Consider the following 144,179-nt stretch of genomic DNA (forward strand, 5'->3'; position numbering starts at 1 on the left):
TGAAAAGTGGTCCATAACGTACTGGTTCAAAGTGTGTTCGTGCAAACATTGTCGGGGTCTGCCGTGGTACAGAGGGACTTCTGCTTATGAACCTGTGTGCACAGCGTCTGCAAATCGGGGCTGTACAAAGTGACCTCATCTTTACCCAAAACTGTAAGCTGTCATCTGTGAGGCGCGAGCGGTGTTTGTTTTTACCATAATTCATGGTGGAGAATGGCTGCTCTTCTGAGTTTTGCTGTCTGTAGCCGTATGAATGGAAACTACACAGATTAGTAGCGGCATAGGCACACATAAAATTTCTTCTGAAATTTTCGCTTTCTAGTTATTATGTGTGCCTATGACAAGAGGCACACATATTACTATTCGTCGGATTTATTATTATTATTATTATTCTTCAGTTTCCGCCTGAAATTTTGCAGCGAAACTCGCCCCGCAGTTTTGAGACAAGCTTCATATATGTTACCTCATTTTGTGCGGCTGGATCAGGAATGGTGTGCTATGACTTTTGGTGTTTATAACTATTATAGTTTTTTAAATATTAATATTTTAGTGAAAATTTTCCCGCGCTTCTCTGCCAAACAGTTTTGAAAATAGGGTTACATATGTTAGATCATTTTGTGCGGCTGGAGCTGGACTAGTATGGTATACACTTTTGGTGTTTATGACTTTTATAGTTTTTGAAATATTTAGATTTTAGTGCAAATTTGGGCCAATTTCCATAGAAACAGACTTTATTTGTGGTGGGTTGGCTCTCTCTAGTGGTATACCGGGAGTAGTACGGCTGAAAATCTGTATGCTTGTTACAAAACTCCATATCCCATAATTCATAGCACCCCTCTGCCGAGTTAAACAATGGCGGACACCACTTCGTTTTATATGTCTTTTATTCGTGTTTCTAGGTCACAAAATACACTTTTAAGATATTTTCAGGCGAGAATGTAGGTGTGTAAACTTCAAATATCTGCTCGTTTTATCAAGACATCCCATATTAGCGACAATTCTCTTAAGTGTTGCTGATAGCCGGCTAGCTAGCTAGCGCCGCTAGCTTAGCTAGCTAGCGCCCCTTCGTGAAAAACCACCCAGGCTTGGCTGATAGTGAGGTGGCTAAAATGTGTTTAATCGCCTGATCGCTCGGCAAGGGTCTGTGTCTTAGCTGGACTTATTTTTCGTTTATATGGGCCGATGATGCTGGTCGATGTGGAAAAATAACTGAGTTGTTTGGTGGTGGAGCTACAACAGAGGGCAGCTATCCACCGGTGTGTGACAGAAAGGACATGCGCGAACGAGACATACAAGGCGGTGAGGCTACCGCCGATCGTCCGGTGTTTGCTAACGCGGAGGTCAATCGTGGATCAGGGAAAGCGAAGGCAGGAGCGTGAGGTGAACTGAATTTCAGGTAAGAAGTTATGACCTGCACTCTATTTGGGTCAGATATAAACCGAGTTTAGGTGTAGTTTATTTAGCAACAGTTCTCTTACGTGTTGCTGATAGCCGGCTGGCTAGCTAGCTAGCGCCGCTAGCTTAGCTAGCTAGCGCGGCTAGCGACCCTTCGTGAAAAATCACCCAGGCTTGGCTGATAGTGAGGTGGCTAAAATTTGTTTAATCGCCCGATCACTCGGCAAGGGTCTGTGTCTTAGCTGGACTTATTTTTCGTTTATATGGGCCGATGATGCTGGTCGATGTGGAAAAATAACTGAGTTGTTTGGTGGTGGAGCTACAACAGAGGGCAGCTATCCACCGGTGTGTGACAGAAAGGACATGCCGCGAACGAGACATACAAGGCGGTGAGGCTACCGCCGATCGTCCGGTGTTTGCTAACGCGGAGGTCAATCGTGGATCAGGGAAAGCAAAGGCAGGAGCGTGAGGTGAACTGAATTTCAGGTAAGAAGTTATGACCTGCACTCTATTTGGGTCAGATATAAACCGAGTTTAGGTGTAGTTTATTTAGCAACAGTTCTCTTACGTGTTGCTGATAGCCGGCTGGCTAGCTAGCTAGCGCCGCTAGCTTAGCTAGCTAGCGCGGCTAGCGACCCTTCGTGAAAAACCACCCAGGCTTGGCTGATAGTGAGGTGGCTAAAATTTGTTTAATCGCCCGATCGCTCGGCAAGGGTCTGTGTCTTAGCTGGACTTATTTTTCGTTTATATGGGCCGATGATGCTGGTCGATGTGGAAAAAATAACTGAGTTGTTTGGTGGTGGAGCTACAACAGAGGGCAGCTATCCACCGGTGTGTGACAGAAAGGACATGCCGCGAACGAGACATACAAGGCGGTGAGGGTACCGCCGATCGACCGGTGTTTGCTAACGCGGAGGTCAATCGTGGATCAGGGAAAGCGAAGGCAGGAGCGTGAGGTGAACTGAATTTCAGGTAAGAAGTTATGACCTGCACTCTATTTGGGTCAGATATAAACCGAGTTTAGGTGTAGTTTATTTTCGTTGTGCTGACTTTTTCAATCACTTACAATAACTCGTACTGCGTGCTAGCTAGCACTACGGAGTTTGTATACAGCTGTGTGCGCGCTAAGTTACCGATGTTACCGATGTTGAACTTTATGACAGCCTCCCTGTCATTCTCTCGCCTGTTGAAACTTCAGTCATGAAACTGATCAATGATCGGCTTTTCTCTCTTGTTTGTTTATCGCGCTAAACAACAGCAGCACGTTTAAGCTTGATCAGCTGTTGTTAGAATTCTTTTGATTTTAATTTCTAGTATCAGCTGATGTTTGCTGGAGCATGAAGATGAAATCAGGAGATGTCCTTACTGAATCATCAGAGCTGAACTGGTGATGGAGAAACAGGTTTACCCTTAGGTGACATGAATGAGTTGAAGGGAATTATGAACTGTTTCTGACAGACAAATATACACCAAGCTCCTTTTTTTGTGTAGCTGACAGCTGGTAACTGTGCAGGGGCGGATCTAGCAAAGCTTTTGCCAGGGGGCCAGGTAGGGCATTAACAGAGAAAGGTGGACATAAAGATATACTTTTCTTTCTTACTCTCATATAAAATATTTAGCTTTTATTAAATAGTTATCTGAATCTTACAACCAAAGTTTGTATAATAATACACAAGATTGGCTGTAGACCATTGTTCATCATTCAGAACACTGTGTAAAAATAACAAAAAACAAAAAGTGAATGCAAAAGTGCATAAATATTTATTTTACGTGTTTGATGTGTGTGGCGGGGCGTGGTCTGCAGTGCCGCTGCAGGGGAGGTGGACCCACCTGAGCGGCACCTGCAATCACGCCTCTCAGGCATAGTCTGTGCTCTCTCGGCTGTTTTTGGGTGTGTGTCGGGCTGTGAGTTGAAAAGCTACAGCCGGCTGTTTGGGTACACCAACCATGTGTGAAAAGTGGTCCATAACGTAATGCTTCAAAGCGTGTTCATGCAAACATTGTCGGATCTGCCGTGGTACAATGGGACTTCTGCTCATGAACCTGTGTGCACAGCGTCTGCAAATCGGGGCTGTACAAAGTCACTTCATCTTTACCCAAAACTGTAAGCTGTCATCTGTGAGGCGCGAGCGGTGTTTGTTTTTATCATAATTCATGGTGGAGAATGGCTGCTCTGCTGAGTTTTGCTCTCTGTAGCTTTATGAATGGCAAACTACACTGATTACCAGCGGCATAGGCACACATAAAATTTCTTCTGAAATTTTCCCTTTCTAGTTATTATTATTATTCTCCAGTTTCCGCCTGAAATTTTGCAGCGAATCTCGCCTCGCAGTTTTGAGACAAGCTTCATATATGTTACCTCATTTTGTGCGGCCGGATCTGGAATGGTGTGCTATGACTTTTGGTGTTTATGAATTTTATAGTTTTTTAAATATTAATATTTTAGTGAAAATTTCCCGCGCTCCTCTGCCAAACAGTTTTGACATTAGGGTTACATATGTTAGATCATTTTGTGCGGCTGGAGCTGGACTATTATGTTATGACTTTTGGTGTTTATAACTTTTATAGTTTTTTAAATATTAATATTTTAGTGCAAATTTAGGCCAATTCATCTTTTGGCGCCAAATAAACAGACTTCATTTGTGGTGTCTTGGCTCTCTCTAGTGGTATGCCGGGAGTGGTACAGCCTGTGTACCCTTATTTGGATTACCGTAATGATGACAATTTCAACGGTGCGCACAGCGTCGCTGCTTTCAGGAGCCCTTGGAATTTTTAAGGTTGCGCAAATCATTCAAAAGTTACGGTAATGCTTGGTGGAAAACTCAATATCCCACAATTCATAGCACGCCTCTACAGAGTGAACAATGGCGGCCACCACTTCGTTTTATATGTCTTTTATTCGTGTTTCTAGGTCACAAAATAAGCTTTTAAGATATTTTCAGGCGAGAATGTAGGTGTGTAAACTTCAAATATCTGCTTGTTTTATCAAGACATCCCATATTTAGCGACAGTGCTCTGACTACGTCGGTCCTGCCTGACAGCTAGCCGGCTACCTAGCTGGCTACCTAGCTAGCTGCCGCGCTTGGCTGCAAATGGATAGCGAGGGGACTCTCTCTGTCGTTTCACCTCCCTGGTCTCTCGCAAATGCTCGCATAGAATCGCAGTTACAGCTGGATGTGGAAAAAATAACTGAGTTGTTTGGTGGTGGAGCTACAACAGAGGGCAGCTACCCACCGGTGTGTGACAGAAAGGACATGCCGCCAACGAGACATATGAGGCCGGGCAGGCGATTGCTAACGCGGTGGTCAATCATGGATCAGGGAAAGCGAAGGCAGGAGCGTGAGGTGAACTGAATTTCAGGTAAGAAGTTATGAACTGCACTCTATTTGGGTCAGATATAAACCGAGTTTAGGTGTAGTTTATTTAGCAGCAGTTCTCTTATGTGTTGCTGATAGCCGGCTAGCTAGCTAGCGCCGCTAGCATAGTTAGCTCGCGCCGCTAGCAACCCTTCGTGAAAAAGCACCCAGGCTTGGCTTATATTGAGGCGGGTGAAACTCGTGTCAGCACCCGGTCGCTCTCTATTTGGGTCAGATATAAACCGAGTTTAGGTGTAGTTTATTTAGCAGCAGTTCTCTTATGTGTTGCTGATAGCCGGCTAGCTAGCTAGCGCCGCTAGCATAGTTAGCTCGCGCCGCTAGCAACCCTTCGTGAAAAAGCACCCAGGCTTGGCTTATATTGAGGCGGGTGAAACTCGTGTCAGCACCCGGTCGCTCTCTATTTGGGTCAGATATAAACCGAGTTTAGGTGTAATTTATTTTCGTTGACCTTTTACAATCGTAATGCCACGGGAGTTTATATACAGCTGTGTGCGTACTAAGTTACTGACGTTGGACTTTATTTTATTCATTAGGGTTAGTTCATAGAGTTGCCGTGCCGTACAAACGGAATCGTCCCACATTCAGAGAAAACATTATGATTTATTCTGTCGTTACGAAGCCTCCCCTGTCATTCTCTCGCGTGTTGAAACGTCAATCATGAAACTGATCAATGATCGGCTGTTCGCTCTTATTTATCGCGCTAAACAACAGCAGCACGTTTAAGCTTGATCAGCTGTTGTTAGAATTCTTTTGATTTTAATTTCTAGTATCAGCTGATGTTTGCTGGAGCATGAAGATGAAATCAGGAGATGTCCTTACTGAATCATCAGAGCTGAACTGGTGATGGAGAAACAGGTTTACACTTTAGGTGACATGAATGAGTTGAAGGGAAGTTATGAGTTGTTTCTGAGAGACAAAGACCAAGCTCCTTTTTTGTGTAGCTGACAGCTGGTAACTGTGCAGGGGCGGATCTAGCAAAGCTTTTAGGGGGGGGGGAGCTAGGGCATTAACAGAGAAAGGTGGACACAAAGATATACTTTTCTTTCTTACTCTCATATAAAATATTTAGCTTTTATTAAATAGTTATCTGAATCTCACAACCAAAGTTTGTATAATAATACACAGGATTGGCTGTAGACCATTGTTCATAATTCAGAACACTGTGTAAAAATAACAAAAACAAAAAGTGAATGCATGTGTGAAAAGTGGTCTATAATGTAATGCTTCAAAGTGTGTTCATGCAAACATTGTCGGGTCTGCCGTGGTACAATGGGACTTCTGCTCATGAACCTGTGTGCACAGCGTCTGCAAATCGGCGCTGTACAAAGTAACTTCATCTTTACACAAAACTGTAAGCTGTCATCTGTGAAGCGTGAGCGGTGTTTGTTTTTACCATAGTTCATGGTGGAGAATGGCTGCTCTTCTGAGTTTTGCTCTCTGTAGCCGTATGAATGGCAAACTACAGTGATTAGCAGCGGCATAGGCACACATAAAATTTCTTCTGAAATTTTCGCTTTCTAGTTATGTGTGCCTATGCAAGAGGCACACATATTACTATTCGTCGGATTTATTATTATTATTATTCTCCAGTTTCCGCCTGAAATTTTGCAGCGAATCTCGCCTCGCAGTTTTGAGACAAGCTTCATATATGTTACCTCATTTTGTGCGGCCGGATCTGGAATGGTGTGCTATGACTTTTGGTCTTTATGAATTTTATAGTTTTTTAAATATTAATATTTTAGTGAAAATTTTCCCGCGCTCCTCTGCCAAACAGTTTTGACATTAGGGTTACATATGTTAGATCATTTTGTGCGGCTGGAGCTGGACTATTACGTTATGACTTTTGGTGTTTATAACTTTATAGTTTTTTAAATATTAATATTTTAGTGCAAATTTAGGCCAATTCATCTTTTGGCGCCAAATAAACAGACTTCATTTGTGGTGTCTTGGCTCTCTCTAGTGGTATACCGGGAGTAGTACAGCCGAAAAGATTTATCCTTGTGTTGAAAACTCCATATCCCACAATTCATAGCACGCCTCTACAGAGTGAACAATGGCGGCCACCACTTCGTTTTATATGTCTTTTATTCATGTTTCTAGGTCACAAAATAAGCTTTTAAGATATTTTCAGGCGAGAATGTAGGTGTGTAAACTTCAAATATCTGCTTGTTTTATCAAGACATCCCATATTTAGCGACAGTGCTCTGACGACCTCGGTCCTGCCTGACAGCTAGCCGGCTACCTAGCTAGCTGCCGCACTTGGCTGCAAATGGATAGCGAGGGGACTCTCTCTGTCGTTTCACCTCCCCGGTCTCTCGCAAATGCTCGCATAGAATCGGAGTTACAGCTGGATGTGGAAAAAATAACTGAGTTGTTTGGTGGTGCTATAATGCGGAGCTACAACAGTGGGCAGCTATCCACCGGTGTATGACAGAAAGGACATGCCGCGACCGCCGATCGACCGGTGTTTGCTAACGCGGAGGTCAATCGTGGATCAGGGAAAGCGAAGGCAGGAGCGTGAGGTGAACTGAATTTCAGGTAAGAAGTTATGACCTGCACTCTATTTGGGTCAGATATAAACCGAGTTTAGGTGTAGTTTATTTAGCAGCAGTTCTCTTATGTGTTGCTGATAGCTGGCTAGCTAGCTAGCGCCGCTAGCATAGTTAGCTCGCGCCGCTAGCGACCCTTCGTGAAAAAGCACCCAGGCTTGGCTTATATTGAGGCGGGTGAAACTCGTGTCAGCACCCGGTCGCTCGCCGACAGTATGTGTTTTAGCTGGATTTATTTTTCGTTTATATGGGCCGATTATGCTGGAAACCGAAGGCAGGAGCGTGAGGTGAACTGAATTTCAGGTAAGGAGTTATGAACTGCACTCTATTTGGGTCAGATATAAACCGAGTTTAGGTGTAATTTATTTTCGTTGACCTTTTACAATCGTAATGCCAGGGAGTTTATATACAGCTGTGTGCGCACTAAGTTACTGACGTTGGACTTTATTTTATTCATTAGGGTTAGTTCATAGAGTTGCCGTGCCGTACAAACGGAATCGTCCCACATTCAGAGAAAACATTATGATTTATTCTGTCGTTATGAAGCCTCCCCTGTCATTCTCTCCCGTGTTGAAACGTCAATCATGAAACTGATCAATGATCGGCTGTTCGCTCTTATTTATCGCGCTAAACAACAGCAGCACGTTTAAGCTTGATCAGCTGTTGTTAGAATTCTTTTGATTTTAATTTCTAGTATCAGCTGATGTTTGCTGGAGCATGAAGATGAAATCAGGAGATGTCCTTACTGAATCATCAGAGCTGAACTGGTGATGGAGAAACAGGTTTACACTTTAGGTGACATGAATGAGTTGAAGGGAAGTTATGAGTTGTTTCTGAGAGACAAAGACCAAGCTCCTTTTTTGTGTAGCTGACAGCTGGTAACTGTGCAGGGGCGGATCTAGCAAAGCTTTTAGGGGGGGGGGAGCTAGGGCATTAACAGAGAAAGGTGGACACAAAGATATACTTTTCTTTCTTACTCTCATATAAAATATTTAGCTTTTATTAAATAGTTATCTGAATCTCACAACCAAAGTTTGTATAATAATACACAGGATTGGCTGTAGACCATTGTTCATAATTCAGAACACTGTGTAAAAATAACAAAAAACAAAAAGTGAATACATGTGTGAAAAGTGGTCTATAATGTAATGCTTCAAAGTGTGTTCATGCAAACATTGTCGGGTCTGCCGTGGTACAATGGGACTTCTGCTCATGAACCTGTGTGCACAGCGTCTGCAAATCGGCGCTGTACAAAGTAACTTCATCTTTACACAAAACTGTAAGCTGTCATCTGTGAAGCGTGAGCGGTGTTTGTTTTTACCATAGTTCATGGTGGAGAATGGCTGCTCTTCTGAGTTTTGCTCTCTGTAGCCATATGAATGGCAAACTACAGTGATTAGCAGCGGCATAGGCACACATAAAATTTCTTCTGAAATTTTCGCTTTCTAGTTATTATTATTATTCTCCAGTTTCCGCCTGAAATTTTGCAGCGAATCTCGCCCCGCAGTTTTGAGACAAGCTTCATATATGTTACCTCATTTTGTGCGGCCGGATCTGGAATGGTGTGCTATGACTTTTGGTCTTTATGAATTTTATAGTTTTTTAAATATTAATATTTTAGTGAAAATTTTCCCGCGCTCCTCTGCCGAACAGTTTTGACATTAGGGTTACATATGTTAGATCATTTTGTGCGGCTGGAGCTGGACTATTATGTCATGACTTTTGGTGTTCATAACTTTTATAGTTTTTTAAATATTAATATTTTAGTGCAAATTTAGGCCAATTCATCTTTTGGCGCCAAATAAACAGACTTCATTTGTGGTGTGTTGGCGCCATCTTTTGGTCCCATTGAAACAAATTTCAAACTTCATTTGTGGTGTGTTGGTTCTCTCTAGTGGTATGCCGGGAGTGGTACAGCCTGTCTACCCTTATTTGGATACCGTAATGATGACAATATCAATGGCGCGCACAGCCTCGCTGCTTTCAGGAACCATTGGAGATTTTGAGGTTGCGTGAACCATTGAATAGTTACGGTAAACACAATGGCTTCTATGCTTGGTGGAAAACGCCATATCCCACAATTCATAGCACACCTCTGCCGAGTTAAACAATGGCGGCCACCACTTCGTTTTATATGTCTTTTATTAGTGTTTCTAGGTCACAAAATAAACTTTTAAGATATTTTCAGGCGAGAATGTAGGTGTGTAAACTTCAAATATCTGCTTGTTTTATCAAGACATCCCATATTTAGCGACAGTGCTCTGACTACGTCGGTCCTGCCTGACAGCTAGCCGGCTATCTAGCTAGCTGCCGCACTTGGCTGCAAATGGATAGCGAGGGGACTCTCTGTCGTTTCACCTCCCTGGTCTCTCGCAAATGCTCGCATAGAATCGGAGTTACAGCTGGATGTGGAAAAAATAACTGAGTTGTTTGGTGGTGCTATAACGCGGAGCTACAACACTGGGCAGCTATCCACCGGTGTATGACAGAAAGGACATGCCGCGAATGAGACATACGAGGCAGGCGACCGGTGTCTGCTAACGCGGAGGTCAATCGTGGATCAGGGAAAGCGAAGGCAGGAGCGTGAGGTGAACTGAATTTCAGGTAAGAAGTTATGACCTGCACTCTATTTGGGTCAGATATAAACCGAGTTTAGGTGTAGTTTATTTAGCAGCAGTTCTCTTATGTGTTGCTGATAGCCGGCTAGCTAGCTAGCTAGCGCCACTAGCATAGTTAGCTCGCGCCGCTAGCGACCCTTCGTGAAAAAGCACCCAGGCTTGGCTTATATTGAGGCGGGTGAAACTCGTGTCAGCACCCGGTCGCTCGCCGACAGTATGTGTTTTAGCTGGACTTATTTTTGTTTATATGGGCAGATGATGCTGGAAACCGAAGGCAGGAGCGTGAGGTGAACTGAATTTCAGGTAAGAAGTTATGAACTGCACTCTATTTGGGTCAGATATAAACCGAGTTTAGGTGTAATTTATTTTCGTTGACCTTTTACAATCGTACTGCCACGGGAGTTTATATACAGCTGTGTGCGCACTAAGTTACTGACGTTGGACTTTATTTTATTCATTAGGGTTAGTTCATAGAGTTGCCGTGCCGTACAAACGGAATCATCCCACATTCAGAGAAAACATTATGATTTATTCTGTCGTTACGAAGCCTCCCCTGTCATTCTCTCGCGTGTTGAAACGTCAATCATGAAACTGATCAATGATCGGCTGTTCGCTCTTATTTATCGCGCTAAACAACAGCAGCACGTTTAAGCTTGATCAGCTGTTGTTAGAATTCTTTTGATTTTAATTTCTAGTATCAGCTGATGTTTGCTGGAGCATGAAGATGAAATCAGGAGATGTCCTTACTGAATCATCAGAGCTGAACTGGTGATGGAGAAACAGGTTTACACTTTAGGTGACATGAATGAGTTGAAGGGAAGTTATGAGTTGTTTCTGAGAGACAAAGACCAAGCTCCTTTTTTGTGTAGCTGACAGCTGGTAACTGTGCAGGGGCGGATCTAGCAAAGCTTTTACCGGGGGGCAGCTAGGGCATTAACAGAGAAAGGTGGACACAAAGATATACTTTTCTTTCTTACTCTCATATAAAATATTTAGCTTTTATTAAATAGTTATCTGAATCTCACAACCAAAGTTTGTATAATAATACACAGGATTGGCTGTAGACCATTGTTCATAATTCAGAACACTGTGTAAAAATAACAAAAAACAAAAAGTGAATGCATGTGTGAAAAGTGGTCTATAATGTAATGCTTCAAAGTGTGTTCATGCAAACATTGTCGGGTCTGCCGTGGTACAATGGGACTTCTGCTCATGAACCTGTGTGCACAGCGTCTGCAAATCGGCGCTGTACAAAGTAACTTCATCTTTAAACAAAACTGTAAGCTGTCATCTGTGAAGCGTGAGCGGTGTTTGTTTTTACCATAGTTCATGGTGGAGAATGGCTGCTCTTCTGAGTTTTGCTCTCTGTAGCCGTATGAATGGCAAACTACAGTGATTAGCAGCGGCATAGGCACACATAAAATTTCTTCTGAAATTTTCGCTTTCTAGTTGTAATAATTCTCCATTTCTAGTGCATTTACCTTTCTATACAGCAGTAATACTGTTCTAGATTCAAGACATTTACCTACTGCTTATAAGACAAAAAAATGAAAACTATAGATTTGCAGAGCAGCAACTTTATTGGTAAAGCCTCATAAACAGAGAGGACTGCATTAAAGAAGCCATTTTGCAGTGACTTTTTGTTCTGCCCAATCTGGCCCTTAATACACTGGTAAAATCTGTGCATTGCACAGGCACAATTCAAAGCACAGACAAACACACTGCTAGGCATACTAAAACTGCTCAACCTGTAACATTTGTTATTAATACAAAGTGTTTTTATCATTTAAATTAAAGGTCCTGGGCTATATTAACATGGACATTTGACAACATTCTTCAAACAATTCCATTGTAAAATTATCATTAAGGATGCATGGAGCCTATCTGCTGAATACACTGTAGCCTAAACTCAACATTAAAACAAAAAAAAAACCCCCAAAACCTTTAAAATCAACTAAAAGCTAGGCAGTCTGCACTGCACAAACCAAACATAAAATGTCGGCATGTTCGCCAATATTATCGTGCACCCTTAATTATAAAACTGGGCTAACCTGGCCAATTTCCAAACAAAAATCAATCGCAACCAACATGGATTGTAGTAGCCTTGGAAGGAGAGAAGAAGTGCTTTCCTATAGTCCACATCTTAACCACACTGGCTCTACTGGCCAATAAAAGCATTCCACTCAGGCATGCTCTTCTTGTAAGATGATGTGAGATCTCACTCATGGATTTTATCCAAGAGAACCTCTGTCTGTATGACGGAAAGCAGAGAGGCTACACACTTTGGGTATGTAAGGTGTAGGGTATAATAGTAGGCCATAAGGTATAAAGCACCCTCCGTAACCTTGTCTTTTGGAAACATGGTTATTGGCACATCTCCTACCGCTAGGATGCAGTTGGACGGACTCACGATCAGGACTCGGCAGGAGAGAGGACGTTTCATCAAATAGGTATTAGTGTCTTCTTGGTCCTTTAACACAGACATACTTTTGTAAGGATTATGCACTTTTGTTTCAACACAAAACTAAAGTTAAATTACAACAAAAGTTGAAGTTGTGAGAAACTACATCTGAATTTGTTACTTTTAATTATTCTCAATGCAATTACTGTTCACATATGTCTAGTCTTCCTGAAAAACAGAAAACCAAGGCTACATTTAATTGGTTATCATTGAGGTGATAAAATCTGCTACCACATAATACATCCATGTTTGTATTTACTGGCCAAAAACAAAAAGCTACATTTTGCACAGCTCACCTCAAGGACATGCACCAGAGCCTCAATTGTATCTCGTACCCTCTTTGGAGGGGCAGAGGTGGATGGGAACAATGATGGCAGCACACGTAGGATCTCGAGAGCCTGTTCAGCTGTACAGAAAAAGGAATCATCATCTCATTACCACACTTGAACAAAATGCTCAAGATTAAAACTGATCAAAAAGGTATACAATTGAAAAACAAACAAAAAAAACCCACATTTGGCCAGTGATTGGATAAAAGGTGAACAAGACACTAACATGGCAATTAAACCTGTAGTCCATAGTTTTAACTTGTTAAAGTAACCTAAAACATGCTTAAATGTGACTATCCGACCATGTTCTCTGATTTAAAGTAGGTAATTTGTCATACTTTTTATTTCCCCCAAGTCCCTCCTCCTGCCTCTACAACAAAACAAATCAGTCAAGCGAGCCTAGAGCGTTGACCAATAGGTTTGTGTATTCTCTAGAGGGAGCTGTCAGTCAATGAATATGCACCCCAGCTTGCACAACAATGGAACGACATGCCGAAGTTAGCTTTTAATAAGCCAGAAGGAACACTGTAGAGCAATCAAAACAAGGAGCGAAGTTACCAATCCCTGGACTGCCTTCCACTTCACAAAGAAAATTTAAGCAGTTTAAAAGTCCTTCTTCAAAAACTGCTGTTAGATGTTTACGACAGTTGAGCGGAATTTGCTTTTAAAAGATGGACGCAGCTCCATGATGTACAAGGGCTCAAAACTGATATAAAGTTGGCAAAGTTTCTTTTAGACAGGTAAAAAACAAAAATTATTTTAGGGAACTGTAAACATTTTTTTTTTTTTTTAAAAAAGTGGTGTAGATAATTGCTGTATACTGTGTTTACAGTAGGCTAATATGACTCTAGCTTGAATGCTAACTGGACCTACATTGCATTAATGTCAGTCTGTAAGCTTCATGCTAACTCAGTAGGGGAGGGACAGGAACGAAAAGGGATTTGCCTTGCACTGTATGTTATGTAGGCTCACTGATTAGTGCAGCACTCAACCTTTCACTACATCAGCCTGTTGGTTTTTATTTTTAGCCTTTGAGTCTGCTTTCCCTGCACGTGACTTGTAGGAGGTGTGGCTTTCAGCTCCTTCCAGGAGGAGAGGGGGAGTGGGGGATTAGGCCTTTAAAATTTCAAAATCTCCTCCTCCTGTCCTCAGTGACATCACTTTACGGACTACTGCTTTAACATGCCTTAAGATCCAAACTATACTCTGATCACCAATAACACCAAAACATCATTGCTTACCTTTATCCATTCCCATTGGGGGTTTCAGCATCTTTTTCCATACACCAAAAAACTGCACCTTCTGGCAGAAATCATGCCATCTTTCCTTCAGTTTAGAGCTGGGCGATATAAGATTTTTTCATATCACGATATGTTTTTTTCATTTCAGGCGATAACGATATATATCACGATATAAGCCAAATAACTATATTTGAAATAATCAGCAGCTTGTTTTGATTTAAATATTTATTTCCCATAATAAGTTCAACAGGGTAGATGTACTTAAGGAACATGAGACTTTTTCAGACACAAAGGGCAGCCGCTAAAGCGTTTAAGTTTCAAAATAGAACAAAACAGACTAAATTGTCAATTCCACTTAGAAACAAAATATTAATTCTAAAAAAATAAATCTTAGTTTGTTTTACAGAAGAACAGACAAAATTGACTAACTTTTGTCAATATCAAATAAACTGAGAACTAAAAGGAAATTCTCAATCTCTCCTTGTTGTATAGCTTAGCTTTTCAAACAGTTTTAACAGTTACTTTAGTCTGACAAAAACCGAATGATGAATTAGCGCTTTCAGTCAGAGATTGAGCATGCACCGGTTTATTGTACTTCCAGACTTGCTTTCGGCACAATTTACAGTGCTCGCTACTCTCGTTTTTTGTCAGACTTGAAATAGCTGAAATACCTTCACACTAGAAACTTCTATGGCCTTTCCGTTCGACAATCTCTCCAGCATTGGAACCATCATCTGTTTTCTCTTCGATAACCTTCGGTCACGCTCTCGGTTGATTTTTCTCTAGTCAGCAAACTCATTTCCTCCATTACCCGGGCGGCACGGCGGCTGGCTGCTTCCCAAACAAATACACACGTGCGGCTTGGCACTTGTGCTGTACGTAACAAGTCACGTGACGTGACGCTGCGGCTGTGATTGGTTCGGCTCTGCGCTACTTAATTTGGATTGGCTGTTCTTTTTTTTCTTTTTTAAGAGCGCAAGAGAGATGAGGCCTATCGCAATAGTTTAATTTTTCTATCGAGAAAAAGTTATTTCGCAATACATATCGTTATCGTTCTATCGCCCAGCTCTACTTCAGTTCATTGATGAAGTTGCCATTATCTTTATCCAAAATGCGATGAAGCTCCTCCATCACCTATAAAATATTCAGCATACCAATACAAACATGTCAATGCTTCACTGAGGACCAAGAAGTTGGTATGATAAACATTGTGTTTGGTTTGAATCACGTGCATTCAATAATGACTTACATGTCCAATGTCCTTGAAGCAAGGATATGCTTCTAGAAGCTTTTTGTGTCTGTCCTCCTCGCGAATAGTATTTGAATCAATGAATGCTCTTCTGACTGAAAATTCCAAATCCAGGGGCCTGTTCTTCGTACCTCGCTAAGCAAGTTAGCCGGATTTGAATGTTGACGATTTCGCGTGATCTTGGATCGTTCGGTTCTCCGAAGCTCATCTGGGGCTTGCTGTCATAGCAACAGATCCGTAAGCGTAAGCCTGCTCGGGAGCAGGTTTACTTTATGTAAACAGGATTAGATCGCGGCCTCTCAGGTATGTCCGCTGCAGTTATATGAAAGCAAGAGCGATATTTCGCCACTGTTTTACCATAAATAAATATTATCAATGTAACTAAAGATAATGTATTTGATTCTTTTATTGATTTCATACAGATACATACAGGTCATTTCCGAAAAAAAGGGAAATGTACTATTAATCATTCTATTACATGTAGTAGATCATGTCAGATGTAATTCATATTTTAGAGTAGTAATAGTAAATTACTACGTGCAATCAAGATGAGAGACCACGGCTAAAAAAGCGAAGGTGGATTTGGGAAGTCTGTCGCAGCCATGTCCTGTCCGTTTGTACGCGAGCAAGGAAGGTGCAAGATTGATAAGGAGAGTTTACAGAATTTAGCGTATATTGCGGGATAGACGGGATCCTTTAGCTCGGCGCGACGGTGTGCTCATAGAGAGATATCGATTCTCCCGTGAGGTTATTATTTACTTTCTCTCTCTCTCTCTCTCTCTCTCTCCAAATATATATATATATATATATATATATATATATATATACTTACTGTACTGTATATACTTACTCCCGACTTACTGTGCATGCTTCAGTCACCCCTTGCATGGGAACAGGTAAAAGTGATGGAGTGTTATTCAAACTACACACATAAAAACCCACAATGTCAATAAATGTCACAGTACAAAAAGGGGTGTGACGAGGGGGTGCAGGACCACCACCTGTCTTTATTTGCTCTGCCCTTTTCTTGGTTGCTGTTATAAACAAACAGATTATTCCAGGGTCTCTTGTCATAGACTAAAAGCAATATAAGTGATAAATATTACCATTCTGTAGAATATTCTTATATTTCACTTTTACTTTTTCCCATGTTCTAGTGGGTCCTGTTGTGGCTCTAATGTGAAAGAGGATATGATGTAATATAATATAATGTGGAATGAAATAATATCACATGATATAATGTAATATCATGGATCACTTACGAGTTTAATTTGTCAGCAACTTTCTGCCAGCCCTCTCTCCTTGCTTTTGCAGCCTTTGCAGTGTTCCCCTGCGTTTTAATTAAACTCTGAAACTCCTGATATCCCTCAATCAAGAGTTCTTGGTCTGCTGCCGTGAGATACTGCGCGCGCTCCTTCGACATCTTCGCCGACCAATCACAGGGTTGCCGATCAATGTTTCTACTATCGATGCGTAGCCCCTTTTAAGCCACCCAGTGATCTCAGATTACTTCAGCCAGCTATACTAATCGTCAACAACAGGTGCGTTCGGACAACCGGATTAGCGAGCTCACGGTTAGCGCGATGATTTGATCTTGGATGTGTCATTTGATCTTGGATGTAGTAAGCGAGGTACGAAGAACATCCCCCAGGAGCTTAGAGACTTCCTGGTGGTTTGGGTTTTTTCTTTTAAACAAAGTGTGTAGGGTCTTGTTGTGCTTGGCCAAGGTTGCTGGATGGTAGGTGTCTGGACTGTTGATATCTGCAGGCTTGTATGCTGCAAGACACATAATTACATAACCAATATCTCTCACTTTAAAATAAAAATCTTATGTCATTAAAATGACAGATGTCAGAAATCTGCCATAAAAAATAATATATGTAATATAATGGAGTTAAATCTTTAAAAACATCTCACATTTTTCAGTCTTTTGTTTACACAATGACCTGTACAGGACATTTTTATACATTTTTCCAACCACTACTAAAAATGTCCAACATGAAACACTTTGGTCATAAATTGGATGCATTTCACTTACCCATGTATTCTTGATGCCTTGGTCCTGTAGCATGGGGTAGTACTGCACTATTCTCTTTGCCATTGCTGTAATTTCTGGTTTTGATGGGTATCTATGCAACTAGTCATGGTTTTTCGGATGAGCCGACATCTGAGCTCCTTTGACATTTTGCAGCTGCGCTCTTCACCTCAAAGTATTGTTGGCGGACCTGCTCAAGCTCAGTGTCGGTGTGCAATACATATTCTTGATAGGATAACTTCACAACCTTTTCAGGGCTTGTGCACTTTGCACAAGTTGCATTTAAAGTAGTGGATGTCTGTTGCTTGGGTGACTCATTAATGAAGGAGCTGCTTGAAGATTTTGAGTCATCTTGGCCAGATTCCTGCAAAATAAAAAATGGTAAATGGCCTGTATTTGTATAGCGCTTTACTAGTCCCTAAGGACCCCAATGCGCTTTACACATCCAGTCATCCACCCATTCACGCACACATTCACACACTGGTGATGGCAAGCTACATTGTAGCCACAGCCACCCTGGGGCGCACTGACAGAGGCGAGGCTGCCGGACACTGGCGCCACCGGGCCCTCTGACCACCACCAGTAGACAACGGGTGAAGTGTCTTGCCCAAGGACACAACGACCGAGACTGTCCAAGCCGGGGCTCGAACCGGCAATCTTCCGATTGCAGGGCGAGCTCCCAACTCTTGAGCCACGATCGCCCCAATGAACAACACCAAAATGCAACATTTTTTTTTGGGGGGGGGGGGGATCATCCAACTCTGCCTGCGTTTGGGTTAAACTAGCTGTAATTGGCGGTTTGATAACATTCCACAGCTGAAAAACTTGGTAAACTCTTGGTTTGACAATCAGACTGGTTGTAACTCCGCAAGTGTTTCCTATGACGGACGGTGGTTCCTACGATGTAAGGCAGCTTCAGGAGGACAATATTTTACATTCACAACTAAGTGACCATAGACTGACCATGATGTGACTTGTTTATGAAAGTTTAATAGGTGGTGAGTGACTGAGAAACTGACCTCCAGTACACTCTGACAGGCACTCCAGACTGCTTTTCTCCATAAAAAGTTCTCTGGGCCTGGGAAAAGATCCTGCAAGTCTTCATGAGAAAGGGTGCCCATCATTCCCTCGCTGATGTTTGCAGCTATGAACACATTGGAAGACAAACATAGAAAGATGAAATGATGTCCTACAAATGAAACTGCATGAGAGACGAGACTTTTAAAATTGATACTTCATTAAAATTTTGTTGCCATTGCTAACTAGTTTAGTATAAAAATGTGGATACCTCATTGTTTGCTACTGTTTGTTGTATTGAGCTAATGAGCAACATGCTAAGAGGCAGCCACCAGGAGCTGTGTTGGCGATGACAGCACCCGAGAAGCTGGCTCTCTGTTTTGTCCTAATCAGTCTCTTGCTTCCCCCCCTCTGAGAGAGGACACACAGACAGCTGTCTGTAGCTGCCAGTGCTCGTTTTCTGTTAGCATGTTACACATTAGCTTATGAGAAAAAAAAAAACTGAACTTAAGTAAAAGTAGTGTTACTTCAAAATAAAATGAAGTAGAAGTAAAAAGTATTCTCCTAAAAAAAACAATTATAACTGCTGTGGAAAAACTCCGTTTACAGACAAACATAAGCCGTCATGCTACTTTAGTAGTATTGTTGACCTCATTTTTATATATTGGACACTGAGTTTTTATTCAACTTTAATTATCATTAAGGAACTGAGCTTTTGTGAATGTAGTGGAGTACAGTTACTTCTTCACAAATCTACTCAAGTAAAAGTGAAAAATATAGTGCAGTTAAACTTCTCTGAGAAGTACCTTTTTTCCCAAAAGTTAATCAATTAAATGTTAATTAGTAAATGTTACTGAGCACTAGCCACCTCTAAGGATGAATAAATACATTTGCATAAGTAACACAAATAACTACAAATGTTCCTAAAATGAGGAAATGATCATGTGAAGTAGAAGGTAAAAATTAACTTAAACATCATAGACCACATTATTTATAAAATAATTTAATTTACACACTTTCGTGTTCATACACCTATGCAAAAAAAAAAAAGTCAATTTAATCTGTTTAAAAATAAAACTTGCATACATTACCCCTTAAAAATCGACACCGTGACCTCACCCAGTTCTTCCATGGTGTTAGCTGATTTAGCTTACTAGTTAGCTCTGCTGGCGTTAGCTAGCCTCGTGTAGTCTGTGTTCGGCTGCAATATTACACAATATAAATGCACCGAAACATTTAGGACATTTAAAAGGAGTGTTATATGTAAGAAAAAATGAGCACTGTACAATACATTTTAACTTACTTCCAATGAAACACGGATGCAAAGAACTCTCGGACAGTAGTGGCAAGCACGTGTCTGCGTGAACTGAAGATGTCCACCAGATCATTTACGACAGTCAGACACGAAGTTCGTCCTCAATTTGCCTGACATTTCTTTGGCTTAAAAAATCCTAAAAGGAAGATTGATTCATTGATTGTTTTTAATCAAAACAACTGTCTCTGTGCATTGCAAATTAACGTTAATTATTATAGGTTAATAAAAGAGAATTTAGTTTACCCCCACATTTACGACAATTTAGCAGGCGCGTGTAACCATGGTAACGAGTTATTTTACAGCAGTCAGCCTCGCGCTACCGACTTAAACTTGCTAGCTTCCGACGTGATTTGGCGTTGCTTCATATGCTACGTGTTTGTAGCATTGACTTTGATACAACTTTTGAGTCACATTAACACCATGCACAGCCGCAGCCCTGACTTCTGCGTGGTGTGTGGAATTGGTGACTGTCCGAGTGAGTACAAAGTGTATAACTCCTTCTACTGACACGTAAAGCGGGCACGCGCGCATCACCTTCTCGGAGTGGAAGCGGATGAGGAGGAAGGATCAACTCGCCATGGTTTACCTGGGCTGGAGCAGGTGAAAGGACGGCCCCAATCAACCAAACTAACGCCAGTTCTTCAGTAACTGACGAGGGCTCAAGCATCCCTGCACTAACGGTAAGTTATTTTAACACAAGCCGGAGAAACGAGCTGCAGAAGCTGTAACATAATGTTAGCATTTACTGTGCCTGATCCAAGCACGCCCATTAAACGTGTTGTTTTTTTTGACAGAGTCATGTTGTACTTTTATTTTAGCAGTGATGAGTGGCAGACTAGAGGAGAATAAATTTATTTTAGTCTGACCCCAGTCAGAAAACAAGCACAGTGCAAAAGAAAAACTGCAGCAGCTACAATAGAGAAGACAGACTGAGCCATCAGAGGTGTTTCTTCTGCCGTCTCTTAACACCTTTTAACTGATCTTCAGAGAGAAGAAGATGGTCAGAGGCTTAATGTGATGCGTTCCCTCTCTATTTGGGTCACAGCGATCTATTGCAGGCTTTCCCCTACGGAACAGTGTGGTTGCAGTGACACACACAGTCTTTTGGCAGAACATTAAAAGACACAAAACTTTCTTTGTGTGTTTCAGTTCTGTCATTACTTCTGACAAAAGACAAAAACTTGCTGGATTCAGATTAACATTTTGCCTGAAGATTTTTTCCGCATCGGAAGTCTTTTTCATTTTAAGTAATTCTTTCTGCTCATATTTCTAAGCAGAATTGTTTTCTTTACCGGTCCCACCCTTGATGCTATCAAGAAAAGTATCCCCTTTCTGATTTTGATTTCTATTCATCTATCTGTCTATGTCAAACACTGGTTTTGTTAGTAACCTTTAACTTTTCATGTTCCTGGAAAAAGAAAATCCTACTTCCATAAAGGTCATAGTTCTTGATTCTTGTCTACACAAGTTTCCACTCTTATATTTTAAACCCACAGTGCAAACAAACACTTTAGGATAGCTTATGGACCCGTGTTTTGTGGAATTACAGGGATTATTTTACATAACCATCATCTTATCATTGCAGTAATTATTATTTCATCAAAGTGTTTATTGAAGCTGCTGGCATTATGTTATAATTTATATTATAGGGGTTATCATAATCAAATATTAACATGTTTATTACAGGTGCAGTTATAACTACTTTAAAATGATTGAGTTAAATATATGTATCATAACTCATAGGCTGAGTACATGGTTACAGTAAAATAGTAGCTGAGCAAAGGCCTGAATGTATTCAGCTTCTTGTGGTATTTGAGTTTGCTTAGTTACAGGTGACGTAAGGATGTCCAGTCCATGGTGACCTCAAAGGCCTTAGGTCATCACCATATTCGGAAGAGTATGCCACAAGGAGGAACCTCTATGTTGCATTTAATTCTTAAAATACATGAATGTTCTGTACATGCAAATTATGTGCTTGTAAACGCAAGAAGGGGCGTTACAATACCCTGATGTTATAAAAGCAATCTAGAGTGTATTTTGGGCAGAGATGTACAACTGTTTGGCAGTTTACACCTCTCCACGCTGCGTGCATTCATTAAAAATCAATTGTTTGATTGACCTCTTCTGGACCATCATTGTTTTACTCTCATCCTCAATTTCGAACCCGTAACATTTGGTGCATTGGCCGAGGGTTGAGGGAGAAAAGTTGGAGGTTGAGACTGAGAGGGTCCAAGGTGCTCAAACAGGCAGACACGAGTCAGTGGTCGAAGTGAGTGGACATAAGCCGGCTTATTCAAAGGTAAGGCACTACCTGTTGAATTATTTCCAAACAGTGCTGAATTGGTTCTGACAAAATTGAAAGTCTACTCACTGAAAATTACTGGTAAAGGTCTGTTTTGATTTTGGTGAAAATCTCATGAGAAGTTGAAGTTGAAGTAATGATAAGTTATAAGTAAAAGTGAGTTAGAGTCTCACTAAAGGTACCGGGTTAAAGTCCCAAAGGAATAAGAATAAAGAGGATTTAGAATAAAGAGGATTTAGAATAAAGAGAATTTAGAATAATAGGTAATTGGTGAAGTTTGTGACATTAAAGTCTCAATTGAATATAAAGCCGGGCTTGGACACCGATATGGTGGGTTTGTGATTTTTGGGGTGTCTTCAAAATAATTAAATTGTATAGAACGAGACTCTGGGAGTCTAACAAGTGCATTTGTCGGAAGGTGACGCTTCCAATTTGTCGGTGACGATCGACAGCTGCCTCGGGGAGGGATAGTTCACTTGGCAAGTGTGGAGAACTACGACACTCCAAAATAGCCACTGACTGGGTCAGTTTACCGTCCGGGACGGTGGTTTGCACTTTTTTGGTCAGTAGAAACCGGGTTTCGGGCGTGTAACTTTTAACTTAAAACTTCGGGGAAGCCTGGGATGTGAAATGTCCCCAAAACAGAGCTTTTCGGCAGGGGTTGAGTTGGTTGACGCTTTTAAATTGTGTAGGGTCTTAGATATGTGACCACGGCCCGGGGCCGAGACTGGTTAAATTGATGACAAAAAACTCAGGGAGTTTATCGGTCGGACCGTTAATTTAAAAATTGTCTAAATTGTGTAGGTTTTGAAATGAGAGGCCTAAAATCTGTGCAGTTGTAATCATAGGACGCCTGTGTAAATAGATTAAGAGACTTGTCTGAGTCTGAGAGTCAGGCTGGTATTATTTTTAGATTGTGTGTGTGTGTGAGAATGCAAATAAGGCAGCTGAGAGGTCCATAGAGTATGAGGAAGTTAATAGGGACTGCTAGACATTGCTGATGCATGTACTTAAGACGCTGGTTTTGTTTATTACAATATGTAAGTAAAGTTTTATTTCTTGCCATGACTGTATGACTTTTTGAGGGGTTTTGAGATAGGATACATAAACTGTTGATACTTAAGACCGTTATCTGGGTTCTAAGAACTGAAATTGAATTTGAGATAATTTAATTAAAAAAGATGTCTGTAAGCGATGTGTGTTTTGGGGTGTCGAAGTAAGATGTTTTAGGATTTTTAGATGGGTTTTGTTTCAGTTTGAGATGATATATACAGTTACATTTTCTGTGTGTGTGTTGTTGAGTGACAACATGCGCAGTTTAAATTGGGCGCTGTTCCTTCCTCTTTTAGTTTCAAAACACAAAGGCTGTTAGATTAAAAATTACTTTGTGAGGAACGGTTTGACTTTTGACTAGGGAAATAATATGCTTACTTTTGGGTCTATGAAGATATTTGACCTTCAGTGATGTTATGAGAGGTTTCAGTTTTCTTTTTCTTTTTTCTTTTGACTTGCTCTTTCTGATCATGGAAGGCATGTCCAAGATACTCGTATAAAAGCGTATTTCGAGTGATTTTAATTGTGTGAATGCTGTCAGTATTTGATTTGAGTGACTGTGTGATTTGTCTGAGTAAGTGAAAAGGGGGAGTTTGAAAGAAAAGGCAGTGTGTGAGACGATTACTGAATGACTAAAGAGGTTAGAACCTGTAAACGTGTGTAAAAACAAAGGAGTTAGATTAGTTTGAAGAACAGGAAATATGGCTCTGTGTACCGGGGCTGCAGCGACAGGAAATAGTGAACAGGAACTTTGCATGCCCATATATGGGAACTGAGTGTGTACAGAAAGAACACAGAGAGACAGACGAGGCCCATGGAGCAAATGAAGCCTTTAAGAAAAATGAATATATTACTAATTGTATGCTTTAGTGTGTCAATACAGGTGGACTCTCTCAACATTGCAACCTTGAGTTCAGCAGCAGAAAAGTAGATTAAAAGAATTGGGAGAATAAGCCAGTTTTTGGCTCGAAATTGTGCGGCTGGATCTCTCACTTTGTCCCTGAAGCGGAGAAGAAGTTCAAAGGACAGTCAATCGCCTGATGAAGACCGATAGAACATCGTGGACGTGAAGAAGTAACGGAAGCTAAAAGACAGTGCAGGCGAAAGCAGTAACACTGACAACGACTGATGAGTCCAGCAGCATGGAAGAAAGCACGTGATGCAACATGCATGCTGGTGAAGAACAGCGTGATATGTCTGCTTGAAGGCACTGACTGTCATATTTGCCAAGCTTGGAGCAATCTTGGAAGAAAAGATAGAAAAGATGAATGGAGAAGAAAACAGAGCAAATGAAAATAAGACTGAAGGAAGAGGAAATACTGAAAGATCAAAACAGAGGAGAAACAGACTGTGTTTGCTGGGGCTCTGAAGCCCGAACAGGACACTGTGAATGAAAAAGGACCAGTGAGAGATGAAGCTGGACGAGTTTGACTGCGAGAAGATAGGAGATGATTGGATTGAAATTGAACCCTGAACTCGGGATAGTTTAGGGATGTCCACCATATCACAACAAAGAGGTAAACAATACAAAGGTAAAGATAATCAAAATAACTGACAATTATATTAATGAATAGAAAACACACATATACCAATTGTTACATGTGAGATTATTTTTGAAACGAATCAGAAGTGAGATAGTTTGAATCTAGAGCTCAGTGAAAAGATGCATAAATTAAATATGAATACATGAAAATGCAATGAATATATAAGGATGCAATGAAGAAAACAGCTTACACTGCATTTACATGACCACATAACGCAAGGAAGAACACGCTTACATACATGGCATAATTGGTATTTTTGACTAGAAAAAGAGAAGTGGGTCGTTTAGGCGTCCGTGATAATAATGAAAATGTTTTAGTTTGTTATTTTTAGGGGCAAGCAGACCTGGACCAATTCTCCAGATCCAGGAGTCGGATGAAACTACAGGTTAACATGAATGGATATTGTTACGGGTTCGAAATTGAGGATGAGAGTAAAACAATGATAGTCCAGAAAAGGCCGTTCAAACAATTGATTTTAATGAATGCACGCAGCGTGGAGAGGTGCAAACTGCAAAGCAGTTGTACATCTCTACCCAAAATACACTCTAGATTGCTTTTATAACATCAGGGTATTGTAACGCCCCTTCTTGCGTTTACAAGCACATAATTTGCATGTACAGAACATTCATGTATTTTAAGAATTAACTGCAACATAGAGGTTCCTCCTTGTGGCATACTCTTAAGAATATGGTGATGATCTAAGGCCTTTGAGGTCACCATGGGCTGGACATCCTTCCGTCACCTGTAACTAGGCAAACTCAAATGCAACAAGAAGTTGAATACATTCAGGCCTTTGCTCAGCTACTTTTTTACTGTAACAATATACTCAGCATATGAGTTATGATATATATATATATTTAACTCATTCATTTTAAAGTAGTTATACTGCACCTGTAATAAACATGTTAATATTTGATTATGATAACCCCTATAATATAAATTATAACATAATGCCAGCAACTTCAATAAATGCTTGGATGAAATGATAATTAATGCAATGACAAAGATGATGGTTATATAAAATAATCCCTGTAATTCCACAATTCCCCCTTTTGACGTCTCTTCCAGAGACGTCACTACACTATTCCCAGGTCCACTACCTTCGCTCTGACCCTCTCTAGCCGCCCCCTGACTCAGCAAATCAGACAACCTCATGTCCTCTAGATGGTCCAGCAATAAAACACCAGCTCCCACTTGAAAACACTTCATGCTTAAGTGGTCTCTGCTCCTTTTCTGGGTCCCTCTCTAGTGGAAATCTTCTCCTGTAAGGGATAGAAAACAAACAACCTTTCTCTGCTATACCTTACTAACTTACTGTGTTCATCTCAGGTTCCTGTCATTATTCAAAGTTGGTTCCCAATATCATATCAGGCAAAATCACAAACCCTACTGCCACGTCTGCTTTGTTAAGCTCTTCAGTTAGACTCTGTACCGGTTTGCCAATCTGTGTGTACATGCCTCTACACTTTTAATGTCTAAATGCACATCTGGATGTATGTGCACTTGTATGTCTATCTGCATCTATGAGTCAGTGGTTTTTCAGAAAAAAAGGCGTTAAAGTGAAGAATGTTTCCTGACTATCAACTCCTGATACTGGAGGGACTTTCCGGGTTGCCCAACCTCCTAGGTTTGGCCTTTTACACTTTTACTAAAAAAATTTTAACCGAGCCCAAAGAGATTTTTATTTTACTCCTGTGCTTGACAGGTTAAGCGAAGTTGTTTTTTGTTTTGTTTTGAAATTTTTCCCTTCTGTGTGTGTGTGTGTACATAAGTAAGAATATAATAATCAACCTAAGATCCCTGGTTTGCAAATGATTTTCTGCCCCCGCTGCAGGGCAACATCATGTGGTGGTAAGTCTATGTTGGCTAGTTTAATACAGATATGTAACAGTTGCTTGATTGCATGGCCCACTCAGAGTTGCACAGTTTTAATGTATGTGGAGAGTGTTTTCACAGTTTAAACATAGGTTACTCACATTTCTAGCCTGATTGTTTCCCAATAAAAGTGAAATCAAACATTACATTTGATTTTACTTATGTATTTTCCTGTTCTGGGCTCTATCCATTATATTAACTTTATTTAATCTCAATACTCTTTATGTGTGTGAGCAACGCTTTTAGTCTTATTAAACACAACCCAAGTAAAATACACACCATCCCCCTGTCAGCCTGACTCTCCGCTAAAGAGCACACTTCAAAGTTTTCTATCTGGATTTACGCCTCTTTTGGCCTCAAGCATATACATAACATGCAAAGGTTACTGTTAATGCCCGTTAGACAAGTTTCCATTATCTACAACATTTTGTTTCACCCGGTTCACCCTCACACATTTCCTATTCACTTATTGCATATTTATCTTTAACACCTTTTACCTCAGTAGTTGCTAAGCAGAAACAAAGCAACCTGTGGTCCACCTTTACCCTGTAAAATAAACCCCTGTCATGTTTGTGTCTGTAAGCATGTTTTGCATTCATTCATTACACTCCACGCCATTCCTACAAGTTAGGAGCTGTAAAGTTGAAAGCTGCATCAAGTCCAGGCCTTTGGCCTGGCCTATATTTAAATCATGTGTGTTTGTAAGCGCGCATGCAATTCACCTGCTATGTTCTCATCATCCCTCAACATGTATCACCTGGACACTCTCACCAGTGAAGCTTAAAACCCTCTTGGATAGAACATCAACTCTAAACAAGCACAGTTATGCATTGCGTATAAAATTAACTCAACCTCATGCTAACCTACATAAGTACCTGTCTTAAGAGAGACCTCTGCACAGCTCAGACGCCAATTGCAAGAGCTCTCTAACATTAGAATCATCAACTGTGACTTATATAGTGTTATTTCGGTACTTTACACTTCACACATTTTGAACGTTGTTTATATGAGGAGTTCCTCTTTTTGTGTCTATATTTATTAATATGCCTTGTGCACTAAAGCTTCCTGTTTTTCAGTCTGGCTGAGCACTTGTTTGTGAGTATAAACTGGCCTCTACAAGCCTTCATTAGCAGATACACATTACAAATACTTCATATATACAGAGAAAAACCCAATAATCCACATTTCACTATTTTGTTCTTTGGTTCAGATTTGGATTCTGTATTGTTCTTTATTTATTATTATTTATATTCAGATTGTTTTTGCTAGTCTTGGTTTGTTGTTGTCTATTTGGGAGCTGACATAGTCTCTAGAAATAAGCTTCTTTTGGTGGAGTAGCATCAGGAGAGAAGCTCCAGAGAGGCATCTTCCATGTTAAACACTAAAATATAACAAAAGAGATCTTCTCAACGTGTTGTATATTTTTAATATTTCCTTATTATTTTGTCATAAAATAAATCAAACAAATAACTTAAGCTGTGTGACAGCACCTTGCGTTTTCGCCAGGCTGTGAACTGCCCTGAAGCTACTTGCTACACCCCCTTTTCACCTAGTTTAATTTTTTTCAATCCTAATTTAAACTATTCCTGACTTCCCTCAATGCACACTGTAAAGTGTAAAAGATACAATTAGCTTTCTCCTGGTAAAAGGTCCTACATTATTTTCTCTACCTTTGGAAACATCCTCTATCGAGTTAACCCATTTCATTTTTCAAACTTAGGCCTGATTTCTTCGCCCCCTTTAACGGGTAGCGCATATCCGGTCTGAACACTGTGTTTGGGCAATTTACGAATTGTTGCAGGATTTCTATGTTATGTAAAGTTCCTCTCATCCCTTTTATGCCTCCATTATAACCTGTGTCTAACAAGCTTTTGATCTTCTTTGTAATATAAACAACTCGGTGTATTTGTGCTCTGTTCTTCTCCTTTCTCTCGTCTGATCATCTCAAGTACGTCCTGTACCAAATTTGCTTCCTCTTTTCAAGCCCCACATTTAATTACAAGCTCAAACATATTTGCCCTATATTGCTGTCTCGACGTGTTTCCTGTCAACTTAACAGAGTTATTCTCAGAACTCAGAGCTGAGGTTCCCCTTTTCTAAGTCTGTCTGTTCTACAAGAGAGCAAGTCGGTAAACAAGTTTATCATCACAAAGGTTATTAGGCAAAGGTCACGTAGACATTTGCCTAGTACCCCTAAAAGAACACATTTCATGTAGCTAATCGCATATATTAACACCCCCCTTTTTGTGACACATCTCATGTGTTACAAACTCAAAATCCTTCACTCGAGCTTAGGAAATTAAAAGAAAAAAGTTAGTCCTATCATATTAGGCATACATGCTCCGGCCCTTCAAACCTGTATTTAAGGAATGAAATCAAATTAATCATCATGTCAAATCCTTTCTTGGCTCCATCCACAGCCTGCATCCTTGAAACGTCCTAGAAACAAAAACCTGTGTGTTAACCAGAACATCACCTTTTATACTCAGTTTATCCACTTATGATCCAACCTGTGTTATAACAGAAAAGTTAAAACAGAACAATTATCAGTCATGTGTCCAACCTTAGTCCAGTCTTTTGTCAGTGTCCAGTCGGTCCACCCTATGGTCTGCCTCGTCCGTCCAGTCACCATCCATTTACACACATTCACTCACACGCATTACCATCAGGTATTGCTGACAGTGGAGACTATCTCGCAAATATTCAGTCTTCACTCTCAGCAACATCAACTCATTTATTTGTTTTACTTTGTTTTTAAGAAAATAGTTCTTTCTGCTTTTAGACTGGATTGGCTCGCGGCAATCCTTTTACTTTGTCAGCGCTGTTATCCACTCTTTTGCAGGCCTGCTTACAACAAAAATGAGAAAAAAGAGAGCTGAATATTAGCTCATCAAAGTACAAAACAAAATCACCTGACAGGTTTTTCTTTATAAGTGCACTGTTACAAAACCCCTTAAACATGTCCATGTTTATTAACACTCCCTCTTTAAAAATAAAACAACAACCTCAAAAATCTTCAACAATCTTAAATTTCACCCATAGAACACACCCAAAACGTAAAAAAGCTACACCGTTTTGTACACGAGATCCCCTTTAAGCACTTTACCAAACTCACATTCAACCTTAACATATAAGCACGTTCTCACAATATGTCAACACTAATTTATAAACCTCTTAATCAAATTTGCACCTCTGAACAATCTACCCCTCCTTTAAGGCCTCAATCACACACACACAGCAACCTCCTCTGTCCACATTCACACGAGCTCTCAAACTTTTTCCATACTCAGCCATATCTCAACAATTTAACTTGGCAAAATAAATACATGTTTAAACTTTATCACATTATTCGATTATTTTCATTTTCTTTCTATACTAATCACTTACTTTGATCAATCAGTGCAAGAGCACTCCTGAGTCACTCTTATAAACACTTTAATCACTTTATTAAACATTCACACCATTCTATCACTCATACAAGTAGCAAGCCGATCTTCATTGCGTATGTTTGTGTGTGCTATTTTGCATATATGGCTTCACAGTCTCACAGACACTTTCCCATTCTCCAGTTAAAGAGTCAGTTTTCTCCGTCCCCGAATCACTAACCCCAACTTTAATTTCCCACCTTAAATCACAGCCCTCCTGGCCTTCCGCCAGCAGTTAGGGCTTGCTCTCAGGTTCCTGGACACTGTAAACAATTCAACCAGAAACTTGCCTTAACATATCCATTCATGTTAACCTGTAATTTCTTCAGACTCCTGCATCTGGAGAATTGGCCTGGGTCTGCTTTACTCCTGAAAATAACAAACTAAGACATTTTCATTATTATCACCAGTGGTTAAATAACCCATTTCTCTGTCTCTGGTCAGAAACACCAATTATGCCAGGCATGTAAGCGTGTTCTTCCCTGCATTTTATGTTAATTGGGTGTAAACTGCTTCTTCATTAAATTAATTCATTGAGTTTCTCATTGCATTTCTATGTATTCATGTTAATGTACACTACGTGTAAGCTGTTTCTTCATTGCATCCTATATATTCATATTTAATTTATGCATTTCACCACTGAGCTTTAGATTCAAACTATCTCACTTCTGATTCATTTCAAAAATAATCTCACATGTAACAATTTGTATGTGTGTTTTCTATTCATTAAGGTAATAACAATTATTTCTTTCATTATTCTTACCTTTTCTAATGTTTACCTCTTTGTTATGCTATGGTGGACATCCCTAAACAATTCATGAGTTCAGGTTTCAATTTTCAATCCAATTATATCCTATATTCTCGCAGTCAAACTCGTCCAGCTTCATCTCTCACTGGTCCTCTCTGCACAATGTCCTGTTCGGGCTTCAAAGCTCCAGCAAACACAGTCTCAACTCAGCTGCTGTCTTCTTCTCTGTTTCTTTACAGTCTTTCTTTCAGATTAAGTCCCAGCATGGCAAAATATCACTCAATGTGTAGTGCTCTTCCACAATTCTTTATCCCACTGTTCAACTGCCCAGCCTGTATTTTCACAGTACATGTTACATTACACTTACATGCTGCTGCTGGTCGTCAGTCGTCATCAGTGTTACTGGATCAGTGGCACTGTCGTTTGCCTGCTGTATTCAAGTCCACGATGTTCTATCGGTCTTCATCAGGCGATTAACTGTCCTTTGAACTTCTTCTCCGGTTCAGGGACAAAGTGAGAGATCCAGCCGCACAATTTCGAGCCAAAAACTGGCTTATTCTCCCAATTCTTTTAATCTACTTTTCTGCTGCTGAACTCAAGGTTGCAAAGTTGAAAGACGCCCACCTGTATTGACACACTAAACCATATAATTAGTATTATATTCATTTTTTCTTAAAGGCTTCATTTGCTTCATGTGCCTAGAGTTAAATCTCTCTCTCTGTGTTCTTTCTGTACACACTCAGTTCCCATATATGGGCATGCACAGTTCCTGTTCACTATTTCCTGTCGCTGCAGCCCCGGTACATAGAGCAATATTTCCTGTTCCTCAAACTAATCTAACTCCTTTGTTTTTTTGTTTTCTTGAATTAAAAACACTTTCAAACTTTAGCACATCCTACTTTTCATCACACAAGAAATATATTTCACACTCCTTTATTCCATACACACCTTTTAAATGCTCTAACCTCTTTCAGACGCCATAAATCGTCTCACACGCACTGCCTTTCTCTCTCTCAGACTTCCCCTTTTCACTTACTCAGACAAATCACCCAGTCACTCAAATCAAATACTGACAGCATTCACACAGTTAAAATCACACAAAATACGCTTTCATACGAGTATTTGGACATGCCTTCCATGATCAGAAAGAGCAAGTCAAAAGAAAAAAGAAAAAGAAAACTGAAACCTCTCATAACATCACTGAAGGTCAAATATCTTCATAGACCCAAAAGTAAGCATATTATTTCCCTAGTCAAAAGTCAAACCGTTACTCACAGTAATTTTAATCTCACAGCCTTTGTGTTTTGAGTCATGGTCAGTGGCCCCTATTTCACAGCAAACACGCACCTCTGTTTCAACCAGCCCTGTCTGACCATCCGTTATTGGAGTCAACACAAGACTAAACGTAAAGCCAGTCATATCTCTGCTATCTTCTTCCAAAACTCCATGGTCTGTTTCCTCCATGGAGTGTACAGGTTACATTACAAAACTACATTTGAAAGCCACTCGCACACATGCAAAATGAGACAGACATGTATCATAAAGTAGTCATCGTATTTAACAACCGTAATGCCAACAAAGTAGAAATAAAAGCAATTCTTCCCTTAAAACACCAATATAAGTCGTCCTTAACCCAGTCTCTGCAGTCAGTCATTAGTTACTCATTAGTAAACAGGAAATGTCACTCTAAATATGTCACAGGCATCTCATTTACATAGACACAGACACACTCTCAAAATAAACAGCCTGCTGCAGTGCCCGTGGCAGACAGAGCCTATATACAAACATAGAAATTATAACACAGAGACGTCTGATAAATTAAATAATATTTACAAGGCCTTAAATTGCACAACTTACATAATTTAGACAAAATTTGAATTAACCCTCCAAGGGACAAACTCCAAGTTTTTGATAATCAATGACAGTCTCAGTTCCAAACTGTATCTGCTCTAATCCCTAAATATCCTAAGTAAATTTAAAAGCGTCCAACGCCCAAGGTCCAACCTTTATTACCCAAACAAAGTGCAAACACCGTTCCAAACGGTCAACTGATCCAATCAGTAGCTATTTTGGACCGTCCTCAGTTGTCCACGATTGCCAATCGGACTATCCCGTCCAACGGAAAATCCTGAGCGTCCCCAGGAAATTGGGAGCGTCACCTCCGAACAATGCACTTTCTTAGAACTTCCCACAGTTCCGTTCTACAGAAATTTACTTGTATTTTAAAGACATCCTATGAAACCACAAAACCGACTGTATTGATGTCCAAGCCCAGCTTTATATTCAATTATGACTGTATTACCATATACAGATTTCAAATGACCTATATCCTAAATTCAGTAGTCCAACTACTTTAAATTCTCTTTCCTTAGCAGTCCAACTGCATTTCCTTTAATCAGTACTGTCACTTAACCTTACATTATCATTACTTCAACTTCAATTCTCATGAGATTTTCACCAAAATCAAAACAGACTTTCACCAGTAATTTTCAGTGAGTAGACTTTCAATTTTGTCAGAACCAATTCAGCACTGTTTGGAAATAATTCAACAGGTAGTGCCTTACCTTTGAATAAGCCGGCTTATGTCCACTCACTTCGACCACTGACTCGTGTCTGCCTGTTTGAGCACCTTGGACCCTCTCGGTCTCAACCTCCACCTTCTCTCCCTCAACCCTCGGCCAATGCACCAAATGTTACGGGTTCGAAATTGAGGATGAGAGTAAAACAATGATAGTCCAGAAAAGGCCGTTCAAACAATTGATTTTAATGAATGCACGCAGCGTGGAGAGGTGCAAACTGCAAAGCAGTTGTACATCTCTACCCAAAATACACTCTAGATTGCTTTTATAACATCAGGGTATTGTAACGCCCCTTCTTGCGTTTACAAGCACATAATTTGCATGTACAGAACATTCATGTATTTTAAGAATTAACTGCAACATAGAGGTTCCTCCTTGTGGCATACTCTTAAGAATATGGTGATGATCTAAGGCCTTTGAGGTCACCATGGGCTGGACATCCTTCCGTCACCTGTAACTAGGCAAACTCAAATGCAACAAGAAGTTGAATACATTCAGGCCTTTGCTCAGCTACTTTTTTACTGTAACAATATACTCAGCATATGAGTTATGATATATATATATATTTAACTCATTCATTTTAAAGTAGTTATACTGCACCTGTAATAAACATGTTAATATTTGATTATGATAACCCCTATAATATAAATTATAACATAATGCCAGCAACTTCAATAAATGCTTGGATGAAATGATAATTAATGCAATGACAAAGATGATGGTTATATAAAATAATCCCTGTAATTCCACAATATGTTAAGGCAAGTTTCTGGTTGAATTGTTTACAGTGTCCAGGAACCTGACAGCAAGCCCTAACTGGTGGGGGAAGACCAGCAGGGCTGTGATTTAAGGTGGGGAAGTAAAATTTGGGTTAGTGATTGGGGGACGGAGAAAACTGACTCTTTAACTGGAGAATGGGAAAGTGTCTGTGAAACTGTGAAGCCATATATGCAAAATAGCACACACAAACATACGCAATGAAGATCGGCTTGCTACTTGTATGAGTGATAGAATGGTGTGAATGTTGAATAAACTGATTAAACTAGTTTAAAAGGGTGACTTAGCAGTGCTTTTGCACTGAGTGATCAAAACAAGTGATTAGTATAGAAAGAAAATGAAAATAATTGAATAGTGGCATGAGGTTTAAAAAGGTATTTCTTTTGCCAAGTTAAATTGTTGAGATATGGCTGAGTATGGAAAAAGTTTGAGAGCTCGTGTGAATGTGGACAGAGGAGCTTGCTGTGTGGGTGTGATTGAGGCCTTAAAGGAGGGGTAGATTGTTCAGAGGTGCAAATTTGATTAAGAGGTTTATAAATTAGTGTGGACACATTGTTATAAGGTGTTAGGCTGAATCTGAGTATGGTAAAGTGCTTAATGGGGGTTATGGTTGTGTACGAAACGGTGTAGCTTTTGGCGAGGTTTTCGGTGTGTTGAACGGGTGAAATTTAAGATTGTTTCAGATTTTTGAGGCTGTTGTTTTATTTCTAGAGAGGGTGGTTGATTAAGACATGGATATGTCTGAGAGGGGCCCCAAAAATTTTTGTAGTAGTAAGTGCACTCAGGAAAAAACCTGTCAGGTGATTTTGTTTGGTACTTTGATGAGCTAATAATCAGCTCTCTTTTTTCATTTTTGTTCTAAGCAGGCCTGGAAGAGAGCGAACGGACGGCGTTGACAAAATTACCAAGTACGAAAATCAGGTGGGCATTACAGAATTATAATTGATTACAATCAGAGACTGATTGGCGGCAAGTCTCTGTCTAAAAATGGATTGATCGATTCAATCCAGTCAAAAGTATAGAGAACTATTTTCCTAAAAAGGAAAACGAAATAAAACAAATGATTGAGCTCATTTTGCTGATGTGGAGCATCTGATGACGTGCGCAGAAGGCTGCAGATCAGCAAAAAATATCATGTGTGAATGCATGGGAGTGAATGTGAGTGATGGGACCAGGAGGGGAAATAAATAAAAGGTTGACAAACAGGACAAGTGGGAGACTTAAATCTGGGGATGCTGATTTTGGGATATTGATGTGTGCGTTGAGAAAATTATTTATTGGGGTTGGATTATGTTATTACATTATAGGATGCTAAATGCTAAAAGGGAAACATTGATGTAACTTAAGTTACCATGAACGGAGGGAACACATGATTAATAACTGTTCTGTGTAAGTTTATTTTGGGTTATAACACAGGTTGGATCATCAGTGGAGAAAGTGAGTATAAAAGGTGATGTTCTGGTTAACACACAGGCTTTTGTTTATAGGACGTTTCAAGGATGCAGGCTGTGGATGGAGCCAAGAAAAGATTTGACATGATGATTAATTTGATTTCATTCCTTAAAAACAGGTTTGAAGGTCCGGAGCATGTAGACTTAATATGATATGACTAACCTTTTTTAATGCCCTAACCTGAGTGAAGGATTTTGAGTTTGTAACACATGAGATGTGTCACAAAAAGGGGGGAGTTACAGGATTTAAGGTTTAATTTGAAAGGGGTTTTAGGATTACTTGATGATGTTTAGGTTTTTTGATAATTTAGGTATGGTAAAACTGAGGCAGAAAGTGTTATTTTCAGGTTATTTTTGATTTCTAGAATAAGAGGTTATAATTTAGGCGTGCACATACAGATATGTCAAAGGAAAATTGTATATATGTTATCAGCTACATGAAATGTGTCTACGTGACGTTTACCTAATAACTTATGTGATGATAAAGTTGTTTACCGACTAGCAGCTTGCTCTCTTCTTGAACCTACAGACTTAGAAAAGGGGAACTTCAGCTCTGAGTTCTGAGAATAACTCTGGTATTTTTGTAAGTAGACAGGAAACACGTCGAGACCGCCGTATAGGGCAAATGTGTTAGAGCTTGTAATTAAATGTGGGCTTGAAAAGAGGAAGCAAATTTGGTACAGGACGTGCTTGAGATGATCAGATGAGAGAAGGGAAGGTCAGGAATAGTTTAAACTAAGATTGAGAAATTAAATTGGGTGAAAGGGGGGTGTAGCAAGTAGATTCAGGGCAGCTCACAGCCTGGCGTAAACGCAAGGTGCCGTCACACAGCTTAAGTTATTTGTTTGATTTATTTTATGACAAAATAATAAGGAAACATTGAAAACATACAACCCGTTGAGGAGACAGATAGGGTTGGGGAATTGAAAGGGTTGGTTTGTTTAGCATAATGCACTACAAAGTATACAAAGTTTATATAACATGATGCAAACACACGAATCAGAGACACGTAATGAGAAAACTGATTAGAATGTTCCTTACAACTACATGTTTATTGTATGCAATGATATTAACTATGGCTGTGTTGTTTATTGTCTATATTTTGCAGGGCACTCCGAACCACTTGTCTGAACATGGAGGCCAGTCCAGCCCAGCACTTCCTGAGACTGTAGTTGCTAAAACAGGATCGGTAAAAAAGACAAAAGCGCGAGGGGTCAGGTAAAGGTGATGAGTGTCTCAGCAGGAATAAGGGCATAGGGTTGAATTATGGTAAAGGGTCTACCAGCTCATTTACATTTGATTTGTGTGACGTCATTAAGTGTACAGGAGCTAGTAGTAGCTGGAGAGCGTATGATGTACGGGTCTGCAATCACCCCATGATATGCTTAGGGTAAATTTAGTTGATGCAAAGTCTAAGCCGCTCGCAGAAAGCTTAATCACCATTCTGACTGATCAGATGGTAACTTCGGGAACAGTAGCTCAAAAGGAACAGGAACCAAAAGGGAGAGTACTTCTGACAACAGATTACTTTAGACTGAAGCTTAAAGAGTTGATAAAGCGCGCCACGGGTTTCAAGGACAGTAACCTCTGGCTTGATTGGGTGGCTCAAGATGCTAGAGAACAACATGTATCTGACTGTGTTGCCTGTGCTTCAGCTAGGTCACGGTTGTTTACAGAGCCCGCACCATTGCATTAGAGGATGAGTGGGGCTATGATTGTATGTTACAGTTAACTAGAAGTGAAGTGACTACTGGCAACTGTACTGTGTTGTCCAGACTTTTCCCTGCCATTTCAAAGCAGACAGCAGTGGGACCATTTATGCTAAAATTAGATAATTACATGTTTCAAGTTTTCTACAGATAATGAAAAGTGCAAGGTGGGAGAGATCGACCCAACTAGGTGTGCTGTCACACTCACAGGACGAACCACCAACAATGTAAGCGACCCTACCACGGTAATTGGAACATGGGCAAGAAGTGGGCTCTACTAATACTGTGGGGAAGATATTCGTGTTCCTATGGGAAGCGTAGGGACATGTGCGATGGTGCGATTGGGAGCTCCGATCATGCTTATTGGAAACCAGGTAAAGGCTATTCCACAACATAACACGTGAACTTTAGCTGCCATACGTAAGAGATACATTTTGGCCAAAAGAGGGACCCAGACTACCCATGCATATGATCCTCGTTTGAACTCGCCGACCTGGATAGACTCCATAGGAGTGCCCAGGGGAGTTCCTAATGAGTGCAAGCTGGTAAGTCAGGTAGTTGCAGGATCGGAGAGTATATTTCCTTGGGTAACGCCTAAGGAAAATGTTGGCCGTATTATGTTCATTACAACTTGCTGAGAGACTCTAACCAAACCAGGGACGCCATGATGGGGTTCGCAGAACAATTAGGTCCGAGTTCACTGACGGGAGAGCGAAATCGAATTATCTAAAACCATGCATGAGCACTCAGGTATCGAAAATATGCTGGCGTCCTGGATGACATCTGTGTTTGGACAATGGAAAGGTGTGGCTAAGTAAACTTGGCAAGTGTCAGTGATGTTTTCTTTGACTGTACTTTTGGGAATATTGGTCATCGCTAGTTGTGGTATCATTCCTTGTGTCAGAGGATGGTTGGTAAAGATAATGGCGAGGGTTGCGAACCCTGCCTGGGTTGAGGGAAATTCTTTATTCCTATTATATAATCTGCATTATTATGATTGCATTAAGAACATGTTTTACAGCATTGTTTACCAGTAATATTGTTTACAGGGTTCATATTGCATTGCATAGGTTTGTCATCACATTCATTCTATTCACAGGTTTAGTTCATTTTATACACATTGCATATCTGTGCTTGTTTAGAGTTGATGTTCCGTCCAAAAGGGTTTTAAGCTTCACTGGTGAGAGTGTCCAGGTGATACATGTTGAGGGAAGATGAGAACATAGCAGGTGAATTGCACGCACGCTTACAAACACACATGATTTATATATAGGCCAGGCCAAAGGCCTGGACTTGATGTAGCTTTCAACTTTACAGCTCCTAACTTGCAGGAATGGCGGGGAGTGTAATGAATGAATGCAAAATATGCTTACGGACACAAACATGACAGGGGTTTATTTTACAGGGTAAAGGTGGACCACAGGTTGCTTTGTTTCTGCTTAGCAACTACTGAGGTAAATGGTGTTAAAGATAAATATGCAATAAGTGAACAGGAAATGTGTGAGGGTGAGCCGGGTGAAACAAAATGTTGTGGATAATGGAAACTTGTCTAACGGGCATTAACAGTAACCTTTGCATGTTATGTATATGCTTGAGGCCAAAAGAGGCGTAAATCCAGATAGAAAACTTTGAAGTGTGCTTTTTAGCGGAGATTTAGGCTGACAGGGGGATGGTGTGTATTTTACTTGGGTTGTGTTTAATAAGACTAAAAGCGTTGCTCACACACATAAGGAGTATTGAGATTGAATAAAGTTAATATAATGGATAGAGCCCAGAACATGATAATACATAAGTGAAATCAAATGTAATGTTTGATTTCACTTTTATTGGGAAATAACCAGGCTAGAGATGTGAGTAACCTATGTTTAAACTGTGAAAACACTCTCCACATACATTGAAACTGCGCAACTCTGAGTGGGCAATGCAATGAAGCAACTGTTACATATCTGTATTAAACTAGCCAACATAGACTCACCACAAAATGATGCAGGATGTGGCCCTGCAGCGGGGGCAGAAAATCATTTGCAAACCAGGGATCTTATGTTGATTATCATATCCTTACTTATGTATACACACACACACACAGAAGAGAAAAATTTCAAAACAAAACAAAAAACAACTTCGCTTAACCTGTCAAGCACAGGAGCAAAATAAAAATCTCTTTGGGCTCTGTTAAAATTTCTTTAGTAAAAGTGTAAAAGGCCAAACCTAGGAAGTTCGGCAAACAGGAAAGTTCCTTGAGTATCAGGAGTTAATAGTCAGGAAACATTTCTCACATTAACGCCTTATATCTGACAAATCATTGACTCATAGATGCAGATAGACATACAAGTGCACATACATCCAGATGTGCATTTAGACATTAAAAGTGTAGAGACATGTACACACAGATTGGCAAACCGGTACAGAGTCTAGCTCAAGAGCTTAACAAAGTAGACTTGGCAGTAGGGTTTGTGATTTTGCCTGATATGATATTGTGAACCAACTTTGAATAATGACAGGAACCTGAGATGAACACAGTAAGTTAGTAAGGTGTAGCAGAGAAAGGTTGTTTGTTTTCTATCCCTTATAGGAGAAGATTTCCACTAGAGAGGGACCCAGAAAAGGAGCAGAGACCACTTAAGCATGAAGTGTTTTCAAGTGGGAGCTGGTGTTTTATTGCTGGACCACCTAGAGGACATGAGGTTGTCTGATTTGCTGAGTCAGGGGGCGGCTAGAGAGGGTCAGAGCGAAGGTAGTGGACCTGGGAATGGTGTAGTGACGTCTTTGGAAGACGTCAAGAGAGGGAATTGTGGAATTACAGGGATTATTTTACATAACCATCATCTTATCATTGCAGTAATTATTATTTCATCAAAGTGTTTATTGAAGCTGCTGGCATTATGTTATAATTTATATTATAGGGGTTATCATAATCAAATATTAACATGTTTATTACAGGTGCAGTTATAACTACTTTAAAATGATTGAGTTAAATATATGTATCATAACTCATAGGCTGAGTACATGGTTACAGTAAAATAGTAGCTGAGCAAAGGCCTGAATGTATTCAGCTTCTTGTGGTATTTGAGTTTGCTTAGTTACAGGTGACGTAAGGATGTCCAGTCCATGGTGACCTCAAAGGCCTTAGGTCATCACCATATTCGGAAGAGTATGCCACAAGGAGGAACCTCTATGTTGCATTTAATTCTTAAAATACATGAATGTTCTGTACATGCAAATTATGTGCTTGTAAACGCAAGAAGGGGCGTTACAATACCCTGATGTTATAAAAGCAATCTAGAGTGTATTTTGGGCAGAGATGTACAACTGTTTGGCAGTTTACACCTCTCCACGCTGCGTGCATTCATTAAAAATCAATTGTTTGATTGACCTCTTCTGGACCATCATTGTTTTACTCTCATCCTCAATTTCGAACCCGTAACAGTTTCCACACAGTTTGGTATTTAAACCATACTTGTATTAGATTAGGATCAAATTTAGAGGAGCAGCAAGTGATATAAATAAATACCTAGACACACCACCATAATCCAACATAATGGACTGACGCCTGTTTTTCCAAATGGATTGACCAGTCTGGACAGTCGACATCTATGTTATTACATCCAAACAAAGTGAGAGATAAACTTGTATCAGAAACAGGTGTTCTTTCAGCTGGGATGATCTAGAGTTATCACTTAAAAGCTATAAAGTCTGCAGTTATATTGTGAGAGTGTAAACAGGAGGGTCGGGGACAATTTATGATATACTCATGAGACTTCCATACCTTTAGCGCGCACTTCTCTCCAGTTTTCTTGTTAAAGCACTCGAGGACTTTGCCGTTGATCCCCAAGCCCAGAACCTGATTGGAGACTTTATAATCGTCCGTCACCGCGTTTCGCTTTATCTCCAGTTTAGGGTAAGTGGGCATGGGGAAGTGTGTGGACTCTGCGTCCTTCTTGTCGGCGGCTGGGAGAACTGCCGGCTGTTCTTGCTGCAGTTTCAGGTTGCCATCCGTGGAGTCTGACTCTGTCTCACCAGCATTTGGCGGTTGCGGAGCTTTTTGCTTTCCGTTTCCATTTTCCTACAACAATCCTACAACTGTTCATAACTTGCATAGTTCACATTTCTGTATAACTGTATATCTCATATTCTGTATAGTTTTTTTCATATTTATATCCTGTTCATAGCCTGTACATAGCTTGTACTCACTACAGCCTGTACATACTTATAGTTATAGAATATTCATAACATACTTCATACTGTGTACATTATAACATACCATAATAGACCCATTTCTGTAATATACTTACATATCTATATTATTGCTAATATATATTGTAATATATCTATATCATGGCTAAAGCACTTCTGGATGGATGCAAACTGCATTTCGTTGCCCTGTACCTGTGACATGTGCAATGACAATAAAGTTGAATTCTATTCTATTCTATTCTATTCTATTTTGCAGCATGTTTTACACCGGCTTGCTGTCAACAGCGGTGCACAGAGGGACAAACTGTGAGCAACTCTTCGGATTAACGCGATGAGTCCAGCCCTCCTCCGGTAAATGCATAAAGCTGAGACCTCTAACGCATCCGCCTGTCCCATGCGGACTCTACCACAGTGACTCCACTCTGTCTTCACACAGGCTTACAAGTCAGAGTCCATTTGGGGAAACTACACTATAATTATATTCTTTAAATATAGCTCTCTGAACTTTAGCGATCCGGGGTGGCCCGTGAGAGAAAATCTAAAAAAGAATTTGAGCGCAAATGAACCATTTAAGAAAATTCCAGTCAGACGTGTTTGGGGGGTAAAAAAAAAAGAAAAAAAGGCAGTGGTGACGATTATCTGTTGATCTCGGTTTCCCGCTGATCACTCCTTCAGCTGCATTCACATGGCCAGTCGCTGTCACAGTATTTTAAGCGCCACCCTCCAGTCAAGTCATATTTCTCAACTGACCTACGTGGCCGCCTTAAAGGAGCAGGACGGATATTCAAGTATCAAATGAGCGCTGCGGGGAGGTGAAACTAGTCAGTGGCAATAACGGTTGTATATTTGGCTGTGCAGAAAATACACACAAAAAAGGATCCAATTACCAAGTGATTTTAGTGATGGTAAATAAACACAGAGGATATTGCTTGTGAACAGTTTATTAGACAGATTAAAGTAGATAACCAATAACTAATAGCAATAACTAATAATAACTAATATAACTAATTTCTCGTTCCACAGGGTGCACATAGAAACCTCGGTTTTATTTGATCGTCGTCATGGCAGGGTGTTTTTTTTTTCTTTGCATGTGGTTTTGCAAGTGCGTGTAAAAGTGTGCGTTTGCTCAGTAGTCCAGTGCACAGATGAGTGCAACACCCCGTTTGATCCAGTGCCTCTGGGTGTGACGTGTTGGCAACTCCAACAATATCACATAGTTGGTAGAGTGGCCGGTGGTGCAAAAGCACACAGAGCACTTCAGTGACTTAAAGACAAAAGTGTTTTAAACCATTTCTGTTTTTTCATCGCTACACTGAGGGAAGGATTTGTGAGCAGCCTAAGGTGCCAAGATGTTGGCATTGCGAGTGGAAAAAACTGAGCTGCACTTTCAGCACTTTCAGATGCTTCATGAAATTGGACCCTCACCTGGAGTCTATTTTGGGTGAGTAATAAAACCAGCAAACAGAGATACGCACAAACCTATGACGGCACACCTACTGACTACAGATCATAACTAGGGCTGGGCAAAACGATTATTTTCCTAATCGATGAATCTAGCGATTAATTTTTCGATGCATCAATTAATCTAATGATGAATTTTTCAATCCGATTCGATTTTGATTCGATTAACGATTTTTTCCCCGTTATTTGACTTGTATAGCAATTTCACATTTACTAATTTATGTATATCAATGAAAAACACATTTCTTCATTTGAAGACCTTTTAATAAAAAAAAATGCAAAATAAAGTTGTAGAGGTTGTACAATCAATACAATAGAGATAGCATTTAACAAGAAATGAAATGTGCAAACATATAAAATTAAGGAAAAGTTAACAAAACATTTCAAATAAATAGCAACAATGGTGTCTTTAAACAAACAAAATGTAACATTCACTTTGCTTTCTGCCAAAAAGTGCTCTTCATTCACAAAACAAAATCCACAATAACATTGCACTACAATCTTCTGTTTTTAACAAAAATTAAATGTTGTGCAAAACAAATATGAACAAAGGAAACCATACCAAAAAATTAATAAAATATAAACAGCAGCAATGGCGTCTTTGAACAAATAAAATGCAACATTCACTTTGCTCTCTGCAAAAAAAGTGCTCTTCGTTAACAAAATATCCATTTTGCTGCCTTCTCTTCTATTTCTGTGTGTGTGTGTTCAATCACGGTCATCACATAAAGTAGTTATGCATTGGAGTGGAGGAATGTTAGCATTTCTACATGCTCAGCAGTCAGGCTTGCCCTTTTTCTGGTGACAATGTTTCCAGCAACTGAAAAAAGCCTTTCAGATGGTGTTGATGTGGCAGGTACAGCCAGATATGATTTGGCTAAAGTAGCCAGTGTGGGGAATCTTGCTGCATTATTCTTCCACCATGTAAGGGCGTCATTATCCCTTGGAATAGGGGCTTCCCCAAAATACAACAGTGCTTCTTTCCTCACTGCCTCATTTTCTCCATCCCCACCCTGGTCAGTGTTTTCATTACAATCTTCCTCCTCAGAATCTGTACCCAACAAAGTGTCCAACACAGACCTCTTCTTCGTCGGGGGACTCGCTGAGGCTTCCTGTCCCACATCTTCCTGCTGTAACTGTGATCTCTGCTCCCTTTTGAGATCAAGTGCCTCCCTCTGTACTGTTACTTGCAGTTTCAGAGCATCTTCTGGAGAAAGGAATTTTAGTTTACAAAAACGTGGATCGAGGGCAGCAGCAATGAGTGACACATTTTTTCCATCTGCTTGAAATGCAGATACTTCTGGCTGCCACCTATACAAGATTTCCTCTTCTGCACAGTTCTGGAAAGAGTTCACTGCGGCAGAATCAAATGATTTGTTTTGGGTGGATTTCAGGAGACCTTTCAGCAGGGGGGGAAGAACAGAGACTGTGACATAAGACTGTCCACTAAGAACATTAGTGGCTTGCTCATAAGGCTTGAGCACCTCCTTCAATTCATCCAGAAGAATCCACTGATCACTTTTCAGATCTAGGTACTGTTTCCCACGCTGTGTGACTTTTGGATCTGAAAGCGTCGCAACCACTGGCCATCTCTGTTCCAACAGACGTTCAATCATGTAGTATGAACTGTTCCATCTGACAGCGACATCCTGGATTAGTTTATGCTCAGCTGTACCCATCTGTTTTTGCTTCTGCTTAAGTTTGGTGCTAGCTGGCTCACTTTTCCTGATGTGCTTTACAAGGCCCCGTGCAGCTGATAGTGCCTTATCAATCTTGGGGTCTTTCAGTGCATGGTGTACAACCAGTTGCAGTGTATGCCCGGCACACCGATAGGACACCACTCCAAACTTCTCTTTCAGGATGTGGAGAGCTGCAACTATGTTACTTGCATTATCATGCACAATGGCAAGGACATTATGCAAGGAAATGTGGAATTTTCTTTTTTTTTTATGATATGCCATTTCCACCTTACAAAGCCGGCAAACGACGGAATCACTTTCTTTTCGGTTAAAATATCCCCATACTGTAGAACTGCATGTTCGGGTGGAGTGGTTTAAGTCGACTGCCTCACTCATGTTGCCGCTACTCGCTGCCGCCATGTCTTTTTTTGAAAGTGACGACGCATCGACGCAGATTTTTTTACGTCGACGTAATCGATTACGTCGACGCGTTGTCCCAGCCCTAATCATAACCTGAGCCAGAGTTTCACAAACATGGACTTTTCTTTTGTTTTTTCCCCACAAATTTACAAAAAACTCTAATAAATCTATGTTCTCTCTCATAATCTCTATACTAATCTATATCACTCCTCTATATACTGACCAGCTCGTGTGAGTGTCTTGTAGATAGGGCATACATAGATCCCTGAGGCTGGAGGTTGTCAGTTGGGTTTGGGGATCAGCCAGATGACGGCCATTTGCGTGTAGAGCTCCTTGGGTCTGGACTCTGTGAGCTGACCTGCCTTGTTATCCCAGCGAGCCCCCTCCAGGAATAGACCGTGAATGTAGCAGCCTGTGTCTGGTATTTCTGTAATCTCTGACACTGACTTCACTAATACCTGAAGGATAAATCATCACAAAAAAGTAGGTCAAGACCACTGAAAACCTGGGTTGGGGTTGGGGGGTAAAGTCATTATGAATATAGCACTTTGCTTCGTATCTGTATGTATATAATGTTCTAAATCTGTAAGACTGTTCTTTAAAACATTGCTGCTAGTGAGGCAGCCTACGGTCTGACCTCAAAGTCAAATCCAATCGTGTCAATTGAGGTCCCGGAGCGACGGGCATAATTCTGGAGGGTTCCGGTGAGAAAAGCCTGCGGGAAAAAGAAGCGGCTAATCCAGAACGCAGGTGGGATGCCGTTAGAGATCCATCTCTGTAGGAAATTGATCCTCTGAAGTAGGTCTGACACCCAGGAGGCCAGAGGCTTCAGAGACGGGTAGGCCGTGGGGGTGAGTCGGCACGAGAAGTAGGCGCATGGCCGGAGCTTACCTTGTGGCTCGGACTGCTGGGAGAGAACTGCTCCAACTCCGGCATCAGACGCGTCAACCTCTACCATAAACTGCTTAGAGGTGTCAGGATGGGTTAGAATGGGTGCGGAAGTGAATAATTGCTTTAATTTAACGAAGGCTGTGTGAGCTTCTGGGGGCCAGGTGAAAGGTACCTTAGATGAGGTGAGCTGGGTGAGAGGCACGGCCACTTGGCTGTAGTTCCGAATGAAGCGGTGATAAAAGTTCGCGAACCCGGGGAAACCTTGGAGCTTCTTCCGTGACTCCGGGACCGGCCATTCCAGCACCGCCTTGACCTTCACTGGGTCGGTCTTCACCTGTCGTCCTGCCAAAATGTAGCCCAAGAAGGAAATAGATGAGGTGTGGAACTCACATTTCTCTGCCTTGACGTACAGTCTGTTCTCGAGCAGCCACTGTAACACATTCCTCACATGGACGTGATGCTCTTCGAGAGTCCTGGAGAAATCCAGAATATCATCCAGGTACACAAAAACAAACACGTTCAAGAAGTCCCGTAACACGTCATTGACTAGGGCCTGAAAAACCGCTGGGGCGTTAGTTAAGCCGAACGGCATCACCAAATATTCAAAGTGCCCTAATGGAGTATTGAAGGCAGTCTTCCATTCATCACCCTCTCGTATCCGAACCAGGTGATAGGCATTTCGCAGGTCCAGCTGGGTGGACCAGCCCGAAAATGGCGTTCCCTTTCTTCCGGTGAGAGCCGGGAGCGACCGATTTGCATGGGTTCGGGCGGGGGAGGCGATGGAGAACGCGCGCACGCAGCCGCGAGTAGGGACGACGAAACGCGAAACTCAAGGCTCGCAAAATTTCAAAATCTCTGGTAGCCCTTCGGGCAGGCACTCTTCAGTTTTTGGTAGCCGAAAATAAATTTAAGTAGCTCGAATAAAAAAGAGAGCAATTTTTTAATGTTTTGTTTCCTTTACAATATTATACTTTAATGTATAATATTGTAACGGAAACAAAAATTAATCAGAAAGTTGTTAAAATACAAATCACAACAACTGTATAAAAATCACAGTCATCAACTCAAATACTTGGTTCTAATTGAACAGAAATTTCTATGAACTTGCAAGAACTGTGTAGAACATGAATCAGTCTGTGTCAGATCCTGAATCTGAAATTTCCACTGAAGTCAAGGGTAAGGGGTAAGTGGAACCAAGATCTAGGCCATTTGCTTTTTGAAGTTTGCAAAGACTGCTAAATTTTGACAATGGTAGTTCACTCTTTGCAACATAGTATGCTTTTGAAAGATTTTTCAGCACTTCTGCTTGTGCTTGGTTTATTTTTAGTATGTTTTTTCCAATTGCTGTTTGTTCTGGGAAAGATATTGCAGACTGAGCAATAATGCATATCTTGCATTTCTCATGGGTTCTGATGGGGTCTTTCTTAAAATTACTGGTCCCAGTTACAAAGGTGCTTGTCGACTCAAATGAAATGAAACTCACAACACACCTGGCAGAACATTATGTTATTTAGCTCGTCATATTCCAGCCACATAAATTCTTTTGTTCATGAAACCAAAAAAGCTGAGCCTTCTTTTTGCCTCATAGTCTGATTTGTCATAACTTTTCCGTTTTGTGGTAGGCTTTTATTTGGCTGCCCCTTCTTCACCCTGACCTGTCTTATTTGGCTCAGCAGAACTAAAATACCGGCGTAAATCCTGCTGCTTTTACACATGTACTTACATAACGGTCAGCGATTCTCTGCGCAATCAACCTCTCACATGTTTAAGCTTGCTGTGGGAGATTTCACTTGTCACGTTTGAATAGTAAGCTAATGAGTGATAAGACGATGTCAGAGGAATTGGTGCGCAATTAATCGTCACTCACCAATCAGTGCTGCCGCTCTCTACACACCGTTCGCGCGATCGCAAAGTGAAAGTGAAAGCAAAAAACAAGCACAAATTCAAACGCGATTTCAATATGTCGTATATTGGCAGTGGCTCATCGATGCCAATGACATAATTACTCAGCTACATTTTCGAAAGAATGCAAAAGCATTGACACATATTTTCCCTTCCTATGATAGCCCGACGGGCAGGGCTGAGATAGATTTGGTAGCCCGACTGGAAAAATCGCTAGCGCCGGGACGTCGGGCTAGCGATTTTGCAAGCCCTGGGGCGCAATACAGGTCTTAATGGCTTAAGCCGCCGCTCGGCATCCCTCTCCTGCAGGCGTCTATCAATCCTGCGGGCGAGGGAAGCCAGTTCTTCGAAGGATTTTGTTTCCTCGTGGAACGCTAGCTGGTCTGTCATCTGATCGTTCAGCGAGCGTAAAAAGAATCCCACGGAGGGCCGAATCGGGCCAACCCACGGCAACCGCCCTGGTTCAAAATTCAACTATATACTCGGCTACACTGCGCCGCCCCTGACGGAGCGCCAGCAATTTCTGTGCGGCGTCGTCCTCCGAGACTGGAGGAGAGAATGTCGCCTTGAACTCCTCCAGAAAATCATCATAATCGCAACGATGAATGGGGTGAGAGGTTAAATAAGCCTCAGCCCATGCTAAAGCTCGTCCCCGTAACAGCCCCACAAAGTGGGAAATTTTAGCAGCATCCGTGGGGAAGGCGTGCGGCTGAAAAATATCTTTGTACACAGACACACACACACACACACACACACACACACACACAGACACAGAACTGTATAAATAAAGAACGCAGACAGTGATGAGACGCAGATCTTGCGTTCCATGACTGCCCACTCGCGAGTGAAAAACTTCTGCAGTGTTTGTGTTTTCTAACTCAGATGTCTCAGCTGAAGAACGGCAGGGCGATTTAAAGAAATCCCCTGTCATTTAAATTGGTCCTTCGAGCTTAGCGATGGAAAAAGCAGACACGTTTCTGTGACTCCAATGTAAGGTCTGACGTCTGCTACCCTGACGTCGTGAGAAGCCAGCACCGAAGTCTGTCGACAGCCCTCTTTAGGTAGAGGAAAAGTCTTGGAACGTCAGAATTCGGGTCCAGGCCGGTCCTGGTCCACGACGTTGGGATTCAGAAGACCTGAATAACCAGCAAAAGACGACTGAGGGTGAGAAAACACTGTTTGGTCTTAAACCGCCGGAAAGGTTTAGAAGAATGCGCAAAATAGGGTTTGCTGTAGCCGAAATTACTTCGTGAAATGCGCAAAATAGGTTGGAAGTAGCCGCAATTACTTCATAAAACACGTGAAATAGGGTTTACGTTCGCCATAAGGAACTGTGTTTAGAGTGGTTTCAGAAGTGACCGTGAAATACTTCGTGACAAATTAGCGCACAAATGTCTATCTGTGTGTATGTATATGTGTTTTGTGTATATATGTTTTGGAAGTAAGTTGATTTTACAGCACAATACGCTGCTGAACTACTTCCATTGTTGTTTGTTTTTATTGTTTTCTTTGCTGAGGCTCACGTACTGGCAACAAAAGGGAAAGGTTGAGTTCCGCCTCATAAAACTGACACCGCTCCGTGCGCGGAGTAGAACGGCGTGTCAGCCACCACCCTGAAGTCAAGCGTGCCAGTGGCGGCCCAGCAAAATCTTTGAGATTGGAGAATAAACAAGCAAAATTAACACCTGATGAGAAATGTTTAGAAAAACAACAAACCAGAGTAGGACTAATCCAAAAGAAAGACAGAGGAATGCATAGTGGAACAGCAAGAGGTAGAGGTAGACCTAAACACACACCAAAAAGTGGCTTTAGCACTGCATGCTGGAGGTGTGAAAAAGAGACACATTTTGTACGTGACTGTAAGAAACAAAGAAGCAGTTCAGACTAGGAAGAACATAATAATCCCTGGTCAAATAAAAGATTAGAGATCAAAGTTTAAAAAGGGCTGGATACAGACCCAACTGAATACATATAAATAGAAGAGGAATGAAGTGGAATAAACAAAAGGTATATTAAGGCTGTGTCATTGTTCAGCCAAGGAAAGTGTGTGAAAAGGAAAATGTCTCCAGCTTGGGGGTGAAGCTGCAGATCACCCCCAGCCCTTGATGGATGCAAGCAAGCAAGCAAGCAATTTATTTATATAGCACTTTCACATCAGCCCCCAGCTGAACACAAAGTGCTGTACACTTGACATGCCAAAGTGATACATTGAACATGTTAAAAAATAAGAAAAATAATAATATAAAAATAAATAAAATATATATATAAAAATGATTATTAAAATGACATTAAAATAAATAAAATTAGCACAAATAGCAAAGACAATAATACATACATACATACATAATACATACATAATAAAATATAAAATAATAAACTATTATATATTAGTAGTATAGTGGAATATACTAATAAAATATTGTAATATACTATTGCTGTTATAAAAGAGGAAAAACAAAACAATAATAACATTAATAATGACATACTATTAATAAGAAGAGGCACCTCAGTCAGTTATGATGTGAGGTGGATAATTGTTAAAAGTAGTCTGATTCAAGCTTAACCGCCTAAGACCCGAACTCTTCCATAGCATGCATTTTTAATTTCTCTTTGATATTTGGGCTGATTGGGGCCCGATGAATGTAAAAACAAAGAATTACCAGATTTTTTTTTTTTTTTTTTTTTTTTTACCTTATTTTTGCTTTTAAGACAAATACGAGCCACATATGAGGATATCCTTTTAAAATTTTGATAGAACAGTAGCAGTATAATCTCCTCGTAAGTGGATATCAGGCCCATGTAGAGCAAAATTAAGTATTTTGGTCTAAATAACCCAAAATGTGATGTCCACATATGTGGACGGCAGGTCCTAGGAGGTTAAGGTCTGCTCAAACTCAGTACAATGATATATGAGATGAAGAAAATAAGGAAAATACCTAAACTAATCAAGTGCATAGAGACACTTGACCTGTTTTGTAAACCTGTCATCCTAGATGAGACTTTGTTGAGATGAAGAGCAAACCTATACAAACAAATAATAAGCCAAACCCTGAATACAACAGCTAAAGCTACAGGTTTGAGAAGCTGTCAGGCCTGAGAGTGATTGTAAATAAAAGACGTCTGTGTAATATAAAAGAGACTGTGTGTGAATGTGAAAATGCAAATGAGTAAGCTGTGACCTGCTTAAACCTCCGTTGGTTTCAAAAATAATGCTGCAAACATTGTTGAATGCGTGTGTTTAAGACGCCATTTATGTTTATTAGAGGCCTATAAATAAAGTTTTGAGTTGTTGCAGTATGTATAGTAATTCACCGAGTTTTGACTATATATTGAGTGCATTATATAGTACCTAAGACCACTATATATCTTTCAGTAGTAACCTCTTTTAAGCAATAAATGCTGGTGTGTTTTATTTATTTATTTTTTTTCCAGTTATGTGTGTGCTGTGAGAATGATTAGAGGTTTCTATTGTTTTTCTTGGACTTGCTCTTTCTGATTATGAAAAGCATGTCTAAAATACTCTTAGGAAAGCGTATTTTGAGTTATATTCCTGAACTCTTGTCGCAGTTTAAGTGTGTGAATGCTGTGAGTAGACATGCAAAGAATTTAGTATATTTAAAAGGTATTGTGTGTGAGACGATTATGAAATTATTGTGTGAATGACGCTACATTTTAGATCAAGAGTTAGTAGAATTACAGAGGGTTTGTAGAATGTAAGTACAAAACTAAAAGAGTTTGATTAGCCTGTAGAAACAGGAAAGAGAGAAACAGAAAATATGGCTCTGAGCTGCTGTGTGGGTGACAGGAAGTGTGTGTGTGACAGGAACTACATGCCCATAAAAGGGAAACTCACTGTGACAAGTGTGTACCCAGAGAAGAGAGACAGACGAGTTAAACTCTTGGTAGATGAGGCAAATGGAGGTTTTAAGAAAAAGAAATGAAAAGAATATTAATTGTATGCTTTAGTGTGTTAATACAGGTGGATTTCTCTCAACCTGGAAGTTTGAGTACAGCGGCAAAAGCATAGATTCAATTGGTGAAAACAAGCCAGTTTTTGGCTAAAATTTTATAACTTGACCTCCCATTTTGTCCTCGACCCTGAGAAGAAGCTCAAAGGACAGTTAATCTCATGATGAAGACCGACAGAACATCGTGGACTTGAAGAATTAACAGCAGGCAAAAGACAGTGCAAATATAAAATAAGACTGACTGAAGACTCCAGAAGCAGAATGAAAGAAACCACGTGATGAAAACATGCACGGGGAAACTGCAGGCTGGTAAAGAACAGTGTGACATGACTGTTCGAAGGCACCGAATGTGATATTTTGCCGGGCTGGAAACTAACTTAAAAGAAGAATACTGAAAAGATCAAAACAAGAGAAGAAACAGACTGTGTTTGCTGGAGCTTTGAAGGCCACACAAGGACACTGTGAAAAAAGGGACGAGGACCAATGGGAGGTGAAGCAGGACAAGTTCGAGTGCGAGAATATAGGGTATAATGGGATTGAAATTGAAGGCTGAACTCATGATTGTTTAGAGATGTCCACCACGTCACAAACAAAAAGAAGGTAAAAATAATGACAGAAATAACTGGCAACTATATTAATGAATAGAAAAAACACATACACAAATTGTTATATGTGAAATTATTTTTGGAAAGAGTCAGAAGAGAGAGAGTCTGAATTTAGAACTCAGTGAAAAGATGCATGAATTAAACCTTATTGTAACAAACACTTGCAATGAAGAAAGCAGCTTACACTCAATTAACATGAACGCAAGGAACACACTTACATTTATACACTTGTACACATGACATAATGGGTATTTATGACCAGAGAGTAACGCAAAGTTTTTTCCTAACTTAAAAGTTTGAAATATGTAAGATGTGTGAGTTCTTTGAAAAAAGGAATTGCCTAAAATGCCCTAAGTCAAAATGTAGTGTTGCATCTACAAAGAAGAAAGCAGAAGAAGCATTTAGTAACTTGAAGCTGGGATTACAGACAAATACAGTTTTGGCTTTGCCTGATTATGATAAGCCTTTCTACTTACATGTAGATGGAGGTGCAGGCCTGTGCAGCCGCAGCAGAAGCAGTAAAAAAGTCAGCTGACATTGTTTTAGGGCATACTTTGATCAACAAAGTACCCCACGCAGTGACTTCAATTTTACTTCAAGCCAATTTGTCCTACCTCACACATGCAAGACAACTGTGGTATGTTGGAATCTTGTTGTCACAATCACACATTAGAATCGAGAAGTGTGGTCAGTTGAACCTGAGCACACTTTTGGCCTTGCCCGAAGAAGGTCATCCACACTGCTGTATGCAAAAATTAGATGAGGAGACAAAGCCACATGTTGACATTCACAGTACACCACAAGCTGGTTTCAGTGACGTTTTTTGTAGACGGCTCAGCGTCTAAAAATAGCCAAGGACGAAACTGTGTAGGTTATGCAGTAACTACAGCAGATAGTCATAGAAGCGAAATCGCTAACATCCTCATACTCTGCACAGAGTGCAGAACTAACAGCAGTCATACGTGCATGTGAATTGCACGCAGGCCAAGACATAAATATATATATACTGACAGTCAGTATGTTTTCTCAGCTGTGCACCACTTTGCAAAGATCTGGCAGAACAGAGGAATGGTTACATCTACTGGAAAGCCAGTACAACATGGAAATCTTCTGAAAACACTATTAGAAGTAATTACATTGCCAAAACAGTTAGCATCATGTAAATGTGCTGCACATCAGAAAGATGAATCAGCAATAATTAAAGGCAATAACTTTGCAGATCAAGCAGCAAAGTTAGCCGCACAGCAAATTGTAGACACATTAATGTCTGCATCCTCTATGCAAATACCACTTGATGTACTTAAAGATGAACAAAAAGCCGCACCAACTACAGAACAAAAGAAATGGTTAAAGTGTGGAGCGCAGCTAGAAAATGATCTTATGACTTGTGAAGGTAAACCAATACTCCCCAAGTCCCTGTGCAGAACAGCAGCATTAGTGACACATGGGGTGACCCATGTGTCCTCAGGGGGGATAGTCCAGGTCCTTAATACACACTTTTATACTCTAGTGATTATAGACGTATTCACAAAATGGCCAGAGATTTATCCAGTGTAAAAAGCAGATGCAATCTCAGTTGCAAAAAGTGAACCTTTAGAAAAATCCGTCAGAGAAACAACTCTGGCAGAATGGATGGCAAAACTACTAGAAAATAAGGATATTGTTTTGAACAATAAACTGCCGTAAGACTCTTCTCCAGTCTCTTGCAGGTTGAAACCAGGCGAAAGGGGTGTTCAAGAGGAAAAATTGGCCAATACCAAGTGTTATTGACAACACCCACAGCCTGTAAAATTGCAGAGAGACCATCTTGGATTCATCAGAACCACTGCAAGAAAGTAGAGCTTGAAGCCCAGACCACTAGAGATGCACAAGTGTAAGGGGAGTTTCCCCCGGGTGTCAGTAAAGTCCGGTGGTGAGGGAGGAGTGCTGATTGAGCTCAGCTCGCACTCTCATTCTCTCTAGCCATTGACCAACTTTAGGCTCACTGATACATTTGGGTGTGACCAACCTCAAGCATGAAGTGTTCTCAGGTGGTAACTGGCGTCTCTGTTCATCACACTATCAACCCTGGAAGATGGAAGAAAACAATACACGAGCCAAGAAAAGAGATGGACGATGCCTGATACAGATACGTGTTTAACAAAACCACAGAGAAAGACTGTTACGTCTGCTCGCACATGCCAAGCATATTGACACAACCATATATGGGAAACATCCTGGAACAAGTGCACTAATTCTGATCTCCGATCACACCTTGAGAATGACTTTTGTAAAGTGCACAACATCATCATCGTCAACCAGGAAGAAACGCTCCACTTCAACACTCAGACCACATGACTCAATTTGGGAAACCGACATACCTGAAGAATTCAAACTCTGGACAACTGGACAAAAGGTACTCAACTCACTCTTCCTGTGGGCAGGAGTTGGAAAACGTGCTCTCAGAAGTGAGATACTGGACTATAGATTCGGCTTGTTTCTCAAAGCATCCTGGAAGGTCAACGAAGGACAAAACCAAGAAATAGACGCTCTCAGAACTGCTGTAATGCAACATCGTGTAGAACCTCACATGATCCTGGCTGAGAAAGGAGGATTGTGTGTCTTATTCAATACCACATGCTGCACTTACATATCAGATAATGTACATTCTTCAGACATGACTTCAGATTTTAAAGAGATTGTTGATTGTCGTTGGACTTTTCCTGATTTTATTTTATTTTTCTTTATTTGAGTTATTCCTTGTTTAGAAGCTGTAATTTCACAGATGATAAGTTTATCATTCGCAGCATACGCAGATGTACTGAAATCAATGAAGATCATGAAGACTTCTTTTCCTATTTGTTAGATAAAGATGAAGTGTAACTAATGATGTAGTAACTGAGAATGTGAAAGACAAGTAGTTACTCACTGATGAATTGTACATTTCATTTCGTGATCAACAGGAGGGAATGTCAAAGGAGAATATTTTATAATGTGATCAGCTATATGAAATGTATCTTTTTATTTTATCATTAAGCACATGTCTACGTGACTTTTCACCTAATAACTTTTGACATGAACTCTTCTGTGATAAACAACTTACAGCTTCCTCTTTCTGTTTTGGAACATACAGACTTAGAGCTGAGGTTCCCCTTTTCTGAGTTCTGAGAATAACTCTGTTATCTTTGTACACACACACACAGACACAGAACTGTATAAATAAAGAACGCAAACAGTGATGAGACGCAGATCTTGCGTTCCATGACTGCCCACTCGCGAGTGAAAAACTTCTGCAGTGTTTGTGTTTTCTGACTCAGATGTCTCAGCTGAAGAACGGCAGGGTGATTTAAAGAAATCCCCTGTCAGTGGTGTTTATTTTAAAACCCTTTTTGCCGAAGATCAGAGTGGAATTACATTTTTTTGGTGTTTAATATATTTATCATTTTTCACAATGAAATACAAAAATACAAAGCATCAAATGAAAGTAAAGGAGGGGAGAAAAATTAAAATAAAAACCCACCCTAACAAACAACACCCCTGTTCGCTGTCAAGTAATCAAAAGTTTAAAAGGAAAAAACTTTCAATCAGTGCAAAATAACACCAGCCAAGGTATACAGAATAAGAAGGGAGAAAAAATAAGCAAACAAATATAATTAAAAATAAATAAATAAAGGTCATTCCTGAGCCTGTGTAGATGGTTGGTCAAAAAATATCAAAAAGGGTTTCCAGACTTTATAAAATTTATTTACAGAGCCTCTCAAAACAAACCTAATTTTCTCTAATTTAAGATGAAATAATACATCCTTAACCCAATGCGAAACCGTGGGCAGGGCTGCGTCCTTCCACTTCAAAAGTATTAGACGTCTTGCCAATAGTGTAGAGAAGGCAATAAGTCTTTGACCACCTGCCGGTAGCGCCAGACCATCGGAATTGACCCCAAATAAAAATAAAAGTGGATTGAGTGACACTCTCATTCCAAATATGCATGACAAAGCCCCACAGACATCTGTCCAGAACTTTTGTATTCTGGGACAGGACCAAAACATATGGATCAAGGTGGCCTCTGCCAATTTACATCTTTCGCACGTTGGGTCAATCTGAGGATATATCTTTGCCAATTTCGATTTGCTGAGATGAACCCTATGCACTATTTTAAACTGCAGAAGGCAATGTCTTGCACACATGGAAGACGAGTGAATATTACTTAAAACATTGCCCCAGTCTGCTTCACTAATACAGATTCTAAGATCCTCTTCCCAGGATCGCTTAATTGCAGACATAGAAGAAGAACCCAGGCGCAAAATCAGAACAAGTATTGATGATATGGCCTTTTTCTTAACCGGGTTAAAACACATAATGTCATCCACTGCATCATTAGGGGGTTTAACAGAGATCGCACAAACCTATGACAGCACACCTACTGACTACAGATCATAACCTGAGCCAGAGTTTCACAAACATGGACTTTTCTTTTGTTTTTTCCCCACAAATTTACAAAAAACGAATAGTTATGTCTATAACTTCTGTTCCCTGAAGGAGAGGAACGAGGTACAACACATAAGTATGGGATATCACGCAGATGACGTGTGATGACACGCGCACGGCCCCGCCTGCACATATAGCCGCTGTCATCACAGTCATCCCTCAGTTCAATAGCTGCTCTTCACCGAGCCAAACTGCTCAGTGGGGCCACCTTGTGTTGTACCTCGTTCCTCTCCTTCAGGGAACAGAAGTTATGATAATAATAATAATGCATTGGATTTATATAGCGCTTTTCAAGGCACCCAAAGCACTTTACAATGACATTATTCATTCACGCTCACATTCACACACTGGTGGAGGCAAGCTACAGTTGTAGCCACAGCTGCCTGGGGCAGACTGACAGAAGCGAGGCTGCCATATCACCAGTAGGCGGTAGGGTAAAGTGTCTTGCCCAAGGACACAACGACCAGGACAGAGAGGCCGGGGATCGAACCGGCGACCTTCCGGTTACAGGTGCCCTTCCCAACCCCCTGAGCCACGGTCGCCTCCAATAGACATAGTTATAGACATAACTATTCGTTCCCTTTCAGTCGATTCACTAGGTACAACACATAAGTATGGGACATATATACACGCCCCGCAGAGCAGCCACCGAACCGGAATCGGGCCACCATTTCCTTAGTGAGTGGTAGACCCAGAAAGGACAGTATGAGCCACCGAAGGGGCTGTAACGTCCAACCGATAAAACTGCACAAAAGTGTGCGGTGATGCCCAACTAGCTGCCGCACAAATATCAGCTACAGGCACCCCTTTAAAAAGAGCCCATGAGGTTGCCATCCCCCTAGTGGAATGAGCTCTCACCCCGTGGGGCAAAGCAAGACCTCTGGTGCCGTATGCCAGTGAGATAGCTTCTATAATCCAGTGGGACAGCCTCTGTTTGGACAGAGATCTACCTCTATTTGGATTGGTGAAGCAGACAAACAGCTGGTCACATAAATGCACATTCTGAATGCGCTCAATGTAGATGCGTAGCACACGCACTGGACAAAGAGAACGCATCCTCCTCTGCTCCTCAGATACACACCTGGTGTCACCCCATCAAAGCCAATATGACAAGCAGATATAGCTGCTAAATAAACCTTAATTGTCGAAAATGAAAGGCCCTTATCCAGCAGCTCCTGCAGGAATGTCAAAACATTAGTGATGGTAAATTCGATTCTTTTTACTGAATCGAGTTTTAATGAGTCACTCACCAAAGTGAATCGGGTTTCTTGAGTCATTTGAGTCACTGAGTCAGTTGACCAGAGAGTGCAAAAATGTATATTTTCACTCAAACTTAATTTGTTTCTCTTTTAATGTAAATCCTACTGCTAAGATGAATGATTGTAAAAGAAAATTATTTTTTTAGAGCAAAAAAGAGCAAAAAAAAATTCTAAAGGGAACATTTATTTTTATTTTATTTTATTGGTATTTTCCTTAAATGTGTCAAATATATATTTTCTCATCTAAATGTCCACTGAGCTGTGAGCCAGGGGGCGGTAAAGCGCCTTAACATTGGTTGCCAACCAAGAAGAAGAAGAAGCTGTGAGCCAGGAGGGAGGGGGTGAGTGAGTGATTCGTAACAGGAAGGGAGGGGGTGAGTGAGTCAGTGATTCGTTCAACTCGTTTGAGCTGTGAGCCAGGAGGGAGGGGGTGAGTGAGTCAGTGATTCGTTCAACTCGTTTGAGCTGTGAGCCAGGAGGGAGGGCTGATCACCCCCTCCCTCCTGGAGTGAGTGAGTGATTCGCCTTACGCTATGATTCAGCACAGCAAGGGAGGGGGTGAGTGAGTCATATGGAATCAGAACGATGCCACCTTGAAAGGAAACTGAAAAAAATATTGAAACCGAAAAAATCGCTTACAATTTTTTTTTTTCAGTTTCAATCCATTTTTTTTCGGTTTCAATCCATTTTTTTTCAGCTTCAATCCAGTTTTCGGTTTCAATCCATTTTTCAGTTTCAATCTGCTGGCACTGTTTTGGCGTCCGGGGGCGCGCTTGAGGGGGCGGGGATTCCGACCCGCATGAATTTGCATACATTATAGAGTCCGTTGCTCGTGCTGACCAAGCTGCCATTTTTCTCTTTTTGCCTCTTTCAATGGCTGCATCAAGTTCAGGTGGACCCTCTAAACCGCAGGTAAGTAATCATTTTCCGTCGTCTTTCTTTGCTATTTCACTCGACTGGACATAGGTTTAGTTTTTATTAGCTAAATATGGTGAAGTTGTGGTAAAATGCCAACATTAGCCTATTCGTTGTAGCAAGCTAGCTGGCAGCTAAAATTTGCTAAATTCAGTGATGCCCCTGTCTCTTTTGTGAATAAACAAACACTTTAACTTTGAAATGGATTCTGCAGTACAGGGATTTGAGGTTCAAACTGCAAAAGTATCTACAAGGATGCCAGAGCCTTACTCCTGATGGCCAGTGGTGATGATAACATATTAAGCAATGGCAGATTCCAGGCACATAACGGTAAGACAAGTGTAGGTTTGGAAGTAACGTCTTTATGGCAGTGTTGCAGGTCACCTTTTTTTTTTTTTATACATCTTTGCTTGCCGTACTCTTTAAAACAAAATAGTTGTCTGTCTGTCAGTGTAAAAAGGTTGCTGTGCCAAGCCATTTGTAACTAAATTAATTTCAAATATGAATATTCTGCTCCAATCTGGACAAAAAGTTTTCACATATTTTGCATTTTTTAGTATTTTTAAATCACAAATGTATTTTAAAGTACATTTGTATTTGTATACATTTGTCACCAACATGTAGCCACACATCTGAAAGCATATTGATTTGCTCTCCTGATATTTAGACTGTAGTACTAATATTTTAATATTTCATAAGAAATACATTCATAAGAAATGTATTTCTTATGAAATGGATGTACTTGTTTATGGAAATGATTTAATTTGTTTATCTTCCTGTTGTGTTCATGTACGTATGCATAGATTATTATGTCATTAGTGCACAATTAGCAAATGTATCAATTTCTGTTCCAGGTACCATTAATAAGGAGGCAGTTCTATGAAAGATTGCTAACAAAGCTTCATGGAGCTCTACAACGCAGACCTGTAGATATGGACTATTTGCATTATGTCATCACTCATGAATTGAGACTTATACGGTCATTTGGTAATATTTTAGCAGTACCACAAGATATTCTTAATGCCTTATCCAATCTTTTGAGACTGATAAATTTTCAAGACAGAGAGAGACACCCACATTCTTCTCTTGTTGATGTTGTATACACAGCAAGAGGACAACGTAAACTTAGTATATCAGAAGAATCTTTGCAAAGCCTCATCAACATGAAATTTTCCATTCCCAGTATAGCTCGGCTTCTGGGTGTCAGCAAAAGGACATTATTTCGTCGGATGCAAGAGTATGGACTTTCAGTGCATGCATCATATAGCAGTGTCACAGATGATGAGCTGGACAGCCTTGTTAGATCAGTTAAAATGAGACTGCCACACATCAGCTATCGAATGATGATGGGGGAACTGCAGGCCATGGGATACCGTGTCAGATGGGAGCAAGTGTCTGTATCGATGCATAGGGTAGATGCTGCAGGAATCCTAGAAAGGATGGCATCTGTCGGCTGTGTTGCAAGAAGAGTGTACTCTGTAAAAGGTCCCCTCTCATTGGTTCATGTAGATACAAACCACAAACTCATCAGGTTTGTGTACAGTACGTGTTTGTATGTTCAGTACTCTGGATACCCTGTAACTATTTTCATTTCTGATTTGAGCATAAGGCATTTTACGTTAACAGTTAGAGGATCCAGGTAAATTTCTATTTCTACAAAGTAAAAAAAATGTTCCTGTTTAGTAAGCAAAGAAACAAACAAGTTAGGTAAGTAAGGAACTGACCTCCCAGCCCATTGTTCCTTCACTGGGCTGGTTTCAGTCATTATGCAAATGTACTGTTTATAAGATTGGGGAAACCTGCAGTCAGCTGACACTGAAGAAGTCACCTGGATGAGTGATGAAACGTTTCTCCCACAAAACGCTACGTCCAGATGAGCAGAATCAACTTTTGGTGACTTCATTTAAATTTTTACACTGTTGGAAAAGGAAGTAGAGTCAAAGGCCCTGCATAACTGTTTCAAAGAAAAGTGTTATTTATCAGATGTATTAATCATCGATTTGTTCAGAGCAAAGTCTTGTCATGGAAGTTTTTTTTAAATAAACTGTAAACACTTGATGAGTGTCTTTTGAAGTGGGTTTAATCACATGCTGCAGCATGGAGAGAGCACTCTGGTCAAACGCCAAAATGGTCTTTAATGTGGCCTCCGCACTCATGTCTTATATACACACACAGAGAAAAAGACATTCCACAGCACATCACGTAGGTCTATACCTTCACTTCAGCTCATCTTTGAACCCTACCCAGAAAGAGAATTACGACTTCCAGAGACGAGCAGAAAGGTCCCACTGTGTCTCTATCCAACCTTCCCACACACGGTGCCAGAATGTCTCTGAGCTACCCACAATGGCCTCACTGTGTGTGTGTGGAACACATATGTGATAAAGCATAAAACGCACTTTTGATGCTATTCTTTATGTATATAACTAAGTGACAAAAGTGATATTACTACTGCGAAGGTGATGATGTTAAAACATGTGATCAATACATAAAATAAAGAGATTTCCATCAGTCCTTAAAACATTTCACAGTTCATGTCTTTTTGGGATTTCACAGTTAAATAATCTCCTAAATTCAAAGAGTGATAGAACAGATCTCTCTTGGTTTAACACGGAACACACACACACACACACACACACACACACACACACACATACGCATGTACACTGACACAGACCTGCACTCACCCTCCCCCAACCCCTCCAAACGCCTTCGAAGCTTATGTCTTCTGTGTTGTGAGATGTGATGATTCATGTGCTGAGGTGTTTTTTCTGTTCTCAAACTGATCTCCCTGTTGGAGCTCAGTCTGGGGGGAGTTCTTTTTTCTCCTCGTCTTTCCTCATGTTGTGCATTTTCCATTGTTATACCTCTCTGACCTGTGTTAAGGTTCAAAAATGTTGAGGAGGAATCCATAAATAAGCACTGATCCGGGCGTGTGCAATTAGACGGCATTTTAATGAACACATGTGTGAGTCCGAACGCTGTGCAGATTTCAGCGTCGAACTAAACTTACAATAATTAGACAAAGGTTTTATAGGGTTGGCAGTCTTCCTGTTACCAGGCAGACCTAAACAAAGCATACGTCACTCCAAAACCACAATGACTTTTAACATAGTCTAAAACAAACATCTTCTTCGGGTCGAAGCCAGGTGCTTCCTCTCAGCTGTCTTCGCTGTCGCTTATCTTCTGGGACATCTGGTGTACTTCCTGGAACAGACTACCACGTACGCACCCAAACTTTGCAGTTATAAACTCTTACCTAAATGAGTCGATCTAATATGTGTGTGCGTGCACGTGTGGGGGCGCGTGCGTGCTGTGTACTGCGTACGTGTCATGACCTCTCTCACTATATGTGTCTGTATGTGTGTTTATGTCTCGTCTGTCTGTGCGCAGATGCTCTCTGCACCTTAGTTGACCTCAACTCAAGCAACCAGGCTAAGGCCATCCTGTGTGTAATGATCTTGACTTATGTAAAATATATAAAACAACTGTTTCAATCTAACACAACTACTTAAGGCTTAATCCGCAATAAATGCATAATAAACACCCTACTCTTTGGCTTGCACTCACTCTGCTTTCGGTTTCACTTCTGCAAAAGCATGCCTTGCAGACGTGTTTCCTGTCTCATTTTGGCACAGCGTGTATTTCCTGTCCCTGCAGTCAGTTTCTCACCCACTGAAGACTTCAGTATAAGAATATAAAAACATTCAAAAACCTTTAAATTATAGATTCAACTCCACAGTTTGAAGTGGTTATAACTGAACCTGTAATAAAGACTAATATGATACCAATATATTTGAACATCTGAATGCATCTAAATGTAACATCACTATTAATAATGAAATGTTAATGATGATTATAGAAATAGCAGCAAATAATAGCAGTAAAATATTCTACCCCTCCGGACACCTGTCAACCCCATGTGATGTTTGTGTAATGTATGTATGGTCGGAAGGGTAAGATGGCGCTGGCACGGCTGGCAGCCTTAATCCAATTTCCCTCGGGATGAATAAAGTATTATCAATCAATCCTCACACCATGTAGCCCTCACATTATTTAATAGTTAATAACATATTCATCACACCCTACATTTGTTCACCTGCCAGGCCACCACAGTGGCTTCACTTATACAGGCTGGATTGTTTTTCTGAATACACCCTAAAGCCTCAAATTTCACTTGTACCTAAACCAATCTTCATCCTATGAGGAACTGTTAGCTATGGGGATGGTTGATGTGTGGCCTGAATGTATGTCTTGAGACTGACTGCTATTTCCTGTGAATGTTTTATGAAGTCCATAAATACTGACTATCAAAGTAATAACTACATGGCTAGTTTTCAATGCTTCTCAAACTGGGGCTTGTTTTCCCTTTTCAGTCCATGCTGAAAGTCCATGGGAAACGGGAGGGAAACACAGCTGGAGTAGATCTAACATAATGAGACAAGAAGCACAAATGAAAAACTAACATAGGACTTCCAAAGTAAAACAGGAAATATGAGACATCCACAAGGACGCTGATTAGACACTTTGACATGGAGACATGACTGACTGGGGAGACAGAGGGAACATAGTCTGGACATGGAAGATGCACGAACACAGAGATAAGGGTGACTAGAGATAAAATGTGAAACATAGGAAAAGCATAGAAACAAAACCTAAATCCAAAAATAACTAAGAAACACGAAATACAAGGATTACACCATGAATAACACTAAATCAGGCAATATTCAAAAACCAGAAAACACAAACCCTGGGTACCCAGACCCAGTACCGTGACAGAATCAGACAAACAGTACGGTGCTGTTTCGAAAAACCTGCCTATTAGATCCCCTGCCAAGCATCATTTGAAAGGGACCTTTTCAAATGGTTTAAAACTTGTTTGGTGTAAGAAACTATCTGGTACATGAAATTACGTTACCATTGCTGCTGGGCCCATAGACAAACAACAGGTAGTAGGATTGGTTGAAATCTGAAGTCCCCTGAATAGAAATGATGTTCGTAGTAGTGAAAGAACAGCTGATGACACCGTTCTGCAATGACGTTGTTACATTATAAACGTTCCCCTGTAGGACAAATTCACAAATATTAGATATACTTTATGTGATCAAGTGGAATTCATAAAAAATACACACACAGTTCACTTTTTCTAAGAGCAGCAACAAAGCATTAAATCAAAACGTTCTAGCCTTATATAAATCGCTGATATCAAGAAAAACTTTAGTACCAGAGGACGTGCTTGTGGAGTTGTTTGTCCTGTTGAATACATATGTTGCACCCCAACGTGTCCACTACTATTCATGCCACAAACATAAATATTATCATTTCCCTGAGGAAAGACAAATACAGTCAAGAATTAACATGCTTTTAACACAAGTGTTAAAAAAAGGTGTTTCAAACAATAGGACTAGGTGTTTGTTTTATATAGATGAGATGAAAGTGATTCACTGTGATGTGAGTAGCTTTCATACCTCTTGTGAAATATTGCCAAGACCAAAATACTGATGTACTTTTATCTAAAATCTCTGAAAATATCCTTTGCAATACTTAACCTTTCCATCATATTGATTTTGAGATGAATCAAAGAGCCAGTTATGGTCTAACACACTTTGTTAAGCACATTATTTACTCAGAAAGTGTAGCTACAGATAAACTAGTTTGAATAAAAGACATGAACTGTGAGGTAAGTAAAAAGAACGACATAATTAATGAGGCAATACTCTAATCAGTGCTGAATTATAATTATGGTTCCCATTCTGGATCCCCTGAAGTTCAAGAAAAATATTCTGTAGGTTACTCTGTGATGACAGATCACATTGCAGCAGCTTTTTACCAGTGGGTGCTGTTTAATAGAATTACACAAAGAGCCATATTGTTGTAATTATTTAATTACATTGGATTTAATTTTTAATTTTTTAATTTAATTTATTTATATATTTTTGCATTACCATTCTTTGATCATCAGAGAATCCAAAAGCGATGTATCCTTGACTAGGACCAGTCATCTCATAGCGGACGGCTGTACCACCAGGTAACATCATGGCTGACATGAAATAACAGCTAGGACTGACTGCTGGGTCACAGTTTGAAGGCTGATGGAAGCACACCTTGGTGACGCCACAGTCAGCACTAGAGATGGATGCAGCTGATTTCTGATCATACACACACATACACACACACACACAAAGGGAGAGAGAAACGAACTGTGGCGTCATTATTTTGAATATAGAGTGTCATCTTATTATCTTGATTGACATGTGTATTTACAGTAAGTACTCAGTACTGTGCATTACTGTTATACACCTCTGCTAACAAACTGACTGTGTACTCTTGGTGTAAGTACATAAACCTGCATCAGCGTATCCCAGCAGTCAAAGGGTGAGAGCCAGGGTAAAAGCTGGCTGGATAAACAATCACAGGGGTAACAGAGAGGTCACACACACTCTCACACTTATGGCCTGTTTAGAATTGCAAACTAATCTAACAAGCATAGCCTCCACAGAGGCACAGGGAGAACATGCAGAGTTCCTGGGTCAATCATAGTACTAACCAGTGAACCACCATGCTGTCCCTAACATCGGTCTGTCATGTTTATGTGTATTTGACATACTTAAATGATAAATCTCATGCGAGAAAAACATGCCTGTGTGAGACTTCATTTAAAGTCATAATGTGTAGTTTTTGATAATGTGATTGGTTAGCAAATTTGAGCAAAAACCAAAAAATAACCCTAACACTGGCAGACAAACAGTGTTAGAAATTTGAGGGTGGATATCAAACATAAGCCGTGAGCCACAATCAGCCAGAATCAGAATATAATAGAATATAGGCTGCCTTCAGCCTCAAAACCAATGGATACTTTCAAATCAGCCCATTTGACTAATGCACCAGCCAGAATAATTACCAATTTTCTAGTTTGGTAGTGAATTAATTACTGTGTTAAAAACAGACATTGTTACTTACAACAAGTGGTGCAGGGTCTGTACTGCCATTCCCAGTGAGAGCACCTGCAGATCTGGCAGCTCTGCCATTAGTGAAGGTCAGGACAGGGCTCGTCACATTAACCCAAAATGTTGTAGCATTCAGGACAAAGGATGCACTGCAGCGACACCAAAACCAGTGTGAACTGGGGTATAAACACTTGAGCGTTATCAAAGTGCTTTGCTAGAATGAATAAACTTTACCGGAACTGAACAGCTTTGATGTCTCTGGATGGTTCTGATCTCCATGTCACCTGAATGTAGCTGCTATTAAAGCCTGATGTGTGGGACACAGCCGAGTTCTGGACACACACGTGTGCATGCACACAGATACAGAGAGAGAGACCATGTCATTTCACATGTGTACTTACACAGTATTACACAGTCTCAGTATTGTGCCTGACCTGTACTTATTGTTGTGCAGCTCTGCTAACAAGTTACACAGAGACTGTGTATACAGGGTATACATATATATTATTTAAAGTCACCAAATGAAAACAAATCAAATGACATGATGTGAAACACAGTGTTACTAATACTTTATTGTGAAATAATTTTAATTATACATCTTGCAGTGTGTCACAAAACGGTTGTTGTGTGCTTTCCTTCACAATGCTGAAATGCAGCACAACTCTTCACAGTGTTATCTTAGTTATAATTTCCATGGTTAAAAAAAAAAACCAAAACTAACAAAAAACTCACAGTCAGTACGGTAAAAAAGGAAAAGATGATGAAAGGAAACTCACAGGTCTCTGGCTGCAGGTGAGGAGTTTAGCAGCCCCTGCTGGTATGGCAAAGGAACCCACAGGAGTCTCGCTTCCCACTTCTATAGCCTCCAACAGGAAACCAATGAATGGTGTGGAGGCCTGACCCTGTAGCTCAACTTGGAATTAAAAAAAAATATCATCCAGGAAAGTCCTTCTGACACTGAATTCAGATATTAGGATACTTTCACCATAGATCTTACAGGCTGGATCAGGTGTCCCTGAACACTCCCTTAGTTATGCTGCAATAGTTCTAGAATACTGGAGGCCTCCTATGATGCACTGAGTGCTTCTTCAGTCACCTCTTTTCACTCTCATCTGTTTACACACAACTCTGCATTTAGTCATTAGTTATTATTAATCTCTGGCTCTCTTCCACAGGGTATCTTATGTCCTGTCCCCCTCCTGTGGCAGATGGCTGCCCCCTATTGAGGGTGTTTCTGCCAGAGGGTTTTCTGTATTGTTGTAGGGTCTTTATCTTACCATATAAAATGTCTTGAAGTGACTCCTGTTGTGACTCTTATATAAATAAATTTAAGTGAATTTAATTAAGTTTGTTTATCTTTCTGTAAATATGATTTTGAAAAATGTTCTAAGAGAGGTGAAATCGACCAAAGAACCTGCTGAGTTTTGTTGCTGATCAGCTAAAAAACAATACGTCAATTTCTGCACTACTGAAGAAATACCTGACAGTATAAATCATCTTTTCTGTTTCAAATATATTTAATTAGAAGCAAGTATCACAGTTGTTACAGGTTAATAGGACTTATGCCCCCTTTTTCTCTAAACAAAACAAAACAAAACAAAACAAAACAAAACAAAACAAAACAAATAAGAAATAAATAAACAGAAGACCAGTAAACCAAAAAAATCCACCAATCCGTGATTTAAATGGCATCTTACTACGGAGCCCCGCAGGGGACATGGGAGAAAAAAAAAATTAAGACGGACTTTTGCGAGATCTCGCAAAACAAACTCGGGATCTCGCAAAGTTTTAGCCGCATTCTTCGGAGGCCGCCAGCTCGAAGGCGACCGGGAGGTCGAGGCACGATGTGCCGGGAGAGCGGTGTTCCTCCCGGCTGTAGTAGGTCTCGACCTCCCGTTAGCTTCGAGATGGTGGGTGTCAGATCTCCGAAAACGTCGGAGCACTTTTGCAAATATGTGATGTCTTGTAAACCGAGCAGATATTTGACGTTTACACAGCTACATTCATGCCTCAAAATATCTTAAAAGTTTATTTTGTGACCCAGAAAGAGTAATATTACAACTAAGTAGCTGCCGCCATTGTTGGAATTCAACTTTTGCGAGATCTCGCAAAACTTTTGCGAAATCTCGCAAAACAAACTTGGGATCTCGCAAACACAAGCAAACACACCCCAAAATTAGTTTTTTTCCAAGGCTCGGGGCATGACAAAAAAAAAAATATTGAAAAAATGCATACTCAGCCCAAAAACAGCTGAAAACTGTGAGGTATTTTAATAGTGGTTTTTGCCCTATAGCGACAGTGAAACGGGATGGTGCTGTTTGTAGGTTCAGTTCAGATCGGTGGAGCTGCATGTCTTCACAACCGTCTATAACTCTCTGAACTTTAGCCCCGGATCAGTGGAGCAGTACTCATTAGCAGCAACACAAAGACCATTGCTATAAAATGATCATTTTTCAAGTGAGTCATTGCTGCAGCCAGTGAAAAATACGGATCACGAATAACACAGTGCTATTGTTGAGGCCTTCGTAGTTGCCAGGTGAAACTAGGAGGGCCAGTAACCGATGATTACTTTATGACTCAGCGGAATTTCTAAACCAGATATTCAGGAAAGATTGACCATAAGATTCGCTCTTTTTTGCGCTTTCTGATGTATAGTTCATATCCTTTTTAATTATCATATTCACAGTATTTTTCCCCAACGATTTTTGTTTGTTTGTTTGTTTGTTTTGGTTCCCTTTCAGTCGATTCACTCGGTACAACACATAAGTATGGGATATCACGCCCTCGCGTGTCCTGGCTGAAGAAACCTTTATTCACGCCTTTAAGGCAGATGACGTGTGATGACGCGCATGGCCCCGCCTGCACATATAGCCGCTGTCATCACAGTCATCCCTCAGTTCTTACGCTCTTCACCTCGCTGAGAACACCTCTGCTGAGTTGGGCTAGCTAGCTGCTGCTAGTTAGCTCCGTTGTCTGCCGACTTGAACTTAGCTTAACTGCCCCTGTTGGTGTTAGCCCCCACCGCCCAGTTGGTGTGTAGGCTGCCCGCGAAGCACTAATTTCAAGTTTTCCTGTGCAGCGTTTCGCTTTGCATTTTGGAATGGACTCCAAACTGAAGCAAGCAAAGCAGAAATCTTCTGTTCGCCCCTGCCCTCAGGGATGCGGTTTCTGTTTGCACGACAGCGACCAGCACGATGCCTGCCCTGTCTGCCTGGGGATCGTCCACGCTAGGAGAGCGTTGATGGAGCCCGAAGCCTGTGCATTTTGTCGCCAGCTCTGGCGCTCGACCCTGGAAAGACGGGTGACGTTTGTGGAAAAAGTGCTGGGACGCTCGGCTGTCGCACGGCATGACCCTCTCCTTTCCGAGTCTGGAGCCCCGGCTTCGTCCGAGACCGAAGACGAGGATTTTCCGGTCGATGTCCCGCAATTAGCTGGGCTGACCACATGGAATATGTTGACGGGTTAGCCGATGACGAGCCGGAACCACGCAGGAGCGCTGACGGGCTTCAGCCTGGGTTGAAGCCCACCAGCGCTCCCCAGGAAGACGATGACGTGCTGGACATCGGCCTGGACATCCATGGTTTGTCGGAGGATGAGCAGGAGAGCTCATTGTCGGCCCAATGTGCCGCCGCTGCTGCGCCGGTTGGCCACGATGACACCTCTCTTTTTTCCCTGTTTCGCCGCGCTGCTGAGAAGCTGCAGGTGGACTGGCCCTCTCCTCCGCCAGCTCAGAAGCCGTCGTGGTTCGCGGGTTTTTTCCTCCCACCGGAGCCCGCAACGGCCAAAAACTGCCTTCCCATGTTCCCAGACTTTCTCTGTGAGCTAACAGCATCATGGGACAAACCTCTGTCTACCCGCGTCACTGTGCCCGGCTATGGACAGTACATGGAGTTGGACGGCGCCGAGGGGGCTGGCTTAGCTAACCCACCCCCTATGGAGCCGTCTCTGGCTGCTTATCTGGCCCCGTCCCATAACCATGGTGTCGGTGGCCCCGCAACTCTGCCGTCCAAGCACTGCAGATTCTCTGCTTCGCAGCTGGAGAAGGTTTATCGGGCTCAGGCTGGCACTGCTCACGCCATGAGCTCCGTCACCATGCTCCAGACGTACCAGGCAATGTGTCTGGCGGAGCTCGGATCGCTGGTTCCTGATGACAGCCCTTTGGCACCTCTTCTTAACGAGGTCAGAGTCGCCACAGATTACATCCTCCGTGCATCTCACTGTGCAGCGCTCTCCCTGGGCAGAGGGATGGCTTCGACAGTAGTGGCGCAGAGGCACCTGTGGCTGACCCTCTCTGACTTCCCGGATAGGGACAGAGCTGTATATCTGGATGCACCAGTGTCTGCGGCTGGGTTATTCGGACATTCACTTGAAGCCATTCAGGCTAGAATCGATCTGAGGAAGAAGCAGATGGAAGCTCTGCGCGACATCATCCCCAGACGTCAGCCCAAGCCCAAGCCCGCAGCTAGCTCTCACAGGCCCGCCGCTCCTCTGCCGACTGGCAAGAGACCGGCGCCCACTGCTGAAGTGGGTGTGCCGCCAGCGAGAGCACATCCTCCGGCCCGAGCTCCACGCCAGTCGGCCTGGAGCAAAGGCCCACCCTCGGGCCCCCGGCGGGACCCGACGCCCAGGAGGAAGAAGCCTCAGCCCTCCTAGCTGTGGTTTCGGGTGGAGAAGGGGTCCAGCAGCAGAGAGACACTGCTTTTACCCCTCTGTTGCCGCCCAAGAGGTGCCGCTTAAGTTCTGTTCAGGTTGTCAGCCCCAGAAGGCGCTGCACTTTCCTAACACGCAAGGCGCAAATAGATCTTTTTGCTTCCAGGGTAAATACTCACTGCCCCCTGTTCTTCTCCATAATTGACCACGATGCACCCTTGGGCTTGGACGCGCTAGCGCACCAATGGCCAGACGTGCTCCTGTATGCATTTCCCCCAGTGGAAATGATATCTCCAGTTCTAGAGAGAGTGCGTCGGCATTCCCTCTCTCTGATTCTAGTGGCCCCTTGGTGGCCCACAAGGTCGTGGTATGCAGAGATAATCAGACTGCTAGCAGCGAGTCCTTGGCAGCTTCCTCTCCGCAGGGATCTCCTCTCTTGTGAACAGATTGTGTAAGAGGCATACAAGAATGGACAAACAAGTGTTTCTTTAACATTTACCTGCCTCTAGAGCTGAAATAGAACTGAATCAGTGGATTTATTTCACGCAAAGGTTCTGCATACATTTTTGTGCTCCTATTTTAAAACTGTATTATTTTCAGTTATTAGAACTGCAAGGACTTAAAACAGACTGGGGGGGTTGACTAAGTGAAAGCAGACTGTCAATAATAAATGACAATAAATTTTTTAATTTCATTAAATTGAAAATCTATGTATGTCAGCATAGAGTTCTTCAGTAAAAAGACCATCACTGGTCACACAAGTTTCAATTGAGTAGACTAGCCAACATGTAGGTGCCCTCTAGGACCAAGAAATATATTGCTTATACATATCTGCCTTTTATATGATCATGTGAAAGGGTTAAAAATAATAATCTCATTGATAATGTGAAATTTCAAGGCTATTATTATACAGTGGCATTAATGTAACTAAAGAACTGTATTTTCACAAAAGTTAAAGAATGTATTTGAAAAATTAAGGCTTCCACTTGTTTCAGAAAGAGCATTCTTTCTTTTGTTTGCTCAAAAATGCATTCTGGAAATGAGCATATTAGTAAAGAATGTGAATAGATAACAAATAGATCTACATCTATGTGAATAGATAATAGATAATGTTGGCCAAATTAAGCAGTCACTTTGCATCAAAGTGAATCTGTGGTGAATAAGTGTGGCCCACTTATCATTAGAGTTTAAATTGAGTGAATGTAAAAACCCTGAAAATCACGGGGAATGCCCTGAATAATTTAAGAAATCTGCATTTTAAACGCTGCCATAGCTGTCGCTGAGCACCTGAAGAACACAGAACTGAAACTAAAGCTGTTCCCAGCTCTGTTTTACGCTCAAAGGCATTTTGATGAATTCCACCCACATTACCCTCAGTCTCCCACATTTAACTGGAAGGTCTGACTTTATTGAAAATGATAAAAAATTATAATATATAATTATTTATAATTATTTATAATTACAATATGATTAGAAGTGTATTTACTGAGATTTTTTACTCTACATTGTTATTGACAGAAATTTGATCTTATTTCTTTATAGAGTTCTGAACAGACGTGTACAAAATAGCTACATTTCCTCATGAATTCCAAAGCCAAAGAAATGTACTTTAAATTTTTAAATGGCGCAGCAATTTGAACTGAAACTAACCACCATATGTTCTTGGAACAGACTGAAACTTCTGATCCTTATTTTTTCAATGTATGTATGTAGACCCTATATGGTCTGCACGACTGGCTTCTCCCATAGGTTTCTCCTATAGAAAATATAACTAAAAAGTTCAATATTTGTGGATTCATTATGGACAATAGTAAATATGACTTCATGGTGAATGTTTAATCCTTTATTTTATTTATTTATTTATTTTTTTATACATAGATTTAAACATATGAAAGTGAAACCAATATTTCAAGGATTTCATGACAATTTTCTTTCTTACTTTAAAGCTATTAAAATTATGAAACAACAACAATAATAATAATAATTATTATTATATAATATAAAATAATATTCAATATTCAAAACAGTAGTATTCAAAACAACACTTTTTTTTTATTGAATTATGAATCAGCAATCTTTTCATTCCTTCACCAGACATGATCAAAAATTGCAGATGTTTAGCACTAACAGCTTACCATGTACATGCACATACCCATCAAGGGTTTCTCTACCAAATAATAAGAAATGCTTTGCTTGGCGATCAAATAATCATTTCCCACGCTGTTGTAATAATACTAATAACAATAATAATAACAATAATAATAATAATAATAATAATAATAATAATAATAATAATGATAATAATAATAACAACAATAACTTTTTAAATTGCCTTTTGGTCATTTATTCCATCAGAAAGAAAAGGAAAACCACAAACTGCTCAGAGTTAATTAGAAAAAATGCAGGTAAAGAAAACAAATTAGAAAATGTAAAGGTGTAAGCTTTAATCTTTAAATTTAAAAATATGTCAGCTTTCATTTCATCTTTCATTAAAAATGAAATTCATTACTGACTGCCATCACTTACAATTGATATTCTACGAATGGTAAAAAAATCTTTTTTTGTCATGCTCTTTGTCCTCCACCCATTTTATTCTTTTTCTTGCAATATGTTGGTCTTTTTCGATTTTATTTTGATGTTATTTTGATTTTCAAACAAACCTTTGTTGGGAATCTAAGACTATGCATGCATTGGAAACACATGGGTGTATGAAGCATACCTTAAGCTTACCAAGGACAAAGCACAAGAAGTAAGATCTCACAAAATAAAACAGGAAACAACATAACAGGAATACAAAGACAAAGACTCAACAACACGATACAAGAAAACATTGGATGACAGGAATAAGGTCTCTAAACACTAAACAGGAACTAGGATTCCTAAATATCAAGAACTAAAAATTCTATAATGTTCATGGAAAAACATTATTGCACTATATAATAGACAATCAGTTCTGACCTAATAAAGTCTGGTTAAATGCTGATTGCCAATTTACTTTAGTAATTGAAATTAAGTTTAGCTATGAAACTGAAAGCTTAAGAGAGTTTAAGAAAGAAAGAAAGAGCTTACTGAGAGAGAAAACAATCTCAGTGGGTCCAAATTTTCAGTGCACAGTCTCCCATCAGGTATATTTGGATTAAAAAAAAAAGAAAATTCTTCAGACAATTCTTTTGGTGCTCTTATCTCTCCCCAATTCCAACCAAAAGTGCCACCAAAAAGCAAATGTTTCCCAGAAAGAACAGACCGATCAGCAGACCATCAATTTTTACCTAACAAAACAATGTAAATTAGATTAAAATTAGATTAAAAATTCCTCACAATGGTTAATGTATGTATAATAATGTGATTAATTATTATTTGCTTTTATATTTCTTTCAACTTACCAATTCTGATTCCAGTTCTACAGTAGCACTATCTGAAATCCAGAACAGAAACAACTGTTAAAAATTGCAGGCCACAACCAACAACCCGAGTGTGTCGTTGACCTTAACATCATACATCTGAATTTTATTTTTCAGTTTACTTCAGTTTAGTTCAAGCTTGTTTTTAATTTTTTGATTTATACGTGTAGAATAAGTTATTCGATTTCAGCTTTCATTTAATTTCATTTACATATTATTTAAACCATTTGGAGTCTTACAATATGTGACTAACATTCTTGTAATAACAATGCATTAACAATTGCATTAACTGTTTATATATCTATATCTATCTATCTCTCTATAATATGACTCCAAAAGAGGCATCACTGTAAGGGAGGGAGGCCAATATTAGAATGAAAAAACTAAAATAGGAAAAGCTTAAAAGAGGATCCAAATCAACAGTCTGGTTACATTATAGAATAGTAAGATCAATTAGACTTTGTCAAAAAAACATCGGAACATCAGTTAAAAAAAAATAAAATAAATGACAAACAGAGAAACAAAGTTTTTTTGTACTACAATGATGAGAAAAGGGGAAGGAGAGAAAAAAAGCTCATATTATAAAGAGTGATGCATCATCTGTCAAACATAGTTGAGGCATTGCTAATGTATGGGTACCTATAACTACCAATGGAACTAGGTTGCTAGTGTTTAATAATGATATGACTGTTGATACAAGTAGCAGGATAGACTGCTAGACTAGAATCACCAGACGATCTTTGGTATTATTACAGTACTTCACTCACTATACGATAGTAGTGCGATCTATAACATTTTACGACAAAGTTGCGGTTGCTGTCCTATTAGACCGAAATTCATATGGAACAAAAGTCCATAACTTTTACATTTGCACTCATTACCTTCCTGTTCTATAGGAATATAACTAGAAAGCAACCAGCTGAGCCAAGTCCCTGTCTAGTCGTAAAAATGAAAGTATCTTAAGGTGTGATATCAGTTGTGTATTATCTCAATAATGCTTATTTTATTTCACAATGGTCAGTCAACCTTTAGATGCACTTTTTTAAGTGATGATTTCTTTCTTTTGTCAATAAGGGGAAAAAAACATTTACCTGCATGCTTATTTCTCCCATTATGAATCTCCAACATGATGTAAAAGAGAGCTTCCCAGGCAAGAAAGCCACCCATCACTTTCATTAGCCATCCATCACTGCTGTCAATCAAGCCCAGGCCTGTAAATATGGCTGCCACTGTGTAACACAAAGAAACAGGCATTAAAGATCAGCAGCATGGGTGACAGTGTGTCTGCTGTTGAAAATGTTAGAATTATTAAAGAGTGCAAAACAGTATCAAGTAAAACAAAAGCTTACCGGCTAAAGATTTTATTATCACTGCATTCAAAAAATGTGATGTGTTGAATAGATACCGCCTGTCAACAAGAGAGAATAAAAATGAAATCAACTGCGGAAATCAATATAAGAAAAAAAGGAGAGAACATGTCATTTGCTCTGTGAAGAAGAAAGATTCAGTGCAGCATGGGAAGCCACACGGCATCCTTTGCCTATTGCATCATAACCAGCGGATGGTTCAGGGTCACCTGATTAAGCTCTAACTATAAGCTGTAACAAACGGAAAGTTTTAAGCCTAAAATTAAAAGTTGAGAGAGCGACTGTTTCCTGAATCCAAACTGAGAGCTGGTTTCATGGTAGGAAAAACAGCCAGTCTGACAGCAAAGTGTTCTGTTGATAATAAGGTACTGCGAGGTCTTGTAGATATAAGATGGCCTGAGTGTTTCCACTGGGAAAAAAGTTTCCTTTCCCTTTGTAGAAATGACTTCATTTATGGATATGTATTCTTATTTAGTATTTTGGGTGGATGGTTAAATTGGTGAGACTGGGAGATTGGATTAGCTGTTCAGTATTCAATCCATGATGGTGGCTCCCTTTTCACAGTCACTTAACTGGAGCCAAAGTACTTTGGCTCACTCCAACTACTGGTTGGGATTATTTTAAAACAGTGCGGAGCCAAGACTCCAATTCACTGACTGTGGCCTACAAAGCTACAGCCATTCAATGGAATAACTAAACATTTGACACAATGAACAGGAAAATGCCAGTGAGACAGGCAGAGAACCACAAGCCATATTGCTAAGTGAATACAAAGAATTAAATTTGCGAGGGCTTCAAGAAAATGTGTGCACCAATAACTCATGTGAAGGTTACACTATGAGATAAATCCCTATGGAAAAAAATTGAAAATGTAATGACATTAATGGAAGACATATGAATATAGCTATCAGAGGTTATCAACTACACTGAACTGAACCAAGTGAACAGTGAATGCAGTCATTAAGCAGGTGCTGCCCCATCCTTTTGGCTGATGGTGTTTCCAAAATTTGTCAAATAAGTGTACTAAAAAACAGTAATGTGTGTAAAACAGTAATTAAACTCTAAAATGTGTGTTGCCATGCCATAGTAAATTAAATTAGAAACACACACAGATGGATACATACAGGTGATGCTGTGGTCCACAGCGCAGCATAGCCACTATAGGCTGGAAGAAGGAGAGGATCATAACCAGGCAACCCAACACTGGATGTGCTCCCTGGAAACCACAAGCATTAAGACTGGTAATCATGATGACGTAAATATCAGTCTGACAGTGGAAATACGTAACTAAAGAGAGTGTTTAAAGAATATCAAGACAAATAAAAAAACTAAATGATACTTTGATTTTATAGAGATGCATCATTTGGCTATAAACCAAAGAAAGCCCCCCTTGATGTTTTTAATAATTACCATTAATATTAAGAAGAGTTACTTAATAATATCTTCCAGTATGTTGGCTGTGCTTTTGGTCTGTATTGTTTAGTATTGTTTAATGGTTAATTTACATAACTTAAATTACTGTAAGGTGTAATTATCTCTTGTTGCGAAGGAGTTTTCAGTGATAAACAAATTTTTAAATGAAATTAAAAACACAGTGACAAACTGCATAATAACTCAAAGGACATTAGTCTACCGGTCTAAAATGGTAAATGGATACTTATTTAGCACCTCCCTACTCGGTTCCTTGGTATGTGGTGTGAGGATGGTTGTTTACCCCAAGATCTGAAATATGCCAGAATAGGGCAGCTGCACAAAGGCAAGGGTGAAAAGTCCAGTTGTGACAACTATCAAGCATTTCAGGCAAAATCCTCTAAGGTGATTTTAAAAAGGTTGAATACCTATCTTCAGAAGAGACACTACCAGAAAGCCAGTGCAGTTTCCCCCAGAACAGAGGTAGAGTTTACGTAATTTTTGCCATAAGATAGATTCAAGAGAAATATAAGAAACAAAATATGAATCTGTAAAACCTCTTTGTTAAGGTGTTCAACATAGCGTCATGCCAAGAAGCTGTTTTCTGAATTGGAATTCCTCCCAAGATGGTAAAAATAATCAGATGCTTTCATGATGGTGTAAAAGCAGGACTAGACATTGGCTGAGACGATGATGAGTTCCTCATCAATAATGAAGTCAAGCAAGGATGCTCCAACACCCTTCAGCTTCCATTTTAGGCATTGCTTCTCTCGGCTTATAAAGACTTAAAAATAGGGATCCAGATCACATACAAAACAGATGGAGGTATCATTAATACTCAGCGCCTAAAGGCAAAGACGGAAGTCACTAAATCACTTCTTCATGACTTCCTCAGTGCTGATTACTATTCTATAGTCATGCCTGAAATAAAGATCAACGATAAGGTACTTGACAATTTTAACTCCTTGACCTAACTTTGTAACAGTCTATCCTCTTCCAACAGTCTTAGTATTTAGGTATCCAGCAGCACTGCTAAGGCGAGTGCTTCCTATAGACTCCAGAAGTAAGTATGGAACCAAAAGGGATATAAAACTGGAGACTAAGTGTGCATTTTAGAGAGCAGTAGTCCTTACTGCATTGAGGTATGGATGCAAGTCCTGGACTTGCATTGAGGTATGGATGCAAGTCCTGGACTCTTTCAAGGATAGACTCACTGATACAGTGTCAGCTAAGATGGATACATGATAACAGGTAACCAAAGCAGCTCTTCTATGGTGAGCTGACAAACCAAGATGATGGCCAAAGCTTTGCTAGAGAGACACCTAAAAAATGCAGAAATGTGACTTTGATGAAGAACAATGGAAAATCATGGCAAACAACATTGTAGAGAGTTCCTTTGAGTATCCAGTATGCAGCTGCCTGTGTGTGTCAGATTTAGACCTGAGATCCTACATGAGGGTACATAAATAAACAATGCTATTTTGGACTCTATCCGGATAGTCAATCCTATATATCATATATTCTCAGGTTGAGCATTTTCTACTACTACTGTCGGTCACCCATGCACAAACACACCTAATATAGCACTTTTATCTATGCCTAAGTGCTTTTTTACAGTTTTTCTCAAATGCTAAAACACAAACGCCAAACCTCTAAACCAAATGACCACTTGTCTAAACACATTTACTAAATCTAGCCATCATTTACCAATATCATAAACACATGTCACATGAAGACACAATTCACAGAACATAATCCTCCGTTGTCATAAATCTAACCACATTTTGCCTTGCTAAAACACAAGTTGCAAAAGAACTCTGCTCATATTCTCAAATGAAAGCTCATGTGATGCAACATGCTTGCCACAGTCAGCAATATTTGAACACAATGAACACACCTGGCGTCATTCATTACACACAATGACTCAAAATTGAAGACACTTGTTGCTAATGCTGTGACCACATGTATAAAAGCAAGTTCAGAGTGCACAGTTTGCTGAAGATTCCAAACAAACACAATGGATGAAGGCAGAGTCAGGGGAAGAGGAATTCGATGCAGAGGAGGGAGAAGAGCTGGCCCTGGAAGAAGAGGAGCAGGCCAACGAGGAAGAGGAGTTCAAATGAGAGGAGGAAGAGGAGCAGGTCAACGAGGAAGAGGAGTTCAAATGAGAAGAGGAAGAGGAGCAGGTCAACGAGGAAGAGGAGGAGGCCAACATGGGAGAGGAGAAGGTCCAGGAGGGAGAGCAAGACAACCTCGCACCATCATTACGGACGAGATGCGAGCAACAGTCATTGACCATGTCATTGTCCATGGCATGACAATGGCTAAAGCAGGACTAAGAGTCCGTCCAAACCTGAGTAGGTTCACCGTGGCCAGCATTATCAGGGCATTCAGACAACACAACAGGTATTGTACTCTATTGCTTTCTTTGTCACAATACAGTTTTACAAACCTGTGAAAGTAGGCTATTGGTTGCAAATCAGTTCGGACTGTATTGTAACACATGTCAATTGACAACACATGTTTCTTTCTTTAGAGTTGAAAGAATGCCACATAGAGGTGGGAGGGTTGCCATATTTACAGCGGCACAAGAAACCCTCATTGTGGAAATGGTTCGTGGGAACAACCTCATCAGACTCCGGGAGATCAGAGACAAAGTCATTGCCGATAAGGTCAACTTTGAGAGCATTGACGATGTCAGCTTGGCCACAATAGACCGAGTTCTCCGGTGCCAAAAGACGCGGATGAAACAGGTCTATAGGGTTCCCTTTGAGCTCAACTCTGCGCGACACAAAGACCTACGTTACGAGTATGTGCAAGTAAGTATACATCCATGTTCACAGTACAGTTAGTGGACATACTGTGTTGCTTAGTGGCCTACATTACTTCTGGACAATACTGTGCAACCTGATTGACTGTTGTTCTGAACACCTGTGCACTTTCACATTTTCACAGAGGATATTACAGTTGGACGCGATGGCCAGACCTCATGAGTACCTCTTCCTGGATGAGGCTGACTTCAACCTGCAGAAACGAAGGCAAAGAGGCCGTAACATCATTGGCCAAAGAGCCATCACTGAGGTCCCTGACCAACGGGGGGGTAATATTACTCTTTGTGCGGCCATGGGTTCGGAGGGGCTTGTCCACCAGCATGCTGTCCTTGGGTCTTACAACACCCAACGTCTCCTCACCTTCCTAGAGGAGCTAAAAGACATCCTCCTGGACTGCCAACAACACCATCCTGGGCCCGCACATCACATTTATGTGATCATTTGGGACAATGTCCGCTTCCACAGAACAAACCAAATCAGAGAGTGGTTCACCACCAACAGTGACCACTTTTTAAACGTCTGTCTGCCACCCTACTCCCCTTTCCTGAACCCTATAGAGGAGTTCTTCTCATCGTGGAGATGGAAGGTTTATGACAGACAACCATACACAAGAGAGAACCTCCTAAGGGCAATGGAGCTGGCCTGTGTTGACATCCCAGCGGAGGCCTTCCAAGGATGGATTCGCCATTCCAGGGCATTTTTCCCACGGTGCCTGGCGAGAGACAATATAGCCTGCGATGTGGATGAGGTGATGTGGCCCGATGCAGCTCAGCGACATGATGCCGCACAGTGATTGTGGTGTGTGTGTGGTGTGAATAAAGTAAATAAAAAAAACTTCACACCCTGATCATGTTTTCAAGAGTACTGTTGTGTGCAATAGATTCTGTTTTTGCACTGAGTTGTGTTACAGTAGTGTACGTACATGCAGGATTTTCTATAGATTTATACTCTTCATATGAAACTCACAAATCTAAATGCCTAATCCTCTGCAGAGATCTACGACGATCCGTTACTGTATAGTTTTGAAAAATATGCATTGGCAGTTATGAAACAAAGAACCTTCTCACAAATTGAGCATTGTGTTTTCAATTGTTTTGCTGTAGTGTGTAATGATGTGTATAGTGTTTACATTTTTGAAAGCTTCGAGCTGCTCTTTTGGTGTGAAAGTTTGAGTTTTGCAGTGGGAAGGTGTGGTTGTGTTTATGTAGCTTTAGAAAAGGGTGTTGTGTTTAGACATTGGGGAACATGGTGGGAACGTTTGTGAAATGTGTTTTAGCATTTGAGAAAAACTGTAACATTCACACATGTGTGTACATGAGGTGCAGCTCAAGGCTCAGTATCTTGTCTGTAGATTTACTGCTTGCACAACAATGTATCAATCTTCCGTTTGGTAGACAACTTGCTCTACCACCTGAGTATAAATTTATTCTTGTTTGGGTTTTTTGTAAAGCACTTAGTGATATCTATCTTGAAAGGTGCTATAGGAATACAATTTTACTTACTTTACATGTTACATTTTAAAACTGGTATTAAAGGAGATTCAAATGTGATACAATATAATCTGAAGGATATTTGGATTCATGTATCAAATAAACAATGGTTTGTATTACGTGATTTCAACCAAAAACTTTCATATCATAAGGTTCATATCATAAAAATCATTATTTCCTGGAAAATAAAAGTGTGTTACACAGGTAAACCTAGTTTCGTCATTTGATTGACCTGTAATTAAAAAAATATAAATCTGTAATAATTCTGGTTCTAGCAGAGTTGGTGTACTAACCCCAGACCAGTCCCGAGCATGAGAGAAAACGAGGATGAAAGCAATGATTGTGGCTGCTACCGTCATACACATTACTCCAACATGGACCTGGAGGAACATAAAGAATACAACATGATATTAAGCCAACCAAACCAGTCCCCTGTTCCCAACAAGACATTAGACTTTGACCAACTGTCTTAAAAGTCTAGCATATCTGAAATGTAGCACTTTATATTTTCTTAGCGTATTTGCAACTAGAATCTACATTTTATATGACTTTTTTCTGTGGCTTTTTACTATTGTTTTCAGAGCTAGTTTGGTTCACAGAGGCGTTGTGTTGATGTTGAAAAGACATAACACATGTTTTTTTTCTATGATGCCTCACCACAAACCAGAGATCTTTGTCACACATTCTCGTTCCCTTGGCCATTTTTTTCAGATATCGGGCAACCATCATTCCCAGTGATCCTGTGGTCATCCAGGCAATCAGCATCAGTGATCCTGAAACACAGTTAAATATTGGAATTCTCACCACTTCTCTTTGTTTTATGAGTTAAGATGAATCTTTTCCCTTGGTCCCATTTTGTCTATGACTATAAATGGAATGAAACCAACTGAGTGCATTTCAATTATTGGAGGCAAGCCATTAGAAGAACAGTACAGAAATATTTTATAGCTTCCAAAATGTATAAAAATGGTCGATTTTGATGATGATGAGTTTTTAAACATTCGTACAATATGTTACAAATAATTGTTTTCCATGATGGTAAGTCCTTGTGTCATGAAACAGGCAAGAGTTACTGCCAAGGAATACGTCTGGATGTACGAAACCCAATCCATGTTTTTGGTCCATTTAGTCAATTAACGCTGTAAAATGCAACAGATGAACTATAACATTCTTTTGCACTTGATGCTTTGTTGAGCTGTATGCCCGGATTTTGCTCCATTGCACCATCTGGTGGTGAACCATAGAGGGTACAGTTGTTTGCAGATTGGGTCTCCACCCAGCCACTTTTTTGCTAGCACACATGGTGTCTGCATGCTGCTGCTCTCACTTCTCACTTATTTCTTCTAGTGAGAAAGAAGATAGAGAATAAGATGCTAAAGACACAAAGGACTATATAGCCCCACCTGGATGTCAGCTCATGAGATTTGTGTACTTTTAATGTTTTATTTTCTGTGATTGATGACTTTTTGATTGATTGACACAAAGTACAAGAATGCATTTTGATGTGATTTTTTTTTTTTTATTGTTTTCTTCATGAGCAGTTCTCACAGGTTGGCAAGACCAGAATAAACTCTGTTTTTTAACTCTACATCGTGCCAACATCAGTATTGAGGGTGCTGCATGCACTTTCATTTAAAGAAATGTAAGTCTACTTGGTATTATAGATTAAATAGTTTAATCTTAATGGAAGTAAAACTTCAATGTCCTGAATGTCTTCCTGTGTTGCCAGTAGCATTTATCCTCTGAGGATCCTGACTATTCACCTTTTAACGCAGTATACTGACTGTCACCTGTTTGGCCAAAGTAAGTGACAAAGGATTTAGCTAACATTATTTTCAATTAAAAATCATTGTTATTTCACAATCAGATTTCTCTGTGCAGGATCTTACCATGAGCTTTGATGATATCAGGAAATCCACTATTACTGACAACCACAGGAGTAGAAATGTCCATCTTGGTAGTGCTGACAAAGTCAGCGCTATGTTTTTGGATTTGCCCTGTAGGAAAGATATTGCAAAGCTTATACACTCATGTTTCTATATGTATATGTGTGTGTGTATATACAAGAAAGTAAAACACTTGAAGGTCTGCATAGATATGAAACGTGTTTTAACTTTTTCATAAAATGGGAGGGACAGGGTGACTTTTTAAAATTTTTTTTACACTATTGGAAAAGGAAGTACAGTCAAAGGCCCAGCTTAAATGTTCAAAAAAAGTATTTACTGGAGTAAATTTTGTAAATAGTTCATTTTTTCAGAGTGAAGTGCTTAAACTGCACATTTAAATAATCCCATGAATTTAATGAGTGATTGAAAAGATTGTTCTTAATGACGACACACTCTCACACCATGTATCCTTGACATGAAGAGTGTGGACACTTCTTATCTTGTAGGTAGTAATATTCATCACTCCTCCTTTTTTCCACTTGCCAGGCTAACACATTGTTTTCGCTTACTAGAAATGGAGGTTTTATGCACCTTAAAACTTCCCTTTTATCCCAACCAATCTCCATTCTATTGGTCAGTAAAGCTAGTGGCTGTGTAGCTTATTCATCCAATCACGTATGCACGCATGTCTTGAGACATATGAGTATATTATGTAATTACGTTACCATTGCTGCTGCGTCCATGGACAAACATGAAGTAGTAGGACTGGCTGAAACCTGAAGTCCCCTGAATAGAAATGATGTCTGTAGTAGTGAAGGAACAACTGATAACATTGTTCTGCAATGACGTTGTTACATTATAAACATTCCCCTGTTAAACACAAACAGACAGACACAGAAAAACAGATATAATTTATATAATCAAGCAGAATTCACAAAAAATACACACACAGTTCAATTTTTCCAAGAGCAGCATCAAAGCTCTAAATCTAAATGTTCTAGCCTTATATAAATCACTGATATCAGAAAAACCTTAGTACCAGAGGACGCGCTTGTGGAGTTGTGCGTCCCGTTGAATACATGTGTTGCACAACAGCTTGTCCACTACTGTCTGTTACACAAACGTAAATGTCATCATTTCCCTGAGGAAAGACAAATATAGTCAAGAATTAGCATGCTTTTACACATATGAAAGTTTTAACTATTATTTACTGGTTTATTCTTTTGAGATAAAACATCCAAATTTATTGATATTAAAAAAAGAGTGTTTGTGTAAACAAGACAACCAGATGTTTTTTAAAAATTGTAAACTTTCAAAAACAAATTGAAGTTCAGACAGCAGCTGTTCACCAACAGGTGCTGCTCAATACAAGTACACCAAGAGCCTTATTGTTGTAAACATTTAACATTTCATAGAATCAAGAATGTTTTCTTTACGGTACCATTCTCTGATCATCAGAGAATCCAAAAGCGATGTATCCTTCATAAGGACCGGTCATCTCATACTGGACAGCTGTACCATTGGATGACATCATGGCCGACATGAAATAACAGCTAGAACTGACTGCTGGGTCACAGCTTGCAGGGTGACTGAAGCACACCTTGGTGACACCACAGTTAGCACTAGAGATGGATCTAGCTGATTTCTGGACATACACAGAAGGAGAGCGAGACAGAACTATGACATCATTATGTTGTACTTGAATATACCGTTTACCATTTTAGTTTCTCGATTTGCATGTACATGAAGTCACGCTCAGTACTGCACATTACTGTTTTATAGTTCTGCTAACAGCCTATTTAGAAACCATGTACATGCTTAAGTACATGAATAGATCCATACATTTTCTTCACCACTTGTCCAGCTTTCATATACACACCTATGGATTGCTAATCTATCAAGCATATCATCCACAGAGGCGCAGGGAGAACATGCAGGGTTCCTGAGTCAATGACAGTACTAACCATGAACCACCATGTTGGCCCTAACATCAACCTCTGACGTTTTTGCCTATTTACCCAACTGGGAAATTTCCTGCAAGACCAAAATGTGTGTGTGAGACTTTGCTTGAAAAGTCACAATGTGTATAGTTGCTGAAAATATGATTGTTGGTAAAGTTGAGAGAAAACAAAACACCAACCCTGATAGATGTTAAGAGTAAATAAAAAGACAGTCAAATGTTGAACGAAAGGGAAAATTCAGATTTTGAGAAAAACACCTGTTGAATGAAAGCACCCGAGCTCTGTGGGTCATGCTAACTCTGGGCTCTCAAGACAAGCTGTAGAAATTTAAGAGTGTATGACTAACTTGATGCAAATTTCTAAAAAAAAAAAATCTGATTTAAACATAAACTACATAAAATACATAAGCAGCAGTTTTCCAAGACTGATTTTTTCATCTTTCATATTTGTCCATCCAGGCCAGATTATAGATTGCTTTTCATTTAGTGTGTCTGTGCTAGATAGGTGTACAGTCACCAGTATAAATGGTAAAATGTTTTTTACCACAAGCCTCAATCACCTAATCACGCACACATTTATATAAGCACTTTTGTCCTTGTCTAATATTCACACACTCACACATGCTCATGCATAATGGGCAACTGAGGATTCAGTATTTTGCCAAAGGATGCCTTGACATATAGACTGGAGTTGACAGGGAGCAAACTACCAATCTAACAATTAGATAACTTGCTCTATCTTCTGATCCGCAGTCAGCCTAAGTATAAGATGCATTGCAGAATATAAAAGATGGTAGACTTCCATCAGTCTCAAAACCAATGGATACTTTCAAATCAGCTAAACTGGCCGATGGGCTGATTGGACTAACTGCTTGTTTTGTAGTTTGGTAGAGAATTAATTACTCTGTTCAAAACAGATAATATTACTTACAACAAGTGGTGCAGGGTCTGTACTGCCATTCCCAGTGAGGGAACCTGCAGATCTGGCAGCTCTGCCATTAGTGAAGGTCAGGACAGGGCTCGTCACATTAACCCAAAATGTTGTAGAATTCTGCACAAAGGATGCACTGTAGGGAGACCAAAACCAGTGTGAACTGGGGTATAAACACTTGAGCGTTATGAAAGTGCTTTGCTAGAATGAATAAACTTTACCGGAACTGAACAGTTTTGATGTCTCTGGATGGTTCTAATCTCCATGTCACCTGAATGTAGCTGCTATTAAAGCCTGATGTGTGGGACACAGCTGAGTTCTGGATACACACACATGAGAGAGAGTGTGGCATCATTATGTTGTTTGAATATACTGCATGTCATCTGTTTTTGTCATTTCACATGTTTATACTGTTGATACATGTATATATTTAAAGTCGCCAAATGAAAGCAAATCAAAGCTGTGAAACACACTATACTATTTTGTAAAATGATTTTAATTACACACCTTGCAGCTTGTCACTATAACTAACATTTATGAAATACATTAAATGCTTTCATTTAATTTCATTGACTGATATGTTTTTTTAGGGCTTCTCACTATTTTACATAGGTGACACATTGAGTGTTTTAGCAGTTTTCTATCCATTTGTTTGGCAACATGTTTGACATCAAACTAACAGTAGACTTAAGGTAAAACATGGTGATCATACATGCTGCTCACATTAAAGTCCAGAAAATTAAAGGAAACTCACAGGTCTTTGGCTGCAGGTGAGGAGTTTAGCAGCCCCTGCTGGTATGGCAAAGGAACCCACAGGAGTCTCGCTTCCCACTTCTATAGCCTCCAACAGGAAACCAGTGAACGGTGTGGAGGCCGGACCCTGTAGCTCAACTTGGAATCACAGAAAAACATTTTATTCAGTCAGTTGGACAGTCATGTGATGATCACACACAAACAAAAGAAGTTTTACTGTATTACAAGCAAATATGTCAGAGACTGACCTCTAAAACCCAGATGCATCTTAAATCGTCTGAAAATATAACTGTTTCCCTCTTTTGGGGTTAGACCTTAGAAAACAGCACTCTTAGATAATAATAAACACATTGTATTATGATTTTTCTTTGTTGTTGTTTTCTGGTTGAGATTCTGCTGCTTTGAGGTTTAATGCTTTTTATGGATTTATTTGTTTGGCTGACTATCATCAAATCATATAAAAGTGTGTGGAAAGCATATTAATGGCAACGACAGGATTCACCGAACAGTCGATCAATCGCGCAATCATCATCACGTAGCGGTTCATCTGTTTGACCGACACCAGCTAATATGAAACATTGTCAGCTGGGAAGAACGCCAGGCTTTAACGCACGATAAATGAACTCCACCGACACCAATATGCCTTAACCTATACATCGGATTCTTCCGCTCGATAACTGACAGTGCCGGAAATCACCTTTTGGCACAACTCCGGCCCGGATCGTTCTGGCTTACTTTTACTCCTGTCTTCTTACCTTTGACATCCTCTCCGAGTCTGTAGCGCCTTTGCTCTGTAGTGACAGTGAAGGGTGGTGGTGCCGTTTGAGCGCTCAGCCCTGAGTAGTGGGATTTCATGTCCTCACAGCTGTCTATAACCAGACCTGAGCGGTAGCCCCGGATTAGTGGAGCAGTGCACAGCAGCAGCAGCACAAGAAGATCCATTGCAGTTAAATGATTTTCCAGGCGACTCGTTACTGCAGTCAGTGAGAAACAACGAGTATCATCTACTACTGATGAGCAGGGTGGAGCACTGCAGGTGAATCTGGGAGGACCAATAGCTATGGAATATGGATACTTCTGTGTCCACAGTGTGTCGAGCTTAAGAAGCGCAGATGTTTTGAAACTCTGCTTCAAAGTGTGGGTCAAAATACCCACGTCACGTAACCATGGAGTTTCCCTGCTGCTTCTCGGCAGGGAGGAGCCAGAGCCAGGAAACCCACGAGCCAATCATTTGGACTGGGCTGCGGGATCGAAGAGCTGCTGCTACCTGCCCTACAATCACTGACAGCCGCCCATTCGTTCATTCTCATTACTGACACTGGATTGGCCAATCAGATCTTTTAACCTTTTCGGCCATTCCCGATCTTGCCAATTTGCTCATGCAAGTTGATAAAGATTGATAAACAAAAGCGAAAAAGTCGGACTTAACAGGTAACAAAGAAGATAAATACACTAGAAAGAGATTAAGCAAAATTTGTCAAAGTAAGCTGCATGCCGGAGCTGTTGCACAGCAGCAGGTGAAACAGCAGACAGCGAGGAAGAGGGGAGGCGTAATTAACGTGGTAAGAAAGTAGCTGGAGGGACCAAATAAGGACGGGAGAGACTCAAGGATTCAAGTACAAGTTTTTTCTACTTTGACCATTTTTTTTCCATTTTCTAATTTTGCTCGTGGTATTTAACTTTAACATTGCTTTGAGGAATTGCACATATATGTGCACAGATTTAACTGGACCGATCATGGTGCCCCCACCTGGACCAATGACTGATTTTATGTCCTAGTCCAGACTTGGTGGTCAAACAAAACTCCGTCACGGATACAAATTTTGGTAATCGTTCAACATGACACATGAAACAAAGAAGAAACGGAGAGCCTTCTTACAACAATCCAAAGATCTGTGATTTTTTTTTAAATTAATCTAATAAAAACATGTATGTGTTAATAATCACTGTATGTGTGCCAATATTCATTCAAAGTTTGAGCGCTCAGCCGTGAGTAGTCGGATTTCAATTCTTCACAGCTGTCTGTAACTAGACCTGAGCGGTAGCCCTAGAGCAGTGGAGCAGTGCACAGCAGCATCAATGCAAGGAGATCCATTGCAATGAAATGATTTTCCAGGCGACTTGTTACTGCAGTCAGTGAAAAACAGACCATAAATAACACAATGCTGTTGTTGGAGTACTGGGGGTGAAACTGGAAGGGCCAGTAACTGATGACTGCATCATGACTTGGCAGTATTCTTTCAGGTTTAGATTTTCAGGACAGATTTGCAATAAAACTCACTCATCAGCAACAATAAGTCTCTTTTCTCTGAAGAATAAAACTGTATATTTCATATTCCTTTTCAACATCATCTTTCAGGGGGGTCCCCTCTGCTGTGAGGTCAACATCTTGGCACCTTGCTTTAGGGCGTTTTTTTTTTTTTTGTTTTTTTTTTTTTTTTGTACTAAACCTTCAACGCTACTTGTGATATTTATGATAATGTAATTTTAAACTGTGGCATGCAGAGTTTTCACACAGGATAGAATCTTTGCTACTTTGAATAGCCAAGCAGGTGAATACTTGAGCTAAATTATTTAAAGCAAGTCACTTTTTATTTCCCTTCATACAGTTTAAAAATAGAGAAAAGTGAACAAGGCAATGAGCAACGGTCTGGCTGCACAACATGGTCAGTACTTAGTAGCACCCCTCTTCCATTTAAAATTTGAAACTGAAACCTTTTGCTGTAAGCGAGAACATAGATTATAAGTGTGCTTATTCCAGCTAAAAGGGTAATCGGGGTAAATACCAAGACACCTATAGGATTTAACCTGAATGATTTCTTCTTTATGGATAAGCACTGGGGCATCAGCTCTCACTGCTTCAGGGTCAAGCAGCATCTCCTTAGTTTGTCTTGTATTGATGACGACCTAGTGATCATCACAACAAAAGACAAAAGTCTTTACCTCAGTGAAGTACAGCGAGGGATCCAATTTCTCATATAGCAGCCCAAGTATTGCAGTTTCATTGGGAAATTTGAAAATTAAATTACTGGGGTTACAGTTTGTACAATCTATTGTATAAGAGAAACAGGTGAGGTAACACAGTCGCTACTGCTGATGGATTTGTTCTGACTCATCTGACTCAGTTTCTGTAAAAACAGATGAGGCTCCAACGTGTTAAAAGCAGAACTAAAATCAATAAACAAAATGTGGGCATAGGCCTTGGGATTTTCCAGGTGCTTAAGAATCAGGTGAGCGATACTGCCGAGCGATTGTGTCATCCAGGCTCCTCCCCTGCCTATCAGGAAACTGCAGTAGATCTAATTTAGAATTTACATCTGATTTCCTTATAGAGACTATATAGTATTCAAAACATTTATTGACAGCAGGAGTAATACAACAGAATAATGCTTTCTGTAGGACATGGTTTCTTTGGAATTTAAATTACGGTGGATTTTTTGAGCTCTACTGTAAACTTCTTTCCAAGAGTAGTTTAGATAGCCTGAAGATATTTTTGCAAATATCACTGATGAGTGGCTGGACTTTAAGAAAATCAACATCAAGGCTTAAACATTGATCAGTGGTTGTAATTGTCTGCAACACCTTATTCCAATCTACAAAAGGGTCCTGTGTATCTAACCTGAGAAAACCAATCATTCAGTTCATTTGTTTTACTCGGTTCATCGTGTGTTACACTGCACTTCATATTAGTCATCATGTTGCTGGTGGCTTTTATGGATTTAGTGCTTTAGAGTCCATTGTGATTAAATTATTTCTATATTTATATGTCATTTATATGTCATTGGCCGTTTTTGTGATTAATGCACTTCTTAATCTCTTCTATAATGTATGGCTCATTGTTAGGATACAGCTTAATGTCCTTTTTCAGCCAAACAGTCACATCAATATAATCTGTGATTGTTTTACTGACCTCATCAACTTTCACACCATGAAAAGACACGGTTGTTTTTGAGTATTACTGGACTATACTGTGACCAGGCAAACTTAGTCTGAGCTTTACTGTTCTTATTACGGTCTGAATTTGACAAAGGGGGCTTTGATTGTGCTTTGTGCTTTTTTACATTTCCATAACATTTGTATAGAATCCTATTATGTTCAGTGCCACACTTTACACAAAAAGATCCTGGGAGGGTTAGTTCAATTTTACAGTGGTTAAAATCTCCCATAATGAAGACAGGAGCTCCAGGTGTACTCTGCAGTTGGGTATGTGAAGAGAACAGATGAAGGTCTTGGAGAAAGACAAAATAAAAAATTCCAAAGAACAGAGATTCTAATAGTCCCAAACTGTAAAGGGAGACTTAAAAGTTTATTTAAATTAAGTTGTACATTCATGAGAGGTTGTTATTTGATTAAGGAAGCCATTTGTTGTGCTTTTATAAAGCTCATCTGCTACGGTATAGTTAAAATAAATAAAGATATCGCCAAATATCACCCACATGCCTTGTTTTTTTCAAGTAACAACAAACTAGAGAAAGGGTTCAAATCTTTCTCTGGGAAACAACCTGAGTGATTGAGACAAGCTTTCCTGTGTTTGTGATGTTTGAAGAGTTCTTTGAATGTTTATGTGTAAAAATGCTCAGAAGAGTTACCGACAGCGACCGTAACTACCAACATGGTGAACCTTTCAAGCCACACCAGTGTGCTTTTTTTAAACAGGTGTCATCTGTGCTCCATCATTGGTCCCATGTGAGCCACAGAGTCTCACTCTGTATGTCACTCAGTTGAAGCTTGGCATGCTCTTGTTGACTTCTCACAATAAGGCTTTGGGCACTGCACCTGCCTCCTGTTTGCTAGGAGAGAAAAGGTCCACCCATTTTGAGTAAATATCAACAGACACTAATTGATAGTTTTTTCTTTGTATGGTTTGAGTTCAGTGACTTCTATTTGTAGGCGATGTGTTGGATTGTTAGTTACACAAACCATTGAAGAACTGAAAATGAGGATACATTTGGAATTGCTTTGTAAACCACTGTTGCTGTATTTGTTGTACCCTCCCTTGTTTTTCACACATGGTCCTTCCATGTGTCAACTTAGCATAATCAGAAAAAAAGAAAAGTTTGGTTAGAAATGATTTGTCAATATAATATATTTAATATAGGTACACTCCCACAAATCCCCTATCCTAATGAGGACAGTTCCCCTTTAATCAGTAAAAAACGGTTGATTCTATAATGTGCCAAAATCATATACCATTCAATTTGCATATCTAGAATTAGTGTAAATAAGACTGCCTGATAGGTGATTTTCACACGCTTGTTTTAAAGTTGTGTTAAATTCTCCAACTTGAGCTGAATCCTGAGATGGTAATGAGCCTAATGGTAAGATGTTTATGTGATCACTGCAGTTTCTTGCTGATTTTTACAAGTGCCTGGGCTGCATGATGCTGAATCATCCATGAAGACCACTGGATCAGATTTAGCCAATGGTGTGTCCTGTAGGTCCGGCCTCAGTAAACAGATTTCAGAAACATCTGTGGGAAGAAGTGAAAAACCGTACATCTTTTAACTATGGTAGTGATACCATAACCAATAAGTAGCTAATAGTGTTTTTGCTCTAGAAGGAAGAGTGACACACAATTTGGCAGCAAAAGGGTTACGTCTGTGAGAAATGTTCCACTAGTTTTTCGTCATCCCCCATGTCCCTGCAACATAGCAGAGATCATATATCCACTCTTTTTGTCTTCTGAGTGAATGCTTAGTCAGGATTTGGTAATTCTAAACTGGGTACATTCTGTGTTGTCAGTTTTAAGTCAGTGAAAACTTTGTCTGTGTCATTAGCCCATTGTTATATGCAGTCTTTCCCCTCCAATGTATTCCTGCTGACAGTTTAGCCTCTTGTAAAATCTGATCTATTGGTAGCAATTTGACCATTTCTTTGTGATTTTAGAGTGGATTAACTCACTGCAATCCTTTCATGAGAGATGGCTTTACCATATGACATGATCATGTGTCCCACATAGGTGACTAATTTGGAGAGGCTTATCTTGAGGATTTTCTCAGAAAGACATTTCAGCAGCACTTTTGTGTTGGTCTCAGAGTCCTGCTTAGAGGGAGAGCAGATCATTAAAGCATCAGTGTATTGCAACCAAGTTGACCCCACAGGAGGAATAAAAACTGACAAGTTCATCAGCTCCCTTAAACACTCAAATGTTCTTTTTGAGTTTTTTTTTTTTTTTTTTTGCTTTTTTCTTAACATAGTTTACTGCCTTTCTTTCTTTCTATTATGAGTTTGAGTAAGTGAATCGCTGCATTTGGGCGCACTCTGAGGAGGCTGGGAGAGGGTGTGGTTAAAACAGTGCTATTATTTTTTCCCATTGAGTACTTCTCTTAGCTTCAACCAACAATATTAGCAAAAAAAATAATAATAATAATAAATTAATCGCGCTTGCAAAAATGATCGACGAAATGCTCAGCCTATCATCAGTGGTCGATAAATTGGTCCAGTTGCCCAACTCCTTTAGTCTTCGTTCATGGAATTAGATGTGCTTGTGTGCTTCAACAGTTCATCAAAAACTGGAAATACATTTGTCTGTTGGAATCTCCACTCACATGCATACATATGCAGATCTGGCTCATATTTATCCATCTGAAATATTCTGTTCATTCACATTCTAATCAATATTCTGCAATTAACATTCTGCTATTTCTGGTTACAATACCTGTAAACAGAAGGTTTGCCAGCAAACTTTGAAAAAGAGGACTTTCTTCAATATGTTAACTCAGTAGAAAGCCTCCTGCTCCTACAGATTTTGTGTATCTGCCAATAATTTTGGTCATGGAGTCAAACCACTGAGCTGGTTAGCTCCAGTATCTACTTTAAAGTTGACCTGTTGTCCCTGCAACCTTGAGAGGTAGTTGTGGAAAATCTGCGAACATTTGATGAACTCAACATTTACTAATGTGCTGAGAAAAAATCTGCCTCTGTTAGCTTTTGTAGTTTCACAGTAATATGTGAAAAGGGCATGTTCATGAGTGTAAGCTGATTCTCATTGCATGTGTGTTCATGTTTTATCAAACTGGCTATCTGTGTTATTCTATTCTTTTACCTTTTGTTGCGATGTTTCATAGCCCTTTCCTTTTTCAACCTCCTCTAATGACTCTCTCAGGTTTCTTTCCAAACAAGTGTTGTTTTTTTTGGTCTTTTTTTCTATAAAGGTTTTATCTCCATAGCAATTCAGTGATCAAATTGTTATGTAGGGGGTGGCTGTAGATCAGAAGGCAGGGCAGGTTGTCTGCTAATGAGAAATTCAAATTCAAATTTTATTTGTCACACACACACAACCATACACAGTATGACATAGGGGTGAAATGCTTGTAGCTGTACAATGCCCGACCATTAAATGACAGAAAAAAAGTTTTACAGTATTTACAATTTACAGGTGTTACGGGTTCGAAATTGAGGACGAGAGTAAAACAATGATGGTCCAGAAGAGGTCGGTCAAACAATTGATTTTAATGAATACACGCAGCGTGGGGAGATGTAAACTGCAAAACATCAGTTGTAAATCCCCGTCCTAAAATACACTTCAGATTGCTTTTATAACATCAGGGTATTATAACGCCCCCTCTTGCGTTTACAAGCACATAATTTGCATCTTAAGAACATTATTTGCCTCTTCTACAGATAATGATCAATTTTAAGAGATAAATGCAGACACAGAAGTTCCCCTTTCTGGCATCCTCTTCCAAATATGGTGATGAGGTCAGGCCTTTGAGGTCCCCATGGACTTGTCCTCCTTCTGTCACCTGTTGCTAGGCAAACTCAAATGCAACAAGAAGCTGAATACATTCAGGCCTTTGCTCAGCTACTATTTTACTGTAACAATACACTCAGCATATAAGCTTTTAAGATTATAGATTTAACTCAACGATTTAAGTGGTTGTAACTGCACCTGTAATAAACATGTTAATATTTGATTATGATAACCCCTGTAATACAAATTATAACATAATGCCAGCAACTTCAATAAATGCTTGGATGAAATGATAATTAATGCAATGATAAAGATGATGGTTATGTAAAATAATCCCTGTAATTCCACACAGGTTACTACAAATTTACAAATTAACATAGAAATTTACAGTAAAAATGTGCAAATAGCAGAAAGAGATTATAAAGATTATAAATTATAGGAAATGTGTGGTGGTGCGTGTGTTAATGTGATGTGTGTGAGAGTCCAGTCTTATAGTGATGTGATGTGTGTGGGAGAGTCCAGTCCTACACCTGGTTCAGGGCCCGAATAGCCTGGGGGAAGAAGCTCCTCCTCATTCTCTCTGTTTTGGCCTTAAGGGAGCGGAAGCGCTTCCCAGACCTCAACAATGAGAAAAGTCCATTGTTGGGATGGGAGAGGTCCATCATAATCTTCCTAGCTTTGGACTTGCACTGCTTGGTGTAGATGGACAGCAGGTCAGGGAGCTCTGATTGAATGATGCATTCGGCCGAGCGCACCACTCTTTGCAGATCTCGTCTGTCCTGCTTGGTGCTGTTCCCAAACCAGGTGCAGATGTTTCCCTTCAGGATGCTCTCGATGGTGCAGGAGTAAAAGTTCTTGAGCACCTTCAGTGGCAGATGGAAGTCTCTAAGTCTTCTGAGGAAGAAGAGACGCTGACGGGCTTTCTTAACCAGGGTGTTGATGTGACAGGACCATGACAGGTCCTGAGTGATGTGGACACCCAGGTATCGGAAACTGTCCACTCTCTCCACTGGCGTGCCACTGATGATGAGGGGTTTGTAATTCCTCGCCTGCTTTGTAGTGAAGTCCACGATCAGCTCCTTAGTCTTGCTGATGTTTAGGAGGAGGTTATTCTCCTGCCACCAGGTCTCCAGGTTCCTAATCTCCTCCAGGTAGGCCGTCTCGATGTTGTCGGAGATCAGGCCTACAACAACAGTGTCGTCAGCAAACTTGACAATGGAGGTGGTGTCTGATGTGGCTACACAGTCATAAGTGTACAGTGAGTACAGCAGGGGGCTTAAAACACAGCCCTGAGGCACTCCAGTGCTGAGTGAGATGGAGGGGGAGACTTGTTTTCCCACCCTCACTGATTGGGGTCTGTCTGTGAGGAAGTTGAGGATCCACTGACACAGTGATGAGCTGAGTCCTAGATCCGTCAACTTGGTGAAAAGCTTAGAGGGAATTATTGTGTTGAGTGCTGAACTGTAGGAGGTTGGTTGTTTGATCCCTGGCTACTAGATACCAAGTTCCCATTGTGTGTCAATGTTAGATTGAAATCACTTAATTCAGTTCCATTCAACTTGATATATATACAGTAAGAACCAGTCTATTTGCCATTTACAGTGCAGTTATGAGCATTTGGTTATCTGCTCCTGGGCCCCCTGTAGGGTTGGAATCGCTGCCATTATCTGGTCACCTATTGCTGGCTATTGATTTAAAATAATCATTCTTTTTATTTCAGCTGTTGTTGTTTTGAATTTCACTACAAAACAGTAGAGTTGGGCCCCAAAGTCTTCACTCTCCTCTTTGGGGTCTGACATAAGTTGTGCGGCTTCTTTTCATTTTCAGACTATGGTTGTCATGAGTTTGTATGAGTTTGTGATTTCGTTGGGGTTTGTCAATTAAATTTTAGTTCATCATGTTACTCTGGTGCTTTTGAGTATTTGTTATTTCTTATTATATTATTAAAGTGTTATATTATGTGGGATTGTTATCGGATTATTAGTTCCCCTTCCTTTAAAAAAACCTAACAGTCCTCTATGACAGCGGTCCCCAACCTTTTTTGGTTTGAGGAGAGGGAGATGAGACAAAAGACATAGTGTTTTCTAATAATATTGCCTAAGGGAAACTGTATATTGTGATAAGTAGTGGTCCCAAATAAATAAGGCTAAAGAGGCACTGCAGGACTACTTTGAGTCTTTCCTTCATGAAGCACATGGAGAGGTCATTAACATTTTGATTAGCTGCATGGCAGAATACATCACATTCTATGAATCGCTAGGAAAAAAAGCCTTCAGATCTTGTGAAGAACTAATGCGAGTACTTTATGACCTAACTGTGAACCTGTGGAAATGTGGGCAGTGTGGAAAGGGTAAATAATCTGAACAGTTCATTCAACAGGTTTAGTTCACATCCCTCTGTTGGCTCCTCCACCACCCTGGTCTTCACATACTCCAACTACCTTTAGTTATTTTGCCCTTCTCCTTCTATTACCTAAAGTAAATTCTGTGGATTGGACCCACCCACCACTAACATATATTCTCTGTTGGACTCTTAGTCAGCTGGACCTCCCGACCCATTTATAGTTCAGCCAAACTTTAGCTGCCCATTGTTCTCGCCCTTTTCCCAAAGTTACCTTGTACATTAAGTTCACTGTTAAACTCTCAGAGGTGAGGCCTGCTGACTTTGACGTCTTGCCATTCAGCAGTGTTCTAATTCCTGTAGCTGGATCTCCAACAAGTTCAAAGGTTCAAATTAGCAACAGCTGCTAACTTCACCACGAACAACAGCTAAGCAAGTCAGCACAGAGTGCCAGCTCTGCTAACAAACGGAACAAAAGCTGATTGAGACTCCACACCCTATCATCAAGGCTGAGCCCAGACATCCTTTGGCAAAAGCTAATTTCTGCTGCTTGCATCAATGATTTAATTCTTTCAATCACTACCCACACCTAGTATCCACAAAAATGGGTAGGAACATAGGTCGGCTGGTAAACCGACAGCTTTACTGTCACACTCAGCTCTCCTTTCACTACAGCAGACAGATACAGTGTCTATATCACTGCAGATGGCAAACCAGTCTGTCCATTAATCTCTCACTCCAGTCCATACAGCTCCAGCACAAGAGCCTGAGGTACTGTGATTCTTTTGTCAGTTGGCTATAGTGTTGAAAAGTGTAGGAACCACTAGGAAGGCCGCACGATCACAATGACTTCATTCATGTGTCTACTGTAAACTGAACCTTTACTCTCAAGTAACATTCACACCCTGCATGTGTAAACTGACACTAGTTTCACCAACTCCCACTCCACCTCAGGTTTAGCAGAACCTCACCTGCACATCTCATTGTTCTTCCTCTGTTCCTAAAGTCACCTTGGGAGGGATGATAACTACACTGTTATACTCTGAGGTGAACCCTGCTCTGGCTTCTTCTCTTCAAGCTCACATCATGTGCTCTGTAAGCAAACACACTTAACAGCCCTAAACCTGCAGCATAACAACTGGATACACACCAATTCAATTCAGTTTTATTTATATAGCATCAAATAAAGTCAACTAAAGGAAATCCCAACAATCATGCAACCCCTGACAAGCAAGAACTTGGTGACAGTGGGAAGGAAAAACTCAGTTTTAAGCGGAAGAAACTTCTATAGATGAGAACCAGTAACTAATGATTAAACGCAGAGTGTTGTATAAACACAGAGTGAGAAGAGGTGAGCAATGAATAAACATTCAATGCATCATGGGAAAACCCCAGCAGACAGGCGTAACGTACGGTGTGTTCAGGGTCGCCTGATCTAGCCCAAACTATATGATTTATCAAAAAGAAAAGTTTAAGCCTAATCTTAAAAGTAGAGAGGGTCTACAGAGCAGCACAATTCAAGTATGTTTAGAAAAGCTGAAAAGGTTAGGTTTGTAACAGCAGGAACTTCAGCAACGTGTGGGACTAATAAAGGTTATCTTATCTTAACAACAGTTCAGGGCATGTCAGCACGGTGCAAACAGTGCTAACAGAGAAGAAAGGGATCCATGCTGTTGTCTGGGCCGGGCTTTCAAAGAGAATAGTTAAACTGGACATAAAACTTCTTATTTTAGATTCCGCATCAGTAAAATTTTCCTCCAATCAATGAACAAACAGACTGGTAACAAACCACAGAACACCTTGTCATTTATATTGTAAGGCAAAGATCCAAAGTGCACCTTCCACCTCATTACACCCTTTATTGGCTTAAACATCATTGTCACTCATTTACAGTTTGAGAGAAACCAAATGAGTCTACTAATAAATTAAGTGCTGCACTGACTTTGCTCTTTTAAACATGTACATTAAAGTTAAAAACACCACTTAAATTATTTTATCTGACCTGGGCACTAAATCATATGAAAAGTCTGAGAAATGAAATAAGAACTCAAAGAAAAAAATGTTCCCCCAGCTTGAGTGTGAAAGGCTCCAACTACGGCTTTTAAATAAATTATAAATCAACTATGTCTTTGGTTGATTATTAAGCTTCAGGGAAAGATTATTACTGCCAGTCCTCCTCTGCCTGTGCTTTAACCATTCTCACAGTTAAGATAAGTAGGTGGGGATAACTTACAGTGAGATTAGTTATATGTAAATATATCTATTTAATCTCATGTATCACATGTATCATATGTATCTTCTGGCTGTAAAGGTGACCCAGCGTAACTCCTGCGTTTCTTAAAGCCTTCTGTGAATGAAGCCAAATCAAACAGTCATAGTTCATAGCAGTAACTCATGATTCAGCTGTGGGTTGTTTATAAATGTTCCAACTATATCAGCAGGTTATGGCTTGGAATGGAAAAGGCACGGCTATACAGATACTTCAAGGTCACGTTAGTCAGTTTTTCCACAGCCTGTGTAGATTGCTACATTTGTTTGGTTTTAAACAGCTGCACTCAGATCATCTGTTAATCTCCATGTGATTAAACAAAACAAGTTTAAGAGTGTTGGTGCTGCCTTTAGGATTCATAGCAGAGAACAATTCTTCTTTTTTTTCATTTCATTTTAGTCACAGTTTGATTGTGTATTAGTACCACAAATCATTATGGCTGCCAGGAGGTGTTCTAAAACAATGCCACGTGGTGGGTGTCATCACAGCATACATACACCATTTATTTCTAAAACTTCAAAGTTAAATAAATAAATAAATCTAGAAAAAAATGCATATTCTGATTATTAGAATGGGGTTTCAGTAACTCTGCGACACAGTGGTGACCTGTCCAGGGTGTGTACCCTGCCTCTCGCCTCCAGACAGCTGGGATAGCCTCCAACCCCCCGCGACCCTGAAAAGGATAAGCAGCAGAGAATGAATGCATGGATGGTTTCAGTAACCCTCTACTGATGGTAAGTGACAGGAGGAGACATGGGTCTACCCTCCTTCTAGGCAGAGCCAAGTGGCAGAAGGCTTTTACTTTGGTAGCCTCAGAATCTCATCTCTGCTTTTTTGTGGATGATGTGGTTCAGCTGTTTTCATCAGGTGGTGGAGTCAAGCTCACACTGGAGCAGTTAGTGTGAGGCAGCGTTTGGGCATCTGACAAGGAGGACTCCTGGGTGAGGTGTACCACGCATATCCCAGGAGGGGATATGAGCTGTGTCTCTTGGCTGACCTGGGAATGCTTCAGTGTTCCCTTGAATTGTAGGATTGCTGGGGAGAGGGAGATCTGGGCTTCTCTGTTTAGGCTGCTGACACCCGTGACCCGGCCCCAGAGAAGAAAAAGAAAATGGATGTAAAAAATGCTAATCACAATTCAAACAGCAAGCAGCTGTGCACACTTGCTTGTAAAAATAAAAAAGGCCATTTTTGAGTGTCACAGCTTTCCACAAATCATATTCAAACATTCCTGACAGTTTTACTCTGTTTAGACTTTGAGATATAACAGCTGTGCTCTCACCATATTGTTTAGGATCAGCTCCACTTTGAGCTAACCTGATAGCTCTGGTTCACATTTTATTTCTTATAAAGTGTGTCCAGCATGCACACTGAGACACCTACAAAAAAGTTGATTGCATATTATTATTGAAAAAAGAAGACAGTGTATTGTCCCGTTTTGTAATTTATATAGGTTTTATTGAACAAATGTAAAAGATTATTTGCAGGCCGAAGACTCACAAAACATTTTGAAATATACTGAAACGGGTATCTGAGTAAATACTGTCTTTATTGTGTAACTATTATATGATAGTTACACAAAGTACTACCCCAGTTACAAAAAAGTTGTGACACAGTTTTCAATTTGAATAAAAACTTTTAAATGTGAATAAAAACTGAATGCAACCATTTGCAAATCTCATACACCCACATTTTATTCAGAGTAGAATTTAGAAAACATGTCAAATGTTTAAACTCAGACATTTTACTGTTTCACTTAAAATAATAGCTTATTTTGAATTTGACTGACACAACATTTGTGCAACACAACAAAAAATAGATTGGTGCAAAAGTGTTGGAAAAGTATGAAATACCAGGAGCAACATTTTGCAACTAATTAGGTTCATTCTTTCACGCATAGTGGTCACTACAGTGGACAGCTATTCAAAGGCTGTTTTCTTGTATTTGTGTCAGTGTTGATGGTATACTTGCACATAAAGCACTACATTGGACACTGATGTGTCACTCCATACCCTGCCACCCACTGGTCAGCCAGTGTAAGTGGACAAAAAATTTCTTCAAACCAAGATAGCTGACAAACAGACAGAAATGCAGAGCACCTGGGGATTATTTTGCCAGTTCTTCTAAAGTAGAAGACCCTTACAAGTTGAAAAAAAAAATTAGCAACATCTATTAACAACTAAGGACTCATATAATTGTTAAACATTTACTGATTTTATATTGGTGGGAAATTAGGATTAAGAATCAGTCCATTAAAAAGGATATCATGCATCATTGACTATATTTCAACTAAAATTCATACTATTACTCTGACTTTATTGTTCTTGAAAATACATCAACAGCAGTAACACCTTGAGCATTAAAATAATCTATAAATGTTATTAGACTGTAATCTTTAATTTTTGTATTGACCTCCATTTTTTTGTAACAAAAACAATATTTTGTGTAGATTAGATCCATTTTGAGTAACAATTACTGTCTTAATACTTTTCATAGGGCTCAAGTGCAATAGGCGACAGAAAAACCTACAGGGTAGCAGGGCTGGACTGGGACAAAAAATCGGCCCGGGCATTTTGACTAGAGACCGGCCCACCAGGTATTATAGGAAAAACCATAAAGCCTTTGAATGAAAACAAACGCTGTTGTCACAGTGAAGTACACTTTCTTGTTGGTATATATGTATCAGTCTAATAAACTTAAACCTACACCATCCTCCCTATTCTGGTATTCTAAACAGTACCCGGAAGTAGACTGCTTGGTCGAGTTAACCTCCTGAACTATCTAGAACACATGGTGAAAACCTGAAATTAAGACAGAGAAGACTAGAGGTGAGACATGATCATTACTGATTACTTATGACAGATTTAGATATTTTTTCATAAACCATTCATTTGCCACATCAATAAACAGCATGGCAGGGCAAAATATTTTTTCTAACATGGCAACCTTTAATAAGTGAAAGGAGATAGAAAGACAGGTGAGAAAGAATAAAACTTAATTGACTTTTTGATGGCATTTTACACACAGTACTGGTACAGAATCTAGAAAATGTGGGAAATACTGGCATCATATACAGTACTTAGTAGGGCAGGGTATCGTCACTGATTTCTAGAATCGATTCGTTTCCGATTCACAAGGTCCCGAATCGATCCGATCCACGATTCTATTCTATTCTATTCGATTCAGTTTGATTCAATTCAATTCGATTTGAATCTGGGAAATTTTGACAGTCAGAAATATTATAATTCAGATCAGTACATTTACATATTTTTGTATCTATAAAAAGGAAGCTGACACACGCAAGACTTTATCAAAGGTGTGAGCGTCACAGCAGAGGCCTTTGTGTCAAAGTAGCTGAAGATAAAACACAGAAAAACATGAAGGTGGTTTTCCTGGCCTGGGATTTTATAAAAATATTCTGCAGTACATCAAAAACGAAAGAAAACCATTAATCAACATATGAACGTTACCTCTGACGTTACAGCGGTTTTATTAGAGACACGGCTAAGCGTTTTGCATTTTGCATCATTTTAAAAAGTTTAAATTTGTTCAGTACTGAACGGCAGAAATTAGGTTTTCTTTTCGGAAGTATGTAAAACGAAAAAAAAAAAACAGCGTCCGACAGTGCTGTAAACAACAGTAGTCTTGTGCGTAACAAGCAAGCGAATAATGCAGAAAACAGATTTTTAGACGGGAAACTGTTCTTGAAGTACAGAGAGAGAGAGAGAGAGAGAGAGAGAGAGCTGTGTGTGATTTTATCATGGTGGAAGCAAAACAGTAAAAGTCAGAGTGAATTCATGACGACGTTTATGTGAAGCATAGTTTGGATCTTCTTTTGCTGCTGGTTCGGTCAATATTGTTTGGAGAGAGATCAAACTAACAGCTTTAGAATCAGCGTGAACACAAAGCGCGGACCCACCGACAGATCAGAATCAGCGAGCTGTCGGCTTTCAGCCCCGACCGTGAGAAAGGCAACATCTTACTGATTATGATCCGCGTGTCCGCGCTTTGTGTTTACGTCCTTGTGCAGAATCCGTGTACCTGCTCTCATTTACTGTCTTAGCTGTTTGGTGGTTGTTGAAATTTTGTGAGGTTTCACCAGAGATTCTGGCGTTTTGGGCAAAACAAATTTATATTAAAAAATCGATTCAGGATTTTAATGAATCGATTTCACGTTATCCAAGCCAGAATCGATTTTAATCGATGAATCGATTATTAAAACCCACCCCTAGTACTTAGCTACTTCTGAAGAAAATATTATGGGACCCTAAAAAAAATTACTATGTCTATACATTTTACATCAGATGAAAACGTTTGTTGTAAGATTCAGATAATTATTTGTTAAAAGCGAGACATTTTAAATGAGAATAAGAAAGAAAAGTATTTCTTTGTCCCCCCCTTTCCCTGTTAATGCCCTACCTGGCCCCCTGGCAAAACTTTGCTAGACCCGCCCCTGCACAGTTACCAGCTGTCAGTTACATAGAAAAGGATCCTGGTGTTATTTGTCTCTCAGAAACAGCTCATAACTTCCCTTCAACCCATTCATGTCACCTAAAAGGTAAACCCGTTTCTCCATCACCTGTTCAGCTCTGATGATCCAGTAAGGACATCTCCTGGTTTCATCTTCATGTTTCCCTCTCACCAGATAACCAAACCGATATCATGACCAGCAGCTTTAGCTGTGGCTCCAGCAAACATCAGCTGATACTAGAAATTAATATTAAATAAATTCTAACAACAGCTGATCAAGCTTAAACGTGCTGCTGTTGTTTAGCGCGACATCCGCTGATGAGCTCTACAAAATCCGACCAGTGTTAGATGCACTTGAGAAAACATTCCATTCATCAGTTGATCCTGAAGAATTTCAGTCGATTGATGAGCAGATTATTCCCTTCAAAGGCCACTAATCTCTCAAGCAATACATCCCAAAAAAACCAAACCCTCTGGTCTGAAAGTGTGGGTGAGAGCAGGAACATCTGGATACATGTACAGGTTTGAAGTCTATCAGGGTTCAGCTGGTAGAGTTTCAGATCAGTCAGTTAGGAATGGCTGCATATGTAGTCATGCGTCTCTGTGATGACATACAGCAAAAGATTTACAAGGTGTTTTTTGACCATTTCTTTTGCACCATTCCACTCATTCAGGAATTACAACAAAGGGGCATCTATGGCAATGGCACATGTAGAATTAACAGGATACAGGGAGCACAACTGAAGCCAAAGAGTGAAAAGCAACTTAAAACAGAAGGAAGAGGAGCTTGCTCTGTTGTCAGCAATGCTGAAAATGTCACTGTCACATGTTGGTTGTATAGTTCAGTGATCCACATGGTCTCTTCCAGCATTGGCCAATCCCCAACAGATTTGGCCAAGAGGTGGTAATGCAGTGTCTTTGTACCTTGTGCCCTGGGTGCTTCGCAAACTTCCAAAGAAGAAATACTTCTTAACTGCTGTACAAGTAGAATAAAACTAAAGTGGTACTATTGTATCTGAAAATGTTTGGAGAGCCATGGACCTTTTTGTAGCAATTATCCAATACTCGTGCTAATTAGCCTATAACTTTCTATTATGGGAACCGGTTCTATATTTGCTTTGACAGTGTATAAACGTGGAAGTGTCATCTACAGTACTGAATCTCTGCACAATCGACAAGGCCAAAAATCAATACCCGATGCCTGTGATCAAAAGCCACAGGCTTATGGACAGTGGAAGTGGTTGACAGCCTGAAAGCAGCAGCTTTTGTGTGTTTTTGGATGTACATTTAAAATATTAGCAGAAATTTGACAGAAAACTATTAAACAAATACATAAAGTTTAAATAAATGAAGATCACTGACATTTAACTAAAAACTTTTACAAATAAAGCACAAACTGGTTAATTACTAAAGTGAATAAAATGTCATCTTACATTGCAAAGTTTGTCAGGTAACCCACTAAAACATTCTCAATCCAGTAATTGCTATATATTATAATGTATATAGTTAATTCCATATTAATTTTCCATTTCATTTTTCAGTCTGTGTTCTTTTTTCTAATGTCAATGTGTGTCTAAAGCTCTCTGTGCTTGTCAGACCTTCCTGGAGGCGTGTCTCTGTACCTGTCCCCAGTGGATGACAGGCTGCCACGCCTGTTTAATATCTAACAATACCTGCCTTTGCTTCTTCCACTCACTTTCAGAAAAATATTTACAGCAGTATTATACTCAGAGACTCCCTTGTGCTCTTTGTTTTGTATTAAATGCCTTCTGCTTACCTTTGATATCCCTGTGTTCTAGGTTTAGTTAGCCTGACCTCAGGAACCTCATCTGCCTGCCTACTCCCCTCTCTCATTCCAAAGTTAAATTTTAAGGCATTAACTAAAGATAAAGAAGTTCACTGGACTAATTCAGAAGAAGAAAATGAACTTACATTTATCTGTTTCATGTAAAGACCGTAAAGGAGTGCAGTTTTTGTAGAATGTGTGCCAGGTGTGGTCATTTAATGGAAAAAAGTCAAAATTCAAATATATGTTGTTATTTGCCCACTGACAGTAAATATGTTACATCTCATAGGAAGCGAAAGCAGACTGTCAATAATAAATGACAATAAGACAATATATTTTTTAATTTCATTAAATTGATAATCTATGTATGTCAGCATAGAGTTCTTCAGTAAAAGGGGTATCTATTGACCAGTGACACAAACACGCAAGTTTCAATTGAGTGGACTAGCTGACATGTGGGTGCCCTCTAGGGCCCAAAATGCATTGTAGAAATTGGCACATTAGTAAAGAATGTGACAAGGATTGCTACAGAACAGATAAGGTAGGCCAAATTAAGCAGTCACTTTGCATCAAAGTGAATTTGTGGTGAATTAGTGTGGTCTTCACTTGTCATTAGAGTTTGAATTGAGTGAATGTGAAAACCATGAATAATTATAAATAATTATGATATCATTAGAAATGTACTGACATTTTGTACTCTACATTGTCTGACAGAAATTTGATCTTATTTTTTTCATAGAGTTCTGAACAGACATGTGTACAAAATAACAAAATTTCCTCATAAATTCCAAAGCCAACAAAATGCACTTCCTTCCACATCCTTGCAGTGACTTTTTATGGCAGCAATTTTAACTGAAACTAATAACTAAATATTCTTTGAAAAGACTGAAACTTCTGATCCTTATTTTTCCGATGTATGTATGTATGTATATGGACTAATGTACATGACTAGCTTCTCCCATAGGTTTCTCCTATAGAAAATATCACTAAAAAGTTCATTATTTATGGATTCATTATGGACAATAGTAAATATGACTTCATGGTGAATGTTATTTTAAACCTTTATATTCTTTGTATACACAGATTTAAACATGAAAGTGTAAGCAATATTTCACAGATTTCATAAGAATTTTCTTTCTTACTTTAAAGTCATACAATTATGAAAACAACAATAACAATAATTATAATTATAATAATAATAAGATAAAACTAAGAAGGAAGCATTCAAAACATCACTTTTTTTATTGACTTTTGAATCAGCAATTGTTTCATTCCTTCAAGAAAGACCTTACTGAAAGAGGAAACAATCTCAATGGGTCCAAATTTTCAGTGCACAGTCTCCCATCAGGTATATTTGGATTAAAAAAAAAACAAAATTCTTCTGACAATTCTTTTTGTGCTCTTATCTCTCCCCAATTCCAACCAAAACTGCCACCAAAAATGTGTTTCCCAGAATGAACAGACAGATCACCAGACCATCAATTTTTACCTAACAAAACAATATAAATTAGATTAAGAATTCCTCACAATGTTATGGTTAATGTATGTATAATAATGTGATTAATTATTATTTGCTTTTATATTTCTTTCAACTTACCAATTCTGATTCCAGTTCTACAGTAGCACTATCTGAAATCCAGAACAGAAACAACAGTTAAAAACTGCAGGCCACAACCAACGACCCGAGTGTGTCGTTGACCTTAACTTCATACATCTGAATCTTATTTTTCAGTTTACTTCAGTTTTGTTCAAGCTTGTTTTTAATTTTTTGATTTATACTTGTAGAATAAGTTATTCGATTTCAGCTTTCATTTATTTTCAAATTCTTTTAATTAATTTACATATTATTTAAACCATTTGGAATCATAAAATATGTGATTAAAGTTCTGTTATTAACTATGCATTAACAATTGCATTAACTGGTGTGTGTGTGTGTGTGTGTGTGTGTGTGTGTGTTTGTGTATATACATGTGTATTTTTATTTGTGAATACGTGTATATATTTTATACTTAAAAGAGGAGCCAAATCAACAGTCTGGTACAGTCTTAAAAAGAAAAAAAAAGCTCATATTATACATACTGTACATCATCTGTCAAACATAGTGGAGGCATTGCTAATGTATGGGTATCTGTAACTGCCAATGGAACTAGGCCACTAGGTGTTTATTAATGACATGACAAACCATCATTCCCAGTGTTCCCGTGGTCATCCAGGCAATCAGCATCAGTGATCCTGAAACACAGTTAAATATTGGAATTCTCTCCACTTCTCATTGTTTTATGAGTTAAGATGAATTTCTTCCCTTGGTCCCATGTTGTCTATATATCAGCTGACTATAAATAGAATGAAACCAACTGAGCACATTTCAATTATTGGAGGCAAGCCATTAGAAGAACAATACAGACATATTTTTATAGCTTCCAAACTGTATAAAATGGTAAATTTCGATGATGAGTTTTTAAACATTCGTACAATATGTTACTAATGATTGTTTTGCATGATGGTAAGTCCTTGTGTCATAAAAAAGGCAAGAGTTACTGCCAAGGAATGTCTAATGTGCAAAACCCAACCCATGTTTTTGGTCCATTTAGTCAATTAACGCTGTAAAATGCAACAGATAAAAAAGTGACAAAGTCAGTGACAAAGGACTTTTTTAACATTATTATGAATTAAAAACCACTGTTATTGCACAATCATATTTGTCTTACCATGGTCTCTGATGATATCAGGAAATCCACTATTACTGGCAACCGTAGGAGCAGAAATGTCCATCTTGGTATTGCTGACAAAGTCAGTGTTATGTTTTTGGATTTGTCCTGTAGGAAAGATATTTCAAAGCTTATACACTCATATTTCTATATGTATGTTTGTGTGTGTATATGCACACAAAAGTTTTCACGTTTCACAGAATAAGCTGAATAAAAAACAGTAACAACCAGAAAAAAAGGAGAAAGAATGAAGGAAAAGAACCACCTGCTCCGTTGGCCAAGACGAAAAATTCACTGCAGTTAGTTACATTATTGGAAAAGGAAGTACAGTCAAAGGCCCAGCTTAAATGTTCAAAAAAAGTATTTACTGGAGTAAATTTTGTAAATAGTTCATTTTTTCAGAGTGAAGTGCTTAAACTGCACATTTAAATAATCCGCTAAATTTAAAGAGTGATGGAACAGATTGTTCTTAAGGACGACACACTCTCACACCATGTAGGCTTGTAGGTAATATTCATGCCTCCTCCTTTTATTCACATTGTATTTGCTTAATAGAAATGGAGGTTTTATACACCTTAAAACTTCACTTTGATCCCAACCAATCTGCATGCTATGATGAACTATTGGTCAGTAAAGCTAGTGGCTGTGTAGCTTGTTCATCCAATCACGTATGCACGCATGTCTTGAGACATATGAGTATATTATGTAATTACGTTACCATTGCTGCTGCGTCCATGGACAAACATGAAGTAGTAGGACTGGCTAAAACCTGAAGTCCCCTGAATAGAAATGATGTCTGTAGTAGTGAAGGAACAACTGATAATATTGTTCTGCAATGACGTTGCTACATTATAAACGTTCCCCTGTTAAACACAAACAGACAGACACAGAAAAACAGATATAATTTATATAATCAAGCAGAATTCACAAAAAATACACACACAGTTCAATTTTTCCAAGAGCAGCATCAAAGCTCTAAATCTAAATGTTCTAGCCTTATATAAATCACTGATATCAGAAAAACCTTAGTACCAGAGGACGCGCTTGTGGAGTTGTGCGTCCCGTTGAATACATGTGTTGCACAACAGCTTGTCCACTACTGTCTGTTACACAAACGTAAATGTCATCATTTCCCTGAGGAAAGACAAATATAGTCAAGAATTAGCATGCTTTTACACATATGAAAGTTTTAACTATTATTTACTGGTTTATTCTTTTGAGATAAAACATCCAAATTTGTTGATATTAAAAAAAGAGTGTTTGTGTAAACAAGACAACCAGATGTTTTTTAAAAATTGTAAACTTTCAAAAACAAATTGAAGTTCAGACAGCAGCTGTTCACCAACAGGTGCTGCTCAATACAAGTACACCAAGAGCCTTATTGTTGTAAACATTTAACATTTCATAGAATCAAGAATGTTTTCTTTACGGTACCATTCTCTGATCATCAGAGAATCCAAAAGCGATGTATCCTTCATAAGGACCGGTCATCTCATACTGGACAGCTGTACCATTGGATGACATCATGGCCGACATGAAATAACAGCTAGAACTGACTGCTGGGTCACAGCTTGCAGGGTGACTGAAGCACACCTTGGTGACACCACAGTTAGCACTAGAGATGGATCTAGCTGATTTCTGGACATACACAGAAGGAGAGAGAGACAGAACTATGACATCATTATGTTGTACTTGAATATACCGTTTACCATTTTAGTTTCTCGATTTGCATGTACATGAAGTCACGCTCAGTACTGCACATTACTGTTTTATAGTTCTGCTAACAGCCTATTTAGAAACCATGTACATGCTTGAGTACATGAATAGATCCATACATTTTCTTCACCACTTGTCCAGCTTTCATATACACACCTATGGATTGCTAATCTATCAAGCATATCATCCACAGAGGCGCAGGGAGAACATGCAGGGTTCCTGAGTCAATGACAGTACTAACCATGAACCACCATGTTGGCCCTAACATCAACCTCTGACGTTTTTGCCTATTTACCCAACTGGGAAATTTCCTGCAGGACCAAAATGCGTGTGTGAGACTTTGCTTGAAAAGTCACAATGTGTATAGTTGCTGAAAATATGATTGTTGGTAAAGTTGAGAGAAAACAAAACACCAACCCTGATAGATGTTAAGAGTAAATAAAAAGACAGTCAAATGTTGAACGAAAGGGAAAATTCAGATTTTGAGAAAAACACCTGTTGAATGAAAGCACCCGAGCTCTGTGGGTCATGCTAACTCTGGGCTCTCAAGACAAGCTGTAGAAATTTAAGAGTGTATGACTAACTTGATGCAAATTTCTAAAAAAAAAAACTGATTTAAACATAAACTACATAAAATACATAAGCAGCAGTTTTCCAAGACTGATTTTTTCATCTTTCATATTTGTCCATCCAGGCCAGATTATAGATTGCTTTTCATTTAGTGTGTCTGTGCTAGATAGGTGTACAGTCACCAGTATAAATGGTAAAATGTTTTTTACTACAAGCCTCAATCACCTAATCACGCACACATTTATATAAGCACTTTTTTCCTTGTCTAATATTCACACACTCACACATGCTCATGCATAATGGGCAACTGAGGATTCAGTATTTTGCCAAAGGATGCCTTGACATATAGACTGGAGTTGACAGGGAGCAAACTACCAATCTAACAATTAGATAACTTGCTCTATCTTCTGATCCGCAGTCAGCCTAAGTATAAGATGCATTGCAGAATATAAAAGATGGTAGACTTCCATCAGTCTCAAAACCAATGGATACTTTCAAATCAGCTAAACTGGCCGATGGGCTGATTGGACTAACTGCTTGTTTTGTAGTTTGGTAGAGAATTAATTACTCTGTTCAAAACAGATAATATTACTTACAACAAGTGGAGTAAGTTGTGTACTGCCATTCCCAGTGAGGGAACCTGCAGATCTGGCAGCTCTGCCATTAGTGAAGGTCAGGACAGGGCTCGTCACATTAACCCAAAATGTTGTAGAATTCTGCACAAAGGATGCACTGTAGGGAGACCAAAACCAGTGTGAACTGGGGTATAAACACTTGAGCGTTATGAAAGTGCTTTGCTAGAATGAATAAACTTTACCGGAACTGAACAGTTTTGATGTCTCCTGATGGTTCTGATCTCCATGTCACCTGAATGTAGCTGCTATTAAAGCCTGATGTGTGGGACACAGCTGAGTTCTGGACACACACACATGAGAGAGAGTGTGGCATCATTGTGTTGTTTGAATATACTGCATGTCATCTGTTTTTGTCATTTCACATGTCTATAATCTTTATACATGTACATGTGGGGGATCCCTCTATGCAGGGTCATCAGGGCTTTGTACGCATCCCTCAAGGAAAGGGGGGGTGGGGGGTGTCCTCTATGGGGGGCCATTCGGTCTCTGTGCAGCGCTATTTTCCTCCCTGTCGGAGGCAAATCCACCATGTAAACTACTTCCCCAACTCGTTCCAAGACACTGCAGGGCCCCACCCACCTGCTCTCCAGTTTAGGACACTATCCCGTTCTGCTCTTTGGACTGTAGACCCACACCAGCTCCCCAGCATGGAAGTGCCTTCCCTTAGTGGTGATGTTGTAATTTCTCTTTTGACGCAGTCGTGCCTTTGCCAGCTGCTCTCAGGTGTAGGAATGTGCAGAGTCCAGCCAGTCCTGCAGCTTCCTCTGTCTGTACGGGGAAATGGGCCCACGACATCCAAAGCTACTCACTCCATTGGTGCTCCTGCTGGCTGTTGCTGAAGCTGAGCCCGGGACTAGTCCTGTGGCTCTTTGTAAGAGGAACATGCATCACAGCTGCGGCAGAAGTCCTCCACATCCCTCCGATGCTGACCCCAGTAGTAGCCCTGGCTGAGGTGGCGCAGGGTCTTGGAGACCTCAAAGTGGTCAGAGCCAGTTCTCCCATGCCAGTCTTCCAGCATAGATGACCTCATTGACCTTGGCACCACAACCTGCCACCTCTGCTCCTCTGTGGCAGAATCTTTCCAGGCATGCTCCAACACCCCCTCCTTCAGCCTGAGAGCATTAAACTTGGCCCACAGGCCCTTAGTACAGATGGAAAGCCCAGTGACCTCATCCCAAAGGGGTCATTCCTCACTCTCTAGCCAGGACTGGTTGCAGGTCAGTATCTTGTTCCTGTGGTGCCCTGCACTCTGCCGCATCCACCACCAGGAGCGCCCTGGAGGTAAGCCGTGTTGCTCCCCTTTTCACAGTAACAGCAGCCTACTGCAACACATGGGCAGCGAGAGAGTACACCACCACCTTCTCACCATCGGGTCTGACCTGTGACAACACAGCCCCCAGTTCCACGTTACTTGTGTCAGTGTCCAGGATAAAAGGTTGGTTGGGGTCAGGAGGGACGAGGACTCTGGACTCTGTCAGTGATCTGCGAAGGGTGTTGAATACCTGCTGACAATCCTGGGTCCAGATGAAGTCACGGCCCTTCTGCAGCAAGCGGAAGAGTGGTGCAGCTATGGAGGAGAAACCCTTCACAAATCTCCTGTAACAAGAAACTAGTCCTAGGAAGCTTTTGGGTTGTCTCTGGTCTGCTGGAATGGGCCAGTCCTTAATGGTGCGGATTTTTTTTTCCAAAGTGCCTATGCCCTCATGACCCAGCTTGTGGCCCAGAAACTCCACCTCCCTCCTCATGAAGTGGTACCTATCCGGGTTGCAGCTTCAGGCCTGCAGCTGTCACTCTCCATCACTTGTCTTAGGGCATCCAGAGCAGCTGCACCTTAGAAAGCCTTTGCCCAGGTCCAGTACACCACCAACTGCTCACAAAATGTCCAGCCCAAGGATACACGTGTCCTGCACATCAGCCACCCAGACAGCATAAGGCACACCGAGGTCTCCACCTTAAACTGGAACACTCCCCTCCCTCTAATTGGGGCCAGGTCACCGGTCACCGTCTTAAGTCGGACATTAGTTGATTGCACAGCAACTCCAGTTGGGACAATGTCGGGTCGGACCAGTGTTGCATTGGACCAGATGTCAAGGAGGGCCGTACAGGACACCCCTGCGTTCATCACCGGAACATGGCAAAAGTCGCCAACCTGGGTCCAGCCCACACCAATGACTGCACCAGATGATAATGGAGGTGGTGTGGGGGTGTCAGTCTCCCTGCCCTGTGTACTCACACCTACACGGGCCCTTGGGCATTTCCCTGCACCTCTGCAAGCTTGGGGCACTACCTGATGAGGTGTCTGACTTGTCCACAGCAGCTCTGTCGTCGACGGCGTGGACCAGCCTGAGGGGAAGGCGACTGAAGAGTGTAACAGCAGTCTGGCGAGGCGGGAGCGGCTAGCCGGTCCAGCAGGCATGTGGTGTGGAAGTTAGCTGAAATACCCGAAGCCAGTCGGTTAAATCCAATAACAGACCTTTATTTGGTGTCAGCAACAATACACCATACAAGCCAGGTCTCCACGGCTCCACTCTGTCCGTACATACATGTGCGGGGATCGGTAGTCGCAGGCGCCAGGCCGTTACAACGGTAAGGTTTCTTAGAGAGAAGGAACATGAGCAGCATGAAAATGGATGCCGCTAACAACACACACCCACTAGGAGACTCCCACAACTACTACAATAGTAGGGCAACCCCCCCTAGTGGTGCTATAACCCAAAAGGGTTGTTACATCACCCCCCCGGCAATTAGAAGGCTGTCCTCAGCCGGACCCAGGCAACCCTCCTCCCGCTGCCCCCTTTCACTATACATAGCTACTTAAGGTAGTAAGCAGGCTGTGGAGGAATTGTTATACAGCACCGGTACAGTCAATACAATCAATAAACAAAATTAGTGCTCGCCGGCAATTAGAAGGCTGTCCTCAGCCGGACCTCAGGTGACCCTCCTCCCGCTACCCCTTTTCACTCTACAAAGCTACTTTAGGTAGTAAGCAGGCTATGGAGGAAGTGTTATACACCCTGGCCTTACAGCATTGATGCAGACAATACAATCAATAAACAAAATTAGTCTTTGAAGCAATTAGGAGGCTGTCCTCAGCCGGACCCCAGGTGACCCTCCTCCCGCTACCCTCTTTCACTCTACAAAGCTACTTTAGGTAGTAAGCAGGCTGTGGAGGAAGTGTTATACACCCTTCCAGCCTCGGTACAGTCAATAAACAAAATGAGTGATTGAAGCAAACAATACAGAACATGCAGTGTTACTGGCTAGTCATCCTCTGGAGATGGTCCTAGACAAGGGAAAAACAGACAAAAATACAACACATCCCGTCGCTTAAATCAGTACGATAGAAAAGCAAACCAAAAGCCTCCCACGGGCCGCGACGATGAGGGTTCAGTGGAACAGAACAAGTAATCATCCCTAATGAACAGAATAATTACATTACATACATCTTGCACGAAACTAACCCTCAGTCAACCTCAAGTTTGTCCGTATGATAACGGTTAGTCCACCTGGTACCCGTCCAACCAGCGGTCATTACGGGGCACCGGCGGGGTTTGTTGGGAAGATGGCCGCTCTCCCGGCTCTCCCCTAGCTCCATGATCCAAACGCTCCATCAGGCTCCTTTGGAGCTCCAGTGAATCCCGTAAGCAAATTCGTGGCTTCCCGACCTCTCCTTCCAAGTTTCCCACTTCAAGGTTGAGGTCAAGAGGCGTAGAGTGAGGGAAGATGTACTTTGTCAGGCCAGGCGCCTCAGCATCCGGGTCACAGCCATCTTCCTCACTCCCCGTGTCTGCGCGGGACGCCATTTTAAGTGTGGAAACAACTCTCTCTCACAAAAGTTATAGCGTAGTGAAAGAGCGTTCAGACACAGTACCTAAGCGTTAATATCAGTCAGACAGAGAGCGTCCATGCACACTCTGATGCTTCAATGTGTCACACAAGACAACACGTCCCTCTGAATGAACACTGAGTCAAGGTCACTGTAGCGTTAGCCTTAGCTTTAGCACCGCCGATGTCGCAACGGTCCAATAGCACTGAGCCGGCGGTCCGACGGACCGTATAGTTACTCACGGAGTACTCTCCTTCGGCGGGCGAGCGTGTCAAGCGATGAGTCGGTGTTCCTCCGTGCCTGTAAATAGTTGAAATCGCGGGGAGTCGGCTCCTTCACTGGGTCCTATCGGCCCGGCCAATACAGCCAGACGAAGAGAAAAAACACGCCACCTCAGCCGAAGTGTCGTTCGTTGAAAAACACGGGAAAAATATCCGAGCCCACCGTCCGTCGGTCCGGATGACGATGAAGATCCAGAGAACAATGTTCGGGCGCCACTTTGTAACAGCAGTCTGGCGAGGCGGGAGCGGCTAGCCGGTCCAGCAGGCATGTGGTGTGGAGGTTAGCTGAAATACCCGAAGCCAGTCGGTTAAATCCAATAACAGACCTTTATTTGGTGTCAGCAACAATACACCATACAAGCCAGGTCTCCACGGCTCCACTCTGTCCGTACATACATGTGCGGGGATCGGTAGTCGCAGGCGCCAGGCCGTTACAACGGTAAGGTTTCTTAGAGAGAAGGAACATGAGCAGCATGAAAATGGATGCCGCTAACAACACACACCCACTAGGAGACTCCCACAACTACTACAATAGTAGGGCAACCCCCCCTAGTGGTGCTATAACCCAAAAGGGTTGTTACAAGAGTAGCTGTCTGAACCATACTGCACAGGCCCCCTGGCCTCTCGAGCTGCTCCACGGGTGCTGACGTAGCTCTTACCACAGGTGTGTCATCAGCTCACCCAGAGGATCCTGTAAGTATTCCCCTGTCTAACGCTAACTAGAGGGCTGCGCTGAGTGTGGCTGGTCAAGCAAGCCAAGTTCGTATACGGAGCTCTTTAGGGCTAAGGCAAGGCAAGGCAAGGCAAGTTTATTTATATAGCACAATTCAACAACAAGGTGATTCAAAGTGCTTTACAGAGACATTAAAAACAAAAACAAATAAAAAGCATGATTTAAATTTGATTAAGACAAGCAAACAAACAAACAAACAAACGAACAAAACAGTATATAAAATCAAATATCAAAACAGTAGATAAAATCAGAACAGTAGATAAAATCAGTAGTTAAAAAGTAGGTTTTGAAATTTAAACTTAAGTGTGGATTTGGTGCTTTATTCAAATGCAGCTGAGAATAGGTGAGTCTTCAACCTGGATTTAAATAAACTGAGTGTTTCAGCTGATCTGAGGCTTTCTGGGAGCATAAAAGCTGAATGCAGCTTCTCCGTGTCTGGTTCTGACTCTGGGGACTGATAACAGACCGGATCCAGATGACCTGAGGGATCTGGAAGGTTCATACTGGGTCAGGAGGTCACTGATGTATTTTGGTCCTAAACCATTCAGAGCTTTATAGACCAGCATCAGAACTTTAAAGTCTATCCTCTGACGGACAGGCAGCCAGTGTAAAGACCTCAGAGCTGGACTGATGTGGTCCACTTTTTTGGTCTTAGTGAGGACTCTAGCAGCAGAGTTCTGAATGAGCTGTAGTTGTCTGACTGATTTTTTAGGTAGACCTGTAAAGATGCTGTTACAGTAATCAAGCCTACTAAAGATGAATGCATGGACTAGTTTTTCCAGGTCCTGTTGAGACATCAGATCTTTTATCCTTGAAATATTCTTGAGGTGATAGTAAGCTGATTTTGTTATTGTCTTAATTAGGGCTGCCACAAACGATTATTTTGATAGTCGACTAGTCACCGATTATTTTTGCGATTAGTCGACTAATCAGATCATGCATCGATTGGACGTAAAACTTACAGCTTGAAAATATGTTAAACGTTTATTTTGTGACCCAGAAAGAATAATAAGAGTAATATTAAAACTAACTAGCTGCCGCCATTGTTGACAACTGCGCTGGGCCGCACTATGAATTCTGGGACACAGCTTCTTCTTCTTCGGGGTTTAACGGCAGCTGGCATCCTTTACATGCACTGCTGCCATCTTCTGTTTCAGTCCGTTATTACACTTTTAAATCCTACTACTTATTCCTGCGTCTTTTGTGATCTTACAAAGCTTCAAACGACGCGTCGACTATTAAATCAGTCGTCGACGATTTTGATAGTCGACGTAATCGTGACTAGTCGACTAATCGTGGCAGCTCTAGTCTTAATGTGTTTTTCTAAGTTTAGGTCTGCATCCATCACTACACCCAAATTTCTCGCCTGGTTTGTGGTTTTTAGGTGTATAGATTGGAGTTCTCTGGTGACCTGTAATCGTTTTTCTTTTGCACCAAAGACTATTACCTCAGTTTTATTTTTGTTTAGCTGGAGAAAATTGTGGCACAACCAGTCATTAATTTCCACAATGCATTTACCAAGAGCCTGTACAGGGCCTCGGTCTCCTGGTGACATTGTGATATATATTTGTGTGTCATCTGCGTAGCTATGATAGTTTATTTTGTTGTTCTTTATAATCTGTGCCAGTGGGAGCATGTATATGTTAAACAGAAGGGGTCCCAAGATGGAACCTTGGGGAACTCCACATGTGATACTTGTCTGCTCAGATGTGAAGTTACCTATTGATACAAAGTATTTCCTGTTTTCTAAGTATGTTTTGAACCAGTTTAGTACAGTTCCTGAAAGACCTGCCCAGTTCTCCAGTCGTTTGAGTAATATGTTGTGGTCAACTGTATCAAATGCTGCACTGAGATCCAGTAAAACTAAGACTGACATTCTTCCACTGTCTGTGTTCAGACATATGTCATTAAACACTTTGGTCAGAGTGGTTTCAGTGCTGTGGTTCTGTCTAAAACCTGACTGGAAGGCATCATAGCAGTTATTCTGTTTTAGGAAGTAATTGAGCTGTTGAGAAACTGCTTTTTCAATAATCTTACTTAAAAATGGGAGATTTGAGATCGGCCTGTAGTTATTCATTTGTGTCTTGTCAAGATTGTCCTTTTTCAGTATAGGTTTAATTACAGCAGTTTTTAGTGATTCTGGAAACACACCTGATATTAAAGAAAAGTTGACGATCTGTAACAGGTCTGACTCCAAAGTCTTTGAGACCTTTTTGAAAAAACTTGTTGGCAGGACATCTAAACAGCAAGAGGAGGAGTTCAGTTGACCTAAGATGTCCTCCAGGTCTTTGCTGTTAATAGGGTGAAACTGGTTCATGGTGTTTAAACAGTTTTTCGGTGGACACAGTACATTTCCTGGATCTGCTGTTGATGTACCAATTGCTTGTCTAATCTTTTGGATTTTTTTCTGTGAAGAATTTGGCAAAGTCATTGCAGGCCATGGTCAAATGAAGTTCAGCTGCCACTGACACAGGAGGGTTTGTTAGCCTGTCAACTGTAGAAAATAAGACCCGAGCGTTATGACTGTTTTTGGTGATGATGTCAGAGAAGCAGGACCTCCTTGCACTCCTCAGTTGTAAGTTATAATTGTGAAGTTTCTCTTTATAGATGTCATAATGAACCCGGAGGTTTGTTTTTCTCCATCTGCGCTCAGCTTTCCTACACTCTCTTTTTTCATTTTTCACCAGTGTGGAGTTTCTCCATGGAGACTTTTTCCTTCCAGAGATAACCTTCACCTTAATGGGAGCAATAGTGTCCATTACATTTAACATTTTAGCATTGAAGCTATTGACGAGCTCATTGACTGAACCTCTGGACAGGTCAGGTGTTAATGGGAAGACCTGGTTAAAGATCTCACTACTGTGTTCAGTTATACACCGTTTTGTGATCACTGCTGTTGATATATTTGTGTGGGCTGAGATTTTACTTTCAAAGAAAACACAGTAATGATCAGACAGGCCCACATCAGACACAGTAACCTTTGAAATGCTCAGGCCCTTGGAGATCAGTAGGTCAAGAGTGTGTCCTCTATTATGTGTGGCCTCTGTTACATGCTGAGTCAGCCCAAAGTTGCCCAGAGTGTTACTCAGGTCTTTAGTCCCTTTGTCCTGAGGGTTGTCCACATGGATGTTAAAATCCCCAACAATAATTACACAGTCAAAATCAACACAGATCACAGACAGCAGTTCACTGAGGTCATTAAAAAAGTCTGTGCAGTATTTGGGAGGCCTGTAAACATTAAGAAACATAACTTTGGATGGGGCCTTCAGCTGTAAAGCCACATATTCAAAAGACTGAAAACTTCCAGGAGATAGCTGCTTACATTGAAATGATTCATTAAATAAGACAGCAACCCCTCCTCCTCTCCTGCTCACCCTGGCCTCACTGATAAAACTGTAGTTAGGAGGGGTCGACTCGATGAGAACAGCTCCACTGTTACTTTGGTCCAACCAAGTTTCAGTTAAAAACATAAAACCAAGGCTGTGCTCGGTGATTAAGGGCCTGCAGAAACTGATCCTGAGATAACTCCACCTGCCACTGAAGGTGGCATGTTGTCATAAGCCCTCCTGCAAAGACACCCAATGTCATGGGCCAAAATACGAAGGGGCTCTCCAGGCAGACTGCGTCTGCTGTGGAACTCGGACCTTAGCAGCACCGACTGCCCAAACAGTCCCTGAAGTGCCCCAAGATCACATGGTGGAACTCCACAAAAAGTTCTTGAGTCTAGTCAAACCAGGACAAAATCCAGTCTCAGCAGACAGCCACAGTGCCATGTCCCTCACTCTATGGGCAGGTGAGCACGGACGAACTTCTCTCTCCTGACCCTCTCTCTTAATCTTGACTGGCAACATCCTTGGGTCTTGTGTCTCCGACCAGCGATCGGCGCCAATAGCACCAGCTCCAGGTGTTTGAGTTTTTTTTTCTTTTTTCACTTCTGACACCAGTGTCGCATAAGCTTAATGATGTTTTGTTCTCACAATGCTTTATTAAGGAGGTACAGAACAACAGGCTGTTAATCTCGAGGGAGAGTCCTCCGGTACAACTCACTCTCCAGCTAACAAACAACAACAACAAGAACCCCCTCCCCTTCCCTCGCACACTCAATTACTTTTACTGCAGCACAACCAAAACATGTCTCTTAAAGAAACAGCAACAGTGCACAGAGATAGTCAACATGTCTTAGTAAATTAACCTTAACAATCATTACAGCATACTTTATTGTAACATGATTTTAATTATACACCTTGCAGCTTGTCACTATAACTAATAACATTGTCTTTAGGATAGGTGGGTCTAAGATCTGCTGTACTACACATCTTCACATTGTTTTCTTATTATTTGGTACAGAAAAAAGCTGACGAATCTCTTTTTCAGCTACTTATGAAATACATTAAATGCTTTCATTTAATTTCATTGACTGATATGTTTTTTTAGGGCTTCTCACTATTTTACATAGGTGACACACTGAGTGTTTTAGCAGTTTTCTATCCATTTGTTTGGCAACATGTTTGACATCAAACTAACAGTAGACTTAAGGTAAAACATGGTGATCATACATGCTGCTCACATTAAAGTCCAGAAAATTAAAGGAAACTCACAGGTCTTTGGCTGCAGGTGAGGAGTTTAGCAGCCCCTGCTGGTATGGCAAACGAACCCACAGGAGTCTCGCTTCCCACTTCTATAGCCTCCAACAGGAAACCAGTGAACGGTGTGGAGGCCGGACCCTGTAGCTCAACTTGGAATCACAGAAAAACATTTTATTCAGTCAGTTGGACAGTCATGTGATGATCACACACAAACAAAAGAAGTTTTACTGTATTACAAGCAAATATGTCAGAGACTGACCTCTAAAACCCAGATGCATCTTAAATCGTCTGAAAATATAACTGTTTCCCTCTTTTGGGGTTAGACCTTAGAAAACAGCACTCTTAGATAATAATAAACACATTGTATTATGATTTTTCTTTGTTGTTGTTTTCTGGTTGAGATTCTGCTGCTTTGAGGTTTAATGCTTTTTATGGATTTATTTGTTTGGCTGACTATCATCAAATCATATAAAAGTGTGTGGAAAGCATATTAATGGCAACGACAGGATTCACCGAACAGTCGATCAATCGCGCAATCATCATCACGTAGCGGTTCATCTGTTTGACCGACACCAGCTAATATGAAACATTGTCAGCTGGGAAGAACGCCAGGCTTTAACGCACGATAAATGAACTCCACCGACACCAATATGCCTTAACCTATACATCGGATTCTTCCGCTCGATAACTGACAGTGCCGGAAATCACCTTTTGGCACAACTCCGGCCCGGATCGTTCTGGCTTACTTTTACTCCTGTCTTCTTACCTTTGACATCCTCTCCGAGTCTGTAGCGCCTTTGCTCTGTAGTGACAATGAAGGGTGATGGTGCCGTTTGAGCGCTCAGCCCTGAGTAGTGGAATTTCATGTCCTCACAGCTGTCTATAACCAGACCTGAGCGGTAGCCCCGGATCAGTGGAGCAGTGCACAGCAGCAGCAACACAAGAAGATCCATTGCAGTTAAATGATTTTCCAGGCGACTCGTTACTGCAGTCAGTGAGAAACAACGAGTATCATCTACTACTGATGAGCAGGGTGGAGCACTGCAGGTGAATCTGGGAGGACCAATAGCTGTGGAATATGGATACTTCTGTGTCCACAGTGTGTCGAGCTTAAGAGGCGCAGATGTTTTAACACTCTTCTTAAAAGTGTGGGTCAAAACATGGAGTTTCCCAAGGTGATATATTCTAGTAGGGAGGAGCCAGCGCCAGGATATCCATAGCCAATCATTTGGACTGGGCTTTGTAATTCTCGCTTCCCACTTCCATGCGCTGCTACCTGCTGCTTTTAGGTAGCAGCGCGTATATCTATATATATATATATCTATATATATCTATATATATATATATATATATATATATATATATATATATATATATGATGTTGCTGTATTTCTCCAAAACATGTGCTAATTATAATTATTCATAGTCGTTCATTCTCATTACTGACACTGGATTGGCCAATCAGATCTTTTAACCTTTTCGGCCATTCCCGATCTTGCCAATGCGCTCATGCAAGTTGATAAAGATTGATAAACAAAAGCGAAAAAGTCGGACTTAACAGTTAAGAAAGAAGATAAATACACTAGAAAGAGATTAAGCAAAATTTGTCAAAGTAAGCTGCATGCCGGAGCTGTTGCACAGCCGCAGGTGAAACAGCAGACAGCGAGGAAGAGGGGAGGCGTAATTAACGTGGTAAGAAAGTAGCTGGAGGGACCAAATAAGGACGAGACAGACTCAAGGATTCAAGTACAAGTTTTTTCTACTTCGACCATTTTATTCCATTTTCTAATTTTGCTCGTGTTACGTTGCCCACACATTTTTGGGTAGAAGGGATACATAAAGATATGTATACATACCCTACATGATTATAATTAGATGCGTCAATTTGTCCGTTTCAAAACTGCGATACAATTCTGGCACAATTACTTACTTAATGGAGTCATGTTCAAAGATAACAAGCAACGAAATGCATTTTTGAAGATAAAATATAAACTAGATTTATTTTCTGGTGTGTTGATAGTGGCTTCTCAGAAACACATCTGTGACAAATTCGTTCAGCAGTTAATCTGAGACACCGTGAGCTGGAAGGAACTCCTGGCTGTAGCACAGTAAAAGTTTTGAGGGACTGAAAAAAGTGGACAAATGATGGAGAGCCCCTAGCACAAGAAAAATGACATTATTTGGCATGTTGCTTTAGGGTGTGTGTGTGTGTGTGTGTTTTAACAAAACATTAAATACTGCTTCTGATATTCAATTCAATTCAATTCAATAAAACTTTATCGATCCTGAAGGTTGATAATATTTATTGATTTTTAAACTGTGACATGCAGAGCTGTCAGGATTAAGGCCTCAGTATTTTGAGGATTGAGCCCTTAACTATACTATGACCAGACAGTTACTGTTTTAGTGTGGGCTCTACTGTTCTTATTATGGTCTGAATTTGACAAAGGGGCCTTTGAGTGTGCATTTTCTCCTGTCTTTATATTTTCATAGCATTTATGTAGAATCCTGTAATCTTCAGTGCCACACTTTACACAATCCTAAAATCCTGGGAGGGTTAGTTCAAGTCTACAGTGGTTAAAATCTCCCAGTATGAAGATAGGAGCTCCAGGTGTACTCTGCAGTAGGTGTGAACACACTTTTCAAAACAAGCTGTTGCCTGGGCTGCAGTTCCACTGGAGGGTGTGTGAACAGAACAGATGAGGGTCTTGGAGAAAGACAAAATAAAAACTTCCAAAGAATAGAGATTTAAGAGAATTGTAAGCTGGACATTGGCATTCTAATAGTCCCAAACTGTATAGAGAGACTTAAAAGTTTATTTAAATTGAGTTGTTCATTCATAAGAGATTGCTATTTGATTAAAGAAGCCATTTGTTTGTTTGTTTGTTTTTTGTTTTGTTTTGTTTTGTTTTTGTTTTTTTGTTTTTTTTACCAAAATTTCTCTTTAAATCAGCTAATATTTCCAGTTTAGTGAGCTTTTGTAAAGATCATCTGCTACAATACAGAAATAAAGGTATACATATGGCCAAATATCACCCACATGCCTTGTTTTTTTCAAGTAACAACAAACTAGAGAAAGGGTTCAAATCTTTCTCTGGGAAACAACCTGAGTGATTGAGACAAGCTTTCCTGTGTTTGTGATGTTTGAAGAGTTCTTTGAATGTTTATGTGTAAAAATGCTCAGAAGAGTTACCGACAGCGACCGTAACTACCAACATGGTGAACCTTTCAAGCCACACCAGTGTGCTTTTTTTAAACAGGTGTCATCTGTGCTCCATCATTGGTCCCATGTGAGCCACAGAGTCTCACTCTGTATGTCACTCAGTTGAAGCTTGGCATGCTCTTGTTGACTTCTCACAATAAGGCTTTGGGCACTGCACCTGCCTCCTGTTTGCTAGGAGAGAAAAGTTCCACCCATTTTGAGTAAATATCAACAGACACTAATTGATAGTTTTTTCTTCGTATGGTTTGAGTTCAGTGACTTCTATTTGTAGGTGATGTGTTGGATTGTTAGTTACACAAACCATTGAAGAACTGAAAATGAGGATACATTTGGAATTGTTTTGTAAACCACTGTTGCTGTATTTGTTGTACCCTCCCTTGTTTTCACACATGGTCCTTCCATGTGTCAACTTAGCATAATCAGAAAAAAGAAAAGTTTGGTTAGAAATGATTTGTCACACTTCAGCTGTAAATAAAAATAAATAGTGTAAATAAGACTGTCTGATAGGTGATTTTCACATGCTTGTGTTAAATTCTCCAATTTGAGCTTAATGGGGAGTGTGGGGGCCTATCTCCCCCATCACACTCCCACCCAGTGACTGATGTCCTCACCCTTCAGTGCATTGGTGGTTCACTGTGTCTGGGGCTGGGTGCTAAGGTGTGTACTGGTTCACTGCTTGGCGGAGCCTGGCGCCTGTGGTTCAGTCATCCGACCCTTTCGGGGGATTGAGGGCCCCTTGGGCCTCTGGGCCCCGCCCGTCTAGGGTTTTCCTCAGCTCTTTTCTCAGAGAGTGGCGGGCCACCCCTCCGGTAGTCCTCCTTGGGCTCTCGTGTTCTGTGGGGCCTCTAGATGTCTGGTGCCTGAATCTCCTCCATGTCTGCTTCATGTCCTGGGGGGCAGGGCTATGGGTCCCCACACCTAATATTAGATAGTTATATGGAGAAACCTTTTGAATACAAGTGGTCACGCACACAGGTGTTCAAAGACACACACCATCTTCCTTGGCTGCTGCCTCTAAACATATCACGTGTTGTCGGTCTTGTGTGCTGCTCAGTGACATTCAGTATTTATTATTTACCGTTGCTTATGCTTATCTAGGTTGTCGCTGTAGTTTACCCACTGTGTTGTTCACTTTTGGGTTGTTTTCTTCTGTTTTTTTCTAACAGGTGATCTAGCGGATTTTTTCACATCTTTTCTCACTGTCCCTTTCCCTCTGTTTTTCTTTCCCTCTGCTTTTCTTGAACTTCTTTTGTCTTCATCTTTCCCTTTCTTATCCCCTGGTCATGTCTGTTCCGATTGTAATAACTTAAAAGTAAAAAATAAATAAATAAATAAGTAAATAATAAAGATCAATCAAGTGGACCAAAGCCGTAATGATCCACTTGGGAAAAAAATGTGTTGGGCATTTTTCTTGGCCTTCAGACAATAGTTCTGATTGCTACAGTGCCGTGGGACAGGCAACAAAGAAAGAAAGAAAGAAAGAAAGAAAGAAAGAAAGAAAGAAAGAAAGAAAGAAAGAAAGATTTGATTTTTAAAAACACATTTATTCACTCAATAGTGAGCCATACAAACAGTCAGCTCAAACCAACACATTGCTAAACACAAGTTCAGAATTGTTTAAAGAAAACAGACTGCCTTTATAATCCCAAAGATTTCGAAAAGCATCCAATCCATCCATATTGGAATAATATTTATACTCTAACATCACTCTGGCTCTCGACAAACCTTTGAAGAGCTCAACACAGTCAGTATTTCGTCCCTTATCAATCTTATACTTTCTACTCAAATAAATTGCCAACTTCGCTTGGCCCAAGAAAAAATTCAGCAATCGCCCCTTTTTCTTCTTCCCTTTATCATATGAAAACCCAAAAATAAAACACTGTTGTGTAAAACACTCTCCAAAGGATTCCCAAATACCAGTAAGTACTGAAAATAAATCAATCAACCGGAAACATTGTACAAAACAATGAAAAACAGTTTCTCTCATCGAACAAAAAGGACATGCATCTGAAGACCCAGGCTTAATGATAGACACAAAAGCATTTACCGCAATGATACCATGTAAAATCCGCCACTGTAAATCACCAGCGTTCTTGGTCAATGGTGGCTTGTACAGTGACCCCATGCAGGGCCCACATCAAAACCAACCTTAAAATGTCCCCTCCAAGGCGTATCAGTTTTACCATTTAACTTTGCTTTGTTTATTGCCTTAACACAGCTTTTATACAACACCTTCCCAGTCACCGAATCCAGTGGTGTCCAGCGGTACTTCTCCTTCTCCAAAAAAGGACCAGGGCTTTCAAAGTCCGTGAGCTGTGGTCTAAAGCACAGGCCAAAGAAGCTGTCCGTTTTATCAGGAATCAATAGTCCATTAGACCAGCCATTTAAAAGTCTTTTATCATCGTCTGAGAGTGCCTGCTTGAATCTTGTCAACATCAAGCTCACAATTCGGAGAGAGCGAACCTCAAGTTTTCTTCCCAAGGACACAGCATCCTCCATTTTGGCTCCAGCAAGTTCAAGCAAAAGCCGTACCGTTGTAACTCCCCCTCTCTTCAGTAGCTCCGACATCATTGCCGCATCATCCCAGGCTGAACCCAAACGAGACCCTTTGAGAATAGGTTCCATTAAAAGCCAATGCAAAGATGTAGACCTCCCACGTCGTTCTATTTCCATCAGCCCCCAAGCCTTTAGCACACTAACATAGAAAGGTGACAAATACTTTACCCCATACTTTGAATGATCAAAAATAAACAAGGTCTTACCAAACCCCAAATTACCAACTTTAGAAAATAAGTATTCTGTGACCTGCCTCCACAAAACATTTTGATCCCCATACAAAAAACTCTGTACAAACTGTAACCTAAAAGCTGCTTTCCGACTTTCGAGATGAATCAAACCCTGCCCTCCCTCCTCCTTTGACAGAAACAAAACGCTTTGAGGTATCCAATGAAGCCTGTCCCAAAAAAAGTTCAAAATAATAGTTTGTAATTTGGCCAACAAATTAGGTGGAGGTTCCAAAACCGATAAACGGTGCCACAACGATGATGCAACAAGATTATTAATAATAAGTACACGACCCCTGTAAGACATTCGTGGTAAAAGCCAATGCCATTTCTGTAGCCTACCCTCTACCAGTTCAACAAACCCTTCCCAATTTTTCATGACCTCCATGTTATCCCCTAAATAAACACCCAAATATTTTAAACCAGTTTTTGTCCATTGTAGGCCATCAGGTAAACTGGGTCCTGCTCTTGTCCATTTACCTACTAACTAAGCTTTACTCTTACTCCAATTAACTTTAGAGGATGAAATTTTACCAAAACATTCAAGAAGTCGCGTTAAAGCAAGTACATCTGGCTCTCCTGTTATAGCCACAATAATATCATCCGCATATGCAGAAAGTTGAAAAGGTAAAGAAATGCCATTCAGCTGTATCCCATGCAGGTTCCCCCTAATTTGACATAATAAAGGTTCAATACTCAAAGAATACAACATACCAGACATTGCACAACCTTGTCGAACACCTCTCTTTACATTAAATGGAGCACTTAAACCACCATTGACCTTCAAAACACTTTCAATGTCACAATAGAGGGTCTTAATCATGGCAATGAAACCAGAGGAGAAACCAAAAGCCGTCAAAACATTCCAAAGATATTGGTGCTCCACCCGATCAAAAGCCTTTTCTTGGTCGAGGGAAATCAGACCAAAGTTTAAGCCCAATAAATTAGAGACATCCAAATAATCCCGAATTAGTGCCACATTGTTTCTTATTGATCTGCCAGGAATACAATAGGATTGATCCTCATGCACAACTTGATCAATCACTTTCCGTAACCTGCATGCCAGTGCTTTTGAGAAGATCTTATAGTCAGCACACAAGAGGCTGACTGGCCTCCAATTCTTCATTTCATAAAGATCCCCCTTCTTGGGAAGAAGAGTGAGCACAGCTCTGCGACAGCTTAGGGGGAGCTTCCCCCTAACCACACTGTCATTAAGAACCTCCAACAAATCACCAGCCAACACAGACCAGTATGATTTATAAAATTCCACAGGCAAGCCATCTATTCCTGGCGCTTTACCATTTTCCATACCTGACAATGCGTCCTGCAGTTCCTGCAAAGTCAAGGCACTCTCCAAGATGATATTGTCTTGCTCTGAGACCTCTGAGACTTTAGCTCTGCTTTCAATACGATACTCCCGGACAGACTAATAGTTAAACTGCTGGAAATCGGACTTCCTTCTACCACCTGCCGCTGGATCAGAGACTTCCTGTCAGACCGTGTACAGAGAGTTAGAGTGGGGCCTCATCTTTCCTCAGCCCTCAGCCTCAACACCGGCTCTCCACAAGGCTGTGTACTGAGTCCCCTACTGTACACTCTGTACACACATGACTGTGTTAGTACCCACCCAGACAACGCAGTCATCAAGTTTGCAGATGATACCACCGTGGTGGGGCTCATCTCAGGGGGAGATGAGACGGCGTACAGAGCTGAAGTTCAGAGGCTGTCAGATTGGTGTGTAGATAACAACCTGGACCTCAATACCACCAAGACAAAAGAACTGGTAGTTGACTTCAGAAGGAGGAAGTCCGAGCTGCAGCCTGTCAGCATCAACGGGGAGTGCGTGGAAAGGGTCTCCAGTTTCAAGTTTCTGGGTGTGCACATAGACACAGACCTCCAATGGAGCTCTAACACCTCTGCGGTCTTAAAGAAGGCCCAACAGCGTCTCCACTTTCTGAGAATCCTCAGAAAAATGGACCTGAAGAAGGAGCTGCTGACCGTCTTCTACCGCTGCTCCACTGAAAGTGTGCTGACATATTGCATCGGTGTATGGTTCTCCAGCTGCACCACAGCACACAGAAAGGCACTCCAGAGGGTCATCAATATGGCCCAAAAAATCATTGGACATCCTCTTCCCTCCCTGAAGGACCTGTACAGCACTCGCTGTCTCAAGAGGGCACGCAGCATCCTACGAGACTGTACACACCCAGGACATCGGGTGTTTAAGCTGCTGCCGTCTGGCAGGAGGTTCAGGCTGCTGAGGTCCCGAACAAACAGACTCAAGGACAGCTTTTACAACAGGGCAATAGCCCTAATCAATGCAAATAGCTGACCTGACTGGCTACCTACCTGGACTTTTTTTGGGGGGGGTTAACAATGTTTAAAACAATAACAATAATAATATTTATATTTATAACAAGGTGCAATAATAATTAATGTGCAATAATAACAGTGTGCAATACACATAACACTTATTCTTCTTTTTTATTTCTAAGTTAATATACTGTGTTGTGTTGTTTGTGTTGCGTTGTGATGTGTCATATCGTGTCGTCTTGTGTTATATGTAGTGCCGACGTAGGACAGTTTTTCCAATTTCATTGTACTACTGTACTATGTATGACTGTGCAATGACAATAAAGAATTATCTTATCTTCTTTAGCTGGCAAGTTACTGAGAAACTCAGCACCCACCACGAAGTCCTCTCTAAACTCGCTGACATACAGCTTTGAAAAGTAATCAACAGCCCTTTGACGCAATGCAGTGGGTTCAGTCAACTCCAGTGTTGGGTAAGTTACTTTAAATTAGTAACTTAGTTACATTACTAGTTACTTCTCTAAAAAAGTAACTCAGTTACTTCAAGTTACTCGTTACTTTCAGAGTAACTAGTTACTAGGGAAAGTAACTTTGGTTTTACTCAGAATTCTCTTGTTAATGTGTTGCTTCCGTAACTGGATACCCAGCAAGATTGCCAGTCTTCTAGCTTGCTTACTTGCCACAAGTGCACTGTGCCACCTACCAATAGAAAGGAAAAAATAATGTGCACATTTCCATGAGAGAAATCCCACGCCTGGACCGTCGTTGACCGCCGCCATGATTCTAGCCTGTTTTTTACATCCAACACAAAAACTGCAGTCGTGGTGCTTTTGATTGTACTCAGAACTTGGAAATTCTGCCTTCTGAATAGGAAGATGTAGGTAACACCAGACTGCAGATGAGCTGCATACAGAGCTGGACTGGGACAAAACAATCGTCCCGGGCATTTTGACTCGAGACCGGACCACCATTATAGGAAAAATCATAAAGCCTTTGAATGAAAATAAACACTGTTGTGACAGTGATGTACACTGTTCTGATGGTATATATGTATCAATCTATCAATTGTTTGTTGTAAGACTCAGATAATTATTTTTTTAAAAGCGAGACATTTTAAATGAGAATAATAAAAAAAACTATTTCCTTGTCCCCCCCTTTCCCTGTTAATGCCCTACCTGGACCCCTGGCAAAAATTTGCTAGACCCGCCCCTGCACAGTTACCAGCTGTCAGCTACGTAGAAAAGGATGCTGGTGTTATTTGTCTCTCAGAAACAGTTCATAACTTCCCTTCAACTCATTCATGTCACCTAAAAGGTAAACCTGTTTCTCCATCACCTGTTCAGCTCTGATGATTCAGTAAGGACATCTCCTGGTTTCATCTTCATGTTTCCCTCTCACCAGATAACCAAACCGATATCATGACCAGCAGCTTTACAGCTGTGGCTCCAACAAACATCAGCTGATACTAGAAATTAATATTAAATAAATTCTAACAACAGCTGATCAAGGTTAAACGTGCTGCTGTTGTTTAACGCGACATCCGCTGGTTTCCTCTTTCTGGCGCAAAGTGGGCGATAAACGAACAAGAGAGAAAAGCCGATCAGCTGATCATTGATCAGTTTCGTGATTGAAGTAGAAACGGGAGAGAATGAGAGAAGAAGAGGCAGCTGTGCAGCTTCAGCTTTGTGTCTTTTTCATTGTAGCTGAAGTCCGGGACAAACTGTGTTCCTTTTCACCTCAGTACGAAACGCGTAATATTTTCTCTGAATACCAGACGATTCTGTTTTTTAGGGGACGGTTGGCAACTCTAATAATTAACCGTATGAATAAAATAAAGTTCAACATCAGTAACATAGCACCCACCCAGCTGTATAGAAACTCCGTCATGCTAGCTAGCACGCAGTACGAAAATGTCAGCATACCGAAAATAAACTCCACCTAAACTTGGTTTATATCTGACCCAGATAGACTGCAGGTCATAACTTCTTACCTGAAGTTCAGTTCACCTGACACGCAGACCGGCGGCCGCTTTGGGTCTCTCCTCTTGCCTCCCTTTTCCTTCATCCACCTGCTGGCTTCCACCACTTGCTAATGTTATTGAATCTGTGGAAGCTCCGCGATATCCACCACACGAAGTAACGAGTAACGAGCCTATCTAAATCCCAGTAACGAGTAACGCGTTCCTGGTTTTGGCATAATAACTAGTTACCGTGCTCGTTACCACAATAATAACGTAGTTACTGTAACGCGTTACTTAATAACGCGTTAGTCCCAACACTGGTCAACTCCTTCCCATCCTCAGATCGAATACAATGAATAAGACGATTCTGCCCATTCTTTTTCTCCAAGCTAAAGAAGAATTTCGAGGGAGCATCCATTTCAGCAAAAGTCTGAAAACGTGAACGGACCAGGGCTCCCTGTGCTCTAAGCCCTAGCAGATCAGCCAAAACAGTGTTTTTAGTTTTGAGGGCCTGCAAATGGCCTCGATCTCCTGTGGACTCACTCAACCGTTGAAGATCCACTATATCAGTCTTTAATTCTTCAATAGATTTCACCATCTCTCTTGTGACATTATGTGTGTGTTGAATACAGAACTGCTGAATTTTTATTTTACCAATGTCCCACAATTGCTGTAAGGAAGCAAACTGACATTTCATAGTTCTCCATTGATTCCAAAAAAAGAAAAAACCTTTTCTAAAACACCCATCATTCAGCAAAACCATATTGAAATGCCAGTACGCACTCTTAGGTCTTAGTCTATTTATAAACACACTAGCTTCAACCATGCTATGATCAGAAAAACCCACCGGACACATGTTGCAAGAATTGAAAATTTGCAAATGATGACCAAAACAATAAAACCTATCTAATTGTGCCAAAGAAATAAAATTTTCCTTACAATGAGCCCACGAAAAAAGTCGGGTTTTACCATGTTTAGAACGCCACACATCAACTAAGTTATAGGTCTCGACAATGCGTTTCAATATCCTCCTTGAATGCATATGAGGCTCCAAGTGATTCCGATCCAGATCATCAATAGTACAATTAAAATCACCTCCTAAAATCAAATAATCAGTCAATGTGCAACTTAACAGCGTACTTGTCAACTTATCTAAAAAGACACAGCAATCATGTGGAGACACTGGAGGATACACATTTAATAATGTTAGCTTTGAATTTTCATATGTGACAATGACCTTTAACAACCTCCCAGGTACAATATCATCTACATCAATAGAAACTGGAAGGAAGGTCTTTGAAAAGAGAATAGCAACTCCAGAACTCAGTGAGGTGTTATGACTCAAAACAATATTACCATCCCATTCTTTCTTCCAGTCAACTTCGATATCAAAACTACTGTGAGTTTCTTGAGCAAACGCTATGTCAATGCATTTAGATTTTAAAAGGTCAAAATACATTGCCCTTTTTTTCATATCCCTTGCACCATTAAGGTTCAGGGATGAGATTTTAAAGCTACTCATAGCCACACAGAAAAAGATTGACGAAAAAACAAGAATACAGCATCTTATCTGCTGTTTTTCCCCTGTCAGGTATAACATCAAACTCTGGCTCTAATTTTCTGCATCAGTTTTCGCAGTCTATACACTTCAGTGTCCCTCAAACCATCAGGGGTTCTTTGTCGTATCAACCATCTAGCTGAATCAAGAAACAACTATCTATCAGGGAAAAAAATCCTGTACAACCACATCTCGCTTCCCTTTGGTTACTTCCAAAAAACTCCTAATTTGTTCTAAACTGTACCCATTACTTCTCTGACAATCAGGAATAGAAGAGTCAGATGACTCTCTATCACTATCAGAATCGGATAAAACATCCGACTCACTCTCTCTTCCACCCTTTTCTTTCGCCTGCATCTTTTTTGGCTTTGCACCTTTAAAGTCCTTAGGTTTCCTTTTTGTATGTGGAATCTTAAAAACATTTTCATTATCCCTACACAAATTCCCGTCACTGTGGACCATTCCATCCACATCCATTTCCTGTTGCACTCCTACTGACGTAGACGTCTGGCCAAACTCCTCACACACTTCAGCAGAAGTAGCGGCAACCTCACTGGTATCATGACTGCTAAGAGTCTCACATCGTGAAACTCCGCCCGTCTCTCCATCTCCGACATCGAAAACTGGGGCACCGTCCCATGCGTCACTTGCAGCAACACCTTTGTCCCCCTCACCTGCTGAGACCCTTGCCAAAGTACCCGCCGAAGTCCCCTCCCCTGCGTCGTCAGAGACCTGCACAGTTTCAGCCTCATTACGCACCTTCTCAGGGCAATTACAGACCGAATGCCCTTCCTGATGGCACCCAAAACATCTCATGTTTTCCGTCGTTGCAAAAATTGTGTAGTCAAACCCGTCAACATTAAATTTCATCACGATGTTCAGCTCCTCATTCTCATTGTTAGGAATCATATACACCCGTCGGCGAAATGAAACAACATGCCGTAACTTCGCAGATTTACACCCAGAAGGGAGCATAACCATAGTTGACACAATCTGACCATGACGTGACAACTCTTTCAACAAAATATCATCACTGATGAAAGGCGGCAAATTAGACAGAATGATTTTCTTCGCCGGGTTCATTAGAGGAAAGACCGTGGTATACGTACTTCTCAAAACAACTCCCTTCTCAACTACGCTATTCACTTTGTCAATAGAATCCAGAAACATAACAACCGCATTATTCATCCTAGAAGCTGCCTTTATACTTTCATACCCAACAACCACCCCTACAGCCAGACCACACTCCTCTACAGAAAAATCAGTACCAACCGGTATTTTAATACCATGCCACCGGGAGAGGCTCCGAAAGCCCTCCGTCGCATGATTTCTTCCGGCCATCGCACCGAGCTAAGAGCTCAGCGCTGCCGAAAAGAACACCAAACAAAAAACAAGTGAAAAAGAATTTTGCAACAGGACGAAAAAGTGAATTACCACTGTGAAAAAAGCAAAGTTCAAACGCTCACACTCGTTCTCCGTCCCCCACCTGCACCAGACGCTCACACATGCGCACCTGACAGAGAGAGAGAGAAAGAAAGAAAGAAAGAAATATCTGTGGGGAAGTGAAGCTGGGTTGAAAAACTGTTCATCTTTTAACTTTTTCACTTAATTTCCAGTAATACAGACTACCATAAACAATGAATAGCTAATAGAGTTTTTGCTCTAGAAGGATGCGTGACACACAATGTGGCAACAAAAGGCTTAAGGCTGATTAGCGCTCAAGGTGATTTGAAGTTTGAGCTACTTTTTCAGCAGCTGTGTCCCAGTAGGATGAGAAATATTCCACTAGTTTTTCGTCATCCCCCATGTCCCTGCAAGAAAACAGAGATCATATATCCACTCTTTTTGTCTTCTGACTGAATGTTTTGTCCGCATTTGATTATTCTAAACTGGGTACAGTCTTTGTTGTCAGTTTTAACTCAGGGAAAACTTTGTCTGCATCTTTAGCCCATTGTTGTACACAGTCATTCCCCTCCCATCTATTACTGCTGACAGTGTAGCCTCTTGTAAAATATGATCTATTGGTAGCAGTATGATCATATGCTAATAACATTTCTTTGTGATTTTGGAGTGGATTGACTCACTGCAATCCGCTCATGAGAGAGGTTATTGCCATATGACATGATCATGTTTCCCACATAGGTGACTAATTTGGAGAGGCTTATCTTGAGGATGTTCTCAGAAAGACATTTCAGCAGCACGCCCGCTTAGAAGGAGAGCAGATCATTAAAGCATCAGTGTAACCAAGTTGACCCCACAGGAGGAATGGAAACTGACAAGTTCATCAGCTCCCTCAAACACTTCGTTCATGTAATCAGATGTAAATGGTAAATGGCCTGTATTTGTATAGTGCTTTACTAGTCCCTAAGGACCCCAAAGCGCTTTACACATTCAGTCATCCACCCATTCACACACAGGTGATGGCAAGCTACATTGTAGCCACAGCCACTCTGTGGCGCACTGACAGAGGTGAGGCTGCCGGACACTGGCGCCACCGGGCCCTCTGACCACCACCAGTAGGCAACAGGTGAAGTGTCTTGCCCAAAGACACAATGACCAAGACTGTCGGAGCCGGGGCTCGAACCAACAACCTTCTGATTACAAGACTGTCAGAAGAGAATATTGTATAATGTGATCAGCTATATGAAATGTATCTTTTTATATTATCATTAAGCACATGTCTATGTGACTTTTCACCTAGTAACTTGTGTGATGAACTTATGCAGATACTAACCGCTTCCTGTTTTAAAGAACATTTAGATGTAGAGAAGTGAAACCTCAGCTCTTTTACAAGAACATACAGATGTAGAAAAGGGGAAAAAACCCGCTGCTCTGAGTGACGTTGTTACCTTTGTACACACACACACACACACACAGAAACATCTTGTATAAATAAAGGACGCAGACAGAGATGAGGCGCAGATCCTGCGTTTCATGGCTGCCCTCGCGAGTTAAAGAAAATCTGCAGTGTTTGTGTGTTTTCTAACTCAGGTGTCTCAGCTGAACAAAGAACGGCAGGGTGATTTAAAGAAATCCCCTGTCAAAGACGAACTGCCAACTCTTGAGCCACGATTGCCCCAGATGTGTGGGTTCTTGCTTCACCAGTTCATCAGAAACTGGAAATACATTTGTCTGTTGGACTCTCCACTCATATGCTTACAGAGTCAGATCTGGCTCATATTTATCCATCTCGAATATTTTTTAGTTCACGTTCTAATCAAGCAATCATTTCCTGACACCATGACATAAACTCTTCTCCCAGCAAGCTGACAGCACAACATGGTGACAAGAGAAATGTTTCCATATTCAGTTTCTTCACATTGTAGACCTATCGTGTCTGGTTGATAACGAATATTGAAAGTCACTTCTCTGAATCTTTTGCCTTTAACATTCTGCTATTTCTGGTTACAATACTTGTAAACAGAAGGCAGTTGGCTGTTTGTGTCTTAGTCTTTGATCTTCGCATTGTTGTCTTCCAGACTCTTGATGCCATACATTTTTCTCAGTTTAAAACCCAAATGTAAAAAAAAAATACCCTTCACTGATTGTTGTTGTCCCGCCCGTATAAATACTGTGCCTTTGTAATGGTACAGGCTCGACTTGACCTTCCCAGACACACACTCTGGGCTGGTAAGCCTACTGTCACAGCAAACCTTGTGAAACAGGACTTAGAGTAATTTCTTCAATATGTTAACTCAGTAGAAAGCCTCCTACTCCTACAAATTTTGTGTATCTGCTAATAAGTTTGGTCATGGAGTCAAGCCACTGAGCTGGTTAGCTCCAGTATGTACTTTACAGTTAACCTGTTGTCCCTGCAACCTTGAGAGGTAGTTGTGGTAAATCTGCGAGCAGTGGATGAACTCAGCATTTACTAATGTGCTGAGTAATAGCTGCGTCTGTTAGGTTTTGTAGTTTCACAGTAATATGAGAAAAGGGCATGTCCATGAGTGTAAGCTGATTCTCATTGCATGTGTGTTCATGTTTTATCAAATTGGCTATCTGTGAGTGTGTGTATTATTCTCTTCTTTAACCTTTTGTTGTGATGTTTCACAACCTTTTCTATTCTCAGCCTCCTCCTCTAATCCCTCTCTCAGGTTTCTTTTTCAAACACGTGTTTTTTGTTTTGTTTTGTTTGTTTGTTTGTTTTAGAAAAGGTTCCATAGCTATGCAGTTATCAAACTGTTATGTAGGCAGTGCCTTTATATCAGAAGGGAGGGCAGGTTGCCTGCTAATTGAAAGGTTGGTCATTTAATCCCTGGCTACTAGATACTGCGTCCCCAACTATATATATTTATATATATACTGGGTGACTCCCAAGCTAGGCGAGTGGCTCCAGCAGATCCCGGGAACAACATCGGAGATCTCTGTCCAGAAGAGCGCAGTCCTGGGAACAGCTAAGATACTGCGCAGGACCCTCAAGCTCCCAGGCCTCTGGTAGAGGACCCGAGCTTGAAGGATAAACCACCCGCAGGGGCGTGCTGGGTGTTTTATATATATATGTATATCCAAGAAAGGGTCTCCAGTATGAAGAGTTGGACAGCACCAGGGCCCGACATGGTTCACGCCTACTGGCTGAAGAAGCTGACTGCACTCCACGAACGTCTGGCAGCACAAATGAACCAGCTGCTAGTTAACGAGAGACACCCGGAATGGCTAACCGAAGGTCGGACGGTCCTGATCCCCAAGGACCCCAAGAAGGAACCGGTCCCATCCAACTACCGACCAATAACCTGCCTCAGTACTACATGGAAGCTCCTGTCAGGCATCATATCGGCTAAGATGAACAGGCACATGGGTCAATACATGAGCGGGTCACAGAAAGGGATTGGCAAGAATACCAGAGGCGCAAAACACCAGCTACTGGTAGACAGAACAGTCAGCCGAGACTGCAAGACCAGACTGACCAACCTGTGCACAGCCTGGATTGATTACAAGAAGGCCTATGACTCAATGCCCCACAGCTGGATACTGGAATGTCTAGAACTATATAAGATCAACAGAACCCTAAGAGCCTTCATCAGGAACTCAATGGGGATGTGGCGTACAACACTAGAGGCCAACTCCAAGCCCATAGCACAAGTCACCATCAAGTGCGGGATCTACCAAGGAGATGCTCTGTCCCCACTGCTGTTCTGCATAGGCCTGAACCCCCTCAGTGAGATCATTAACAAGACTGGCTACGGATACCAACTACGGAACGGAGCAGTTGTCAGCCACCTCCTGTACATGGATGACATCAAGCTGTATGCCAAGAGTGAACGAGACATCGATTCACTGATACACACTACCAGGCTATACAGCAATGACATTGGAATGTCGTTCGGACTGGAGAAATGTAGTCGGATGGTAACAAAGAGAGGGAAGGTAGTCAGAACTGAGGGAATTGAACTACCAGAAGGCAACATTGCAGACATAGAGGACAGTTACAAGTACCTGGGGATCCCGCAAGCGAATGGGAACCATGAAGAGGCCGCTAGGAAAGCTGCAACCACCAAGTACCTGCAGAGGGTCAGGCAAGTCCTGAGGAGTCAGCTGAACGGTAAGAACAAGATCCGGGCCATCAACACCTACGCCCTGCCCGTGATCAGGTACCCTGCTGGGGTAATAGGCTGGCCAAAGGAGGAGATAGAAGCCACTGACATAAAGACAAGAAAGCTCCTTACCATGCATGGAGGGTTTCACCCCAAGTCCAGCACCCTGAGGCTGTACGCTAAGCGGAAGGAAGGGGGCCGGGGACTGGTGAGTGTCAGCACCACAGTCCAGGATGAGACAAGAAACATCCACGAATACATCACGAAGATGGCCCCAACTGACAGCGTGCTCAGTGAATACCTCAGGCAGCAGAAACCCAAGAAAGAGGAGGAAGGCGAGGAACCATCATGGAAGGACAGGCCCCTGCACGGTATGTACCACCGGCAGATAGAGGAGGTGGCTGATATCCAGAAATCCTACCAGTGGCTGGACAAAGCTGGACTGAAAGACAGCACAGAGGCATTAATCATGGCAGCACAAGAACAAGCTCTGAGTACAAGATCCATAGAGGCTGGGGTCTATCACACCAGGCAAGACCCCAGGTGCAGGCTGTGTAAAGATGCCCCAGAGACAATCCAGCACATAACAGCAGGGTGCAAGATGCTAGCAGGCAAGGCATACATGGAGCGCCATAACCAAGTGGCCGGCATAGTGTACAGAAACATCTGTGCCGAGTATAACCTGGAAGTCCCAAGGTCAAAATGGGAGATGCCCCCAAGGGTGATGGAGAATGACCGAGCTAAGATCCTGTGGGACTTCCAGATGCAGACGGACAAAATGGTGGTGGCTAACCAACCGGACATAGTGGTGGTAGACAAACAGAAGAAGACGGCCGTAGTGATCGATGTAGCAGTTCCGAATGACAGCAATATCAGGAAGAAGGAACACGAGAAGCTGGAGAAATACCAAGGGCTCAGAGAAGAGCTCGAGAGGATGTGGAGGGTGAAGGTAACGGTGGTCCCCGTGGTAATTGGAGCACTAGGTGCGGTGACTCCCAAGCTAGGCGAGTGGCTCCAGCAGATCCCGGGAACAACATCGGAGATCTCTGTCCAGAAGAGCGCAGTCCTGGGAACAGCTAAGATACTGCGCAGGACCCTCAAGCTCCCAGGCCTCTGGTAGAGGACCCGAGCTTGAAGGATAAACCGCCCGTAGGGGCGTGCTGGGTGTTGTTTTGTTTTTTTTTTATATATATATATATATATATATATACATGGTATGCGGGAAATCTCCCCCAAATTTTTAAGATTAAATAATATACCATTGTGGAGGTATGCAAAGATGACATAGAGTTCCCGAGGCTCTTCTGGGAGCCAAAGTCAACCAGAAAACACCTCCTTGAGCGTGAGTCCTCTATGAAGAGCAGTCTTTCCTTCTTCGCCAGTGGTCACGGCCTCTACAGAGCACTGGCAGGCTTGTTGCCCTGGGTCTTAAAACTGCAAGGCGGCACACAGTGCCGTGCTGGGGTGCAAAAATGCTGATGGTAAAAACACAGCCCTTTTCCGTAGTGCTGCCGTGCCGTGATTCCAGCCACCATCGATGATTCGGAGGCCTCCGGGAGAATCATGGGGGAAATCAAGATATCAGGATTCAAGTCATCAGTACAGGTGCCGAGGTAACTACCCAGATGACCATTGACAGTGTCCACCTGATAACCTGCCACCAAGTAACTGCCCTCTTGGACACCACTCTCTCTCAGCAGAACCCAACCAAGATACTTATCATGGACCTCAACCAATGATCCCTGATTTTGTGCACAAGGACCCATGTGAGTTTGTAAGATTAAAGGTAGGTTTAGATAACATACTTTCATTTGACACTCCTGAACACTTCAAGTTTCAGACATTGACAGATCACCTTCAGTGTGAAGAGGCACTACTTATTGCTGACTCATACAGTAACAGTACATTACCATCAGAGCATCTGGCCTTAAAAAGAAACACCAAACTCATGGTTGGACCCAACATTAGGAGTGATGACATCAGAGCCTTCAAGTCTTTTGCAAGTCCCTGCACTATGTTACACCAGTTGGGAGAACAGGTTCGGACAGAACTGAGTTACCTTATGACCTAAGAAAGTATTTCTAGAGATTTGTCAATCCAATCAACACTCCTATACCAACACTGCTTGATCTGGCTGAATGACTTGAGTATGAGGTGCGTATCCAGGTAATTGGAGACCAGCACTATGACCACTCAGACAGGGAGAAGCAAGTTTCACGAAAGGAGAGACGTCCTGAGCATAAGTTTCAGAAGACTACCACCATTCTCCATGGTAGTGAGCCCAAGGGAAAGATGTCAATGACACAAGAAATGCCAAAGAAGTACTGCCCATTCTATAATACGGTGCAGCATTACCTGAATCAATCCAGTAACTTCAAACTCTTGTCGAAGGAGCAGAAAACAGAGTGGGTCAAGGCAAATAAAAAGTACTGGCGATGTGCCTGTGATCATCAAGCAGCTAAGTGTAACCTCAAAGCCAAGTGTTGACCATGTGGACACCAACACTTTGAAGTTCTTCATGATGTCAACAATGGCCCAAATGCTACAGCATCTGATTCAACCAGTGTGCCGGAAGAAAGCACCTGCTTAGTAAGCTCCATCTCTGAATCACTCTATGTTCACCAGCCAACCAATAGCAGTTAGGTGCTACTCAAGCTAAGTCGTGTCATAATTAAGAGCAGTACCAAGATCCACCGAGCCTTCACTACAAAGGAACTTGGCCTAGCACGCCATAGTTACCCAATTAGAGTGTTACAGGACTGGTACCATCACCTTAAGCACCTGCCACTGCCAGACATAAAGGAAGTACAGCCCTTTCTGCTTATTGGGTCAGCTAATCGGCATTTTCCCACTCCAGTGGAGCCGGTACATCAGGGCCCTCCAGGTGGACCTGCAGCTGTGCACACCTGACTTGGATGGACTTTACAGGGTCCATTGAGATTCCATGTCACCGGCTAACCCCACAGCAGTGTCTGTTCACCTCTGGGGCCCCACCAGAAACTGAGCTTGTACATTAAGTACACTGTTAAACTCTCAGAAGTGAGACCTGCTGTCTTTGACGTCTTGCCATTCAGCAGTCTCCTAATTGCAGTAACTGGATCCCCAACAAGTTCAGAGGTTCAAATTAGCAACAGCTGCTAACTTCACCACGAACAACAGCCAAGCAAGTCAGCACAGAGTGCCAGCTCTGCTAACAAACAGAACAAAAGGTGATTGAGACTCCACACCCTATCATCAAGGCTGAGCCCAGACATCCTTTGGCAAAAGCTAATTTCTGCTGCTTGCATCAATGATTTAATTCTTTCAATCACTACCCACACCTAGTATCCACAAAAATGGGTAGGAACATAGGTCGGCTGGTAAACCGACAGCTTTACTGTCACACTCAGCTCTCCTTTCACTACAGCAGACAGATACAGTGTCTATATCACTGCAGATGGCAAACCAGTCTGTCCATTAATCTCTCACTCCAGTCCATACAGCTCCAGCACAAGAGCCTGAGGTACTGTGATTCTTTTGTCAGTTGGCTATAGTGTTGAAAAGTGTAGGAACCACTACACTGTAAAAAAGAAAATGTTGAGAAAACGTAAAATTTCAAGGCAACATGATGCAAGAGATTTTTGAGTTTTCTCAACTTTTGCCAACTGTTGTTGACTCAACTAAGATTTACAAGTTCTGCCAACTTGGATCTTCTTGTTCACCTAATTAGGATAATCCTGGAAGTCTAACGAAGAAATTCTGGTTTCAATGCCATGTATTTCTGCCTTCACCAAACACAGATATTCTTGTTGAGTAATCATACAATTCTTACTCCAGTGAGTTGAAAATTTACCTATATAAACAAAGGAAAATGTATGTTTTTATTATACTTGAAAAAACACTTAATAAATAGATATAGAATAAAACAAAGCACAATTCAATGTTATCTAAAAGCTTATTTATTTTGTTCAACAGTCTTTTCAGTACATTTCAGAATGTCATGGGTAGTAGGGTGAATTTCTGTTAAAAAAAACAAAAAGAAAGAAAGAAAAGAAATAACAAACAAACAAAAACGTGTTGCCAGTTTCTTTTGGGTGCTTTGAGCACCCCAGCAGAGACGTTAAAATTCTAGAGTCCAGAACCAAAAAAGAAAAGTGTCCAGCAACTTAATAATTCATGCACACACACCCTGACCGTCTTGTAAAAGCTGAACATAACTATTGCACATTAAATAGGGTAGTGCTACAAACGATTGCCTATGCACCCAGACATTGACATTTTACACAGGCTTACTATGATGAACTATGGAAGTTAAAAGTTCTTAGAAATGTTACCATCAATGAAGAGGAAACTAACACTATAACAAATCTTTTAAAATACTACAAGACAAATTTTCACCATATATTCTCAACAATACAGATTCATCTGACTAAAATTTACATTTCGAATAATGATTTATCCACTTCACCTTCATATTGTCCGACCAGGCCAAAATAAGATGGCCTGAATTGCTTCAAAGGTAAAACTCATCTGCTTTGGATAATCAATGTTGAGGGCATACAGAAGGCCAAAGAGGTGTGCCAGGGCAGTAGAGAGATCTGGAATGTTATGTAGCACAATGTCCCCTTCCAACACAACTGCATGTTCTCGCACAGACGTATCAGCATCGTCATCTTGTAGGATGGTGAGGATGGCAACTGATGCACCGTTCAACACTGGTTCCAAAATGTCAGTGTCCTGAAGAAAAGTAAAATATGAATTATTGAAAGCTAAGAAAAACTAAAGACAAAACAAATTTCTAAAGATTTTAACTTTAACCTCTATACCATGCTGGTCGTTTGACCCATGGAGGTTTTAAGAAGAAAAAGCTTATTTTCTTTTAATTAATGCCACCTTGTGAGTTTTGCACAAAAATATTTTCTGCTATGGAACAACCACTAACAATGCCCAGCTGCTGCTCAGCAGAAAAAAAGGAGTGAGAGTTATGACAACTGCAATCCCCACTATAAAATTATCTGGACTGCACTGAGAAAGTGTACATTTCCATTTTGGATAAACTCATCCTTTAAAAACATCTCATAGCAATTAGTTTTACTTGCATTACTTTTTTGTACTTACTAAGCACTTCAGGAAAACCTCTGTTGCATCTTCTCTTGAGGAAAATGGGCAGGCCTCTCAGTGCCCGTTGGACACAGTGTTGGATGTCTAAAGAGTATTCAGTGGAAAACAAGAATTTCAATTAGTGAAGTAACATGGTGTACTATACACAATGCAAAATCAGAACTGTCATAGTAATGAAAGTAAAGCACAGGTCAGACCCAGCAACACGCAAAACGTACACCCCCCCCCCAAAAAAAACCAACAACAACACCATGTTAACAATTTTACTTTCGTTTTACAAATTAAATAAAGTACTGCCAAATAAGAACAAAGCAATGACTCATGACATTCATTTTTACTGACATATCCACTGATGTGTTTTGTTTGAAGTGTTACGGGTCCGAAATTGAGGACGAGAGTAAAACAATGATGGTCCAGAAGAGGTCAATCAAACAATTGATTTTTAATGAATGCACGCAGCGTGGAGAGGTGTAAACTGCCAAACAGTTGTACATCTCTACCCAAAATACACTCTAGATTGCTTTTATAACATCAGGGTATTGTAACGCCCCTTCTTGCGTTTACAAGCACATAATTTGCATGTACAGAACATTCATGTATTTTAAGAATTAACTGCAACATAGAGGTTCCTCTTTCTGGCATCCTCTTAAGAATATGGTGATGATCTAAGACCTTTGAGGTCACCATGGGCTGGACATCCTTCCGTCACCTGTAACTAAGCAAACTCAAATACCACAAGAAGCTGAATACATTCAGGCCTTTGCTCAGCTACTATTTTACTGTAACAATATACTCAGCATATGAGTTATGATATATATATATATTTAACTCAATCATTTTAAAGTAGTTATAACTGCACCTATAATAAACATGTTAATATTTGATTATGATAACCCCTATAATATAAATTATAACATAATGCCAGCAACTTCAATAAACACTTTGATGAAATGATAATTAATGCAATGATAAGATGATGGTTATGTAAAATAATCCCTGTAATTCCACAATTCCCCCTTTTGACGTCTTCCAAAGACGTCACTACACCATTCCCAGGTCCACTACCTTCGCTCTGACCCTCTCTTGCCGCCCCCTGACTCAGCAAATCCGACAACCACCTCATGTCCTCTAGGTGGTCCAGCAATAAAACACCAGCTCCCACTTGAAAACACTTCATGCTTAAGTGGTCTCTGCTCCTTTTCTGGGTCCCTCTCTAGTGGAAATCTTCTCCTGTAAGGGATAAAAACAAACAACCTCTCTCTGCTACACCTTACTAACCTACTGTGTTCATCTCAGGTTCCTGTCATTATTCAAAGTTGGTTCACAATATCATATCAGGCAAAATCACAAACCCTACTGCCACGTCTACTTTGTTAAGCTCTTCAGCTAGACTCTGTACCGGTTTGCCAATCTGTGTGTACATGCCTCTACACTTTTAATGTCTAAATGCACATCTGGATGTATGTGCACTTGTATGTCTATCTGCATCTATTAGTCAATAATTTGCCACATATAATGCGTTAATGTGAGAAATGTTTCCTGACTATTAACTCCTGATACTCGAGGAACTTTCCTGTTTGCCCAACCTCTTAGGTTTGGCCTTTTACACTTTTACTAAAGAAATTTTAACAGAGCCCAAAGAGATTTTTATTTTGCTCCTGTGCT

General features: G+C 40.7%; 4 protein-coding genes and 3 long non-coding RNA genes across 12 annotated transcripts in view; 3 read left to right on the plus strand and 4 right to left on the minus strand.

Annotated features, from left to right (window-relative positions):
* Positions 1 to 11,500: 11,500 nt before the first annotated feature.
* LOC102081434 (uncharacterized) lies at positions 11,501 to 41,169 on the minus strand. Of its 4 annotated transcripts, none has more exons than XM_025911604.1 (11): positions 40,816 to 41,169; positions 19,575 to 19,722; positions 19,363 to 19,472; positions 18,274 to 18,398; positions 17,258 to 17,618; positions 16,875 to 16,995; positions 15,220 to 15,337; positions 15,043 to 15,104; positions 13,971 to 14,056; positions 12,697 to 12,806; positions 11,501 to 12,409 (listed from the first exon to the last, which is right to left on the minus strand). In XM_025911604.1, exons 5-11 carry the CDS (start codon positions 17,259 to 17,261, stop codon positions 12,158 to 12,160), a joined length of 753 nt encoding a protein of 250 aa, XP_025767389.1. In that variant the 5' UTR covers positions 17,262 to 17,618; positions 18,274 to 18,398; positions 19,363 to 19,472; positions 19,575 to 19,722; positions 40,816 to 41,169; the 3' UTR covers positions 11,501 to 12,157. The 4 variants fall into 4 exon arrangements, with proteins under 4 accessions (XP_025767389.1, XP_025767390.1, XP_025767392.1 ...); XM_025911605.1 differs by lacking the exon at positions 40,816 to 41,169 and adding an exon at positions 19,830 to 20,233; XM_025911607.1 differs by lacking the exon at positions 19,363 to 19,472.
* A 1,426-nt stretch (positions 41,170 to 42,595) lies between these two features.
* On the plus strand, positions 42,596 to 55,080 carry LOC112848226 (uncharacterized). Its single transcript, XR_003222240.1, has 2 exons — positions 42,596 to 42,684; positions 53,869 to 55,080. It is a non-coding gene; the product is annotated as an uncharacterized LOC112848226 (long non-coding RNA).
* Positions 55,081 to 58,559: 3,479 nt separating this feature from the next.
* LOC112848225 (uncharacterized) lies at positions 58,560 to 60,121 on the plus strand. Its single transcript, XR_003222239.1, has 2 exons — positions 58,560 to 59,137; positions 59,662 to 60,121. It is a non-coding gene; the product is annotated as an uncharacterized LOC112848225 (long non-coding RNA).
* A 12,712-nt stretch (positions 60,122 to 72,833) lies between these two features.
* Positions 72,834 to 87,743, minus strand: LOC109204262 (putative ferric-chelate reductase 1). Its single transcript, XM_019365043.2, has 15 exons — positions 87,189 to 87,743; positions 86,435 to 86,571; positions 85,902 to 85,999; positions 85,681 to 85,816; positions 84,231 to 84,434; positions 83,829 to 83,930; positions 83,515 to 83,659; positions 82,793 to 82,900; positions 81,561 to 81,676; positions 81,197 to 81,283; positions 76,297 to 76,388; positions 75,155 to 75,213; positions 74,897 to 75,034; positions 73,788 to 73,819; positions 72,834 to 73,673 (listed from the first exon to the last, which is right to left on the minus strand). Exons 1-15 carry the CDS (start codon positions 87,373 to 87,375, stop codon positions 73,584 to 73,586), a joined length of 1,731 nt encoding a protein of 576 aa, XP_019220588.1. The 5' UTR covers positions 87,376 to 87,743; the 3' UTR covers positions 72,834 to 73,583.
* On the plus strand, positions 76,397 to 80,867 carry LOC109204263 (uncharacterized). 2 transcript variants are annotated; one of them, XM_025911783.1, is made up of 3 exons: positions 76,397 to 78,723; positions 78,769 to 79,401; positions 79,538 to 80,867. In XM_025911783.1, the coding sequence occupies exons 2-3, from the start codon at positions 79,129 to 79,131 to the stop codon at positions 80,204 to 80,206; spliced, it is 942 nt and encodes a 313-aa protein (XP_025767568.1). In that variant the 5' UTR covers positions 76,397 to 78,723; positions 78,769 to 79,128; the 3' UTR covers positions 80,207 to 80,867. The 2 variants fall into 2 exon arrangements, with proteins under 2 accessions (XP_025767568.1, XP_019220589.1); XM_019365044.2 differs by having other exon boundaries at positions 76,397 to 79,401.
* Positions 87,744 to 106,218: 18,475 nt separating the features above from the next.
* LOC102081218 (putative ferric-chelate reductase 1) lies at positions 106,219 to 121,211 on the minus strand. 2 transcript variants are annotated; one of them, XM_019365045.2, is made up of 12 exons: positions 120,813 to 121,211; positions 120,059 to 120,195; positions 110,803 to 110,900; positions 110,582 to 110,717; positions 109,134 to 109,337; positions 108,732 to 108,833; positions 108,418 to 108,562; positions 107,700 to 107,807; positions 107,174 to 107,223; positions 107,001 to 107,035; positions 106,589 to 106,620; positions 106,219 to 106,480 (listed from the first exon to the last, which is right to left on the minus strand). In XM_019365045.2, the coding sequence occupies exons 1-10, from the start codon at positions 120,997 to 120,999 to the stop codon at positions 107,018 to 107,020; spliced, it is 1,185 nt and encodes a 394-aa protein (XP_019220590.1). In that variant the 5' UTR covers positions 121,000 to 121,211; the 3' UTR covers positions 106,219 to 106,480; positions 106,589 to 106,620; positions 107,001 to 107,017. The 2 variants fall into 2 exon arrangements, with proteins under 2 accessions (XP_019220590.1, XP_019220591.1); XM_019365046.2 differs by lacking the exon at positions 107,001 to 107,035.
* A 20,396-nt stretch (positions 121,212 to 141,607) lies between these two features.
* Positions 141,608 to 144,179, minus strand: part of LOC109204037 (uncharacterized) — a 12,201-nt gene continuing 9,629 nt past the window's right edge. The window contains exons 4-5 of the long non-coding RNA XR_002063623.2: positions 142,512 to 142,598; positions 141,608 to 142,130 (exon numbers count right to left, since the gene is read on the minus strand). This is a non-coding gene — a long non-coding RNA (uncharacterized LOC109204037). The remainder of the gene's footprint in view (positions 142,131 to 142,511; positions 142,599 to 144,179) is intronic.

The sequence above is a fragment of the Oreochromis niloticus genome, linkage group LG11, assembly GCF_001858045.2.
Source record: "Oreochromis niloticus isolate F11D_XX linkage group LG11, O_niloticus_UMD_NMBU, whole genome shotgun sequence".
Lineage (NCBI taxonomy): Eukaryota > Metazoa > Chordata > Actinopteri > Cichliformes > Cichlidae > Oreochromis > Oreochromis niloticus.

Excerpts from the sequence above, each read along its gene's own strand:
- LOC109204263 (XM_019365044.2), top strand. The coding sequence starts at position 79,129 with ATGCCACATAGAGGTGGGAGGGTTGCCATATTTACAGCGGCACAAGAA. Across the intron at positions 79,402-79,537 it reads TACGTTACGAGTATGTGCAA|AGGATATTACAGTTGGACGC; the intron begins GTAAGTATACAT and ends ACATTTTCACAG.
- LOC102081434 (XM_025911606.1), bottom strand. Across the intron at positions 15,338-16,874 it reads AACCACCAGGAAGTCTCTAA|GCCCCTGGATTTGGAATTTT; the intron begins GCTCCTGGGGGA and ends TACGAAGAACAG. Across the intron at positions 15,105-15,219 it reads GCTTCAAGGACATTGGACAT|GTGATGGAGGAGCTTCATCG; the intron begins GTAAGTCATTAT and ends AATATTTTATAG.
- LOC102081218 (XM_019365045.2), bottom strand. The coding sequence starts at position 120,999 with ATGGATCTTCTTGTGTTGCTGCTGCTGTGCACTGCTCCACTGATCCGG. Across the intron at positions 120,196-120,812 it reads ACTCGGAGAGGATGTCAAAG|TTGAGCTACAGGGTCCGGCC; the intron begins GTAAGAAGACAG and ends TGTGATTCCAAG. Across the intron at positions 108,563-108,731 it reads CTCCACAAGCGCGTCCTCTG|GGGAACGTTTATAATGTAGC; the intron begins GTACTAAGGTTT and ends TGTGTTTAACAG.
- LOC109204262 (XM_019365043.2), bottom strand. The coding sequence starts at position 87,375 with ATGGATCTTCTTGTGCTGCTGCTGCTGTGCACTGCTCCACTAATCCGG. Across the intron at positions 86,000-86,434 it reads TCACCTGCAGCCAAAGACCT|AACTCAGCTGTGTCCCACAC; the intron begins GTGAGTTTCCTT and ends GTGTGTATCCAG. Across the intron at positions 73,820-74,896 it reads TGGGAGAAATAAGCATGCAG|ATAGTGCTACTGTAGAACTG; the intron begins GTAAATGTTTTT and ends TCTGGATTTCAG.